Genomic DNA, 114,022 nt, shown 5'->3' with positions numbered 1-114,022 from the left:
CATGACTCTAAAGTCGGTTCTGAAGTGTGATTGGTAGAAAAGACGCAGTTTCCTTGTGGAGAAAAAGCACCAGAGATGTAGGCTGGTTCATGTAGCGGGAGAGAGAGAGAGCCATAAGCCTGTTTATATCTGGTGCACAGGAAGTTAGACAGGCTGCTTTACAGTTTACTCGATATTCACACAGCTGAGGCACAGCAGCACACACTGTGGTTGTAATGATTTGCTAGGTGTTGCCACTTTCAGCAAATATTAAACAATGTTTCCAATGAAGGAAACAGGAAATGGGGTGCTTGTTGTGTGCTGTCGCTGTTACAACCAATTTCTGATTCTTACAAACAGTCCCTTTAAAGCTTTCAGGTTTTTTTCCTACATTATACAATATATTTCCAGGTGTGCAGTAAGACACCAGTTCATTTATCCATTGCCTTACTGTCTTCAGACTTCCAGTTGGTTAGAATACATTTTTTTCACTGCGGTGCTAGCAAGTAAAATAAACAATATTTAGAACTTGTATTCCCTCATAATAACCACAGTTTGGGGTCATGCCTTATTTGATATCTTATTATCTTTGATGTTAAAGCAATGTTTTGTTTCCAAAATGATTCTATCAAGAATTGAATTATTTGATTGTGGCTTTTTGAAGATTAGAAACCAGTGATGCTGTGAGTTAATCTTCAAGTCCCAGCTGAACATGTCCAAATATGAGCAAAAAAGGAGACATCAGTCCAAATCCTCATAAATATATACCTCCAGTTTATAGCATGATAAAAGTGTCATGACTCTACAGTCGGTTCTGAAGTGTGATTGGTAGAAAGGACGCAGTTTCCTTGTTTGTGGAGAAAAAGCACCAGAGATGTTGGCTGGTTCATGTAGCAGGAGAGAGAGAGAGAGACATAAGCGTGTTTATATATCTGATGTACAGGAAGTTAGACAGGCTGCATATTTACAGATTAGTCGATATTCACAGCACACACTGTGGTGGTAATGATTTGCTTAGTGTTGCCACTTCCAGCAAATATTAAACAATGTTCCCAAAGAAGGAAACAGGAAGCAGGGTGCTTGTTGTGCTGCTGTAGCGGCGGTAGAGTGAGAGTGAGAGGAGCCGAGCTGACGGTGGTTGCGCTGGTCGGACGGGACCTCCCTCTTCCCGCCTGCTGCTGGCTCCAGTAGGCTGGAGGAGGAACACCAGCCTGGCGGAGCGACGAGACGAGGGCGGAGCTGGCTGGCTGGTCCTGGCTGTCACAAAGATATGTTTCATTTCAATAACTACCACTCGCCACCACCACCACCACGCTAACTACACACCGTGTGTCTGTCTGGTGTCCACACGGCTCCGGGTTTGTAACACCGACGACGACGACGACGTTCCGCCGCCCCGAGGAGCAGCAGCAGGATGCCGGTGAAAGGCGGAGGGAGACTGGCCTCTTATCCGAGCAAGAGCGAAAATGTCGGAGTAAGTGTTGCTGTAGCGTCCTGTATTTGACATGTGTGTGAAGTTGGTGACATTTATTAACTTCGCCATGATGTGAGCACCGTGTGTCAGGTGGTTTTTACTGTCCACTGTAAAAGTGTGTGCTTTCTAATGCGTCCTCATAACCTGGAGTGAGTGCGTGAGGAGGCTTCGTTCAGGTCTGTGAGGTGCATGCTGGCCAGCCAATAGGCAGCCCAGTCAGTACACCTGTTGTGCTTCAGGAGAGCCAATAGGAAGCCTCGTTACATAATATTTACTCTGCATGGTGTTTTCACTTGTTTATCAGCCTGTAACCTGAGAAAACTGCTGTGAGAACTTTCACCCTGTAAATCCACTGTAGAGAGTTGATGATACCCTGCAGGGATGGTTAATCCAGTCCAGATAGACATCTGTCAGTGTTCTCTGGAGATTAGAAAGGTCACTGAATGTAATCAGTATAGACCAGAAGACGAACGTGTGTGACAATGACAATGGCTGCACTGTTTTGCTGCCTTTTTGAGAGAAGCACCACACAACCTGTTCAGGTGTCAAATCACTGCAGAAGAAATACGGCGTAATCCTATACACAGGACAGAGAATAGAATAGTTACATTTCCAGTGCCGCAAACTTCAAAAGTATAGCACCATTTATTTTGAAAATGTTTTTTTAAAGGGCTTAGTAAGCAGGTAATTATACTTAAATGTTGCTGTGACCATTTGAGGAGAGGTGATGATCACACAATAACAACTGTGCTGGTCGGTCAAGGTTGACTCTTTCTATGTGTGTGTGTGTGTGTGTGTGTACATCTCCCTAAGGCTCCTTCTGGTCTGGCTGGTTGAGCCCAGTAGGAGAGAGGCTGTTCAGATTAATGGTCACCGTTAATGGGAAAGCCTGGGGCTGTGTGTGTGTGTGTGTGTGTGTGTGTGTGTGTGTGTGTGTGTGTGTGTGTGTGTGTGTGTGTGTGTGTGTGTGTGTGTGTGTGTGTGTGTGTGTGTGTGTGTGTGTGTGTGTTACCAGAGTCTCTGGGTGATTACACACTGGCAAGCAGGAGAGTCTTCTTCAATCCTCTCAACTACAGTAGTATAGCGGGGCAGTTAAGCATAACAATTGTGCATTTTGCAATAAAAGCAACAGCACAGACGTAGGTTTATATGTCATGAAAAGATATAGATATCGGGGTGCTGCAAATTTGGCCCCTGCCCGCCAAATAGGTGCTTATTATTCTTAACTGTTGCAGAAAATGGATTTTATGAGTCTTAATGATTTCCAAGGTGTGTTCAAGCTGATTAGATCAGATGTCAGAAGATCAAAGACATGTTTTTTTATCCCTTTGTATTTTTTAAGGGTACTTTTAAAACCTTTTAACGTGAAAACCAAATAAAAAGTCACTTCAGGGTCAAACTTCGTCCCCTTGCCTTCATGATAGAATGACAACCAATATGCAACCTGTTACTAGAAGTTACCGTCAATCCTGAAGTTTATTCAACGATATCTCGGACGAATTTTACTGTGAATGAAAAGATAAATGCGCCGATGGAAAGCTGAAGATCTTGACATTCTTTAGGTGTATTTGTTGTGGCTGTAAATGGCCACCATGGCCCCCAGGGCGCCAAATTTGCAGTGTCCCGATACCTATGTCATAACATATAAACCTACATCTGTGCCAAATGTGTTGCTTTTATCGCAAAATGCACAATTGTTACGGATATTTCCGTTTAACTGCCCCACTATAGTCTAACATTTTGTCTTGAATTCTGCCTGCTTTTCATTATGAAAACATACATACAGTATGTCTCAGCTATATGTCTCCTCCATTCAAACTATTAATACATTAACTAAAACAAACCCTGAAGACGCACTGAAGACAAGTGTGCTTGCTTGTGTTGAAAATTGCAGTTGTAAATGCAGTAAACAGGTCATGATTTTATAGGTAAGCAAAATTATTTTTTTGGTGAATACTGTATGAGAGTTACAACTGAAGTTAAAGCATTGAAGTGTCACTTGAAGTGCTAAAAGGGTTTGAGGTAGAAAGGAGTTGAAGTGCCAGCTGATGTGTAATCACTGAACGCAGAAGAACTCTCAGTTAAAGAGTTAGAGAAGGCGTAGAGGAACTGTCATTTGGCGTGTAAGAGCTGAAAGCTGTGGAATTATCAGTCGAAGTGTAAGCCCTGGAGATAGTTGAACTGTGAGCACTTTAAGTGTCAGCTGCTTTGTAAACACTGACAGAATCTGAAATGTCAACTGAGGTGTTAGAGCTGAAATTAGTTGAGCTGTCATTTGAAGAGTGAGAAAATTGAAGGAGCAGTTGAAGTGTCAGTTGGACCCTTTTCTCACCAAAATTAGCACGTAAAAGTGTTTTTACCCCCCCCGGAAAACAGGGTTAGTAAACAGTAAAATGTTACGGCGGTTACTTCTTTTTTTTTTCTTATTCAATCTCTCTTTCAAACTCTCAAACCAGAGTTGGTGATTGTTGGGATAGTGGAAAGAATTACAAAGATGGTTTTGATGAGTTTTATTTTGTTTCTGTCGAGTTCGAATGAAGTGTGTTTTACAATCGGTGAGGTGAAATGAATGTTTCTGTCAATGGAGTCTGGTGGCTTTGAGGAGCGCATATAATGGCCGTTTTCTTTTCACATGTAACTCTGTGAATTAAGTGTTTATTTCTACCAAACCAGAATTGGTGATTGTTGGAACAGTGGAAAAACTTAACAAGATGGTTTTGATGAGTTTTATTTTGTTTCTGTCCAGGTTAAATGAAGTGTGTTTCGATGATCAGCGAGGTAAAATGACTGTTTTCTGACTGGAGTCTGGTTGCTTTTGAGGAGAGCATATTAATTGAATGTTTTGTACGTTAATAAATTATAAGAATTGTCCAAATCCCTGTTGATTTTATTTATTATATATTCACTTCAAATGTCTCACATATCATCGCACCGGAAAAGGAGCGAAAATTAGCGTGTGGTGTCCACACTGACGCCGTTGCTGCTGCTGTGCTGCTACCACCAACCCTTTATTTCTACATAGCAGAAAGGGGTGTTTGTTTTTGCCTTTAGAGTTTGCCTCTCATAATGGCCATTTAATTGAATTATAAATGTCATTTATATTTCATTTAGAAAGAAAAAGGTTAAGAAGTGTGTGCTCATTTGTAATAATCCACAATTCAAGCCGGTACTCTACTAATTTATGGAGCTGTGCAAGTCCCTGCATTTTCCACAACACTGTCCTGAAAATATTTCAGAATAAAAGCCCTGTGTTAACAAATGAAATGATTCTGTCCACAGAGAAAACGCTAGAGGGCTTTTATTTTGAAGCGGAAACAGAAAGTGTTGAGTTCAAAATAACTATTTGCTTTTTTCATGTCCGTGACATATTGTACTGATATAGACATTGAAACTGTAGTAACGTTGCTGGTATGATGTCAATATACTGTCAGAAGATCATTTTCACTGTCTGTTGTTGCTGTGAACCGCGCGGCTCGCAGAAAAAATAAGCGAGACCTCGAATCCCTAGAAGAAAATCCCTTGTATTTCAGTTGATGTTGGAGTTCAAAAATAGTATAACTTGTCAGTTGAAGTGTAGGAGATGAGCCTCCAGGAATACAGTGAGCTTTTGTAGATTTTCCTCTGTTTGCTTCTGTGAGTGAGTTCCTGTTCCTGGATCAAGGAGATGCTTCGTATCTAATCTCGAAAAACAAACTCAACAGTGATGCATACTGAACTTTACTGAACACAAATCCCACTGTGCTTTTAATAAGCTGAATCCATTCCCGTTCCCGAGCCATGTCTAATCTAGTCAGTACACATTGTTCATTCACACAGACAACTGAATCTAGCACGGCACCTTCATGTATTATGGAACATGAAAATCACGTTACAGCTGAGTCCTCTCCTTTCTAACAGAGAGAGAGAGAGAGAGAGAGGAGTGTATCATCGTGTGTACTGCTCACTGGAAGGCATCATCACCTTCAACAAAAATCAATGGCACTAACGTATCTTGAGTGTCATCAGGTTTCTATCAATACTCCCATGATTGGGGTCTGTTCATCAGCTCCATTCTGTCTCCTTACAATAGCGGAGAAGCCGGTTCAGCCAGAGTGACGTATTCACACCAACACAGCTGCTGACAGTGAACAGGGAGAGCATTCACACGCTGGCACATACAGTATCAGATATAGACGGCTGGCACAGTCAAACACTGATACACTATATCCATGGAAACAGGAGACTTGTTACGCAGAACAATCCCTGTGTCTCTTTGAGATAGTTGAAGCTTCATGCTAACAGGGAAGGCCTCATGGATAGCAGTGTGGCTAGGGCTGCAGCTAACCTTTATTTTCATTGTCAATTCATCTTTTGATTATTCTTTGGATTTAAGGGGGCATACCATTGATTTTACACATCAAAGATCAGTTTATGTGTCATATAGAGTACGACTCAGCCTGTGAAGACAGTTAATGTCTTCTGTGTTATGCCCTTTATACCATCCCTTAACAGCTCTGGGTGTGTTAGACTAGTGCTTCCCAACCCTTTTGGGCTGATGACCCCTTGAAATGAAGCAGTCTCATTTTTTTTTTTAAATCAAATTTGAGTAAAACTGTCATAGAATAAACTAGGGGTGTAACAATTCGTTTTTACAACGAGATACGATACGTATCATTTTCCATTTTCCCGATAGGATTCAAGGACAATATTTGGCTCATCTAGAGTGATACGATAGATTCAATGACTTGAAATCAATACAGTAGCTTTTTCCCTCCCAGAAATTACATCAGTGTGACTGTGAAATAAATACCTGGATACTGGACACAGTGTATGTCAGGAATCCTCAAAGTTTTTTGTTGTTAGGGAATCAGGGATAAATTAAATATGAATATAAAACAAGTAAACCCAACGATTAATGGCAAATACATGCACCTTTTATTTAAAAAAATAATAAAAAGCACAACTTCAGGACCCGCTGCTTCAGTTCTCAAGATACAAGGCATAAACCAACTTCTTTTCAAGTGAAATGAACACTGGTTTAAACACCTGCTTCTGTTCTCATTTTCAAAAGCAAAAGGTAGAGCAATGATATTTAACAGAAAAATAAAATGCAACCATCATTTCTTCAGGTTGATAAACAGTGGTTGAACCTGCTGCTATTGTTCTCATTTGCAATACAAAGGTAGTGCAATATTGAAAATGAGAATAGAATCAGCAGGTAAAACAGCTGTCAGTAGGTGTGTGGTCGTAGCGGCGTTGTACTTTATCTGGCCTTTGCATATTCTGCAAACAGCGAGTGATTTATCAAGGACATCTCCCTTTTTGCAAAAGCCAAAATGTTTCTACACGCTATCTGCTCTATCATGCATTCAGGAAGTATTAGTAAAGACCAACACAACTATGACACCAAGCTGAGAAACGTTGTCACTTAAATGACTCTCTGCTCTCTGAATTTCCATGAGAACTGATTGAGGACTATGCCTGTATGAATACACGCCTTGCGGTTTCAAGATATTCCAGATATTCCCTGACCAATGGGAGCCGTGCCACATGGGCTTGGACAGCTGCATGCTGGGAGTGGCTGACTGATAAGATTCCTGCGTGGTGTCTTTATATCTCCTCTATGTGTGTCTCTGTGTTTAGTGTTTAGTGTTTATGTGTACTGCCCTGTGGCTGGGGAATAGGTTCAGAGGCCAAGGGCGTGGTGCACTGCTGAAACCCAAGCTCGGGGAAGACCACATTTGGTGCAGCGCTGGTCTCTTACTGGTCTGGGCATGTGTGCAGGACTTAAAACAGCATGCAAACCCTGGTGTTATGAATGTAGAAAATGAGCACACTGTATATGCACACATGATGTAGATTGAATAGAGGAGACTAAGAACAGACATTGAAATTGATGGCAATATTCGCATTTCTATCTCAGGTAAAATAACGAACGGTAAAATTGAACTGTTGAGAGGAATAGTTTTAGTTGCCCGACCTTCACCCCAGCGTAGACCAAAGTTTTAATTTGTTTAAGCGCAGTGTTTTCCCTACATTCATTCTACAGCTCCGCTGCTAAAATTTCACACAATAATATATCCTCTGCTCTCATGTGTGCGGGGCTTAGCAGAGGAGGGACATGTGAAGTGAAGATAATATTGTTGGTTCCGGTTACAAACAGGCTCGGTAGTGAACGACACGCCAAACGTGCTGATGGATTCAGTGTTTTTTTATGTTTTAAGCTGAGCTAGACCAGAGAATATTTGGTTAAAATAGATCCTCATTGTTTTCCCAGAAGTTTGCTGGAAGTGATGTAATGTTGCCTCGGTGCGTTTTATGTGGAGTGAGCACTGCGCCGGACTCCGTTTAAACAATAGCCTGTCAAATGCTAAATTACTTGTCAGCAACTGGTCATACTGTAACTTAGGAGGCAATTTGGCGTGCAGTTAACACACTGATCATAATTGAATTTGAATGAAAAATCAACTCCTGGCATATGTTCCTGGTGTTCTTAACCGCTGTTTTGGAAGTTAACAGGAGTAACAGGTGAACCTGCTTTAAAAGTGACGTGGTTCTTTTTAAACACGGTGGATCTAATTTATGCCGATGTGAAGAGCTGTTCATGTGGATTTTGAAAAGTAATTGATAAATACTTGGAAAAGTGGACTAATTGATATTTAAAGAAACTTTAAATTGTTAAATTTGAGAATGGACTTTGGTGTGGTGGTAGAATGAGTGTTTAATTGGGCTACATTTCAGACCAAATTCAGATCGTTTCAACTGGAATTGCAGTGGATTCACTCATGGAGGAGAAGTGAACAAGAGACTGTTGTGTGAACTCTAACTTTGGTGAACATTGACAGAAATTCACGCAGTTGACCGACCGCAAACTGTCTTGACACTGCAACATTTAAGCCCACGGAGAGAGAATTGGAAAATCATTCAGTTTTATAAAAGCCTGCTTTGTTGACATAGAAACTGCTTCACAAAAATGATAGAGTAGGGTTTACAGTCAGCTGTGAGACAGGAGTGGATGGTACAAATATGTTCTCTTGAATTTACTGAACTAGGGCAGTGTTCTGAGAGATTAGCAGTGCCGCCCAGAAAAGAAATGCAGCCCAGTCTTGTAAAAGAATGCAGTGTTGTCTGGCTAAAACTTTGAACCTAGTTCAACTGAAATGCAATAAAAATAAAATGCCAGTGTGATTTCGTGCAGCGTGTGTGATTGTCCAGATGGAAAAATGAAAGGATTGTCACCATTAATACCTTTCTAGAATTATAAATGACAGTTACATGTCTACAGTATGTAGCCACAAGGGTCCGTGTGATGTAAATTTTATTATGCATGTCTGCGTGGGTTGGCATGGGCCATGCATGAGCAGCCCAAAATGTATGACCTCACAGACTGTATGCATCTTGCATGTGTGAACACCTTGCCCAGACAACCGATGTAGAATAACCAGAACCGCGAAGTCATCGGCTTCTCCACTTAACACCTGCTTATTGTCGGGTCACTAGAGTTACTCCCTAAATGTTGCTAAGTCAGATGATCAGTTGAATCTCATTTAGCCTTTTTTTTTTTTTTTTACTGTGTCGCTGTACACAGAGCAGTGCAGGATAGCAGCATGGTAGGCTATATATATATGTTCACAAACCTGAGTCTTGTCTTAAAGTGACCGAACTATGAAACTAAGTGTGGTGGACACCGGTCAATATGACGATATACATACATCAAAACTATATAAAAATGTCTATTGTATATATTTTTCTATATCGTTTCTATCGCGATATAGGCCAGGCCTATATTTATTTCTTTTTTTCTCTATAATTTCACTTAAAACTTTTATGTTCATTTTGCACTCAAGTTTCTTAGAAAGAAAATACTCTGTACTTTTCATTTGACAAGTATTTAATTCACACAGGAGTATACAAAAATAGGCGTTACCATGTGGTTGTTTCATATAGACTATTGATTTATTTAATGAATTATCAGAAAACATGCTATATCGTGATATATATATAGTTATCGAGATATGAAATGACCTACAAGATTTTGGCCATAGCGCCCAGCCCAACGGAGAGCAGCATGATAAAGTGCATGACTCGTGTCTGTTGGCTGCTCCGACGCTCTCAGCTGAATGTTGGCAGCTGAACTACTTTTGGACCAGACCCCTGTTCGACCTCCTCTACTGCCATCCAGTGTAAGTGACTCTTCAGCTGACAGTGCTGTCAGCTGCCAATCAGGAGAGGCACTTCACCACGGTGCACTAGGACTTTGAACTGTGACCAGTAACACACAGTTTTTATTTGTTCGACTGTATGGAAACCACATAAAGCTTTCATGGCATAGCAATGCTTGAATGTCGTCAGCCTCTGAGTGTTGCAGCTGACTGATCTGAGTCTTTGTGGGACGGTGTTGGCACGCTTGTCCTCAGTCGATGAGCCGGCAGTATCTCGGCCCACTGGGAGTTGCTGTGCTCGTCTCGTGCAGCTTAATGACATACTTAGCATAGCCTACCTCATCTCTTCTGCTTCTCTGCCAGTCACGAATACCAACACACACACACACACACACACACACACACACACATCTTCATTCTCCTGATGCCCTGTACTCCAGTGTTAGGGATTGAAGTGTTGGCCCATTAATGCTGCGGATAAAAACAACGCTTCCTTTCTTCAGCATTCCAACCCCCACCCTCACCCAGATCAGTTCACATACTTAAAATATCCTGTCCGAGCCCCCACCCTCCCCCTGTTAGGATTCTCTCAGTACTGGTTTCTAATGGCTGCTAACTGCGCCACACAGCAAGCAGGCTGTCTGAGACCAGAATACCAATCTTACAAAGTTCACTTTCTGGTCGTAGAAAGTCTGAATTATATATACATACATCCTTTGGTAAGGACTGATCACAAAGTTTACAATCTTACAATGTTCACTTTGTGTAAAAAGATTCAAATGTAAGCTTCTTCTCTGTCTGTTAGCACTAGCTCTCCAAAACCAGCCAATCAGTGTGAAGCCCTTATTTAACAGCTAGCATCATGAAAAATATTATATATATTTCCATGCCTTTTTAATTAAGATTATGAAGACACTCAAGATCCATTCAGGATAGAAGATTCAAAGCTTTATTGTCATATGGAGAGCAATCTTGGAAGCCATCTGCTATCGGTCTGACGACGATTTAGCCTCTGACGGGCAACAGCCGATATTTCTGAGGTTCCGGTGTATAGCCAGCGGATATCTGGGGCCAAGACTTCCGGTCATTCCGCGCATTGTTTACAGTCCGATGAGCAACTTGAGATGCTAGACTGGAGTTGGGAGTACAAGCTGAGCTTACAAGCTAATTATAAACCAATAAAAAGCTAAATCATCGTCAGACGATAGCCGATGGGCTCCCAGATTACATTTCGGCCAATGTGTTCCCATTCTTTTGCTCTCTATGCCGACTGCAGACAGACTAAAAAAAAACTGAAACTAGAATGCTTCCGATGCCAAATTCTTGTCCTGTTGCCCTAAAGATTCATCTGCATATGAATACAGAATCTGTTCATAGAAATGATATGGAGAAAGATCGAGTTGCACTGTACAGTTGTCCGTAACTATGTTGAATGGTCAGTAGAGAGCTGGTTGTAGCTGTGAAATCACAGTGAACATAATCAGTGGTTTCAGTTTTTATTTGTAATGCCGACTGTCCGTATTCACAATCTGCTTTTCTGAACTCTTCTGAACTGGCGTTACAGTATCGCAAAACATAATATTGTGATACTTATGTGTATCGATATTTTCTTACCCCCCTACATGCGAGCATTGTCGTTCTGAGCATGTTGGCATGCTGACGTCAGCATTTAGCTCAAACGACTGACGTGTACAGCATGGCGGTAGACTCTTAGTTGTGTTGTTACTATATCTTATGTGTATATTCAGTTGTTTGAGGAGATTTGTGTCTTGTTTTTGAGGTTAACATGCATCTTTGTTAACTGAAGTCTGGTTCAAGGAGAAGAGATCTGAGATAATGCTCTCTGGGGATCTGGATGTTCTCACACTGAAAGTCAAATCCCTCCCAATGAAACGCTCCCAAGAGTTAATATCACCTTTGGCAAACAATATTTTGAAATAACCAGACAGTGGGTGTGATTGCACTATGGTTGCTCTGTACTGGTTTTGTTTGTGTGGACATTTGAATGTGGGCGACACTGCATTTGCTTGTGTGTCTGTAGAGTAGGCTACAGGTCAGTGTTTTGAGTGTGTGTGTGTGTGTGTGTGTGTGTGTGTTCCACCACAGATTGTTGTTTCCTGTCAGTGAACATGACTAAGAAGACGTTATCTGTGGAATTACAGGAAGAGGGAGTGATGGTTAACAGGCTGCTTCCTGCAGCAGAAGCCTCTTTTCCTCTGTGTTTCCACCTCACCCCACCCTGAGTCCTGAGGCCAAAATAAGACCACAACCAAAAGATACACTCGCGTTGTCCCTACGGGAGCCACCACCGCTGCCTCAGAGGCCTTCATTTATCTAACGTTTAATAACATTAGATATGATCTTTGTGATAGAGCATGTTGTCATTATCAGCAGTGGAATGTACTGTAAGGCACACTATCTGTCAGCAGTTGTGATCTGCCTCAAAAAAACATGTGCATGTCCTTCACAGATGTGTGTTGTGTTGTGCATGGAGAACAGAATAAGCTTGCTCAAACTCTCAAAGGGCCTGCTTCATGTAGGCCCGTCCTTCTGGTCAATCCTGTTGTCAGCAGATTTTGTACTGCATGTACAACCGTCCTTTTAATAGGACTCGCCACACCTGCATAAATGTGCCCTGTGTATGTGTGTCATATGTAAATAAGGGACCAGTGAGTCACGTTGTTGTTTTCCCAGCTCGTCCAGTTTAGAATGGTCAGTGTGCAGCTTCTGTGGTTACCAAACACACACACCATAGTTCAGTTCACATATTAAAGTCGTGTCATCGCGTTCCTTGTTAAATGTTGTCAGACAGGTTCAGTTTCATTGTTGTCTTTATATTAGACTAGATCAACAATGCATTTTTTAGGTCAATGTAGATACAGATACTTGAAAGTTAGAAAAGATCTGATGTTGATTTTCCTTTTTTAGTATGAACACAATGTTTTTGATGAGGAAAAAATAAAGCTCACACTAGATTATTTATAGATTTCTTCTCTGCTTTTAACACTACCCGGCCACATTTATTAGCAGAAAAGCTAATTCATCTTTTTAAACTGGATATTGGACTTCTTGAGGCTCTTTTTTCCAATCAGCTGCTCTGGTTCTCCTCAAGGCTGCTGTCTCTCTCTCTCTCTCTCTCTCTCCCCTCTCCTGTATTCCAACGACTGTCGCAGCAACTATACAGACAGACGCATATTATCAAATTTGCAGATGATTCTGTGATGTTCTTGAAGAAGGAGGAGCATCAGCATGGGCCTGCGGTCAATGACTCTGTATCTTGGTGTGATGATGAGTCCTTCCTCCAATTAAATGTGTCAGACATGAATGTGTTTTGGATTCCAGGAAAAAGGTCCAACAACACCTATTTTTTTTAGTAAAATGTGTTCTTTAATGTTTCCTCCGAAATGATGACTTTTTTTTTTCTATAAAAGTCTCATTGAATCAGTTTTAATGTTCTGTATTGTTGCTTGGTATGGGAACTTGACTTTGGCCAACAAAAACAGGCTCGGTAGCCTCATCAAAGAGGTTGGTATGCTTTCAGGGAGGAGTCGAGCCCTGCTTACAGACCTGTGGAACAAGCTGTTGTTAAGTAAGGTTACTTCCCTTCTGGAGTGCCAAGATCAGCCCCTGAGGACAGCGTTAGAACTGTTACCCTCTGGTCGTTGTTTTTAAGTGCCTGTAAAGGACCAAGAGATACGTTTTTTTCTTCGTGCCTGCTGACATTCACGTATTAACTGGCAGATTGCGACCCCTCATCACATGTTGCACATGTATCTGTTAAGAGCCCAACCAATACTGGATTTTTGAGGCCAGTACTGATAGTGATATCTGAGAGTAAAAAAAAAAAATCTGAATAAATATTGTCAAACATTTTTGATTCTCTTAAATTTAGTTTCTATAGTTTAGGGCTGTCCTCGACCAAAGAAATTCTTAGTCGACGAACACGCATACAATTTTGTCCACTAATCGATTAGTTGATTTAATCGACAGATCTGTAAAACTGAGTTTACCCACAAAGAATCGCACAAGAGCACCGCTTTAAATCTTGTGTTTACAACAGATGTGCTCATAAATTTCTTAGAAATAAGTCATTCAGTGTGAAAATCATGGGGGCAGTCCTATTAAAGTTTACAATGTAAACTCATCAGTGCTTTCTGACCATACTGACACTTCTTGTTATTAGAGATGTTCCCATACCATTTTTTCCCTTCCTAATACCGATTCCGATACCTGAACTAGCGTATCGGCCGATACCAGAGCATTTAAAAACATGTCGCCATATTACTGGTGGGATTTTCCACTCTAAAATATTGCCAAATTGCTGCGATTTTATCTAGCACTAATGTTACATTCTGGGCTAGCATCTAGGGATGTCACCATACCAGAAATTTAGTAGTCGATACCAGTGCCTGTGAAATTACACGATTCTTGATACCCAGTTCAATAACACGGTAAGAAACAAAACAATGAATCCAATGTACTTCAACATGCACTCCTTAATTACCGTTTGCATAGTGTTTTTTGCAAATGTATTATTAATCCCTGATGATCCGCCTCAAGTTCATCACCAAAAAAATACATTTTACAAGATTAGATTTGATCACATGATGCAAACGTTATAATTCACCTTCGCCCAATGCAGATTTTTACTGAATAGAGCTTAAACACATCATAATGTAACTCAATGCAAGCCTTGAAATGACACTGTATGTCAAAATGTTGACGGATGTCATCTTATAAAGGACACGCTGGCGTGTCGGCAGCTGCCTTATGCTGTCCCAGCAGCCGTATTCACAGGTTATCAGTTCTTCACTTCACAGACTTGAAAAGCGTAGAAATCAAAGTCTTGTCCTGTCGTGACGGAGATGTTAATCTGAGAAATTAAACACTGTAATTACTGAGACATAACAGGAAGAACGCTTTAGAGAGCTGTTGAATACACTGCCCCTGTGTGTCTGTGTGTGTGTGTGTGATATCATCAGTGAACTCTCCAAAAATGCCCCTCTCAGATGGCGCATCCATAAACATTCAAACATAAAGATGATAACAGAAACATGTCAGATGAATTTTTGAACAGAACCCTCTGGCATAATATGATACCATTTAAAATCCATATTTAAGGAAGCAGAGAGAGTTCATTTCTCCACAGCAGGCCACTGTGATGGTATCGGTGTGTGAGGACCGGAGGACAGAGGAAGCTGTTCTGAGGTCAGAAACAGAACAATAACTAGTCTCACTTCTGCTTCTGGAAACCAATAACCAGTATAGTCAAGCCAATTTTATATTGCCCAATATCACAATTTGCCTTGAGAGGTTTTACAATCTGTACAGCATACCACCCTCTGTCCTCAGACCCTCGATTCAGATCAGAAAAACTCTCCAAACATGCCTTTAACAGAGGAAAAACGGAAGAAACCTCAGGAATAGTAACTGATATATATATAAAGATCTTTATATACAGTCTATGTTTGAAACCGACAATCACAGTTATAGAAAGTTAATGTTGAATCTCCTCTCTCGTATAAAACTTGAGCCTCAGAGCAGCTGTCAATCATGACGTCTTTATAGCATCAATTAAAACTAAACTTATCGGAAAGATGGACCCGTGAACATACATCAGCGTGATAAGAAGTTCCTAAAATGACAGAAACCATCTTTGGGAAACAAATCTTTGACGCATGTTCTGATTTTTTTAGTTTGGCCAATGCCTCATCCGCTAACATGGAGGGGGGCGGGGTTTATGACCTATACTGCAGCCAGCCACCGGGGGGGGGGGCGATCAAGGGGGAGCTGTGATGTCATCCATCTTTATATACAGTCCATGTGACACACAAAATCACTGTCTCTCTTTCCCCTCTCTCACTCTGAGACTTCTCCATCACGTCTCTTTATTTTTCTGTCGTTTCCTCTCTGCTTCCTCCTGCATCTGTCCCTTAGACCGCAGGCTAACAGTTTCATGGGAGATAACTTATTTAAAATATCCTTCTTTTTCCTCCTCCTACAAGATTCCTGCAAATATCAAACATGTTTGAAATTAAGCCAGAAAATATAAAACCACAAATGTTTGTGGTGATTACCTCACACTCTAAATATGTATGATCTGATGAGAATCTTAATAAGAGCAACGTGTTTCACAACCTACAATGGGTCAAAGGCTTAAATGTGTTTGTGTGCACATTAGGTGTAAAAGAGTTGTGACTTCAGACAATCAATAATTATTAATACAAACGCCATCAAAAACAGAAATACAGTGAAGCACACACACACACTCACACATGCAGAACTGCAGGTGCAGTGACAGGAGAATGTAAAAATAGCAGCAGCATCATTTATCATGGTGGAGACACTGTATAGCTTCCTCTGTTAGTCAGGTAGCTGCTCTCAGACCTGTCACTGGGCTTCTGACTGCTGCAGTCATTTACAACCCTCCACACCGTCACTGTCACCAGGAAGCACCTTGAGCTGTTACAGCAGCCTGAGAACGGATTGTATCTGTATTATAGAAAAACACTGGGGGACACACTATAAAGATTTAACACATTCAGTCTTTAAAATATGAATAAATAGACAAATATGGAAATATTGCAGAGCGATGGGCAGTGATGGAAAAATACTGTAAATACTTCAGTTAACTGACGTAACGTTGATACATTGGATTAGTTTTAGTGTTTCCTCTTAAAGCTACTGTGAGGAACTTTCATTTTGTGTTGATTTTGGCGGCCCCTGTGGACAAAAGTGGTAGTGTTTCACAGCACCAGACTCCCTTTAGAAAACCTCTCATTTTACTGCAGCAGGGTCTGACAGTCTGCCCCTCTCAGTCCTGGTTTTGGTTCTCCCGCACCTCCCTTTCCTCCTGCTGGCTCAGTAATACGGCCTCGGCCGCCAGCAGCGATACAAAGCTCTGCTCCTGGCTGGAGGAGGAGCCGCCTCTGCTGGGTGCGGAGCCGCCTCTGCTGGGTGCGCAGCCGCCTCTGCTGGGTGCGGAGCCGCCTCTGCTGGGTGCGGAGCTCTCCACATCCAGCTGGAGCTCTGTCAGAATTGGCAAATGATTGGCCGCTGAGTTTGCACGAGAGGGCCACTAGAGGGTCTTGATCCACAGTTTGGTAACCACGGTTACCAGGTACCAGGTCTGTGCTCTCTCTCATTTGACAGTCTAGTTGCTTTATGTTTAGCGCCACCCTCAGGACAAACTTAATGTGGAATGCCTCTAGAGGGATATCAAGATGTTTAAGATGTTTTTTGTCCAGACAGTCTGTCCTTTGTTCAGTCTCTGTCCAGCTGCAGTAAGATAATGATGATGAATGGATTCCTAAATATTAAGCAGGTCAGATAGCAGCATAATGAGGGCAGAATTAATGAGAACACAAACTAACTATCAGACAGACAAACTCCAGTAATGGGAGGATGGTCATCTAAATAAAGAGCTGTGTGTTGCAGACAGTGGTGCTTCAAAGAATCTCTTTGTCTGAGCACGACTCCACCATGAGACACAGACAGCGCTGTGAAGGGGAACACTCAGTCCTTATTGGTGGAGTGCTCTGAGCGAATACAATGAAGAACAGTACAGATGTGTTGTTGTAGTATCATCTCCTCCTCCTGCTCCTGCTCATCTCACCACCCACGTTCTATCATCTCCTTTGTTTGAGCCAGTTAATAGCGCTGTCCTCCTCGACCAAAGAACTTGTTAGTCAACTAGCACTTGTACGATTTTGTCGACTAATTGATTAGTTGATTTAATAATCAGATCCTGTGTTTAACAGAGATGCGCTAATGAAAAAAGCATGACTAATTGACTAAAGAAATCTTAGTGGACTTAAAAGGGGTAGCCCCTTGCTGCTGATGTTCGTCCTTTTTTTTTTCCCCCCGTTGCCTTGGTGAAGTCGTTGTGCTTTTTCGCGTGATGCGTCTTCAAATGTTTTATAAGATTGCTGGTGTTGAAATTGGCAACACCAGCTGAAACAGAAACCTTTTACATACTGAACATACCACCATGGCTGACATTTTCCTCACTCTGACTGCTGTAACCGTTACCCTCTCCACTAGCACCGCACTGTTGTTGTTTGCTATCGTCACGTGACAAACTACCTGCAATCAGTTCTTCTTTTCTTCGCTGCTCTAAAACAGTAGTTGCCAGTGGCAGCCATGATACATCCAGGGCGACAGCCAGCGCAGTGAAGGCTACTGTTTTGGAGCGGCAAAGAAGAATTGATTTACAGTTGAACAAGTACATTTTTTTCTGGGTTAATAAATTATGGTATCAGATCGGTGCATAAACTGGCGTACTCGCCGATACCCGATCCTGAATTTTGGGCAGTGGTAGACGCATTTCTGATACTGGTATCGGTATCGGAACAACTCTAACAGTGTAGGATAGAACTGGGACTCAGTAATGTCTTCTCTCTCTCTCTCTGTGTGTGTGTGTGTGTGTGTGTGTGTGTGTGTGCGTGTGTGTGTGTGTGTGTGTGTGTGTGTGTGTGTGTGTGTGTGTGTGTGTGTGTGTGTGTGTGTGTGTGTGTGTGTATCTGTTAGCTTTGCATCTACTTATATTTAAGATGTGTGTTTTCAGCAGCAGGTTGGCGTTCATGCATTCCTGCCAAACTTGCTCGAGACAGTGAAGCTGTCTGTCCATATTATTTATGTTCATTTGGTTCAGTGTAAGACATGATCGCACATTTTTCTCTCATGTCAGTTTATGTGTGCACACTAATCTGTTACAAATAAAGGAAGGAGGTTATTTATGACTTAAAAAGGAGACTACACTGTGGTGGATCACCTCGAGCAACTTTCCAAGTTGTGTGAGGTTTTCCAGTCTGCAAGCTGATTTTCACAGTCTACAGAAATGAATGGGAAGTTGGAACAACCCATTCCAAAATCTAGACTACATGCTTTGACTTAGACAGCGGTCAGCAGTAAACTGTATGTGATGTTGTTTTAAAGCACACTTTAAAAAAATATATAGAATTACTTCAATCTTTGGCTCCTATTTCCCATTTTTCACCTGTCCATTATCCACGTGTCCCCCTCGCACTGTCATAGTACAAAACTGTGGAAAAGAGTGCAGCGGTATACTTGATACTTAGTATTTGATAGATTATTATGGACCAATTCCACAGTAATGTGACACCACTCAGTACTCTCAGGTTCAGGAGTGTTTGAACTGACCCAGTACTTGTATTGTGTGTTTCGTGTGTTATTTTAGTACAGCTATACAACCCACTGCTGGCTGGATGGATCTGGTTCCCATGACCTTGTGCACGTGACTCTGTGTTTTGTGTGTTAGTGAGCGTGGGTTGGGAGTGTAGGTCATCGTTGTGTGTAACGCCACAATATCTCCATTGTTGTCATTCTAAGTATGTAATTGTACTTTGAGCGGCTCATGCTGCTGAGACACACAGAGCTCCTCATTCCATCTCTGCGGTGCTCTGACAGCACTCTATTCAGCTGGCACATTACCGTCGTTTGCTGGCTGACGTTGACCTCGATAATAATTAATCTTTTTAATATAACTCAACCAGTAGCATCTTTTTAGGGCTGGTATTGGTATTTGAGTGATTGAAACATTTGATAACAGTACATCTGCTTATAGAATATTTTTTTAATAGAAACAAACATTTTTGATACTGACATATGTGCGATAAGCTTAAACTGGCAGATGGTATTGACCATACTGTTATAACGCTCAGGCTCTTATAGGCTATACATTCACACTGCAAGCCCTGTTAGCCCCTGCCCTGGCTCCGTGATTTATTCTTTTTTTTTTACCTACAATGTACCTAAAACGACGTCGTAAAAAAAAAAAGTACCTCCTATTCCAGACAAAATTTGCACTAGAACCACAGAGATGAAATTCAGATTCCCTATCCACCTTTATTGGCCAAGTACGTGTGAACATACAAGGAATTTGACTGAGTTTTTTTGCAATCTCTCTTGATGTACTTTCACAGAAATAGAAATAACAGCTAGGGACAAGGACAACAAAGCTGGACAAATAAAGGTAAAGAATAGACAGGACTATTATATATATTATATTATATTATATATTAATGTTGTATATATGTTAGTTGTTAACAATACAAATAGTACAAAGAAATGCATACTGAATGGATATCTGGATGATTACGTACAGTATACATATAAAGATATACACAGCGTGTAGGATTAATATTGGCAGTGACAGATGATACGTACATATTTTAAAACGTTTGTGCATTAAAGAGTGTAAGAATTATAATTATAATAGCAGCAGTTGGTGTTTGGTGTTTGAGGGTTATTGACAGTGTATGACTGATTAAGTGTTCATCGGAGTGACTGGCCCGAGGGAAGAAACTGTTGTTGTGTCTGGTTGTTTTGGCGTGCAGCGCTCTGTAGCGCCTCCCAGAGGGGAGAAGCTGGAACAGCTTGTGAAGGGTCTGCAGTGAAAATTAATATCAATATTCTCACCCGACTATAAGTTTGACAGCAAAGTAGTGTGTTTTTCAAAATGTCTGATTGTTCCTCGAACACGGGTTGCATAATAACGGAGCTGTGTGCACCGAAGGCCTCGCAAGGACGACCTTGACCCTCACCTTGCTGCAGGTGTTGTAGTTAGAATGACCTGCTCCCTGTACATCAGGCCCTACTCCATCAGCTGTCAGGCCGGTTCAGCCTCAAACAGGAAGTTCAGAGCCACGCAGCTCAGTCTGTGCACATTCAGACACAATTGAGACTGTGGGCAGTGCGTACTCTATCTTTTTGAAGTTTGATATTTTTTTCAGCACAGTGCCGCTGCCTTAATGTCAGAGGGGTTTTATTGTTCTCGGAGCTGCTCTGTGCCTGCAGCCGCATTTCCACTTCAAAGCTCTCACGCCTAATTAGATATGTGTATATCCTGACCTACTCTCTGTTTATAGAACTGCACATTAGCATAGCACACACACACACACACACACACACACGCACACACACACACACACACACACACACACACACATAGAGAGGCTGTGCTGAGTGAACCATGTTGAAGCCAGTCAATAGACAGTGATTGATGTTGGTCTTTGATGGCCTTAATGAGGATGTGTGTTCCTACATCTTCTACAGTTATCTCCATTTACACATTTACATCTGTCTGTCTGTCTGTCTGTCTGTGTGGCTTTGGATGTGTGTACTGTATATCAGAATGTACATGATCTGCAGTTAATAATCTGCTGTTAGCGCTGCTCTTATAGATCGTAAGTCTTTTCTGACAGTGAACTGCTGCAGCTCGTTTTTTTTGGCAATGTTGCAATGTTTGTTCCCCCTTTTTCTTTTAAAAAACAACTTTTATTTCCAATAAATAAGAGTTTTAAATTTCAGACGCATAGTAGAAACAAAGTTTGGATGTATTTGGATTATAACATGCTGGCTATTGAGGTGCAACCTCCTAGTTGTAATTAAAACCCGACCGATACTGGATTTTTGAGAGCGATACCACAGTTGATATTTGAGACAGCCAGTCCTGAAGTTAATGTGAGTCCCTGCCTGATTGTTAAATGTTCCGCTGCTTTGAATGTAAAAACGGTCAGCCGTGCAGAACGGAGAGATATGGATGGTATGCAGTTCGGTGCTTCTGTCTGAGAAATGGCTCTAATGCAGATCCCACCGGTGTGGGCTAGGAGGAGTGTGTGAATATTTTAGCACTGATGCTCATCCAGCTACACATGCACTGTACACTATAGACAAATGTGAGTTGTAGGTGGAAGTAGACAAGCTGCCATTACTGCAGTGGTACCCCCCCCTTATAAACCTGCATATGCATGTAAAGGATTTCACTTTTTAAGCACTTTTATTGATAAATCTCAGGAGATCATGGTTACATGTTGAACATGCAGGCATTTAATGTCATTAAAGTTGCTACAAGGAACTTTTACTGGTTATGAAACAGTCTCAATGTAAGCCTCAATATGACCTACATAAGCAAACGAGACCATCAGTGAGAAGATTGGCTTGGATTGTTTGTCATCGGTGCCACCGGGGTCAATTGTGCTCCAAAGCTGAAGTAGCACTCTGTAGTTCTTCCGTATACAAGTAGATCACTGTCACGTCACTGGATGCAGGAAGAACAACAGATTTTGCAGCTGGAGAACACACTGAGGAATTTATTGCTTCGATCGACACAATTTACCATCAACACTGATTGGACATCCACAGAAAAAGTGTCAAATTGCTCTTTTAACAGACTTGCGTCCAGTTTTAAGAGTCGGTTAAACGTCTTTTTTTGTTCTGTGCTGTTATCAGCTGCTCCAACAACAAACTGTGACTTTTGGAAAAACAAGCCCCAAGTCTGTGCTGCATTAAATCAATTTTACTCTCACAAATCTCCGTTAAATCTTCATTTTCATCTCTGCATGCCGTGTTTTCATGTGTCAGATTTATTTATTATTTCGTCTGATGATTATGACAAAAATAATTCATGATTGATGAGTTTGCACTCATCAACATTTTCAGACGCTCCCCTCGGGTCAAACTTTACGTAAGGCTCCAAGAATAGCTAAATCATCACTGAGTTTCATATTGTGGCTGAAATAAACACTTCAGCCTCTAGGGGACACTAGCAGGTCTCTAAGAGAGGCATGCGGCATGTGATTGGCTGAATGCATTTATATATATTATGATGAATACTATTCATTGGTCTTATGAAGAGCAGGACAGCTGGAAAAACGACTGGAAACTGTGATATTTGTTCCTTAAAAAATCCTGGGAAATAAAAGACTTTTAGTTTAATTTAAAATTTCTCATTAGCATCAATAACCATCAGCTGAGCTGAACCATGCATAGAGCCTTCATGTCTGCAGTCTGAGGTCGTCTTACAGCGAGCTATAGTTGAGAGTTGCATGTCACTTAAACCTCCCGAGTCTGATCCAGAGAGTCGTCCTCTCCTATCTGATTCCTCCTCCGCTCCTCCAGCAGTCGTCTCTGCTGCTGCCGCTGACTCGTCCTTCTCTGGACTGATGCGGGCTGGAAAGGTCACAGGCTGCGATAGGGAATCCCTCGGTGCCTCAGCCTCTCAGCTCCTCTTTGAAGATTAAACTTCCATTTTAATGAAATCCTTCTCTCTCACTTTGCCATTGCACTCTCTACCTCCCTCCTCTCTCTCTCTCTCTCTCTCTCTATCTCTCTCTCTCTCTCTCTCTCTCTCTCTGCACATTGTGGGACTGAGGGTGTACTTTCCAAACTGTTCATAGATAATGATTGAACTTTTCCTAGTCCATGGAAACACCACATTGGAATTCTTAATTTAGGTGGTGTTCCCCTTTTAATAATAATTTGAAATAAAGGTTTATGAGTCTGAACAAAGTGCTGCTGTGTAACACTAAAACTAAACTTTGCAGACAACCATCTTCTCTGATTTAGGCTGCAGACTGAACTGAAAGCACTCTCTCTTTCAATCTTTGTCTCTGCTGTGGGATGAATGTCTTCAGATGTAGAGGTCGGCAGGTCGCGCTGAGCAGTGGCGTCCTCCTCTTCTCTCCCAGCATCCACGAGTCCGCTGTTTGCGGACGAGTTAAGATGCAGCCCCTCTCTTGTCCGACCGAGCGTAGTTCTTCTCGTCCCATTAGCGTCCTCTTCGGCTCTCCGAGGAGCCTTGTTCTTTATTCATAATGGAAAGATAATGCCTGAAATATTTACAACAACAAGGGTTAGGAAAGTGTTTCAATAAGAAATGAGGTAAAACATTTTTCAGAAGTTGCTCTGAGCTTTTAAGGGAACCAGGGAGGGGACAAAAGTCAAAATGTCTGATGGAAAATGGATCCCGTTTAACAGCCAACAATGGAGGATTACGTAGCGTAATACGTAGCGTAATCCAGAGTCCCCCGGTGGAGGAATAAGCAGGTCAAGAGTAATGGAAGAATGGAACAAAGCCGTTCATTTAATTGAACAGCTGAATTTAAAGAGCAAATGAACACAGTGGTCATTAAATCCTTTATTCTATAAATGTCCAAACTAATGACGAGTGTCCAGCAGCCGTTCCCAGAACCCAAACCCAAAAGGATTCAGTTCATAGTGATTATAAGATGGAGAAAAACAGCAACTCCTCACAGTGGAAGGATTATCACTTGATAAATGACTGACTTCAATTATTATTTAATAATATATATATATATATATATATATATATATATATATATATATATATATATATATTTTAATGTAGGTGTTATTTTTATATGTCTAAATTAGGGCTGTCAAAGTTAACACGATAATAACACATTAACGCAAATTAGTTTTAAATCCATTAATTTCTTTGACACATTAACACAACGTGGTTTTTAGGTTGTAGCGGTCTCAGAGTGAAAATACTGGTATCATAGGAAACTAGAAAAACCTAAGGAATCCATTGGTACCAACCATGTCATACTAGCTTGCCGTGAAACGCTCCAAACTTACGCTAAATTTAGGCGATGATAAACTGGCATGGCCATTTTCAAAAGGGTCCCTTGACCTCTGACATCAAGTTATGTTAAATGAAAATGGGTTCTATGGGTACCCATGAGGCTCCCCTTTACAGACATGCCCACTTTATGATAATCACATGCAGTTTGGGGCAAGTCATAGTCAAGTCAGCACACTGACACACTGATATCTGTTGTTGCCTGTTGGGCTGCAGTTTGCCATGTTATGATTTCAGCCTATTTTTCTATGCTAAATGCAGTACCTGTGAGGGTTTCTGGGCAATATCTGTCATTGTTTTGTGTTGCTAAATGATTACCAACAATAAATATATACATACATTTGCATAAAGCAAACATATTTGCCCACTTCCATGTTGATAAGAAGTAAATACTTGACAAATCCCCCTTTTTAAGGTACATTTTGAACGAATACAAAAATATGCAATTAATTAATCCTGATTAACTACGGACAATCATGCGATTAATAGCGATTAAACATTTTAATGGATTGACAGCCCTAGACTAAACACATCTGATCCAGATTTCCCGTTTTACGGTTCGACCATGTTTTGGTAAGAAGCCTCCCTGTTTTCTCATCTGCTCCTGTTTTAAGTTGCTGTTGAATTGACTTGTCCGATCGAGTCATGTTATACTCACTGCTCATTTTACAGCTAAACAGTACACTACAAGATGTTTCTGAAAACATTTGAGGAGAGAAAATAGGCATTACAGTAACGGAATATTGATTCATAATGTATTTCATTGGCGCTGCCTAGTTTGACCGTTTGATCAGAGTTCGCAAGTGATTGACAGCTGCCTCCGTTGAATGAACAGCCAATAGGAACGCTCTCTCTCTCTCTGAAATGACTAGATTTTCTAAAGCCTGAAAACAGAGCCATGAGGAGGTGCAGAAGTCTAGTTTTCTCTCAGAACACTTCCTTTCCTTACACATAACAGAATGATCCCAGTCACTTCCACACAGTAAGGCATACAGCTGATTAATTGAACACTGGTATCGGATCGGTACTCAGTATCGGCCGATACCCAAAGATCCAAGGTGTCGTATCAGTATCAGTATCTTCATTCCACTATACTAAGATATTTATACATCATGTGTCATTGTGTGGAATCCATGTGTGAACATGTAGTTAACACCAAAGTAGCTCTCCGGCTCCTCATTGAGACTTAATTAGCAGCTAATTACATTAAAACTATTTCAGCAGCCTGAACGGTGGATGAACACCTCACGCTCTCCCTGTGATCACACATTAATGCACACATTATAATGCACGATTATTATTATAGTCAACTATTAACGGATAATTAAATATGCATTGTTAACTCTACATGGTTATGCAGGATTACCAATAGTCTCCGTAGGGCTTTGACGATGAAATCTACAGCGTTGGTATATATACTGTAGATGCTGCATCACGGGAGAGAGGGAGATTAACTCTTTAAACTTGATTGATGCAGATTGTGTCGAACGTGTCACTTCCTCCCTCAGTCAAACCACATCACACAGACATCACACTGCTTGAGTCAGCGCAGAATCTGGACTCCATGGAATCATCTAAAATGTAAATTCATTCAGCATTAGATATGTTTTATACACCTGTATGTATATGTTGTTGTGTAGTGTCCCATATTGTGTAGTATGTTGTACTATACTGTGGATTTGCTGATTAAGACAACCTCCTTTCATCCCTGACATGAACAGTCTCACAGTGGTACCACATGTCATTATGAATAATGATAGAAGACACGGGCCCTCATCACCTCCATTAACTCATTTCCTGCAGAAAAGCTGAGTGTTTTTTTTTTTTTTAAATGGATTATTCTGTGTTTAATTCTTGGTTTGACAACTTCTCCCCTCAAGTAGCGGCCAATAAATGAACATAATTACAGGGTTGCTTGCAGCACTGTGTTCCTCAGCAGTCTGACAACACAGAGGCTTCAGTACCGATGTGTCGGCTCTACAAAGTGAACAAGCTGGCTCCCATCTGACAGACGATTTCTTTTTTTCTTTCTTTTTTGGGGTTTTTATAAAGAGACAGAATAATAGGACAATCCACGTCTCATTTTGTTAACAGCATTATGACTTTTGGTGGTCATGGTGAGACATTTGTATATTACGGCAGTTGAAAAATAAATGCATGATGACGAACAAATAACATTTTTGAAAAGAGCAAAAAAAAATTGTTTCATTTTATATTGTACAAGTTAAGTTTAAATACATGTGTCTGTATAGACTTGTGTAATCAGTTATTTTTGTTATACACATATCCCACTTTTTAACTATCAATATGCCCAAATATTACAATGTATTGCAGATGAAGAATCTTGCATATTTATTTTTTTGCAATAAATAAGAAACTTTCAAGTACGCAATTTAACGTGTGCACACATACCAATCATAGTTCAAATCGTTCCTAAATTTGGCTGAATTATAAAAGAAAGAAGTGGTACAAAAGCCAACTCTTACTGCTGAACTCAGCCAAATGATCTGGCTCACTAAAAAGAGCCGGCGTACTGCTGCTGTTTTTCTAAGTTCATGCATTTGTTTTGTCAGATGTATAGATTTGTAATAGTTAACCAACCACCAACTATATTATGGGCTATATTCATGTCCTGTGGTACACATAACAAACTCAACACTGCACAACTCACTTGCCTTTTATAACGTGCTATACTTATTTAATAGAACTTTATGCAGCATGTTGGTTTAAGCGGCGTATTCATCAGGTCATTAGGATTAGGATAATAAAATTCAGGCCGGTAATCTAACGTCAACTCAGGACACATCTCCACACACTCACAGCAGACCACCTGTGTTTACTGTTTATGTCAGTAACACATCTTTTAGTTGTATTACTACACACAAAAACTGCTTCAACAAAACATCCGCAAGAGTTACAAACAGCCAAGTGTCTTCCGTTTCAAGAGTTGGTCAGTTGCACTTCCATAATAATGAAGGATACAGGAATAGATATTAGTTTATTAGATTATATTCAACTGTATTGTCTTTGCACAGAGTACAGGTACTGAGACAACCAAATGCAGTTTAGCATCTAACCACAAGTGCAAAAAACAGTAAATCGTGTATGAACAGTGTGTAATGAATATACTAAGACATATGTGTTACCTGTGAGGCAGTTACAGTGGGCAGTGCAGGTATAAGTACAAGAAATGCTAATAGTACGACATTATATACAGAATAAAGAGCCGGAGGTATCCAATATGTACAGTATAGACAGTGGTATAATCTGAATACTCTATAGGTCAGTGTGTACAGTATGGTCAGTAGTATAGGATGTATGGTTATGTGAGAGTGTATACAGTGCAAAGTAGTAAGTGTATGTGCAGTAGTTTGGCAGTTTTGGGTAAGTGTAAGCTAGCAGCCATGAGGCAAAGACGGTTCTAGTGCTTTGGAGTGTTTGTTTCTGACTGGACTTGTGTTGATCATCATCATGAAGCTCTGGTAGCTCTGAGTAACTGGAGCTACTTCCACCTGACAGAAGAGAGTAGCCAGCTCTTTATTTTCAACATTATTTCCAGACACACACATCTCCTGCTTTCCTACAGAGCATGATTAAGTCTTGATGCCATTCATTACCTCTGCCAGGCGTCAGCCTGTGGGGAGATCATGCGTTCGGTCTGTCTTTCTGTCCACGGCTAATCTCACAAACTGCTGGACCCAGCAGCCTGATATTTTCTGTGCTCATTTATGACCGTTTGCTCAAAGACCTCTCGTGGTTGCGGTGATTCACAATTTTTTAAAACATATTTTATTGACTGTTTTATTCCGTCATTGACTGCCGACTCCTCTCTCCTCTCAACCGGGGGCCGCGAGTGTTCAACAACTGCTTCAGTATAGCAAAAGGTATTTCCTTCAATCAGCTAGGCTAAAAACAATCCTTGCCTAGTCTGCTGCAGGCCTCATGTTGGCCTTTGTTGTTGTTCAAAATCTGTCATCCGTAGAAAAGTTTGGTCTCATTTTGAACCGGAGCATCTGCAGATTAATTCCACACCTGTGATATTCTAACATGCTGAGGGCGGCCCCGGAAGTATGTATCTTTTTAAAAACACTAACAGTGTCCCTTTCTCTGGGTCTTCCGGCTTTCTGTCACAGTCCAAAGACATGCAGGTTAGCTTAATGGGGTTAATTGTTGCCCGTAGGTGTGAATGGGAAGGTTCTACCGTTGATGTCACTGTTATGAGAAGCCATTCATACATACATGCATACAGTACATTAAAGAGCACATCACTGTGTCTGCAGTGGAGGAGAGGATGAGTGTATCTCAGATGCCAAATCACTGTATGTCTTAGTGTGCACTTTGGATGTATGAATTATTGAGAGACCTACCTGAGAGCAGACCATGATGTGTCATCCATTTTCAAGAATCAGTGTGAGGCCTGAAGGCATAGAGACACCTAGTTGTCTTTTCTAGCTTTGGAAACATTATAACCACTTTCCATGTTATCATGTTGCTGCACGAACCATGTTAACATCAACAAACCTGCTAGAGCAATGTTACACGGGGTAAGGTGATGGGAACACTACTACTGATCCGATCAACATGTCCATCTATAGGTCTTCCATAGCATGGCAAAATCTACACATTCTTATTAACAATATATATTATGTTACCATAGCCTTTGTTCAGGTTACATAACAGCATGAATATTCAGTGATATTAAGTGTATTCTAAATGGACACCAGATTAAGACTATAGGTATATATAGAAGGAGCTCCAGCAGCATTTGACCACCAGTGACTGTTGAGCGTGCAGGACAGTGACAGTAACACACGGTCAGTACTGTGAGAGAGGATCATTTTAACACTCAGCATTTTAAAAACAGGAGCACACATGCATCGATGGTTTCCAGGCCACGTATCGCCGTTATTGATGTCTGCATTGTTAATAAATGTAGGGCGTTGATGTATGATGGTTGCATAAGTGTGGAGGAAATGAAAGCAGTCGTGTGTGTGTGTGTGTGTGTGTGTGTGTGTGTGTGTGTGTGTGTGTGTGTGCTTGTGAGGCTTAAGCCTCAGAATGAGTCCACAGAGCTGGTTTCTCATGTAACTACCATGATTCATCCAGTGTTTTCCCTCGTGCTAGCCGCCAACGCTGTTTCATTCTGTTGTTGATCACAGCCGATCTGTATCTAGCAGGCTAATTATCTTATTCGGGGTAAACATCATGTAACTGCCAACCTCGATAGTCACTACTTCAGTAACTTCCACGTTTTTCGACCTTTTAGTTATTTTCCTACATTTGCGCTTACGTGACACCCACTACAGCCCCCAGAGGCCTCGCCACCTCATATCAATCATGCTATATGAACAGGTCTCATAGAACCATACCACTACTTTTGCACATTCAGTGCTAGAGCTTTTTAAAGGACCAGTGTGTAGGATTTAGGGGGATGTATTAGAAGAAATGGAATATAATATTCATAACTGAGTCTTCATTCGTGTATAATCACCTGAAACTAAGAATCTTTGTGTTTTCGTTGGCTTAGAATCAGCCCTTCTTACTACATAGGGAGCGGGTCCTCTTCATGGAGTCTGCCATGTTGCCCCACCATGTTTCTACAGTATCCCAGTTCTCCGACATGCTTGTGAAACTGCGGTAATGTGAGCCGCCGTCTGAATTTTGTTGCTCCTAAAGTAGGCGAGGCAAAGATGGCATGGCATTACGGTGGTTTAACAGTCGGCGGCTCACATTATCGCAGTCTTGGAAAAGGAGTGAGTGAGTGGAGGGGTACTCAGTTGGTAGCAATCTGCGACCACACCACTATATGCCACTAAATCCTACAAACTGGTCCTTTTAAAGAGCTGTGGACTAAATCCATACAACCACTCTGGGTGTCAACAGGCATCAAAAAACTGGCCAAGAGACCTAGAAGAAGCAGCTCTTCTGCCTTTTATATATCCCCAGATGGATTGATTGATTGGCTACAGGTCCCCAGATTCACCAGCCAGTGGCTCGAGAGAGGGGAGGAGCAATGCAGCACAAATCAGTCACATTCACCTATAGAGAGGCGAAGTCCCGCCCCTTCCGGTGGACCCAATGGGATCTTATTTCGGAAAAATGTGTACGTATGGTACTCAACAGCGAGAGACAAATAATTTTTTGATTCCATTTGAATTACGCCATGAATCACACATATGCTGTTTGGCAATTTAAAATATAATTTTGCAAGTCCAGAAAGTCTCAGTTTGTCGTAGTATCATTTAGTTTAGTATGAAACCGCTCAGTGAACTACATCTCTCGTCTCACACGACATACGTCACCAACACCAGCTAGCAAACTTAGCTATGTTCCACGCACAAATGAACCGTTATCTGACCTGATGTGTTTTGTCCAGAGACTCCTGGTCTTTTTTTATCAGCCGGGAAGAGAAAGAAATGTGAAAACAATGTTACAAAGTAAAAAGGGATCCTTCGTAGTGATGAACCTCCAGAGAATTATCAGCTGAACCTGCAGCTCCCCTCAACTTTACACAGTTTTATTTAGATTCATTGTTTATCTGTCCGGCTGCAACTTTAACTTTCAGACAGCAACATCTGGAGAGTGGTTGTACTTGACCAGTTTAGAAAAATAGGTTGTAGCAGTCTGGGCCCAGCACCCTACTGGTTATTATCCATCAGTCCAACAACTCATCTATCTCAGAAGTTTGATATTTGTTGAGGTTTATATACGATTGTTGACTGATATGCGCATCAGATTTAGAAACGATCCTGATTCTCAAAGATTTTCACGTGGGTAACAAACCATTGGTACGGTATGCACACATTTCATGAATCAGAATGTTCTTATTTTGTTCATTTTCAATTGCTAAAACTGAATTTAAGAGAAAAAAATACAAAACAACCTTGAATGAGGCCCAACGATAAGAAATAATGGTAACTAAATGTTATGCTGTGCTTCTTTAGGGAGTGAATGTAGTTACAGTAGAAGACAGTCCTCACTAATATGGTATAACAAATGTGAACGCGAGTGTTTGAGTAAGTGAGAGTCAGAGAGAGAGAAAGAGAGATAGAAAGAGAGAGAGAGGCAGAGAGGAAAAGCAGCAGGATAGTGTGCAGAGTGACAGACAGAGGGAGGAGGGAGGACAGGCGGAGAGAGCTCTGTTGGGCAGTTCTCCAGCCTGTCTCTCCCTTTGAACCTGTGGATCCCGCTCCTACCTGGCCATGTCATCCGGCCTGTGCAGGAAGTGGAGGAGCGCGGTGCGAGCGCTCAGGACTCTCCGCGGGACGGGAGCAGCAGTAGGAGGTGGAGGAGGCGCTGTGAGTCTGCTGTTATTTTTAGTCTCTCTCCTCCCTCCCAGGGCTAGGCTAATCCGCCGCCGCACAGGCTTATCCAGATTGGAGGTAGGACACAGAGGCAGGAAGGTTAAGCGCTTGCTCCTGTGGGGAAGCTGACTTTCGGTTCGTGATGCCGTCCAAACTACCCAAACTGAGCAAAACCATGCTGAAGCAGGATTCTTCTGCTAGTCAGGGCTGTGGGTTTGACAGGGCAGGGGGACCACAGCCGCTCGGCTCGCAGGAGCACTGAGGAAGCTCCTCCTCTGCTAGAGCCATGAGTCTGGAGTGGCTGCCGACCGGCTGCTGCGCCGGCTACCCCAGCTGGCATCGGTGCAGGCTGGCCGAGACGGGCAAGATTACGGCCTCAGATGGCCGCAGGGAAGGGGGAGGCGGAGGCGGCGACGGTGGGGGGACCAGGATCCAGCTGAGGGGGCTGGACACTGAACAGCTGAAAGGCAGCCTGGTGGTCCTCTACGCACCTGCTGGGAACTCCTGTCTGCTCAGATTGGTGGGACATGCATGGATGGGTGGATGAATGGATAGATAGATAGTGGTGTGTTATATCCTCAAGGGTGTCTGCTGCTTTTAAACGGTCTCATAAGTTGAATTGTTATGTATTCACTTTGATTTATTAAAAATTACAGGCATAAAGGTCTGTAACATGGTGGATTTAAAGATAGATTGACGGCTGGAATATGCAACTGGAAATAATACGATCTTTAAAAAACTTTCTGCTAATATTCCTTAGTGGTTTTTGGCTAAAGTGACACTAAACAAAAGACTACTTGGCTATGTTGTAGATGACATTTTGAAGGTTATATTATACATATATACAGTATATCGTTCATACATATTTGTGAAGTCTACAGTACAGCTATTGATGCTTTATGTAAGTATTTTCGTATTTACTGCTTCATGGTGAATCAGTTCAAAGACTCTCAACCTTAAATATCTAGTAATTACATTAGAATAATATAAAGTGTACTGATTGTGCAGCTTCTATGTGTTTTACGTTTGCGTAACGGGTGTGAGTGTATATTTTCTTGCAACTCCAACCACTGAACTTCTTCCTTTTTGGATATAACAGTAAAGTTGAATTTGATTTGGTCTAAAAGATGAAGTGAGTGTTTTATCAAACCGAGAGGACACAGTGTTGTCAGTGAAATAGAAGTCCACCATCTTTCTGTTCTCTGCTCTTCTTCAGTGTAATTAGTGCACTACTCATTGCAGAGCAATTCTCCATGTTAATGTCACTGATGAAAAGCATATTTCTTGTTTCTTTTTTTGTTGTTTTTGTTTTTTTCTGACTTCATCTCTGTCGTATAACATTCTGTAAATCTGCCTCGAAAAATTAATCAAATCACTCCAAATAAATCGTGATTATACAAATCTGGATATGCAATCAAAAACGCCCAACGGGCCGTGCAGTATATTCAACGTTGTAAAGCTGTCATGCTCTTGACATTTTCATGTGCCAGAAAATTGCTTGAGCACAGCAGACATTTTTTTTTTTTTTGCATGAGTGAGAAAGATGTGATGAGTGAGCTGCGAACAGTTGAACTACGATGTGTGCTGCTGAGTTGGTCAACTTGCTGCTGGCTGCCAGTGCTACCTGTGCAGTTTGTCTGGATGTCACTGTGATGTACTGTATGTGTGTGTGTGTTTGTGAGTCTGTGTGTGTGTGTGTGTGTGTTTGATATGACAGAGAGGCAGTGAAGCACGGGGGGACTCTGACACTGAGTGACATTCAGTGATGCTTACATTTGGTGGCATTTAATAATTGTGTGCTCAGACAGCAGAGAGGCAGAGTGTGTGTTTGTGTGTGTAGAAGAGAAAAAAACTGTAAATGTCAGTGGCATGCATGTATGCATGTAAGTGCTTTGGTATATGTTGTTTCTCATACAGCCCATTCTAAGAAGATAGATGATAGAAATAGAGCTTTTCTATGATTTTTATCATAGAAAAGCTTTTGAGATATTTTGATTATGTGAAATGATTGTTAAAAAACAATCATTGTGCGTGCGTGCGTGTGTGTTCCCCACCGACTAGTGGTCGGAGGGTAGCACCCACCCTCTGATTCTCCCATGGATGTATAAAGAGAACTGGATACAGCATTGTAGGCGGCTCCTGTTCATTCCTATGAGAGTTGCTCAGTAACGCATGAAGCCAAAATGGCTCGACTGCCGAGTGCTAAAGTACCCGGATCTTCCGGTGATCATCCGTATCCACTGGGCCCATAGAGCAGGCGCAGTAGCGTTTCCTTTAACTCCGCCTCCCAGCCCTCGCTTCAGCCCTCGGTCTGGGTCTCATTCACATGAACGGAGGATGGGATATAAGTCTGGATTTGGCTATTGGTGCATTTTACAACTTTTAGGAGCTAATGATTTAAATGAGTGATATTCAAGTGTTCATACTGGGAAGTTGATTTACCTAAAAAAAAAAGATCTCTTTCCCAATGTAAGTCTATGGGAAAAAGTATTTTTGGTCCCAATGGCATCACGTGACAGACACATGAAAATGTGCTTCAAAACCCGGCGCAGTTTTTGGGGGCTTGGGTTCTCCCCCAGTTTAACACTGTTAGCTCTGTCAACTCTGTTGCCGTCGTTTGCACTGTTCGTGCTGTTTGCACCGTTAGCTGCTAGCTGCCGGATCAGCTGACGCCATGTTGAGAGCCATGTGGAGGCAATCCCTCAATCATAGCTATGTAGATATGTTCTGAATTTCAAATTTAGCACCTTAAACAAAGTAGTGATAGCGTTTTCACGTCATTAAACAGATTTATATTTCAATAGTGACTATCTCCGCCAGGCATAAGCCTGTGGGGGATAATGTGTTCGGTTGTATGTGTGTGTGTGTGTGTGTGTGTGTGTGTGTGTGTGTGTCTCTCTCTCTGTCTGTTCGCTGCTAATCTCTCGTACTGCTGGCCCATCAGCCCAATATTTTTGTGCTCATTTATGACTGTATACTCAAGGACCTCTGGTGGTTGCGGTGATTCACAATTTTGAAAACCTATTTTATTGACTGTTTTATTCTGTCATTGGCTGCTGACTCTTCACTTCTCTTAACCGGCCCGTAGGGGCCGCAAGTGATCAACAACTCCCTCAGTAGTAAAAGGTATTTCCTTCAATCAGCTAGGCTAAAACAAGCCTTACCTAGTCTGCTGCAGGCCTCATGTTGGCCTTTGTCGTGGCTCAAAAACTGACATCCATAGAAAGGTTTGGTCTCATTTTGAACCGGAGCATCTGCAGATCAATTCCATACCTGATATGTTATTATGCACTAAAGTTAGACAATACAAGATGAAATAAATCCCTGTTTTTGTTATCTTTGCCACCATCTTGACTGTAAGGGAGCCGGGAGGGACAAGTGAGTGAGAGAGGGAGACACACCTGGTGGAGATCTGCACTCTACTGAATGCACTTTTCTAGTTTGTAACAGTTTTGGAAGCATAGACTGTTTATAAGAAGTGGACGTAGTCACCTTGACGTCACCTATTGGTTTGTGGACCGCCAGTTTGAAGCATCGGGTTTGGCATTTCGGCCGTCGCCATCTAAGCTATTTGCAACCAGAAGTGACACGAGAGGCTGGAGATAAGTTCAACCGAACACTGAATAAGACATTTTTAGGAGACCAAAAAAGTTATAATTAACTTTCATAAACTGAAAACACACTGTGAAATGGTTAAAGTTGTAAGACACAAACACGGACGACTCCCAGACCGGACAACGCCGTGGTAGCGACCTGTCAATCACAAGGTAGCCCTGCCCCAAAGCATCTCCTGCTTTATCGTCTGTTTGACTCTAAATGGGACCATGATTTACTAAATGAACATCATGCTGTATTGAAGAAGACTTGAAACTAGCGATTGAGACCATGAACTCATGTTTACAATGTTTGCTGAGGTAATAAATCAAGTGAGAAGTAGGCTCATTTTTCTCATTGACTTCTATACAATCAGACTTCTTTTTGCAGCCAGAGGAGTCGCCCCCTGCTGGCTGTTAGAAAGAATGAAAGTTTAAGGCACTTCCGCTTTGGCTTCACTTTTTCAGACCCCTGAGTTTCCCCGTGGTTGGAAGGCACAGACGAATAATATCGTACTGCTCTGAAGAACCTCTTGATAGGATGCCCAGAATAAGTCAAAATAAAATGCCATAAAAGTTAAAAATAAAAAGTACAAGAAAAAAGGCTAGATGAGGACATAATGTTGATGTTTTGGTTTTTGTAGTTGTTAGTGGTAGGACTATATTCATCCACCAAACGGCATGTTGGCTGCAGTGAATCCTGGACCTCTTGTTTTTGAGGCAGCTGTTCTGAGCATCGAAGCCACAAGGTGGTGGTTCGCCAAACATTTTGTTAAAGCAGAAAGCTGTGACGAAAGAAGTGGAAAGTTCAGACAATAACCTGCAGCTCTTCCATTTTAAACTGTCAGTTGCAGCATGATGATGTAAACATGTACAGTACACACAGTGGAAGTAAGTTGAAAAGTGTAATTCGTCTTTCTGTTTCATTGACAGAATGAGTGTCAGACGGCACACTGAAAAACTAAAACTAAAATGGTAAAGCAAGAAAAAAAGAAATGAAAGCTTATGCTGGCCACAGTGAGGTGATGATGATGATGATGATGATGATGATGATGATGATGATGAATGTGCTTGTTGGAGGAAGCAGCAGCTGGATATAGAAGGGGTACAACCACAGCCTGGGGCCGGGGTTTGAATGTCAGTCGGAGCTCCTCTTCAGTAATGAGACAAAATGGGACAGGTGGTGTGTGAACCTTTGGGAAGCTGCTACATGTGCCTGTACATTCACACCTGCCCAGATGCTGATGCTGCAAGATATTACTCTTGAGACACCCTGTCCATCACCTGACACTTGAATTAGCGACTGGCTCTGTGGACTCAGTTTGTCAAATATACCATCCAGACGACTTTAATTAGAGTGTGGGACATCCAGCTGTCAGTCGCAGCATGTAGCCTTGTATCTGAGCAGAATCACCATCGTGGTCTGCTGTAACTTATTATGCAGTGTCTGTTGGGTGTCTCTGCTGTTCAGCTTGAGGGGAGATCTGTTCACACTCACACATGATGGCGTGTGCAACATTATAGAAGTAGCACGTAAGCTGAAGGTGGATATTTTTCATTAAATGCAGCATACCGTGCCCATTGAATGTTTCCTGAGAGACTTCAACAAAGTTTAACTGAGAAGCCGTAATAATGATGTGAAAATGCCAGATTCTTATGCTGACAAACATAATTCATCTTTAATATAAATTAATCGGCAACTCTTTTGAGAATCGGTTAACCATTTTAGTCATTTTTCAAGCAAAAACTGCCAAATCTTCTCAGATTTTAGCCTCACCAATCTGAAGATTTTCTGTTTTTTTTTTTATTGTAAAGTGAATATCTTTGGGATTTGGACACCAATAAGCGTTGGTTGCAGCTCTAATATTAACTGAGTTGCTGCACATCTGAGTGCCTGAGTGGAGAACACACTGAAGCATTTACCCAATAGGAACTCTTCAGGAACCAACGGTGCATACGAGGGATGTCAACCGTCAACCACCGAGAACATTTCTGTCCGGTTACGCATGTCGGTCTGTAGGATAATTTACGGTTTATATGATAATTTAACCGCCGAAAGGATGCTTCTGCACCCGACTTAACCAATTGAGCTGTTCAGACAGGACGCATCGTGGCAAGCTCTGCGGCGCTGGGCCCGGTGTGTTTGTGCAAAACAGCTGGACACACATACATACACACTACACACACTAGGCTCCGGCGCCATGGAGTGTGTGTGTGTGTGGGAGTCCAGCTGTGTAGCTCTCAACGTCTATGACCGAAATGTGCTGACTGTATGCAAGAATTCCACTTTTTATCTTACGTTTGATTTCATTTTCCTACACTTAATACTTCTCTATACCAGCTGTGCATTAGAAAATACTTAGTTTGACATTCAGCATACAGCCTTCACAGCAATATTTGGGCCAGTATTTGAGGATAACATAATCCTAATCAAAGCCAATAGTAACATTTTAGCATTGGGCACCTCACTGCCAGACGTTTCATTCTTTTTAAATGGAAGGAGAGCTGCCCTCCATCCCTCCCTCAGTGGATTAGAGAAATGATGCAGACGCTAGAATTAGAGAAGATTACACATACAGTACAGTCGGTGGCTCAACCGCAGATTTGACTTTATCTTGGCAACCTGTCTCATTTGTGGGATTTTGCACTCTGATCATTTCAACATTCCTTAAAGGGTAACTTTGGTTATTTTTCAACCTGGACCCTATTTTCCCAACTTATGGCAACAACAATTTTTGAAACTGGTCCAGTATTGAGGGATAACACTGCAACGAGCTGCGAGGGCACATGAGTTCAGTGCTTGTTTTTGCCACTGAGAGACTCCGATTTTTATTATTAGTGGAAAGAACCCTACAGAGCTATAAAACGTTTGTCTTTGCCTTCTGCTTGATCCAGTCTGTTTTTATTGTGTTCCAAGTCCCGCTCAAGGAGACGTCTCATTGTGAAATCTGAATATCCGAATACTCTAACTCAAATAAATACGGTCGTTCATCTAATTCAAAGACCTCATCCACATTGTGGAAATCATCTAAATAGTCAGCCATGACATTGAGAACCTTTTAAACAACACTAACCTACGCTTTCTGTACTCCAACACAACAAACTCTGCCCGGCTGTCACTCACGTTTCCACCATGGACCTATTGCTCTATTCCACCGTTGTCTTCTGGCAACACGTCACCTCGCCAGATTTCAGAACGAGAATTCTTCTTGAGCGAGACTCTTCCCATAATGTCAGACACTTATAATAACAATCTGAGCCAGTCATAGCAAAAACAAGCGCTTGTAGTGGATATAAATGACGGTGCCAGCTTGCCCCAATAGGATTACACTGCAGCTCGTGAGCAGCTGCCATCTACAGCGCTCTCCCTCAGTACTGGACCAATTTCAGAAACTGTTGTCCCTATGAGTCAGTTAGACACAACAACATGGGAAAGATATTTTGATTGTATTCATGTATGTTTGGACCCTCTTTTGTAATGAAAAAATAAATAAATAAATACATAAATTAAAATGAGTAACCCTTTTAAAAAATAAAGGAAAAGAAAATACTTAAAGAGTAACTTAACAGCAGGCTGAAAAGCCAAAACGTGTTTCACTGCTCTGTCTGGTAAACCAGCATCGCTGTGGTTGGGTGTGGTCAAGGAGTGTGCTGATGTCAGCCGTTAACAGTGATGTCAGTGTTACGTTGCTCTTCAAATGGCAGAAACTACCATACTTACTCTATACTATATGTTTTCATGACAGCTTGCTTATTATATCCCGAGACTGGTCCTCTGACGACATGGACAAGCATCATTTTCTGCACAGCTCATGTAGGTTGTGAGGTTTTATTTTTGGAAAGCACTGACTCCAATCCAGACCAGTCATTTAGTGAAATGGAAAAAATGTTTTGATGCCAGTCTGATCTTCTTCAGGATAAAATCATTAAAAAATACTTACCACACTTGCATGTATAAAAATAGGCTGATAGGCTCTATGATGACGTGTGTGTAGTAAACACCTCAAAAAGAGCATACAGTGTAGTATACACAAGGTGCCTCACGGCCGCAAGAAGTTAATGATCTTCTCTGGAGGTAATGATAAACCATTCAGAGAAACACAGAGGATGAATAAGCCTACTTGGAACTACAGGAGGCAGAATGAGGGGAGGAAAAAAACAAAAAAAAACAACTCTTCATCACAACCTTTTCCTCCTTTCCTCCCTCTGTGCTCTCCTAATGTCTCTCATTCATGGCTCTTGTTAGAAGCAGCTGAAGTTGTGTGTGTGTGTGAGAGAGAGAGAGCAATGAGTTGGAAAGAGATGAGGGCAGATGTCTGTTGTCCAATTACAATTCTACAGGACAACACGCGGGCTGCTGTGCTGCTGTTATTGACATGATACTAACTGTTCTTTCACAGAGGTCGGCTCAGTTCACACACGCCCTTTTCCTCTGGTGTTTGTGTGTGTGTATGTGTGTTAATCTGGGTTAGTCTGCTCTCCACTTGTATGTGCTCAGCCCCCAGTGAGCTACATATATGTTCTTACTTTAGTATATTATTGGATGATTCTTTACAAGATCTTTGAATGTCTTTTTAGGATTCGTTATTTACATTGTTTGCAGGCCTCATGCTATACTGAATGAATTGTGTAGCTTGTGTCGAACTGCAGTGTTTGCTAACCGTGCTGTGGTGTTTGTGTGTTCCCTACAGAGCTCAGGGATGGAGGAGATGGTCTGGGAGCAGTACACAGTCAGTTTGCAGCGGGTGAGTTCATTCACTAATCCATCCATCTATTCATCAACCTGAAGCATCTGGGGGGGACCAAATACTGCATTCATCAATCTCCCAACATCTGACAATTTACCCCTGATAAAGCACAAATTCATGGTCTTGAACATCCTTTCACATTAAAACCTTCATTACTTTTTTTCAATAGAAAAAATTGGATCCGCTTACTTATTTTCAATCTACCGTGCATGAGTCTTCAGTTCTTAGTCCCACACTCCCTCCGTAGTGTATGCAGGGAGGGAGGGAGGGAGGGAGCAGGAAGGAGATAAACTTAACCCGAACGATTCATCTTAAAGCGAGACTCCGCAGCCTCTGACTGCTGCCACTAGCGGTTACAGGACCATTTAATTCTGCTGATATGGAAGCAGTGAAGGGTAGCCTACCGCACTATTCTGACGGGAGAGTAACGCCACGCAGGGAGAACACACTTCACAACACAAGACAAGACCGGCACAGAGAGGAAAGGAAATGTCTTCAACTGAGGTGAAAAGACTCAACGTTCCCTTTTTTACTGTTGTGACATCCCTTGTCGTGCGTTATGGCTGATCTGACTGCCAGGATCAAAAACATCACAACACTTAAAGCTACAGTGAAACAGAAGTCAGAGCGTCTTTATCTTCTGTACTGTGAGTATTCCCCAGTGAAACGGAATATTTGAGTGGTGTACAGTTACAAGAAGGATTTAAATCAAATCCTTTGCATTTGATTGGACCGCTAAAAAGTGGGCGGACTTAGAATGTAGCGTGATGTGAAGCTGCTAAATTACAGTCTCATGGCTGCTAGAACAATATGAGACTTAACTCTGTAGATAACCAGCTAATAATAATAATAATCCTCATGTTGGACCTTCTGCTACAATTTTCAAGGTCATCAGCCTTTTCTTTCAGGAGAGACAATTGTTTTTCCATCTTCTCCGTGTGGCTACAATAGGTCGTGTCTAGAAGGTAAACCGCCAAATTGCGAAATCTGATCTGAGATCTGCAAAAACTCTCGCGAGACTCGCTGACCGACGACTAGGGATGTCACAAGAACTGATACCTTGGTACCAAGTCGATGCCAAAATTTTTTAAAAAGTGACGGTACTCTTTTTCTACAGTACCGAAGGTACCGTACGATGTCTGTAATGTTCATTGGTAGTGATGTGACAGTGAGGAAAATTTTCCCACCGGTTAATAAACTTGTGACAACACCGGTGTCATTGATTACACCAGACATTTTACAAGAAAAGATGATGGTCAACATGTGCAGAGTGCTGACTCTGATCTTTACCGTCGGGTGGCGGTGTGTCTGGCGTCTCCGGTAGCGCTTTTGCTGCGGGGCTCCGCTGCGGGGGTCTACCTGGCGCCGCTGGTCTGTGCACACCGGCTCTGACAGCTTCATCCACCTCGCGGCGATTACCTCATTAATTCGACAACAAATCCTCTGCTTCTGCTCCCACTCCTACTACTCTGAGATGACGGACCAGATGCGTTCATGGTCAGTATGTGTATGTCCGTCGTCTGACTATCGATTGATAACATGCCGCTGATACGCCAAAATTAACAAAATGAGTAAATTATTTTTATTTATTACTTAAAGGCTACATTACGTTTTTTGTAATGTTCAAATGTTTTTAATAAAAGAGTATGTGTTGAATTACATGGGATTTATTGTGGGATTTTTATTGTTTTTTACCGTGGTATCGAAATTGGTATCGAGAATCGTGGAAATTCACTGGTTTTGGTATCGACTACTAGATTTCTGGTACCGTGACATCCCTACCGACGACCCATCCTAACCTTAACTATTTTAGATCAATGCCTAACCTTAACCATCCCGCAAGAGTTTCCCCAACTTGTGGGTTCCCTTCTAGACACTACCTGCTACAATATTCGGTAATGTTGTCTTCATTGGCGCCCACACGTGTCTCCAGCTTCTGGACTTTTCTGGCAGTTTCAATCTTGATCAGCGATTTTTGTGCATCTGCCGTCATCTTGTCGGTATGTTTAAGCAGGTCCTCTTTACTCACATGGATAGCTTTTAATAGTCTGTCGTGTGCCTCTTAACTGTCTGCCATGCCAGCAGGGTTAGCTCTGTGGCTATCAAGGCTTGTTTTGGTGTGACCAGGTTGTTCACCTCGCTTTTTTTTTGCCTGAGGCTTGCCATGCATCGATGGGTAGAGTGAACGTATAGCTAATAAAAGGTAACTGATCAGGATAAAAGTAGTTCTAAGAGTTCAACTTTGGGAGCACGCAAATGCATGTCCATACCTGTGACATCACCGGATGTTTCCCCCCCCCCCACCACCCCCCTCCCACGACTTCTGTGGAGTACAAGGAGGTAACACTTCATGGAATGGAAAAAAAAAAAAACATTGTCAGTGAGTATAATCACAGCAGCAATCATTGTTCCTCTAAAATGTACTAAGTAAAACCATGAAGTGGTTCATACAGGTCATTTTAATGACACAGGGTTATCATCGGATGCAGTATATTTGTCAGCATCTCTGTGACTGCCTGGTGGAAAGTAAACGACATCGGTTAAAACTCTCACAGCAGTTTGTCTTAGTGTTATCGTGAGTCACCTTCAGTCTGACTGTACTGTGTTTACTAATTGATTTACTTCCCTGTAGGACTCTAAAATGGGTTTCGGCATAGCTGTGTCAGGTGGGCGTGACAACCCCAATGTTGACAACGGTGAGACGTCAATCATCGTTTCGGATGTGCTTCAGGGAGGCCCAGCAGATGGATTACTCTTGTAAGTCTGTCAAACAGCGCTACAAAATCCTGCTCAGTGTTAAATGCTTCAACTGACTGAGTTGCCTGTTGTGTAAGGTTTTCCAGAAATATTACAAGGAAGTAAAAATTGGGAAATTGAAGAATTTTGCACAATATCTTACCTTTTAATACTGAACTTATGGCATGTTTTGGTTAAAAGTATGCCCATTTAATTGAATTGTAACCATGCACTGCATTCAGCAGCACTCTTCCATCATGATGGTTGACAGTGTGGTCTAGTTGGGCTGTTTGGGGGTTAGCTTTTGGCCCAAATTTCAAACATTTTGGGTCCCCTGGACTTCTGTGATTTTTATGCCTTCAATTTCGTTTCCGGTGTAGAACTCAGAAACTATTTAACTTAGGAACTTCAAATTAGGTATGATGGTTGACAGTGTGGTCTAATTGTGCCTTTTGGGGGTTAGAAATCCAGGGTGCCAAAAATGTTTGACATTTTTCAAAAAGGGCAAAACCTTTGGCTCTACTTTAGTAGGGGTCAAGCAGTGCGCGGGGGTATGTGATCCATGCTCACCTTTGCCTTGTTGCGTTATTTCCCCAAAATTCCTGTTAATTCCCATGGAAAGTTTCCACCTTGAATAATCCTGGAATTTTGCATCCCTACTGCTGTGTACTGGTTGTCGAATCCACAACCTCACCTCTACTACAAGTCACTAATAGTCACCCTGTACTTAACTCCCATTTCAGTCAACGCACTGATGAAATCTGCATGTCTGTCTAACATACAGCTGAGATAGCTACTCTGCAAAATATCTTGCTAATAAAATGGCTATAAATGTACTCAAAACAGCTTGTGCTGCATGAGCTAAGTATTTCATAGTAAACTAATTGTACAGAAAGTTCAAAGTACAACGTTTAGCTCATTGTCCCCTAGATTATCCATTAGCCATAAATCAATATAGGGGAAATAATTAGTTTCTGCAATCAAGTTTAGTATTTATGTATTGTACTGTATTATTTGTGAAAGATCATTAATGTTGACGTTATGATTTGTATTTTATTCTCACAATTATCTTATATTATTTGTGTGTATTGTTTGTTTTCTTTCCATCCAGTGAGAATGATCGTGTCATTCAGGTCAACGCCATACCCATGGACAACGTGCCTCATTCCTTTGCTGTGCAGTCCCTCCGTAAATGTGGTAAAGTGGCTAAAATAGTGAGTATGACACACACACGCGAAAGACACAGTGTCCTTTTTGCAGGGTTAAGATTGGTGACATGACAGCTCACAGTTCCCTGTTAGCAGAGTGACTCCACATGCAATGACAAATAGTTGAAATTCTTCAGTCTCTGGTTTTCTCACCCACCATCTGACAGATGTGGGAATTGATTTCCTGTATTGCCACTTCAAGCCCTCTCTCTGATGGACGGTTTTTCACTCCAACTTCCAGTTTAGACGTTCAGAAAAGCTACAAACACTTTTGTTTCCCGACGTGGTCCGACAACATGTCGTACAGGCTACAGTAGTTCTGATCGAGCATAAACCGACCCTGAGTCAGTAGTGACTGAGCAGCTAAGAGGTCTGAGGCAGATCACTGAGTCATCCGTGGAGCTCTGCAAACAGGGCTAGCCAGCACTGATGAGGAGGAAAAGAGTGCAGCGGAGTGACGCTCGCTGTTTTGCTCACTTTATTGTAGCACCGTACATCTACAGGAACAGATTGTGTGTATGTGGGTTTTAAGTCTCCTGCACAGTAATGTCTCAGGTTTTCAGCCTGACTGCGTCTCACGCTGCCGCAGCTCTAAAAGTAGCAGCACTTCTCTCCCGTGTGTATAGTGGACTAATCTCAACGCTCCATACAGCTAAATATAAAAGCCTGACATGTCGAGGGAATCTGATTTGCTGCTTCGAAAAAACGCTTTCACGACATGCAGCTGTATCTTTACTCTCACTCCTGTCTGAGAGAGTCAGACAGAGAAAGCCATTTAGTTTAAAGCTGCGTTTCTTTTAGAGTTGTTTTTTAGTCTTATTGAACAAACTTGTCGGTTAAAGTGAGACACCCCAGGTGAATCGGATAGACAATTAACTAACAGATATCACCATGAAACTTACCCAGTCGATTACTTACATTGTCTTTTTTTAAAACCAAAAATCAGATAACAAAAAAATGTTGTTTCTGCACTGTTGTATTTGATGAAGAACAGAACAAGCAGATAACATTATTGACAAAATAATCTTTACTCAACCAAGGTCCACAAACTTTTCATTTCTTCTTGTTGGTTTAAGCTTGGTGAAGCTGCTCTGCTCATCCTGGTCTAATATACAGTTTATGTCTGTGAGATTCCTCTATTAGGCTCTGATCAGACAGATATGCGGCGCTACAGGCGCGGGCGCTTCAAAATCAACTCGGCAAAGCACGTCAGGTAGAACGGTGTGGTGCACTGGTAGTGCGGGGCTGTGTGCGCAACCGGGCGTTCAAATGTGATGAATGGGAAAACAACGGATTCAAGCAGACATTGAGCTCTTGCCGTTGCTGTGCTATTGGATGAGGAGGGGAAAAGTAATTATATACCACTAGTATATCAACCTTTCATCTGCATTTGCCATTGTCCCGCTGTTACCTACCACATCTATTTGCATCAAAACAGGAAGAAAGTGGTAAAGCAGTAAGGCCAGCCTCTTGCTTGATTTGATTGGCTGCCTGGGCCAAGTTTGATGAGCGGTGCGACTCTGCGCCTTCCGCTGAAAGGTTTAAACTTTTATGTGCGCCTAAAACCCACTAGAAAAACGTGATATGTGGCAGAAGAGAGGAGCGCACGCCAGTACCATAGGAAAACAATGGCTTTACTGGTGACGCGTTGCTCTCTGATTGGGCCTTCACCATCGCCGTACCATCCTGGCGTCTGGACTTCATCTAATAAAAAAACTTAAAAATTACTGATAGTTTCTAGCCGTTATTTGATGTTTTCAGTAACATCAAATGCTTTGCACAAAGCATCACATGCATGCCTACATAGAGCTATGGAAGAAAAGGGATTCTAAATGAAGTTCCCTGTAACTTTAAATTATTTAAATCAGTGATTCCTGACAGATTTTGAATTCACATGCAGAATCTGTAGCAACGGGACTAGGTTTTGGTATCGGAAGCCTTCTGGTTTCCGTTTGTAGTCGGAGTAATATTGCCCAATCACGTTCAAGCAGGCTTTGGTTGAATGCAGGTAAACAGTCCTAATGGAGAGCAAAAGAGGCGGATCCCACTGTCTGTCGTCTGATGATGATGATTTCGCTTTTTATTGATTTAAAATTAGCTTGTAAACTGGCTACTTGAGAAATAATCCGTTCGTAGACGTCGTCTCTCAACTCCAACTCCAGTCTCGCATCTCAAGTTGCTCATCGGACTGTAAACAACAAGCAGGAAAAGGAGGTCTTGGATATTCCGCTGGCTACACCAGAACCCCAGAAACCCCCACAGGCTTATCCGACATTGGACCGCTAGCCGATGGGTTCCGAGATTTGGAACTCATTGGTGATTCCCAACCAACCAACCAAAGTACTGCAGTTGCCAGGGAGTATGCGGAAAAGAAAATCATGATTTGAAATTAACGCAAACTTGACGTTTGGTTTACTAAAAAGAATATAAAAATCAGGTTCCAGGATCAATTTCCGCTCTTATATAATTAGTAGTGTAATAATAAGATTGTTTAAAATGTGTTTAAATGAACACCTTTGGGAAATGGCGGATGGTGTCAGTGAAGAGGTTCTCAGATCCAAACCAGTTTTATTAAATGGCTTTTTGTTGTTTTTTCTTTTTCTCTGTCAGACGGTGAAGAGACCTCGCAAGATGGTCCACTCACTGAAGCCGCCCGCGTCCCCGAGCGGAGACAGCCGGGTATACACCCCCTCCAATCACTACTACGACGCTGACAATGACAACAGCTGGTACCGTGAACAAACCCGGGACCACGCCTCGGAAAGCAAAGGATACCTGGACCCTGAGTACAGGGGAGGGCGGGACACAAACCAGAGAGGAAGGAGTCGCGGGAGGAGCCAGGAGAGAACCTCGCCCAGCCCGGACAGATCCAGGAGGGACGGCAGCCGGGGACGAGCCCTGGACACCAGTGCCGACCGCCAGAGGTACCACAGCCGAGGCCGCAGCCCCGGGGACAGCTACCGCATGGAGGACAAGTACGAGCGAGGAGAGGGAGAAGGTGGAGGAGGAGGAGGATTAGGAGGAGGAGGAGGAAGAGGAGGGAAGTATAGGAGCAGAGACCAGCTTAATGACAACCCTCCATCTCCAGAACCTTCCAGAGAGCTTGAGCCGCTGGAGAAACCTGTCAATGTCCTGTTGGTGAAGAACAGACCCAGCGAAGGTAAAACACACCAGCTACCTGCTACGGCTGCCCAATGAACTGAGACATGACCGTAGACTGGCATGTAAAATGAGTCACTACTTCTTTCACTCACCATTGAGATGACGATTGTTTTGATTTTTAAATCGATCAAAGTTTTTCTAATAATTTGTCCGCTACCATTTTTATACAATTAAACAAAGTATAAGAAATTGACACCTGCCTGAACATAGGCTTCACTAATATAGAACTTATTGCAGGGCTGTTGTATTGGATTGTATCAGATTATACAGGTGTTTTTATCTTCTTGTCACTCAGTGTATTGAATGACTATAAAACAACGTTATAGAGCAGGCACTGTAACATTTGAGAAATAGGAGCGAAGGGTTCCTTGTTTACCACTGCGTTGATTGGAACTCAGTTGTTAAGTGGTATGGGATGGTGGTGGTCTGCTTAAGGCTTCTGTTATAGATATGTGCAGTTTGGTGGCAGGGATTCTGTGGTAGTTTGTGTGGTCTGGGTAGCTTCATTATAACAGGTCGACATTTTTGGTTTGCCTTGAAAACCGTAGTGACAATGAACGGATCCAACGCGGGTTGAAAACGCATCAGCAGGTCGTTGTATGTCTGGTGTATGAAATGTTTGTATCCTCACGGCGCTGTATTTTTAGAAACTATGATTATCTGCATCTTTTCTCTCATCTTTCGCCCGCATCCAAGTGCAGTCTCACTCCCTCTTCCTCTCCTTGTAGTTGTTGTGGTTATACAACTGAAGTTACATCCAGTAACTACAACTTTTCTCCTGTGATGTTATTATTTGCTGCCACGGCAGTAACTGGCGTTACCGGTGGAATTACTAGTTGTTTTTGCAACTTCAGCGTGGAGCGGGCATCACCAAATAGCGGACCGAGTGACAGCTCCGCGCGCTCACCAGAGCAGCTCCAGTCTGTGTCTTCAGTCGTGTTGAGAGTCTATTACTTGCGATGTGTAACTAATCAGCTAGCGCCATGGGGCGGGACATGAATAAATCCCCAAATAGCTCATGAAATAAGGAATAATCCAACAACATTATCCATATTTAACATTATTTATTATTAGTTGTTCTCAAACGGACATCACTGTTTGTTGTGTGTAGAGGTGCGTGTGTGTACAGTAGTGTGACAGCGGCACTGAAACGGGGAGATGGAGACAGACAGAAGAACATGTCAGCCTGCTGCGCTGCGCCGTGACGCATTTTTGGGGTTTCGATTATTTCTCATCGAAGCTCATATTATTTTTTTGAATACGTAAAAAGTTCCACACTGCAGAGTTTGGTCTAATTTAAGTGCGGGTACAATGTTATTTGTCAGAAGCGGCATTGGCCACATTTATTTCTTCTTCCTCACCATCACCAGCAGGGTTTCCTCGATTATAACACATTTTTATTTCACTGTTATGCAGCTATCTCTCTCTCTCTCTCTTACACGTCAGATTCAGATTTGTTTCTATCCCCTTCACTACGCACACTAACATTGTCTTGTCATTTGTTAATGTAACTTAAAGAGATACTCTGGGTATCTGATTTGATACGACAGCAGCCTGTTGCACCGGACAAATTTAACTTTGATTTGAAGTTAAGTCTGAAGTAAAGTCAAAACTAACTGCTACATTATAACTAGTTAGCTTCACAGGGGTTGGTAAAGATTGTAGAAACATTTTTTGTTATATTTGTTGAAATTCTCATTACATCCCAACAGCAATCAATAAATCAAATGCTCCCACAAAAGTATCTGTCACAGGACTGTAATAAACCCGTCCAATCATTTCATTTGGCCTGAATGTAACGATTGGACGGGTTACCAGTCTTCCTGCGTACACTCTGACTGTGCACCCATTGAACATCACCGCAGTCTTCCACAAGCTGCGAGCTTGACAGCTTTGAGAAAAATAGCCATATTCATCGTTAACGTTCCATATGATATGTTTATGTTCATAATGATAATTTTGGGGGAGTGTCTTTGGAGGGAGGCCTGTTGCGACAGGCTGTCAGTGTTGCCGACTTGGCGACTTTCTGTCTAGTTTTTAGGGACTTTTGGAGCTTGTGCTGCTAGCTACTTTCATCGGAAAAGAGTTGGCAACACTGGGCTGGTTTACTCTTCCTAGTTTCTAAAGTTTGCCCACCCTGTCTTTAACAGGGAAAATGGAATAACATCTAGGCATCCAAATCCTCTGCTGAACAGAACTGCATTCACCTCCTATTTTATCAAGAATTTCCCATCTAAAATATCTTGAGTGAGTTCCAGCAGGGGGGCTTGCAGTAACTGTGATGTGTTTTATGTTTTTTGTAGAGTATGGTCTACGCCTGGGGAGTCAGATCTTCATCAAACAGATGACCAGCACAGGTCTGGCTGCCATGGACGGGAACCTGCAGGAGGGAGACATCATTCTCAAGGTGCACACATGTTAATTCACAGCACAGTCACACATCCATTCATGTTGTTAAGTTCATTCGCTTCTCTATTTTTATGCCTACGGAACAGCTGCGGCTGGAGGCATTATGTTTTCGGGTTGTCCGTCAGTCCGGCCCAACGCGATATCTCAGGAACGCCAGGAGGGAATTGTTTTACATCTGACACAAAACGTCCGCTTCGACTCAAGGATGAACTGATTAGATTTTGGTGTTTAAAGGTCTCTGTGACCTCCCAAAACACATTTTTGGCCATAACTCAAGAATTCCTGTGCTAATTATGACAATTTCTCAGAAATGTCTAACAGGATAAAATGATGAAGTGATGACATTTTGGACAGACAGTGAATTCTTTAGTTATTACCAAAAAATGTGTTTTGTGAGGTCCCAGTGACCGTTGACCACCAAAATCCGTCCATCCTTGAGTCCAAGTGGATGTTTGTGCCAAATTTGAAGAAACTCCCAGGCGTTCCTGAAACATCCCGTTCACAAGAATGGGTAAAGACGGACAACCCAAAAACCGGCTGTATTGACATCAGTGTCGCAGATTACGCCAACTAATCGCGGTAGTAAAATCAAACATAAAATTGACACCAAGATTATAAAAATACAACATACTGTATGTATACAGATGCACAGCCTCTAATGTGAAGTTAAAAGTTCACCAGGTTTACAAAGCAACCTCTGACCTTCTGTACTGTGTGTGTGTGTGTGTGCAGATCAATGGGACGGTGACAGAGAACCTATCTCTGCATGATGCTGGGAAGCTGATAGAGAAGTCGAGGGGGAAGCTGCAGCTGGTGGTCCAGAGGGACCGCCGTCAGATCCTGGTCCGCATCCCCCCCCTCGCGGACTCTGACTCTGATAATGACGGTGAGTCACTGAACGCATGGCCTGACCAACAGGGTTAGTGTTAAACCACAGGGATGTTTGTACACAGCAGTCCTGCCTACAGCAGCACCCCACGATAAGGCCTACAGAGTCTCCCGCAGGTCTGAACACGTTGTTACATCAAATCATTCTCATTATCCTTATACTATTTACATAAACACATATCTACAGAGGCGTCAGAAATGTTCCCTCAAATGACCTCATATGTATCACATGTGACTGTTGCAAGTTGATCTTAGCAGACAACCTAACTGTAAAGCCTGACTCTGGGAGTTGGTGTAGATCCAGGTCAGGAGGAAGTCTCAGCTTAAAGGTCACTGATTTAAGGCTGAGATTAGAGTAAGAGTCGGTCATTCAGTTTAAAGGGTTGACATGCTGTGCTAAATTGTATCAGGTTTTTAAATATCAGAGGACAAAAGAAATGGAGCTAGTCAGATTTGCTCTAAGCTGTGGAGGTTGAAGTGTGCCATCAGAATAATAACAGAAGTTTGTTTTTCTTTAATTGAGACAGTTCACATAATGATTAATAACATAAGCACTTAAGTTATGCTGGACAGTAATTCACAATTAATGAACTGAGTTCATCATTGAATATATGTCCTATGAACAGCAGGATATATATATATATATATATACATATATATATATATTTGTTCAACAACATTCAACACAACGTTCTATGAAAACCATCATGGAAATAAACTCAATGACATTTGGGCTAAAAACAACAACGGTTTACCATCCGAGAGTCAAAAAAGCTTCAGTGAATGTTCTTCTTTTGAAGCTTAGATTTAAAACCTTCTCCCTCTGGGCATTCCTTCACAGAGGGGAGCCGCTGGGTAGGAATAATCTCTATCAATGATCAGAGCCTTTTTAAAGAGAGAGAGACGTGGGAGTGGCATGGAAGTCATTTTAGATGCAGCCTCAAACATTTTTTTTTAATAATGCATTCTTTTCAGCAGTTGTCAGGCAACTAAACTGAGATTGATGCGGATGTTAGCACACCGTCCATAACTACTGTGCAAAACTGGACCATAGCCTTCCCTTTTAAACTTAAAAAAAAAATCAAATCTCTGATGAGCCAACTTTTAAAATCGATCGATTTAAGATTTGTAGAGATTATAGTGCCAAGAATTGTAAACTCTTTCTCAATTGGCTTCCTGGCAATTTCAAAAGGTAGTTTCCTACTTTCCCCAGTGCTGAAGTCTGTGATCATCTCTTTAGTTTCTCTAATGTTAAACGGAAGATTATCATCACTGCACCGGCCCACGATATTAAAACACTCCAATATGCTGATTTGACAGTTCCTGGTACTATTGTCGGCAAATAAAATGTCATCATAATCGGTACAATAGGTTGTACAGAAGGAAATAAAAAGCTGTGGAAAAAAGCAGAAACTCTGGAGAGTCCCGATGTTAAATGGTGTCGAGTGTTATTGATTTGGACCAATTGCTTCCTGTCCTACTATAGACCCCTTTTCTGTTAGTGAACATGATGACGTATCTTTGTAGGAGGAGGCAGAATAATTCTCTGAACACGTTAGTTAACGCTGGCTAGCAGGATTTGTTGGCTTGTATTTTTCAACAACGGCTGAAGAAAATATAAGTTTCTCTGAATATGTACAGTGACTCACCCTCCGGTACCGCAAGAGTTACTTGAGAAAGTGAACATTAACCCATGTGGTCAGATTGGCCGACCCTACGCGCTGACTCAATGGCCAGACATTCATACACCTGATAGAGAAACCCAGCCTGCATAGTAAAGAGAAACTGAGGGTGTATAAATCTTTGGATGCCTTTAACTCTCCTGCGGAAAAAAAGTTGGCAACGGCTGCATACACTGCAAAGCAATCCAAAAAAAGTCAGTCAAAAAGAGTCGTACAATATCGGCAAAGCGTTTCAGAGATGGTGAGAAAATGTTGCAAATGGTTTAGCTTCTGCTAACCGCAGCCAAAGGCTCACAGCTACGGTTAGCAGAATGTTAAACTATTGGCAACATTTTCTCACCATCTCTCTAATAGTTTAGTGTGAGCTCACCACTGCGGTGCAGCAGCTGTGACGGCTGAGATGGTTTTCTCTCCGTCTCTGAATCGCTTCGCCGATATTGTAGCTCGCTAGAGCCTTGAATTAGAGTTTTGTCATCTCAAAGGTATGTGACACAATTTCAAGTTCGAGCCATACTCCTTCAATTCTGGCACCCAACAACACAGCAAGAGGACATTTTTTGATGTGTAACTTTAGCCTTCTACTCTGAGGTGATTCGTGTTTGCCTCCAGTCTTTACTTTGTTTTGCCTCCAGCTAACACCGTGACGTCATCATTACGTCGACACTAAAAGGGTCTATAAGTCAAGAACTCATTGAAAAAAGAAATTAAGAAAAAAGAAAATGCACTCAGCTTCTGGAAGAATTTCCCTGAAGACTATTGCTAACTAATTAATGTATTAATAAATAAATGCATGAAGGCAAAATAATGAAATAGAAATAGAAGATTAAAATATGTATTACTTTATTATTTTTTTTATTACATCGTTGAAACACAAATGAAATGTTTTAATGACATTCTTAATGAATTTTAATGAACCAATGAAAAAGGTAATAATTATTCCTCGTGACACACTTCAGCCTCCATATAGAAAGCACATTTTAACGAATGGAAGGATTTATAATTAAAACAAAGTGTCCATTGGCATTATTTCAACAGTTTTTACAAGAGACATTCAGTTCCAATCATGTTTACATACACACACATACAAAGGTTGAAAATATCAGGCATTCAAAGCAGCTAAAAATACCATCTGAAACGAAGCAGTCTTGAGTTTCTGCCTGCAGCTGCTCAGCTCCTGTGTGTGACTCTAAAAGGAGAGAGGTCACCAGCAGGTCAGGATTTAATCAGGACCTCACTGTGGGCTGAAGGTTCTTAGGAACTGAACTGATCGTATTGATTTGAAAGTGCTCATCTTGACAAGCAGAAGCGATCCCTGTAATCGCTCAAAAGTGCAATCTCTGTCTGTGTTTTCTCTTCCAGATAATATGTCATACTTTTAGATGAAGGACCACCCAAGACACAGCATGTGTAACACTCTGTTGCCTTTCTTTAAGCTGTAAAACGGCTCTGACGCAACCTGACTAAGTTGTAAAGCTTTCACACCTTTTTGCACTTCTCTTTATACTGCTCTAAAAATCTTTTTAACTTTTTAATAATACATGATTCATTTTTCCTGAATAAATAAACACATTTTAATCACAATGCACTTCGAATTGTGTGATTCATTAAGTATAGAAGTTGAATAATGCCAGTGGAAGAAGTCAGTAAAGCTGTCTTCAGATGAATTGTGCTTTATTTTTTATATCATCTGAAATTTTGAATCATGATGTTGCAGACAAAGGGTGATGATTTATTTTTGTGAATACAGAATGTTGCATGACAAAGCGTGGCTCATGAGTGGGTAAGATGTTTGTTGAATTTGAATTTTCCGTGTGATAACATAATTAATGATTTGTCCTAACAGTGTAGCAACTCGCCGTTGTCTGTCCAGGTGGTATATCTGAACTCTCGTCGCTCTCCCTGTTGTCTCTCGCCGCATTTCCACCTCACACAAACATTGTCATACCACGCTGACACATCTCACTGCACTGACAGGGGCCACTTTACTTCATTGATGGCCCAAACCTGGAGCCTGGAGATAGTCTACGCAGACTGAGCTGCTGGCTGGGTTTGTTCGTGTTTAGCGTTGCAGATTTGCTATTTGGAAGTAGTGTACACCTAATGCTACGAACAAATAAGGGTCAAAACAGGCACGCGTATTCTCACCTATACCACATATAAAACAGTCCTAAGGTAGTTGCTCTCCTTTTTCCAAACGCTGTTGGATTTTAAATTAACATTTTTAATATGAACAATTCCCAGGAAGTTTAACAGAAAGAACTTTATCATTGGGATCTAGCTACAGTACAGGGAAACTAGGTATAATGTTCTGAGACACAGCTCATATTAAACACAGCACGTATTGAAGTTTTTAAGAAGTTTCTAAGCGGTTTCCAGAAGTTGTCCAGTAGTATTTCCTTGGAAGAACTGTTCAAAGCCTCTGACAGATTAATTTAAACCCAATTAAATATGCATTTTATTATAGAAATATTATCCTCAATATTTGTTGAATTGTATGCTTGCTTGTAATTTACAACTCTACGGAAAGACGAATTCACTACCAATAGCACAAATGGAGAAATCATCAAGTCAGTGAACTGCCTCAGTAATAGTTTGCTGCTAACATTAGCTAGGATTAGCCGCTATATGCTTCTGATCAAACGAGACCAAGTAAGACTGTAGTTGTAAAAAAAAAAAAAGTGTGTGTTGAAGTAAACAAGGTGCATTTTATTGCTTAGGAGTCCAACTTTTCATGTGTGCTATTTCTTCATTCAACAGTTACATAGACTGGCTAACCTGACACTACGTCAGCACCCTGGACAGAAATCATTGCAGCTGCTTTCATTTGTGCTGCATTTGCGATGACATTGGATTCAACACTGGTACAAAATAAAATATTTTAACTGTGAAAAAGTCCTGTTTAGCACAGATTATGTAAAAAAGTGGATATATTTTGATCGGTGTTAAGTGACCGATTCTGACTGTGTGCGTGTGTACTGTATGTTGGCAGTTGGGGTCAGGATGTGTGCTGGCTCCAGCAGGAAATGAAGAGTGTGTGTTCACCTGGAAAATACACCTCTGCACCTCTGCCACTTATTACAACGCTGACTAACTAGTAAAGCTTTGTCCAAGCAGTCACTGAGTAGTGAATCTGTGTAAAATGGACATGAATGGCTTAGAGTCTAAGCTTTTAAGCCTTAGATATGGATGGATTACTGAACGGGCATACCAGGCACAGGCCCAGGGGCCCAAAGTGTCAGAGCCCCCCCACAACCCCCCCCTTGCCTTCACCTACAAAATGTCATACAAAGAGACTCAAAAATGAAATGACCACGAAAAATTATAAAACGACTAAAAAGAGACATAAAAAGACTACAAAGAGACCAAAACAGCTGCAAAGAGACTCACTACGACTATGAAAAGGGGCAAAACAACAACAAAGAGACACAAAATGACTGCAAAGAGACACAAAGGAACTACAAAGAGACTCAAAATGACCAAAATAGACATAAGACAACTACAAAAAGACACAAAGGAACTACAAAGAGACTCAAAATGACTATAGAGAGACACAAAACGACTACAAAAAGGGGCAAAACAGACGCAGACAGGAATATCCAATCTGTGTGTGAGTGTTTGATGGACCCACAGATAGATAGACCGGCCCATATCGCCATCCTTATGACCCGCCTCTATAGGGCAGACTCAATATTGATTGGTTCTTTGTGATCATCAACACACTGTGCAAATTTGTGTTGCTATATAACTCTGAATGATGGAAGTTGGTGACACTTGGCCATATCAGGTTTGACACATTATTGTCAAAATTCCCTTTTTTTTCTGTCTGTCTCTCTCATCCTCTGTCTTACATCGTTTCTCTCTCTCTTTTCCATTTCCATGTTTCATTCTCACTTTTCAAACTCCATCACTTCCGCTTACAGCCCTGCATGCAGAATGTCTCTAACCCTAATCAAACTAATTAACACGTCCAGTACTAGATTGTACCTCGTGAAACACGGCCTCTAAAAAAAAGATCTGCTTTTTTTGTCTGCTGGTTTTTATCATGGCGTGTTGTTTTATCGCCACTTTCTTTATTTGCTCTCTATTTATGTGGTTCCGTCGCTTGTCGTCTCGCACCTGAGCTCTCAAATATTTCCTCTGTTTCTGGTTTCTTGGTGTGTACCATCGTCAGCCTCTCTCCCTCTCTTCAGAGCGGTGTGTGTGCTGAGTGCCACATTCTGACGGATAAAAGCAGCCAAATCAAAGACTCTGCCACCCATGTTCACTTCAAATGAAAAAAAAAAAAAAGAAAATAAATCACAGGAACTGAATGAAAGCCAGGGAGCTCTCTGTGGAGAGCAGGACTGTGTGTAAGCACTTTCCATCAGCTTGTTTCTGGGTTATAAAGCAGTATAGATACTCCCATGAGGCCCGGAGCTGCCCTCTTATACTGGCACTGGGGCCTCATGGATCCTTAGAAAGCACTTCTTTAGTGTCTGAACATGTCCTACTGTAGCTCTTTAAAGTTATAATCTTAAAGACATACATTATATCAAACCCCATTTTTGCAGTTTTTCAATAGTGTTCAGTGTATTTGCACCCATCCGTCCTTCTTTCACCACTTTTCTGGATGTGAGGACTCAATGGCATTATGTCAGTTTCAGAGAGTTAAAAAGAATTAAGATTTCCCTCATGCTTCTGCATATTTGGGTCCATATAGCATGAGCATTGGAGTCCTGAATAGGCTGACGCCCTGCTTTCATGAATTGCACAAAAAATGCTGATACAGCACATTGACACTTATTGATTTTTGTTGGACTAGTTGGGGGCATTGGGCGTCATGTGACCTGCAATTCCGACTAGGGCCACTAGACCGAAGTCACCTCAAAGCCCAACACTGTTCTTCAGGACTTGTTTGCTGCCCATCATGGTCTTTATTTCAAACAACCCTGTATTATTAAAATACACATCACCAGTAACACAGGTGTCACCAAACTGACCAGGATCAGAACTGGAACTTGCTAATTATCCTATACTGAATATACACACAATATGGAAGCTGATCTTCAAAGTTTACTGATACGAAATATGGAAAACAATGGATGCTTGGAAGGTAGGAAAATAATCTAAAAAACTTTGGGTGTTTTTACACAAATCTGAACAAAAAATGCTGTTCTGATTATTTCCGGACTATGAATATGGTGTGTTGGACTAATAGCTGCTTTTATCCTGAGTACTGAGCCGTGGCCCCCAGAGTTTGTCCTCATAATTCTGACAGACGGGGCTTCCGTTTTCTACTGCTGCTGGTGTTGGTGATGGTGGTGGTGATGGTGATGGTGATGGTGATGATGATGGTGGTGATGGTGGTGGTGGTGGTGTTACACAGTCTGTGTGTCTAACTGAGATGTCCGTCTGTCTGTCTGTTTGTCTGTCTGTCTGTCAGACATATCAGAGATGGAGTCATACCATTCCTATTCTCCCCCAGAGGAGAGGAGGTCCCGCCAGTCTGACCTGTCCTCCCACTCTTCTAATGAAAGAGACAACCCCAGGTAGGATGGATGAGTTGAAATCAAGAAAATACAAGTCTCAACACCTGAAACAACTGACTTCCAGTGTGGTTATGTAGACTTGTGACCTAACTTTGATGTGCAAAGGAATGGGATATTGACTTAAGACTTGAGTTAGATGTGTCTTGATTGACTTGAGTTTCAAATTTAACTTTCCCCAAAAGACATCAAAAGGCTTCAATGAGCACTAATTGTAGTTGTCTAATTAGGTGTCCCATTAGTTCCTATTGCCTTGAGGTCTTACTGTAATCTTGTCCACCTCCTACACTACATGAGCTATTTTAGCATACTCTTTAATCAGTTGCTGTTATACGTTGTAGTCCCTTTAAAACCTCTCATCTTGTCTGTGTGTGTTCCTATTCGTGTGTGAAACAGGGAAGAACCCATGAGGACACCCAAGATGTCAGCCATGGCCTCCCCATTCAGAGTACCTGAAGACCCCCAGGCCTCAGCTGAGCCTAACAAAGACACACCGCACATCGAGGAGCCTCCAGGTTACCACTCACAACACTGTCCAACTCAGTCTGCCGTGGCAGCGTCCTCACAGTCCTCACAGTACTCACATTAACTCAGTCGCAGAAGTAGCATTTATTTGGAGTGGTGTTTGTGTTCAACTGACTGTCCAATATTCCCTTTGCTTTTAGCTCTGGTTTGGTCTCCACCAACTCCCAAGGGAAATATCTGTCTCTTTGTAGCTGCTAAATGCTCCACGATGTTCACCAGCTCGTCTTTACTGTGTCTGTCTGCTGTTTGCTGCACATGTATTGTTCACTAGCCGTGTTTCCATCCACGTATTTATATGCACATTTTAAATATTGCATTAGAAAAGCTGTATGGAAGAAAAAGGCAAAAAAGTTCTTACCCTCATTTGAGGTATTTTTTGCCTTTGTTGAAAAAAAGAGTTGATGTGCTAAACGTGATAAGGAAACGCCTTTGCCGAATAAGTTCTGACATAGCGAACATTTAACTCACATTACTGATCAGCTGTTTTTGCTGTGTGCGTCTTGTTTAGTTTCCGGTTTGCAACTAGTTCTTCTTCTACTGTACTGCCGGATTACAGCCACATGTAGCCTATATCGCCAACTTCTGACCAAACTACGCTGTAGCCGAGTTTATTCACTACAAACTGGTTGATGGAAATGTGCATTTCTTTTCTGCAACATTTCAAAAGTTCACTTAAAATTCACTTGGCAATTGAATGAAAACATGGCTACAGCCCCCATGTAGTGCCCTCTGGGATGCACTTCCAATATGGTAAAGTGCCCTCTTGGGTGCCCTTAAATGTAGAAAACATGATAATGTGCCCCCCTAGAGTGCTCTTCCAGTAGACAAAGACGGGATGAAGCGCCCTCTTGGGTGGCCTTAAAATGGACAAAACATGATGCAGCGCCATATAGGCTGCCCTACATGCTAGAAAACGTTCATAGCGCTGGTACCCCACCGCAAGCAGCTGGTGCACTTTTTTATTGTAAGTATTGATTAGTGCATCTTTGAATGTATTGTCATTTTTTAGATTGAAAAAAATATCAATATTTGGAGCTGTAAATAAATAGATATAAAAAGTTTGGTATGTCATATCAGCTGCGTCTGTCCATTCTGCATCATTAGTTTTCTCCAGCAAAGGGCATGCTTTGAACCAATTGGTCATTTCCAAAGCTTCACTGTACATTTACTTTTACTGACATAACAGTTGTAAGCATAGACGATATTAACAACACTCTCCCTGATTCTTTTTTTTTGTTATCTACAGTTGCTGTAACAACCACGCCCAAGATTCTCCTCCGACCAAGTCCAGAAGATGAAAAAATATATGGGTGAGTTTTCTCTACTCACAGTTCTCCATACTTTTACTTTTTAAGCCTACTGTGTTGTTTTCCCCCAATTGTATTTTATTCGTAATGATGTGAAAATATATATATGAGAACAGATGTGAGGCCCGTATTAATTATGGCCTTCACATAATCAGTACATAAATCCACCCCAACTCATACTAATTGTGTGAATGAATGGAGGAATGAACCTCATGTCTCTGGGCACTGAATACATGTGAAACAGTGATGATATGGCTTGAGTCTGGACCTATATATGTGTATATAACAATGTCACTTTCACCACAGATCCAGAGTGTAAAGGTCAAATCATTACTGTTATCAGCAGCAGCAGCTGTGTTCACCCTGCTCTCTATACAGTGTGTACTGTAATAATTGCCAGAGAGGTATTCAAAGTACAATTACTAATTGCTAACTGAAGAAGGTCTCGGAGGACGAAAACAAAAATACGAGTCATTTTCTCATTTCTGACACTTTGGATTTAATCCAATAAAAAAACGTACACAGACCCTGTACCTTTAACGTGATTAACAAGCCCTCGGGGCAGCTGTACATCTTGGTCCTCTCATGCTGAACTGAGGACAGACTGGACGCTACAGTTACTCACTATCGCCTCTCAGAGGAAGAAGTGGTATTACAAGACAGGACGGGCCGTAGGGCTAGCTGGTTAGAATGCTCATTTCAGCAAATATCTCTGCAACACGATACATGGACGTCTTTGACATAACGTCAACACTGTAACCTCTTCACATTCTGCTGATAATGTTAGTTCATCTTTTGAATGTTTTAAAATAATATTCTGGCCACATCTTACATTGCAACCCCCCTCCCAATCCGCACTGCCCAACCCGCAAAAATATGTGTTAATCAACCACCCCAACCTGACCTGCAAACTGCCAACTTTATGTGTTATAGTTGCACAATTGTCAGGACTGAGGACTGACATTTTGCAAGAGCCAGATTTGTATGGAAAATGTGCACATTTGCTTTGCACTCTTGTGTTAGTAAACCCATATCATTAATGACAGCATGTACGTTCCCTCCCGCAGGCCAAACACGGTGATGGTGAATTTCCAGAAGGGAGACAGTGTCGGGCTGAGGCTCGCAGGAGGAAATGATGTTGGCATATTCATTGCCAGTGTCCAAGAGGGCAGTCCTGCTGAGGAAGAGGGCCTGCGCATCGGAGATCAAATCCTAAAGGTACCTGGTCCAGACACAGTTTATTTCCATTTCATAAAAAAACAATAAACTCAGAGACGACATAGTTCAAATTGCAATGTGAATGTGAGCTTACAGGAAAAAATATGAGTGTTATTCTCTGAATAGCAATCAGTCCTAATTATTGTGCCATTTGTTTGTGTGTTGAAGGTGAACAATGTGGATTTCCAAGGTGTTGTGAGAGAGGAAGCAGTGCTCTTCCTGTTGGAGATTCCTAAAGGGGAAGTGGTCACCATCCTGGCACAGAGCAAACCTGACGGTAAAACGTTCCCTCCACAGAAGCATAGTCTGACTTACATTTCTCACATTAAAACTATATTATATAACTTTATAACTATATATATACTGTATATATTACAGTCTGTAAGGCAGATTATCATGACATTTAACGAGCATGTTCATGATCCTCAGAAGAGGACCCCTTCTTATTATTATTATTATTATTTTCAGCCCCCTAGAAACGTTCTTCTTTTACCTCTTTGGACCAAAATGTCCAAATTACTAACAACATATCATAATTTAATCATTTTATTGGATTGCCATAAAGTTTACTGAGCACATTCATGCTCCCAAGTCCTTATAGTTTTTCTCTAGTATCACCCTCAGGACAAACTTATTTATATATACTCACTATATACGATACATCCCCATGAACACACACACACACTGTAGTTTATTTTGACTTGGTATCACATACACCGTCCTGCTGCCCCAAATACTCACTAGAGCATCAAATGCGAGTAACGTTTGATAAAACTACAGTGACCAGCTGTTTTAGGAAATAACTGAGCCTTTTTATTGTTTTTTAAAGATGTTTATCTCCAGTAGGACCAGTGGGCTTGAAGCTGAGAGCCACAGACAGAGACAGTACAGTTATAGTAGGGTAGTTTTTTTTACTAGAAATGCTAGAAATGATGGAAGGTGTTATTCGGAGCCGTTCTAACTGACTCAGTTGGAGGCTTGTCAGTGACTTGTGGAATATCCCAGAACACAGTGTACTTTCCCCACAATGCTCTGCCAGCTGTCACACTCCCACCACAGGACCATAGTCTCTCTCTCTCTCTCTCTCTGATGTTTCCATTTAATGATGGAGATACCAGCTTGGTCCCCCAAGGCTTTTAGACCAGATCAGGCTAGTTTTGGTTCAGCCAACCGTGACACACATGGGCACATGCCTCCAACTGTGTTATGTAATCAGCACATTGGCCCCCTGAGCTTGTGGCTCTGAAAAAGAAAAGGGGGCTTTGGCCTTTTTATTGGGAGGAATTTATTTATGAAGCAAAAACACACATCACAAAGTGAAGCAGAGCACTGACATGACATGAAAACTGAAACTCTTCAAAGTGCAGCACTGTTGAGAGGACATTTACGTCATCATCAGAGAGAGTTGGCAGATCCTCAACATAAATAAAACAAATGGCAGTGGAGGAGATGAGGTCACGGTGGCGACTGCAAGGTTCATTTTGGATAGGAAGGACTTTTTGGAGGATTTTCAGGTTAGAGTTACATTTCAGGACAATCCATAAAAGGTCCTCACAAGTACAGCACAACAAATGTATGTGTTTATTCTGCAAAATAGATCTTCGTTAGTTCAAACTTAAAGCCAGATCACAGACCACTCAGCATCCTGTGCGAAGCTACTGGCAGCTATGGGCGGTGGCGGCTCCTAAAGAGGTTAGCGTACAGTAGCTGCTGCCATAGCAACAGTTCTATCAGAAATGGAAAGTATTTCCTCATTGAAAGAAGAGCAAAGAACGGCACTGAAGGCTTTTCTCAACGGAAAAGATGTTTTCGCTCTTCTCCCGACTGACTTCGGCAAGAGTTTGATTGACAGGTGGTTCATCCAAACCTGCAAAGTATTTTTTGAAAGTGCCTGCCCTTTCCCAAATAGTTTCCAGTGACGGCTTCTCAGATGGTTCTGTGTAACAAACCGTCTGGCGGGTCAGGATAGTAATGTAGTGATGTTTTATGTGGAGTGAGCACTGCGCCGCACTCCGTTTAAATAATAGCCTTTTAAATGTTGCATTGCTTTTCAGCAACTGGTCATATGGTAACTTAGGAGGCAATTTGCCCTTGTGTGCTCTGATTAATTTGGCATGCAGTTAACACACCAGTCATAGTTTGGTTTTAATGAAAACTCAACTAATGGCATTTGTTCCTGGTGTTCTTCACCACTGTTTTGGAAGAAGGACATAACGGGAGTAACAAGCGAGTGCTGTGCGGTGGATCTAATTTATGCAGATTGGTTCATGTGGATTTAGAAAAGTGACAGATAAATATTTAAAGAAACTTTAAAGGGGACATATCATGAAAAACTCACTTTTTCAGTGCTTGTGCACATACATCTGGGTATCCGGAGCGCCTTCCAACCCACAAACTGTTAAATAAGACAACCCAGTCAGTTTCTTTGTGGGCTGTCTAAATCAGAAAACACGTGATTCAACAAGCCAATCAGATTTGGCTCCCCTTCCTATGTCACATGCAGGTTCAATAGAATATACCCAATATTAAGCCAATCAGGGGAGGGTGGCTTAAAGAGACAGGCACTAAAACGGAGTGTTTCAGACAGAGGGTGAATACAGGTATATTCAGACAGACTAACCTGCAAGTCATTGGACTGTAGGAGGAAACCGGGGAAAACCCACGCTAACAACGGTGAGAACATGCAAACTCAACACAGAAGGGCCCCAATCCGTATTTGAACCTGCGACCCTCTTGCTGTGAGGCGACAGTGCTAACCACTGCACCACCGTGCCGCCATTCAGACAGAAAGTAATGTGTTTTTTGAACATTAAAGCATGTAAACATGTTCTAGTAGCAACTAAAATACTTTAAAAGGGATATATCATTCTCATTTTCAGGTTGTGCTCAATTTGAGAACGAAATTCGGTGTAGTATAATGTTAGTGCACAATATAATTAACACAAACAGCCCCCACCCCCGCCCTCCGCCGGGCCAAAGCAGTCAACCTAGAAGAAACACTGCATAATATGTTTATAATTTGGAGGTGTACTCAACCAGAAGAAGGTTACGCAAGGGGAACCCTTTGTTTTATATATTCTATCAGTGTGTGTTTGTGTGTGAGATTCAAGTAGACTGAATATATGCTGCAGCTGAGTCCACAGTGTGTATGAAGCCTCGTGTGCAGCCAGCCGGCCTCGGCAGCAGTGGATTGTTGTCAGTATGACTGTTGCCTCTGTTGGTCCTTTTGGGTCAGCGCTTTTGTCGGACCACACATATCAAATCAGGAAGCCTCGCAGGAGCCCGGAGCAGGCTGTATAGTTTATTTCCATGCAACAGTCAGACAAATATGCGCATTTTGGTTTGATTGTGCAAACAAGACTGTAATTTTGTGCATGGAAGTTCATTCTTGACCTTTGGAGAGAACAGTACATGGAAGGAAATAGTCCAAGCTCAAAGGTCCACTTACTAGTTCTTTTTAGCTTTCCAATGGGAATTATTCTGCAAATGGAAATTGCTCAGTTGTCATCACGGAGCCCAAATGTGGAATTTCAGACATGATGGATCACAAGTAATTTGCAGTCTTCCTCTTCTCTTCCTTTATTGGCACATTGCAGCATATGTTGATGTGTTACTGCCCCCTGTAGAGCAGTGAAATAGTGTGAAACTATTGGCAGGAGTGTCTATCACATCACCCATGTGCGCATGGCATGCATGTGCGTCCTCGTGCGTCCTTGTGCACGAGATAAACCAAACACGGATCCGCTCACAGCTCCACAGCGCTACAAGAGGTAAAAAAACAAAACACAGAGAACCTTTAAAGAGAACATATTTTGCTCATTTTCAGGTTTGTACTTTTTTGATTTTCTCCCGAAAAAGTCCAGTCTGCTCTGATTGGCTTGCGAGTGACAAGCACATGATAGGTCCCCTTTAATGAAATGCCACGAGTGGCTCATTCACAGCTATGTGGCAGGTAACATCCAATCATAATCACACCGTTTTACAACGCAACATTATCACACTTATCGCTGTAGTTATCGCTCCCTCCACCACCCCAACCTCGTCCTTTTTTGGTATTTCTGGTTGTTGATTTAACTCCGATTTAATATTCATGTGTGTTTATTTGGGGGGATTAGCTCTCTCAGCAGAATCCGCATCACTGCTCGGATTCATTGAGAGCTCCCTCAGAGAGCGGAGCCTTATCATTGACTATAAATGGTCCTCTGGCTGAAATGTAATAACATTATTAGACCCTCATATTTTTAATAATTTTAATTAAAGTGTCTGTTGGGAAAATAAGTATACATCTGACACCTTAAGGATTTGCTGTCTCTATAGAGCAGTCCCAACAGTGTAATTAATACTTCAAAACTTTATATCCAAATTCATCACAAGGGTCTAATGGTCAAAATAGACCAGCAGACGTCACTTGAACTTGGAGAACGTCTGAGAACCTCAAGTTACTAGCAGTCATCACTTTGTCTGAGCCTCATTCGAACTCTTTTTAACGCTCCCTTCTCTTTATCCCTCACTATTTTTTGGTTTGTCTAGTCTATAATGATATCTTGGTGTCGGGGCGTGGAGACTCCTTCTTCATCCGGACCCACTTTGAGTACGAGAAAGAGACTCCTCAGAGCCTGGCCTTCAGCCGGGGGGACATCTTCAAGGTGGTGGACACCCTCTACGACGGCAAGCTTGGCAACTGGCTGGCAATCCGTGTTGGAAAGGACAAGCAGCTGCTGGAGAAGGGCATCATCCCCAACAAGAGCAGGTAGGGTAAGGGCCATCAGTGTCCTCCAGAGGGGCTGAAGGCCTCAGTATGATTCAAAGAGAGTGCTTTTCACATCATTTAATTGCATCTGAAACCAGCTCTCTCTAATGGCGGAACTGGGTGGGGGCTTCGTACAACAAATTCAAACCGGCAGTCTGACCACTTTATGCAGCGATCGCCTGCATGATTTATCAAGTCGAGACTTCAATGACACCGACTTTATTAAACATACCATCATCACCAGTTTCAAACTGTATAGCCTCACAGAGACCAAGAGCTATAGACCCTATTACAGCCGACATCATCAAATAGACTGGAAGCTACAGTGACTCACTATCACCTCTCAGAGGAACAAGTTGTATTACAAGACAGGACGGGCCGGGGCTAGCTGGTTAGAATCCTCATTTCAGTAGATATCTCTGCAACACAATACATAGACGTCTTTGACATAACGTCAACACTGTAACCTCTTCACATTCTGTTTATAATGTTCATTTTTTTAATGTTTTAAACTAAAATTCTGGCCAGATCTTACACACTTTAAATAGCAGTAAACCATATAGAATAGAAGGTCACTATTACAGTGTTCAGGTCCTAAATATAACTATAGAGGAAGAACCTTAATCATTATAAAATACTATAATATGTGTGCAATATACTGTGAACAGTGTCCTCTGAATCTCTCTCATTAACAAGCCTACTTTCAATGGCACGAAATTAGGAAGAAGGATGCACAGCACTGCTGCACCCCAGTAACATTACACTAATTATCCCGAGAGGGTTGCTGTAATTACAGGTCCGGAGCCCAGAGGCTGAGTAAATCACTGGCATGAGACAACACATGTCCCAGTTTGTATGCTTTAGTATGAGTCTTGTGTCTTTTGATTATACCACACAGTCACACTGGGGAAATGAATGTGGACTTTAAAATGCCCAGAGTGTGTTCAATTAATAGCTAATGAAGTATAGGTTATTTCTATAGCATTTATCTAAAGGAGATGACACAAAGTTCTCCCACAATAAAAGACAGAGGCAGCGGACATAAAGTACAGTCACAATGTATCCATCCATCCTGACCTTGGGCGAGAGGAAATCAGTTTCTATTGCATGTACAATCTTTGCACCGCAAAGCTTCAGAACTGGATTTACGAATGTAAATGAAAATGAATGTCATTTATGAACGTGTATGTGGATAATGAATGGATTAGTGACAGTTGTATTTTGTCGTCCCTGTCAGAGCGGAGCAGATGGCCAGTGTCCAGAGCTCTCATAAAGCCGTTGCGGGCGATCGAGCGGACTTCTGGCGGTTGCGAGGCAATCGTTCTCTGAAGAGGAAGGACCTGAGGAAGAGCAGGGAAAACCTGAGCGGTCAGACACTGGCCACCCGCTTCCCAGCGTACGAACGAGTGGTGCTCCGAGAAGGTGGGCCCGACAGTGTGTAAATGATGTAAGTGTTATAAACCGTGAACGGCGTTGTAACTGACAGCGTGTCGTTGCAGCTGGTTTCCGGCGTCCCGTGGTGCTGTTCGGCCCCATCGCCGATGCTGCCAATGAGAAACTGGCGTCTGAGATGCCTGACCTGTTTGTTATTGCCAGTGAGTCTCTACCAGCCTCTTTCTGACCATGTGTTTGTGTGAGAGAAAGTCTTCCTTCCCAAGTGAATAGATGTCCTATTACTGCTTCTAAATAACCTTCCTATTTATGTTAGAAACCGAGCCGAAAGACGCCGGATCGGAGAAGTCCTCAGGAGTGGTTCGCCTGAACACCATCCGACAAATCATCGAGCAGGTGCCCACTCAAGCACACACACACATGCACGCACACAATTTCAGTCTAAAACATGTCCAATACATTTATTTTAGGAAAGACCTATTAAAGTTTATCAATTTTTATCCCTGAAATGGTAGATTTAAAGGATTTTCTCAACCAACTACCTGCATCATACCATAACCAACCCCTGAACACCTTTCATTCATCCAACCGTTTCATTAATGGTTTAGGTTAACAGTTAGTTAGTAAAACACTTTTACTGAGGAAGTCTCGTTGAGATCATAAAATCAGAGGACATCAAATAAAGGTGCTAACTAGAACCATATAGGGCGACGGTCAATATAAAATCCGTGCCTATCCTCCTCTGGCTTATATGTTAGGAACATATAAGCCAGAGGAGGATATACTCTGAGCTGATCCACAGCTTGCCTGGTGAGACAACCTTTACCTTATGTCCCCCCCCCCCGTTCCTCACGCCACACAGGACAAGCACGCCCTGCTGGATGTGACACCCAAGGCAGTGGACACCCTGAACTACACCCAGTGGTACCCCATTGTCATCTTCTTCAACCCAGACAACAAGCACGGCATCAAGGCCATGAGACAGAGGATCGTCCCCAACTCCAACCGCAGCGCCCGCAAACTCTACGAACAGGCCGTCAAACTGAGGAAGACCTGCTCTCACTTATTCACTGGTACAGTAAAAAACACACGTGCAAGACAATTCAGTCAGGTGTAATACACAGTAGTAGTAGTAGTAGTAGTAGTAGTAGTAGTAGCGCTGTAGCTGTGTTTTTGCTGTTATTTGAGTGTGTATGCTGAGTTTGGATGGTTTTCTCATCCAGCCACCGTTGATCTGAACTCAGCCAATGACGCCTGGTACGGCAGCGTCAAAGACTCTATCAGAGAGCAGCAGATGCAGGCTGTGTGGGTTTCTGACGGCAAGGTAAACACACGCACACGCACGCACACACACACACACACACACACACACACACACACACACACACACATTAGACAGTCTCAGTCCATCATAGTGTCTTTTTTTTTTTTACCACTCCTGGAGCTCCAAAGTTGTTTTCTAATTCTACACATGGAGTCAGTCGATTGTACAAGTATGCAGACTTTAACTTCTCAGCCTTACTGGAATGGAAAACAGATTTAAAAACAATACAAAAAAACAAACAAACAAACAGAAAGTCATATAATTTTAAATTAAAATCATAGCAGGAGTTTTGTTTTATTTATGAAGCTAGTAGCATGAACTGACTCACTGCACATTTTTCACTTGGTAATTCACCCCTTAATACTTTTCTGAGCTGGAAAACAACATCAGTGTACTCGAACAGAATCAAATGTTTTATCTTACTCACCAGCTTCATCGCTAAAATCACAGTGCCACCAGTTTCGCAACATGAACAGTCAGATCTCAAACCAATCCTTTGTATATATCACTTGCATATCAGTTACTCGCCCCGTGTTACCTTGAATTCTTGAAAGAACTTTGTTTCTCTCGCTGCACGCCTCCACGGTGAACGGAGAATCCAAAAACGGAGAAAAGTCTTGATCAACTGAAGTAAATGGGTGACCTCGCGCAGCTGGATTCTCGTGATGTCACGAGATCACGAGAGAATTGCAGGATCACATATCACACAAAAATCCATCTGGTCAGGCTTTAAGTAATACGTTTGTGTCCGGCCAGCCAGTGACCAGACCAATCAGCATCCTGTTAGGAGCTACTGCAGCTATACGGCCATGGTTTAGGTGTGTGTGACGCGACGATACAGAGAGGCGACTGTTCGTTCTAGATTACAATGGCAGCTCCAGAAGAGGTTAGCGTAGATGCTGCTATAGCATCAGTTCTATCAGAACTGGAGAGTATTTCCTCATTGAAAGAGGAGCAATGGAAAAAAATATTTTTCCCAACTGGAGTTTGATTGACAGATGATGCATCCAATCACCTGCCAAATATTTCATTTCAGAGCTTGTCCTTTTCCAAACAGTTTCCAATGACGGCTTTTCAGATGGCTCTGTGTAACAAACCATCTGGCGGGTCAGGTTAGTGAACGGGGGCGACGTTTAACAACAGCAAAACTATTTAAAAACATCAGTTTTTTTACTTGCCATTTATCCAGTCGTATGCTCACTACTTCCCAAACACATGCATCTTCACTAAAACCTTCCTATTTATCACTATTACTATTTATGTTTTCGGTTTTCCGTACGTCCCATTCTCTAATTTCTTCAAATTTGGCACAAATATCCGCTTAGACTCAAGGATGAACTGATTATATTTGGTGGTCAAAGGTCACTGTCACCTCACAAAACACGTTTTTGCCCATAACTCATATGACAATTTCACAGAAATATCTAACAGGATAAATGACGAATTGATGACATTTTGGACAGACATGGTTGTAAACTGCAACTTGACTGGTTGGAGGAGGCGTACAACCATGAGGCGGTAATCTAGTTTGATTCTCGGTTCACCGCGGAGGCATGCTGCGAGAAAAACAATGTTTTCTTCAAGAATTCAAGGTAACACAGGGCGAGTAACTGACATGCAAATGATCAATTTGGGAGTGAAGTATTCCTTTAAAGTGATCCCCGTCCTTCACGCACAACTATGATCAGTATAGAAGGTCACAGTTGAACGGACATACTGTAGCTCTAGTGGACATTTACAACAGATGTTTGGGTATTAACCTTTACACTTTTGCATCCACATATATTGTTTAACTCATACTGTAGGTTTAACTTTAAATATTCTGTCTGATCACTCATGCATAGTTGCCCTGTCTACCATTTATGCCAATGAGGTGTTGAACACAGTTCAACATCAGCACAAGCTACATCCTCCTAAATGACAATACAGCTGAATCAACACAAGCTGGACATTAGAGGAAGGATTTATCACAGTGTTAGACTGCATTAGTTGTAGCTGGGTAGTCTCCTTAGTCTGTAGTGGACTGAGTACCCTTCTATCTTCCTGTCACCTTCATAGCAGCCACCTGTGTGTGCGCTCTGAGCATGCTCACTGTGTGTGTCTTCCTACTTCCTGCCAGTAGTGCTCTACAGCTCGGCTCTGTTTGTCTTTCTTTCTTCTCTCTTGTTCTTGTGCTATCCGTCTGTCCATCCTTCCTTCCTGTACACCCAAGATCCATCATGTGTCTCTTCTAGCTGGAGGGAGTAGAGAGTGATCTGGACTGCCAGGACGTGGAGCGTCTGTCCTTCCTGTCCGCCATGTCCGCCGACTACCTCAGCTTGGACAGCCGGCTGACCTCCGACCTCGACGACACCGCCGACGAGGGCGGGGCCTACACCGACAACGAGCCCGATGCGGAGATGATGCACATCTCCGCCATCAGCCGCTCGTCCGAACCCGTCACAGCCGAGGAGGTCAGAGTCACACACACACACACACACACACACACACACACAAACCTTCAAGCTTCCATACAACTATTGTGTAATAAAATCAGTTCATCTTTTTAACTTTTATTATTTAGCGATTTAAAAGTACTGAGAGTCAGAGCAGTTTGAACGCTGTTTGTGTTTAGTGTCGACCATGAGACAGAGCAGCTCGTCAGACCATTCGGTTCTTTGTAAACCAACAGTCTTTAAAATCACTTCTTTGACACACAGGAGGTCAGTGCAAATGCCTGAGAAGTGGAGTGGTGTGATCCACTTTCTTGGTCTTAGTGAGGATTGAATCAGCTGCAGCTGTCGGATTCACTTTTTTTAGGCACCAAGATGTCAGGCTTGATTTGTGGTTGTTAGCATCCGGGATTCAAGTTGAGCACTGACTTAAATACAGTGCTTTAGTAACTGGACTCGGTTACTTCCCACCACTGCTTATCAGCCATCCCATCGCCCCGGCTGAACACTAAAGGGCCTCAAGACTGTGGATCAGCTGCTCAGCTGAGATCAGACCGTCTCGCTCGCTGTCCCTGTTCAAATTACTCTTTTGCATTTCAATTTCATCAACAAATTTCATGCTTTGATCGTCATTTTCACATTTTATTTCTACTTTTTTTTTTATCTCAAGCGCTACTTGACTGTCTTAGCTAATTAGTACTATATGATGATATGTATTTGTTGAAGATGTCGGTCATATAAACTGATAAAGACACAGCCTGATGCAGACCTCAGTTCTCCCAAGTTTTCCCCCTTTCACTCACAGGACGGTGCTGCCATCTGTAGTGCAGACAGGAGATTACAGCCTCAAGTCTGCCATGACCAGACAATACAACCATCAGTAGCTTCTGTACAGCTGTTGTATATAGTTTACCAGAAAATGACGTGAGACCATCTTTAAAGTCTGTGTCTACAATGCATTGTATGTAATCTATAATACATAATAATAATAATAAAGTACAGAAGCCCTGACAGGCAAGTGAGAAAAGACTAAATTCAGGTGATCCATTTTCTAAGTCAGATCTAAATAGTTTTAGATCAGATCTTCTTTTTTTTCATCTGTGAAACAGGAGGGGATAAAAGTGCTGGTAGGTGAAAAGTTTGAGTTTTAATTTACATAATTTGCTGACCCACAGTATATGTTCCTTGTGTTTAGAGTGCATGGAGAAATTAAAAGTCACCTAGAAGAAAACATGAATGCTTTTACTCCTATTTAGAACATGGGGTAGTGGTGCACTTCAGCCTCTTGTGGCCGAAAATGAGTATTACAACAACAAATACTTTAAAATATGATCCCAACCCCCCCCCGAAAAAATTAAAAAAAACAACCAAAAAAAAACTGTTTTTAAGTCATAAACACAGGAGAGCAAACAATTTAGTTCAGACTTAGAAAATGGATCACCTGAGTTATCAGGTTAATAGGTACACGTGTGCAATCTAATGTTTTGTACAAACACAATGAGGTGGGACAGAAAGAATCAGAAACATGGATAGTGTCTAGACTACACATTTCAAAAGGGTCACTTTCAGATGTTTATTTTTGGAAAAACAAAAATCTAACTGTCAAGACGAGTTTCCCTTTCAGGGCTTTGGTATTCTGGGATAAAAGAAGATTGAACTGAAAAAGATAAAAAGGAGCAACAGTATGCAAAACAACCCCCCTCCCTAGTCTAAGTGTGTGTGTATGTGTGTGTGTGTATAGATCTTGCGCAGGTACAGTCCAGACATCAGGAGTCGCATGAGGAAAATCAGCAGCCGTGAAGTCCTCAACAGGTCCAGCCCTCCACCTGTCTACTTACCAGACAGCAAGGTGAGGGACACATCCAGTACATCTGTACAGTCATTATTCAGCTGTTTCTGTGTCCTGAAACATCGTATGTGTGCCGGACCTTTGTTTGAGTTGGCGGCCATCTGTTCACTAAACAAATTCCACAATGAACTACAACTAAGAAACTAAGAAAAGGAAACTACCTGGTAACACAGGCAATAGTTTCTGGTAACACTTTATAATAACCATCATTTATAAATGGCATGTTGATAGTTAATTAAACTTAGTTAATAGTAACTTTACTGTTAAAAACACACAACCCCTAGGCGCTTAGCAGCTACATTTTTAACCTGACAGAGAGAGACTAGACGAGTGTGTGTTTTTGAAGCTAGAAGAAAAGTGGAGTTAAGAGGCAACATAAAAAAAGTCTTAGTCTTTAACAATATTATAAAAACCTCAGCAACGTAAATCTTTTGCCCTTTTATAATATTGTGAAAAGACTAAGGCCAAATGTAAAAAAAAAAGAATACGTACCTTTTTATGTCGCCTCTTTACTTTTCTCCTCACTTCAAAAACAAACACACTCGTCTGGTCTCTCTCTGTCGACTCATAAATCAAGCTGTTCCACTTAGTGCTCCCCCTGGAGGCCTGGACAACTTCCGTTTTGTTGACTGGATGTGCAGCGTTTTTCTGTTGCATTTCTTTTTGGGGTTTGTGTGTTTTTGACTTTGCTGCATGTCAAAGTCTGCAGCACCTTTTTTTCATTTGCAGCACGTTTCCGTTGTTGTATTTCTTTTGGTTTTTCATATGTGTTATTTGAATTGGCCTCATTTCTGAAGCTGCAGCACGTTTCTCCTAATGGAAATGTTTAGGGCCGTTGTAGCGCGTTTGCCCTTGTCGGTCACCGTAAAACAGGTACTTCGCTAACACATTTGCCATGTCAACTCTTTAAGATAACATGTCAGCTATAGCTAACCCTAACCCTGCCCCCAAGTGGCCAAAAAAAACAGCTTTAACTATATGACAAAAAAGTTATGTAAAGATATCAAAGTCAAATTGGACAACATGTGCACAGAAAGCATTCAGCCTCTGAGTTGAATCTGGTTGGTTGGGACTGTCTGTATCACACAACGTGCTGGTTGTGGTTTGTCGTGTTACAGTACTCTGCCTCTTATGATTGCCTTTCAAATGAAGCTCTATTTTAGTTGCGGTAGGGTCTAACAAAGTATGTTAGAGTCCACCATCCTCAACTCTTCCATTTCACCGAAACAAATGCATTGTTATATATTAATCAAATATGATATTATTTCTCAGTAGCAAACAGTAAGTATGACTCTGACTCTAACCTCCACATGCACCCCCGGCAGTTCTTTACCTCCATCGAAAGGAACAAACGGCCCTTCCCTTTGAGGAACGGTCTGATATGGAGAAACCACTCTCACTTCAGTTCAGACTCCTCCACCGTCAGCTCATTGGACCAGATGGGTACCCAGAATTCCCCTCCGTTATTGGTACATGGTGGTGGGCTTGTGTGTATAGCAGTGGTGTTTAAGCTGTGGTCACGTTTTCATTCCAACAACACATCTCGGCAGCTGATATCAACGATTAGTGTTTATTATCTCTATTCAAAAGGAAACAGTGAACGTTGCTGAGGAGCTGCTGTTTTGGTTGGAATGAAAACGGTAACTTATAGCCAACGTTTTGAGTGTAGCTTTGAAGTCGGATCCACAGTGTTGTTAGACAAGTTTGGTTTTTCATAAATACTGTCGGTCTTTTGGTGTACACCCTAAATGATCAATCCCACATTTTATTTTTCCCAAACTTTATATATATTTTATAGATCCACTAGACTAAATGCCCCACTAGATCTAGTCTTGTTCGTGGAATTTGAAAATTGTAGAATATGAAAATGTTATCCATTCGTTCATTTTCAGCCAATTTTCCAGATCACGTGTTCTTTTCCCCTGTTTAGTCTTCCGGGTCATCCTAGGAGATCCTGAGGTGTTACTGGGATAAACAATCCCGTCTTCGTTTACTGTCAAAATCAAAATCAACACAAAATCAAGGAAACATTTTTGGATAAACAACCCAATTAAGCCTGACAAATCTTTCAAAAGTAGCTTTTAGCCCTCAGTGGGACTACCTGCTGTGGTAAACCCAGAGAGTCCTAAAAGCTGAGGTGGTGATAGTTGTCTCAGTATTGATCACACTGGCTGCTTAGATTGTGTTACATGGTTTAGTTTATTATGAAAGTCCGAGAACTGTGACTACCATCGTCTGTTCTGGCTCTAACGCTTCCCCTCCTTGTTCAGGTGAAACTGTCTCTGAGGGACGATCCGGTCCTCGTATCAGGCTCCACCAACCCACACCATCACCACCGTCATCACCACCCTCCACCCCCCAGCTCCAGCCGAAGTTACGACTCTCCATCCAGCAGCAGCCCCGCCAGCAGCAACAACGACCCTCCGCCGCTCATCTCCCGTTCACCCGCCTCCTCCTCCGGTCCGCTGCCCCTACCTGCGGCTCACCACTTCAACTCCTGCAGCAAACCGTGGCCCCAGGGAGCGCCCCAACCACCCGCGACACCCAAGCCCAGCAGCTGCGGGAGCACGGCAGAGGCTACAGTTCACTCGCCTGTGGCAGCCTGTAGGCAGCAGGAGGAAGCAGTAAGGGACAACCCTGCGGAGGATCCGTCCTTGAGGTCCTTCCTGGGGAAGATCAAGGCCTTCGAGAAGATGGATCACTTCGCCCGAGCCCAACGGATGCTGGAACTGCAGGAGGCGCAGAATGCCAGGGTGGGCATAGCTCAGTGTTCCCATTGGTCATCTGTAGTATCATGAGGTGTATTACACACACCAGAAGTCAGGCACGTACATCGGCTCTGTAGGATTTTTACAGTTAACACTTTGTAGATGTGTAACTATGGTGATTAAACATGATTTTCTTGGCCGATCATGATATTTCTTTCATACCTTGTTGCACTAGTTACAGTGGCTTGATGGAAATCAAATGGAGAGCAAAGTGCAGACCAAGAGAGTATTGTTATAGTGAGCATATGACTGGATAAATGAGACTTGGTTTATACTGCAGGAGTTGTGTGAGAGTTTGTAAACTGATTGTGGATACCAGTCATAACAGACTTTAATCAACTAATCTGTGTTTCCAGTTGGAGATTGCGCAGAAGCACCCAGACATCTATGCTGTTCCTCTGAAGACAGCCAAGCTGGATCACAGTCGCCCACAGCCTATCGGGTAGGCTCACTACTGCCATACGACTGTTTCCAAGCTCCGCTGTGAGTGTGCTTGTCAGCATGTTTGTGTCTCTGAATTATTAATATTCCGTCATAGTCTGTTTATTTTTTTACCGCTAACGCAAAAAAAAAGAAAAGATTGACGCACGTAATGCGGAACCGAATTCCACACACAAGTTCCGCTCGGAAACTTATAGCCGTACGCTAGCAAGAGTTAACAGCTAAGCTTCCAGTTTACAAGATGTCACTGATAGTGCAGCCTGAGAGGCTTGGTATTGTTAGGGAACGAGGAAATTCTAGAGAGAGAAATAATGCCAATCAACTGACATAGAAGTTAATACTAGATAAGACTACAGATTATTATCACATACAATGTCTTTACAGTTGTAATCCTTAAGATTTCCGTCCCGGTTGACTTAGAGACACCAGTGGTTTGTGGTTGTAACAACAAGTGTGTTTTACATCAAACACTCTGTGAGCAGCGCAGTGCAGACACTTTAATAAAGCAATCAGTTCGTAATCTTACTTTTTCCATCATGCGAGAGCAACCGCCATCAGATTTCACATTGCACACACAGTCAGGCAGGCTGTTCTCACACACCGTTCGTAGCTATACCTACGAAAGTAATGCAAGGAGACGTTTTATTTATTTGTCGTGTAACTTCTGTACTTAAGTTAAGCCAATTTCGTAGTTATTTTGACCCAAACCACAATCTTGTCCTAAACGTTACTAAGTAGTTTTGTTTCCTAAACCTAACCAAGTTGTTTTCAGTGAAGACGGAAGTTTTTTTTTTTTTTTTAAAAGACTGTATGCATGTAACGTGCTGACACAGTAAAAGGAATTATCTCACTGTGGCTGCGCCTCACTCTTCCATCACTACCTGCAAGATTTAAAGAGGACATTCTGTATCATGCTCATTTTCAGGTTCATACTTGTATTTTGGGTTTTCTACTAGAGCATGGTTACTTACACATTATTTTTCTCATACTGTCTGTCTGTATTCACCCTCTGTCTGAAACACTCCTGTCTCTCTAAGACCCCCTCCTGAAAAAAGCCCAGTCTGCTCTGATTGGCTTGCAAGAAAAATATGGTGCACCTTTGCAAAGGTAATTCTCAGTACCCAGTACCCCTCAGTAGTGGGTGGAGATACTCAGATGAAGGGCGATATATTTATGTGACAAGGGAAGGGGAGCCAAATCTGATCTGCCCTCAGATCCCCCGCTTAATATGTCCCCCCCCCAATGTTGAAACGAAAACTACACCCTACACCTGATCCAGCCTGTTCTCATTCCCAGGGCACCAAATACCGACGCTTTGTCACGGCTGTCGGCGTCAGAAACCGACGCTTAAGGCGCCCTTTAGTGTCTGTATGAGACGCACGGGGCTTTCCATTAAAGCTGAAGTAGGTGAGATTTTTATAAAACGGTCGCTATATCGTGACAGTAGTACATGAAACAGGTAACCTGAAAAAAATCATGTGCCTCTGTGTCCTCCGGTGTCCTCCGGTGTCCTCCGGTACTCCTAACGGCATCTGTAAGATTTCACTTACCGGAGGAAAACATGCAGTAAGAGCTGATCCGTCTATGAGAGCCGGCTGTCAATCACTCGCGAAGTCCGACCAAACGTTCAAACTAGGCAGCGCTGATCAAATATGAATCAATATTATGTTACGTTAATGCCTATTTCTCTCCTCAAATGTTTTCAGAATCATCTTGTAGTGCACGGTTTAGCTGTAAAATGAGAAAGTTTTGACGCTGCCGTCATTGTGAAATCTGGTGAAGGAACACCAAGTTCCGGTCACATGACCGGAGCACAGCCAATAGGAACGCTCTCTCTCTGAAATGACCTGTGATTGGTCAAAGTCACCCGTCACGGGCTAGATTTTCTAAACCCTGAAAACAGCCATGAGGAGGAGCAGAAATCTAGTTTTCTCTCAGAACACTTGAATTACAATATGTTGAAAGGTTATTATGGAATTTTTGCCCAATGATGCCAAAAATATACTGCCTACTGCCACTTTAACTACAATGTAAACTCGTTCGAGTCAAGATTTAAACGCTCAGGGAAAGTGCGCCGGGAGTATGGTGACGTAGCTTCAAGAGCGAAAAGAGACACACCAGGCGGGCGGGAGGGGAGGTGGATGGCTCCAACAAACACAAGGCTTTCATCCAGGAGACCACTGTTCGTGTCCGGTGCATCTTGTTACAATCAGCTGTTCGTTCGTGTCCCGTGTTCACAATGTTCAGTGTCATTTTCACTGTACAAACGTAGTCATTTTTAAGCCCAACCATGTTGTTTTTTTCCTAAACCTAACTATAGTGGTTTTATTGCCTGAACCTAAGCAAGTGTTTTTGTTTACTTCACAACATTAAGCATGTGTTAACTGCGACCGAAAAGAGTGACGCCGAGGGGTCTGACAAAGCGTCAGATATGACGAGTTGGGATGAGAATGCGTTGTCTGATCCTAGAATCACCCCCTGCCCCCCCACCCACCCCTACTTTCAAAACTCATCGGATCTGCACGAAACACGTAGGTGACCTATTTTGGATTGAAAATGGGTGAGAAGGTGACAAGTTTGCATGCCTGTTGTTGAGATATTTTTTTCTGGACCAAAGTGGTGAACCGACTTTGCCAAACTGACAATCAGTAAATACTAGGGCTGTCAATGGATTAAAATAGTTAATCGCGATTAAACGCATGATTGTCAATAGTTATTGCAAATTAATCACACATTTTTTATTTGTAGATAACATGGCAAACTGCAGCCCAACAGGCTACAACAGCTGTCAGTGTGTCAGTGTGCTGACTTGACTATGTTCAATCAGTAGGGCTGTACTCTACTCATTTTTTTTTTCCACATTCAAAGCTTCTCTTGAGGTTTTCCAATGAAGCTTTGAATGTCTATCATCATATTTTATGATGTCATCACCCTAAAAAATTGGATTTTGTGTTATTATGGTTATGTAAATGTACTTTCTGGTGCTGTTAGATGGCCGCTAGACCGCCCCGTTAATACAGGTGCGTGCCTTCCTTTTGTGTTTTTTGACCGCAGTGAAAATGTTGTTTTTGAAAGGATAAACGCCAACAAATATGGATTGAAGCAGAATATTCCATTAGATAAAACATGTTGTAAATTTTGGAAAATGATTACATCAATCTTTTTTAATACATTGTGACTTTTGGACTGAGAAAATGAACGCTACAGAGATGGATTGAGCGGCGCGTGTGTGAGAGAGAGAATACATGAGGACTTTGCCCGCAATGTTACTGTAAGTTATTTATGATAATGCTTTTAATGTTAACGTCATGAATGAAGCTTCAACCTATTCGGTACAGCCCTAGTTCAATGTTCCACTGTTTTGCTACTTGTATAAAGTGCTCGGCGCACGCTTCAGCAAAATGCCTCTCCTCTGTCTTCATAACAGTCGATGCATGCGACCGAAAAAATCATGCGCTATCAGCCCGAGGTAACTGTGATTTTCTGAGTGGAGTCCAATAGTCTTTTGCTTTCTGGTCTTCATACAAGTTGTGTATCTTCGATACGGTGATGGCTCTCGAAAGCAGTTCATATGTGTAGTCCTTGGATGCGATCTGAATTATTTCACACAGTTGCGTTAATGCGTCAAAGAAATTAATGGTGGTAAAACATATTTGCGTTAACTCGTTATTTTCATGTTAACTTTGACAGCCCTAGTAAATGCATAATGTTGCCAAGGCTAGTGAAGCACAAATTAAACTTGGAAGCGTGGCAGGACTCAGTACAGCTTGTATTTTCTGTGTCCTTCCAGCTCCAGCTCCAGCTCCCGTACTGAAACCCAGACTCCTCCGTCCTCCAAGGAGGGACGTCCCTTCTACCCCAGCGAAGAGGAGCCAAAGGGGGAGGCAGCGCCGGGATACTACTCCGCCAACTCCTTCCAGTACCAGGACACCCAACTGTAGGGTCAGCACACAGCAGCTGTGGCTTCCTGGACATACATGTTACACATGCACTGCATATGCAGTCTATTTACACACATACCATTCCATCATGCCCTGCACAAGTAAGCTGCTGACCTTGAACTGACTCTCGCTTCTTTGATATTGGGGGAGGGGGGGAGGGAGGAGGGATAGGAACACACTTTTAATGGTCAAAACTGAGTGATTAGGAACCACTTGTTTTCTTGCCTATGCAACTCTTCAGTTTGTGCACAGCAACTGAAGCTTATTGCCACGAGTTTTGCCCTCACGAAAACCTCAACAAACCTAAAAACCACAATGCGCTTTATCACATCTATCCCCTTCTTTTTTAAGCTCCTATTATTGCCAGCTACGATCAACAAAATGTTACGTATATATTATTACATACAACGTATATATGTGTGTATATGTATTTAAAGTCAAGTGTTTATACTCTGTCTTTGCATTCCTTCGTATATGACAATGCCTGTGTATACATACAGTATATATATATATATATATATATTATCTATATATAGTCTATCTAGTAACACTGGAATTTGTTACAATTTTTTGAAGTGCCTTTTACTTTCTTAGTCCCATGAGGTTCGGGTTGTCTTTCCTCCGCCCCTCAGCCACCCAGCCGTATTAAAACCTCTGCTGCTGTCAAGCTTAAAGGGAAACCAGGGAACCAGTGACACCAAAATCTCAATGCTGTCCCCACACACTGTACTGTCTGCTGTCACCACCGGTGACGAATAACATACCCACAAAAATACAGTACATACCCTGCAGCCAGTCCTATCTGCCATGTGTAAGAAAGAGCCAACACGGTCTGATCTCTAGAATCCAAATCGAGAACAATATCAGTTTAAAACCAGTTTGAAACTTTAAAATTGAGATAATTAGAGTTGGTCAAAGTTGTAATTGGTAAAGGCCCAGTCACTCACAGGCAACAGCAATTCATTTCAATGGAATCTGCAAAATTGGTGGACAAGCTCGCGTGGTGAATATTTTGCAAGTTCAGTTTTGGTGAACTTTAACACGGGTTATTCACCGATAGTATATTGTCTTGACAGGGCTGACCTTTGAAGGAATGGAGAGCCAGAGAGTCCAAAATAAAAGAAGCTATCATAGATTATTAACTGTGTTGCACTTTTATATATAACCTCCTCTGTCAGAGTATAAACCGCTCCACAAGAGGCAAGGATCTTAATACATCCATGAGAAAGCTCGCCAGCTACAGTTGTTTGTTAACTAGTCCAGTGAAGAGTAACCAAGTGTCACCAAGCTGGTACCAAGCTGCTATAGCTCTAGCACCACCTATTCTACTTAGGACGTGCAATGAGTTTTTTCCTGTGCCCCTTTCTGGTGTGACTGGGCCTTAACATTTCCTTTTTTCTTATTGTCGCCGTCTTTGGTGCTCAGCATTTCATTGCTGTGCTGTTCTCTTGCACTGTACCTCTCAGCCAAAAAAAGGATTTGCCAGTCTTAAAACTGTGTGGCCAGTATAGTGTGATGTCTTTTGCCTTGGAATGTTGTTGTTGTTGATGAAGTTTCTGCAGGTGGTCTCCCTCTTCTGTCTGTTCAGCCATGGTGGCTATCACTGCCTATATGCTAGCAACCCCGTTAAATGATGAAGTTGGTGATATTCTATATTTTTCTTATCGTCAATAAATCCCATGTGCAGACCCAAAACCAGCAAAGAATGTATCTACTAACAAGTATTGTATCCAACACCTGATATATCTTATTCCTCTGTGCCATAGAGCTGCATTGTTGTCCAAAAACGATGAGAGACTAGACGAGAACACAAACTATTCCGCTGCTGAAAATAGTCCCAGACAAATGCACTATACGACAACAAACTATATATTTGTGAGCCTTTTTAAACAATAAAAATATGTCTTCAGTAGGAACCAGAAAGTATTGAGAGATGGACTAAAGCAGTGTTGATTTTGGTCTTTATGTGACAATAAGAAGAATATAGAATAACACCAGCCTTATCTTTTCAAAGCTGTGTCCCACTTCGTATGAAGACTGCAATAAGAGGAGCGGGATCAGTCCTCTGAAGGTAGCCTATGGCTGGATGAACTTGATATAGGGGGCTATGAGGCGTTGTGCCTAGATTTTTACACAGAACTCCTCTTCACGACACATTCTCACTCCCAACTCGTCAAATACAGATGCTTGGTCAGGGGCCGTACGCTTCACACTATGACGCTCTAGGTACCCCTTTAGCATCCATTCTGGACGTGTCAGGGACGGCGTGTCAGTTTCCACCCGTTACATGCATAGTGTCTTCACAGGAAACGTGCAGTTTCCGCTCGTACAGAGCGTACAGAGACACTGCATACAGTGTCTTTTCAAAATCAACTTTAGTTTTTCAAAAGTACTTGGTTAGGATTAGAAAAGATTGTGGTTTGGGTTGAAATAAGTACATTTGTTACGTAAAATAAGTACTGTGTTACGTAATTTACGTATGCTGCGTTAGTTAAGAATGTAAATTACTTAAAGAAAGTAAGGTAACATGAGCATCATTATTAGCCAGCAAAAAAGTCTGCTGAAGTGGTTGGGTCAAACCAACACAGGACTTTCACCCAGCTGACTGCTGTTTGTGTCCTGTGTGAAACCAAGTCAAGGTTGACTCATTTTACCTTGCTTTTGTTATGTAATTTACATACTTAAAACTGAAGTAGGCGAGATTAGAGCAAATATGATTAAAAAAAGTTATTTTTATAAAACGGTCGTTATATCATGACAGTAGTACATGAAACAGCTAACCTGAAAAAAATCATGTGCCTCTGTGTCCTCCGGTGTCCTCCGGTGCTCCTAACGGCATCTGCAAGATTTCACAAATCGGAGGAAAACATCCAATCAGAGCTGATCTGAGGTCTGCTGTCCATCTTCTGTCTATGAGAGCGACCAAACTCCGACCAAACGTTCAAACTAGGCAGAGCTGATCAAATATGAATCAATATTACGTTAATGCCTATTTCTCGCCTCAAATGTTCTCAGAATCATCTTGTAGTGCACGGTTCAGCTGTAAAATGAGAAAGTTTGTAAAGCTGCCGCCGCCATTGTGAAATCTGGTGAAGGAAGCGTCAAGCGTCGGTATTTGACGAGTTGCGGGTGAGAACGGGCTGCTCTTCAAGACCTCAAGATCAATAAAGCAGGACCCAATTGAAGGCCCTCATCATGTCATTTGATTATGTGGTGCATATTCTCAATCCAATTTCAAATGAGATGAAACAAGTTGACATAGTAAGCTTTCAGGGCCCCTAGCGTAGAGCCCCCCCCCCTTAGTGGCAATCCAGCCTTGTCTGAAGGACTCCTTTTTGGGCTGTGTCCTTCCAAGGGGGAAGGCTCTGAATTGAGACACATCTTCTTTTATTATTCCAAACAAATGCTTTAAAAGAAACTAAATTAAACACGTGACTTCCTGTATGCCAGCAGACATTTCCCTACACAAACCACTACCAGACACGGAGAACAGCAAAATCTAAATCTTTAACGAGCTGGCTGAATCATTGTCGTCTTCTATCAGTCGTCCACAGAGTTGAGCAAAACAAATTTACAAATGTATACACCCAGAAGGAAACCTGTGATCGAGGAGTTTAGTTCTGAAGCCACATTTTCTATGTGATGGGGCGTGTGCGCTCTGCCCTGGTCTTGGTGTCTGTGGTGGAGGCAGTCAGTCGTATTTGGCCTGGTCTCCACCATCAGTGTGAATGAATGGTGTCGCACATGTTTCAAATATGCTTGATTGTATATCTCAGCTCACCTCCACACATGAGCTACAAAGTGCTTACCGTCAAAATCCAAGTGCTAATGAGTGACGTCCCTGACAATGGACTGGCATCGAACTCATAGAGTATACTGTAATGTGTCACGGCAGAGGGTTCTATTACAAATGAGACGGAGAGAATGAGAAGAATGAGAAGAATGATTGGACTGTGTCTGCTGAGTTTTTCCATGTTCTCACCTTAAAACACCAAATAAAACAAAAAAGTCTTAACCACGTGTAGTGTATGTTCTGTGATCATTTTCACAAACAGGGATTTCATAATTGATTAGTCTAACTCGTACACCTGAAGCCTCATATTAGCTTCAGATGAACTCTAAAACGCTGTGGATTCTGCCCCCATTACCAGGGGTCAGCAACCTGCGGCTCCGGAGCCACATGCGGCTCTACAGCTCCTCTCCAGTGGCTCCCTGTGGATTTTAAAAAATGGAAACGAATAACTGTTTTTTGTTTACATTTTCATTTTTATTTATCATTGTTGTAGGTCTATGGTACAACGGAGTATTAGGGCCACATTGAGGAAAAAAAATAAATATGAGATTTCGAGAATAAAGTCGTAATATTACGAGAAAAAACTCGTAATATTATGGTATGAAGTCATAATATTATAAAGTAGTAATTTTACGTGTTATTTTCTTTTTTTCTCGTAAAGTTATGACTTTACTCTCGTTATATTACGACTTTTTTTCTCGTGAAGTTATGACTTAATTCTGTAAATCTCTGATCTTTTTTCCCTCAATCTGGCCCTGATATTCCATCGTACATTTGCTCTTTGGCCCTCACTGCATTGGACTTATATACTATACACTTAGACTATAAACTGTGTTACCTTCATCACAATGCTCCAATGTTTTGCGGCTCCAGACAGATTTTTATTTTTATTTTTGCCTAAAATGGCTCTTTTGATAATAAATGTTGCTGACCCCTGCCCATTACAGTCAATCCATGAAAGCATTGCTTCACTCTCAGGATGGAGAAGAATGATTACAGCAAACAATAAATCTTTCAGCATACACGTGGGATGTGATTATATTGCATTAAGATGGATTTCAAAAACTCCAACCCTATCCTTTCCTCTGGTGTTTATTCCCCTTACTCATTGTGTTTGAACCTCAACAGTCCTGCTTTCTGGCTGGTTTATCCACCTAAATGTACTCCACTTCTGTCAAATCAGTTGACATTTTTTTTCTCTCTTTGCTTTGTGGCTCAGAGCAGGTCGACCTGATTTGAGGGTCAACTAAAAAAATAAAAAAGCTGAAAACAGCATTGATAGAAACAGGATTAGGAGGAGGTAAGCAAGTGCAATCAATTTGTTCATAACACTTTGATTCCAAACTAACACTGTGTGTAGGCGTAAAACCTTTTTGCATTGGCCACGCTCTTACCTTCATTAACCAAATATTTCAGAGGGAACCAAAGAGATGGATGGCCTGGTGATGACGATGGAGATCAGCGGAGAGACCTCAAGTGAGGAGGACGGCTGCAGACAGTTCACAGCGCTGGGCAGCCGAGAGGCCGAGGAGCTGGGCCGCAATGAAAGCCAATGGCCTCAAGGACCACACCTTCTTCTGGGGACTCCTACACAGAAGGCAAGACCTAATATCTATAAACAGATTCTGAATACAAAGGCTATTGTCTGACAATGATTTAGCTTTAAATAAGCTCAGATGTCAGAGCTTAAAATTAGCATGTAAACATGCTACTTGTGAAACGATCCGGTCGAAGACGTCATCTCTCAACTTTAACTCCATTCTCACGACTCGAGTTGCTAATCGGACTGTAAACAATGACCGGTGATATCCGTTGGCTACACCGGAACCCCAGAAGTATTGTCCGTTGCCCCACAGGCTAAATCGTCATTAGAGCAATGGGTTCTGAGATTGCCGAGCACCTATCCGAATCGGCTGCAGTCCAGCGCCATAGTATGTTTGAATAGCTTCCGCCTCCCACTGGCTGTTACTGCAGACATAATTACAGATATCTGCAACGTCATTTCGCCTGGTCAAAACTCTAATTCAAGATATCTGTAATTACATTTTGACTATCCCTAACTCCAGTTTGAGATATCTACAAGGTCATTCTGACTAGTCAAAATGTTATTTTAGATATCTAAAAAGGACAATGTAGATATCTACAATTGAGGGGAATTAATTGTTACACACTGGTATTTTAACTTGAAAAGAGAAGGACAATGTAAGGATACCGCAGCCTCCAGGTTAGAGAACTGAATATAGATTCATAAGAACAGTACATATTTTCTCACTTCCCCTTACTGGTAGCTCTTCATGCATATATTATGTAAGACATTTCTGTAATACATGTCAATAAAAAAATCCACAGAAATGTCTCTTCTCACAGTTCTCAACTACTTACTACCAAAGAAATAGTCCTGAAAACTATTGACAATGTATTGTGTGGATTATCCAGAGTCTGTGCAGTCACAGCAAATTGGAGGTACGCGGGCGTCTGCACAGAACCTACGCGTACACCTTCTGATGACGAAAGTTACGGCACACGGCACCTCGCGTAGGCTACTTGTGGATGCGGAAAGTATCATTTTGGCTTAAGTGAGAATGTTTTTCGTTGATAAGTGGAACCAATCCTTTGAGTAAAGAGTTCAACTTGAAGCCTATGAAGAAGATGAACCAAGTACAACGAATTCCCACAAAGATCCATCATTTCCAATACTAGCTTCCAACACGTCTGTTTTATGTGAATCAATCTGTCGATCAAATTTGTTTTATATCATCGGGATACTTGCTGCGGTGCTGCCTGGAGCTATTTGAAAAATACATATGTGTCACCCATGTGGGGTGAAATGTACAAATTGTAAGCTTTGTATGTGAACATATAATTCTGTTATTTGTCTTGCATGATTACACTTTCATACAAATTTAATGTAACAGTATGTTATGTATCTTGTATATTGCTAGTTTATTACCATGTATATGTTTTGTATATGACATAACCATCAATAATAAAAAAAAAAAACAATCCACCAAGTATTGTTTTTTGCTGCACCACCATCACAGACTTCATCCGTAAAAGGAAATGCCTCAGGTGTCATCATGTGAACTAAGTGTGGAAGGACTATCTTGTGATAGCAATTGGTAAGAATCTGTTATCACGTGTCACATGAAAACTCTGAGCCAAGAAAGACAATAAGTAAAATATGAAAAGACGAAATTTGCATATGAACAGCTTCAAGCAACAAACGTCCACAGCATGCCTTGTTTAAGGTGAAGGTTGTCAGCAGAGATATATAGTGAAAGCGGGTAAATGGTCGGTATGAGCCTCTTAGGACACGGCCATGTGAACACTGTTGTCACATGAGCTTCAACGCATTATTTAAGATTTATCACTGATGCTGGTACGGACCAGGACCAACGACGTGTGAAGGTTATACATAGCTACAATATATCAACATGGTGGATTGTGTTGAGTTCATGGTGGAGTTCATTTCAACCTTTTCATTCTTTTTCAATGGGAATGATGTTTTCTCAAACTACTATATAAAATACTTCATCAAGGAACCTAATGTTGGGCGATATGTCAAAACTTTCAAACCGGCCACCATCAGCCCAACAATATGTAATTTCCCGATATATAAACACAGGTGTGTGTGCGCTGTAGTTTTTAGTGACTAAACTTAACCAAACCTTAACCACAGACGTGGCAGATCATGAAACGCTCATATGAATATTTTTTTGTATTTTGGAGGGCACTGACAAATGACCTATGTTCTCATTTACTTTGAAGGACTTGTTTGCTAAAAACGTTTCTGTCTCTTCCTCATTCAGTGACCTATAAGACGTAAGTGTTTTCAGATCAAGCAACAGCACTGTGTCATTAAAAAAGGGGCCGTGTTGGTGGGGGTACCAGTGGGACATTGTAATCAGGCGGCAACGTCAGGTTTTGAAAAGTGAAACCAATGTAGAAGTGCCTTAAACTTGCATTCTTTCCAATAGCCATCGGGGGCGACTCCTCTTGGCATTTTGACCATCACCATCTTGTTTTTTTGCAGCCAGAACTGGGTCGTGTCTAGAAAGTAACCCCCACCCCCCAAGTTGACTTAGGGGGTGGGGGTTGACTTCAAGTGGTTACAGTTGGGATAGATCGTTGGGTGGCAAGTCTTGCGAGAGTTTCCCCATGTTTTCTCATTTTGGGGTTTATCTTCTAGACACAACCCCAGAAGATACATGAGAGGGTGGAGCTAAGTGCAACCAAACAGTGAACAGGATAGTTTTGAACTTAAAACACACTGTGAAGGGGTTAAAGTTGTAAGACGAAAACACGGACAACTTCTAGACTGGACAGCGCTGTGGTGGTGACCTGTCAATCACAAGGTAGCCACGCCCTAAAGCATCCCCTGCTTTATGGTCTATTTGACTCTAAATGGGACCATAATTTAATAAATGAACATCGTGCTGTATTGAAGAAGACTTGAAACTAGCGATTGAGACCATAAACTCATGTTTACAATGTTTACTAAGATAATAAATCAAATAAAAAGTGAGAAGCAGGGTCATTTTCTGATAGACTTCTATACAATCAGACTTCTTTTAGCAACCAGAGGAGTCCCCCTTTGCTGGTCGTTAGAAAGACTGCAAGCTTAAGGCACTTCAGCATCGGCTTCACTTTTCAGAACCGCTCACTGGTTTTGACACAGCTTTAATTGAATATTGTTGTTAATGTTATTGTAAAATCAAATATATTGAATATTTAATCACATCAATGATATAAAACATTGCACTCATTTACAATTACAGTATGTGAGGAAGGAATAAATAGGGTGTGGGGCAGGGGTCAGCAACCTGCGGCTCCGGAGCCACATGCGGGTCTTTAGCCCCTCTCCAGTGGCTCCCTGTGGACTGTTTTTTTGTTTACATTTTCATTTCTCATTGTTGTAGGTCTATGGTACGTATTATGAGAATAAAGTCATAATATTATAAAGTAGTAATTTTACGTCTTTTTTTCTCGTAAAGTTATGACTTTATTCTTGTAATATTACGACTTTTTTTCTCTTAAAATTATGACTTTATTCTCGTAATATTACGACTTTTTCTTGTAAAATTATGACTTTATTCTCGTAATATTACAACTTTTTTCTTGTAAAGTCATGACTTTATTCTCGTAATATTACAACTTTTTTCTTGTAAAGTCATGACTTTATTCTCGTAATATTACGCCTTTTTTTCTCGTAAAGTTATGACTTTATTCTAATATTACGACAGATTTTTTTGTTGTTGTCTAAAATGGCTCTTTTGATACTAAAGGTTGCCGACCCCTGGTGTGGGGGGGGGTTAGGTGCCTTTTTTTCAATTCAAGCCCATGTGTCCTTCACAATTAAGCACGGGCCTGATCCAGAATGACCCCCTCATTGCTCCTTGCATGGTAAACAAATGTGAAACACTGCATTTATAATACATGTGTGTTATATGCTATGTAATGTCTCAAGTGTCCATTTGTCTCAGTATGGTATATTTTGAAGACCTCAAGTAGACGTGCTGTCCTCGTGCTGTTTACATGTCACACATGGCGCCTCGCTGCCCCTCCACGTGCCCCTCCCCCCGACCTGACTCCTCTCACCCCGCTGCCAAAATATGTGAAAGTCAATCCCAACAAGCTCTGCTGCTGCTCGGCTCGGCTCGGCTCAGCTCAGCGAGCTGGTGTTATTTTAAACCAGACACCATCATGGCAGCAGCACGGAGCAGCCCCACGCAGCTCCGCGAGGACCCACCCTCCTACAACCCGTGAAAACAAACAAACAAACGCTTCTGTCTGTGGAGAACCAGACTCTGTGGGGTTTTTCCCCCGTCGTCGAGCCTCAGATGTCGCTCCCGGTGGTGCTGCCGGGGTCTTGCTGTCCGGTTCTCGGAGGTCCGCAGCTCTCTGAGCCGTCTTTCCGAAACCGACCCCGCGGTTTATCTGCCGCCTCTTCCCGGATAACCGGCGGCTCCGGCGGCGCCTCTCGGCTGCTGCTGCCCGGCCGGCCGCTGCTCTCGCTGGGCTTGTTGCAGCTGCTGCTCGGCGGCTCTATGGTGGCGCTGTGCTTCGGAGCTCTGTCCCTCAGCAACTCACCACCCATCCGAAACTCATGTCCCTTCTGGGCTGGATCCTCGGTAAGTCAGACAGCCACGGCGGCTTCTAGCAGTGTGTGCACGACATGTTTCAATGTTTTATGGCAACTGTGCCTCTAAAACTTTCTCACAGTAACACAAATAGCCAGAGTTCAACAGCAGTAGGCTGTAGGCTGTATTATTCCAGGCTAACAGGCTCCTTACAGTCATGTGAATTAATCCTACACAGGTACAAAGTGTTTACATATTTAGCATTTTAAATCGACAGAAAAACAATGCTCTATAAGGCATTATGAGCTGTAGCCACTGTGACTGGTTTCCATTAAGACTGTCAGTCAGTCAGTCAGTCAGTCAGTCAGGGACACACACGACATGAGACTGTCAGATGCTTCCTCACGTATGTTACTGTCTGTCAGAGCTACTGGAGTGCTAGTTTGATGTATAGTATTTCACTGGAGCATGAGCAATACAGGTTCCTGTCAAAGAAAAAGAAATCCCATAAAACAAGACACTTCTGCAGACCTGATGGGTATTTAGTCTACTATATAGATAACTATGTGTAAGTCCAACAGCCATCAGCAGCAGTATAGGACTATAGGCTGTTAGACAGGCTGTATAAGCAAACAAAAACAAACTTATTTGGAAGCGAAAACAAGCCTGCAAAAGGCTCCATAAATCAACATACATACTACATACCCAGACAGAAACTTGTTGGTTCCGTTTCTGTGGTAACTGCATCAACAAAATCAGCATGTTAAAAAACACACTTCCTACATTTAAAATGTTCCTGTGAGCTCAGCATAACACATCATGCATTAGTTTTTTTCATTCAACCTTTATTTATACTTGAGAGATCATTGAGGGGAGACTCCTTATTTACAATGAAAGAGTCAGTTACAAAAACACAAAGGGAAACAACAACAGTAACAATGAGATATACAAACAGAGATTTATGATTTATAGAAATGTGTACATATGTATATGTATTGCTTTTAAGGATCGGCTGACTTATATGAAACAGGTCCAACGTGAGTTGAATGTGCATTGGCAGGTTGTTATACAGTATATGTATGAAGTGTCTGTGTCGTCACTACGCTGCATTTTTATAGACTATGATAATCTGGTCATAGGTCACATGTCTTGTCCATGTTTTTTGTTGTTGTTGTTTTTTCCACCACTGCAGGGCATTACCAGCCGAATCACTGGTTGATTTTGCATCTTCAGTGTAGAGTTTATATGATCCCAGCCAACATGGTTATGTGGGCCCCACATGGGTTATGCTGGGGGTACCTGGGTACCAAGTGGGTATGGGCCCAAAATGGGCATCTTATATGGAGCCCAATTTGTTAACTAAGTAGGTCCCACATGGGCTCCCCATGTGGGCTACCCATGTGGGTCATAGGTGGGTCACTAATGGGAAATTAGTGCATGGGCAAATAAAGATCGGCTGTTTTTTTTTTTTCAGGAGTGATACCAATTATTATTATTATTATTATTATTATTATTATTATTATTATTATTATTATTATTAGCTTAATCAAGGAGACCGATAACCAAAGGGACTATGGACAGAAATGTAGTTGTAATACAACAACGTTGCCACCACGGCAGAGCATTACCAGCGGAATCACTGGTTGATTTTGCATCTTCAGCGTAGAGGTTATATGATGTTCACCTTACGCAGAGCTCAACAATAAAGATTTATTGATTGCCCAGGGCAAGTAAAATGCAATGTCGGGCTAGTAAATCCAGCTACTCGCTTGCCCTATAGGGCAACCTTATCAAGTTTTTCTCACACCACTCCTCTTCTCTGTTCACTACACTGTTGCAGCTTCATCCAGTTCAAAACTCTGGTGCTGGCCTACAGGGCAGTGAAGGTATCTGCTCCTTCCTACCTCCAAGCCGTGGTCACGACATTTAGTAGCCGTCCCATCACTCAGAGGAGCCTGTGGTCGCTCCTCTGGGTCAGACTCTTCTCTGATCTGGATCCACAGTGGTGGACTAAACTCCCTGGATTTTTGTATTACATTTTGCTAGATATGTGCATTTGTTTGTATCTGTTTGTATAGTTTTGTGTTGTGTTTTTTTCACACAGTGTTGCACCACATGAAAATAATTTTTCTCCGTGTGTTTCCAGGTCATTCTGTCTGGCATCGTAGGCCTCACAACATGGAGAAGGCCCATGCTGTTACTGGTAAGGGATATTGTTTTGGTTCCTTCTAGAAAGCAGTGTGTTGCATTGATTACAATGTTGTGTTGCTGTTAAATTTAAATCCAGTCACCTAGTAGGGATGTCCAACCATGTTCCATGGAGAGCCAACAGTCACTCTTTTTGTTTTTTTAGACGCATTTTTGATGATTTCTGCTGTCAGCGTTGTCCTCGGTGCAAATACATTGTGTTTCCTGTGACCGCTTCACAATAAAAGCCACCTCGTTGTTCTCCAGTTGAGTCTGTAAATGTGAACTAGCAGCAATGGGACATGTTTGGTTAGCATTAGCAGTAACTTAATCCAGGTCTGATACGGCTGTAGGATTCAGTGGCGGGCCGTGTATTTTAGACCCAGGCTTTCAGTGTTAGGCTCCCGCAATCAAACCGCCTTCAAATAACCTCATCATGACACTAAGGCTATAGGCTATTGTCATTTGACGTAACCACCCCTTATTCGCAGTTACAATAACCTTTAACAAGTGGAATAAAGTGATTTATTCTCGCTCCCACTGCTGCCGCGGCGATCAGTCCCTGTCTCTGTAGCCTAATCGTCTCAGTACACAATCCAAAAGTCAAAATTTTATGAAAAAAGACGGAAGTAATAAAAATTCGCAACATGTTTTTATCTAACAAAATATTCGGCTTTAATCCACACTTGTTGATGTTTAGCCTTTCAAAAGCATTTTCACTGCGGCCAAAAAACTGCTCCCCGCTGTACAACTTAACACAATCAGGATTCAACAGGCTTCCACAGATTCCAGCCAAGCTGCTGGGCAAAAAACACACACATATGCCAAAATGCAGACTCAAAGGCACAGCCAGGCCACTGAATCATTCACACCAGCAGCACTGATCTAAAGCAAGCAATAATCAGTTGCTAATACATAAAAATTCATCAAATTTACCATTCTCATCATTTCAAGACAAAGTCTGTCCTCCTGTCTTTCTTTAAAAAGAGTTCAATGACACAGGAAAAGGCTTTGCCAGTAAATCTGGAGCAAATGCTCCAAACAGGGAGGAAAAACTGGCATGGCCATTTTCAAAGGGGTCCCTTGACCTCTGACCTCAAGATATGTAAATGAAACGAGTGTCCCCTTTACAGACATGCCCACTTTATGGTAATCACATGCTGTTTGGGGCAAGTCATAGTCAAGTCAACACACTGACACACTTGCACTTATCCTGAAGCGATCCGCATCTTAAATGCTTCACCGACTGTATTAAACAAACACATAGTCATAGTCAAGTCAGCACACACTGACACACTGACAGGGCAGGCCCTGCTGGCCCTGACAGCTCACTTGATAGAATTAGAGATGCCCTGATCACATTGTTGCCGCCTTTGATGATTGACGATCATCGATGTGCCATATCGACCAACAACAATCGTTTTTGTTGACAACAGGTGGAGACAGTTATTTCTAAGCCAGCTGTGCTTGGCTGAGGTGTTTTAATCCTGCCGATTTCACCATATAGTTGTTGCAATTTATATATTTTTCTGTTCCTGTTTACAGACAACTGAAAGAGTGTGAAATAGTAATTTAATCGTGACCCATAAACACTAGATGTTAACCAGCAGTCATTCCCAAGCTGCTGCCTCGTACACAATGAAACACCAAGCTGGCGTTCTAACATTTATACACTCTGAAGGCCAAACACAGTTTTTGAAGGAGAAAAAGGTTTTAGTCTGGTTGGAGGGCTGAAACGTAGAGATAGGGAAGTTTTTATTGGACTTTATTAGTTGTAATCCACAGAAGACATTTCACAAATGTGTAATGATTTCCAAATATTTCACTATCCACAAACATGTATTTTTGTATTTGTGTTGTGTAAAGTCACATCCACAAAAATAAAGGGCGATTTGCAAATACGCATAACTTACTCAGCAAATACGTATTTTAAGGTTTACATGTAAAGTGATATATACGCATTTGTGCATCTATTTCTACACGTGGAATGATATTTGCGCATTTGAAAATCGCTTCCTGTGGATTTATGGGCCACATGACATTTGTAACTTTCCTCCAGTTTGTTTACGGAAATTTATCCAGTTGGTAACGCATCAGATCTGTAGATAATGGTTGTAATCCACAGAAGATAATTCACAAATATGTACCATGATCTGCCACACAAATACAAAAATACGTTTGTGGATAGTGAAATATTTGCTGATCATGGTACATATTTGTGAATAGTCTTCTGTGGATTACAACTAATAAAGTCCAATAAAAACTTCCATAGAGAGAAAGAGATGCAGTTATGATGTAACTGGCTTAATGTGTACTCAAAGAGGCATGTAGCTCTGAACCTTGGCCTGCTGAACGAACTGCCAAACAAACGTCTATCGGGGAAAAAGTGCAACGCTAACATGAGTTTATAATAAGCACAAGTCAAACATCGGCACACTCACAGGAACATTTCTGATGTATCCTCAAATACACTCTTTTGCTTCTTTCAGTACTAAAAATATATCAACAATACATTTGAAAATTGCTTTTATAGCAATAAGGGGACATTTGTGATTTCAGTTGGACTATATCCTAATCTAATGTCATCTCACCTCTCTCTGTGTTTGCATATGGTCCATGCTACAGTAACTGTTTTGTCTCTTGCTGTTTGTTTACATCGTGTTTTATTAAATGTTTTTTTTTTTTACAGAATATGTCCACAGGGTTTGACACAAGTGTTCAAACCACAATAATCCATGTTACCTTCCTTTTTCATCCCTCCCCATCCCTCCATCTCCAGGTCAATATGTTTGTCCTGCTGTCTGTGGTGTGTGTGCTCCTTAATCTGGCTGGATTCATCCTTTGCTGCCAGGGAGCCCAGCTGGTTTCCAGTATGACCAGCTGCCAACTGGTGAGGCTGCTACCTGTGTGTTTGTGTTTGTGTGTCTGGTTTTGGTCTCATCATTTGTAGAGTTTCTGTATCTCCTTCTTTCACCTTCACGGTGTGTCTCTGCTTCCCTCTGTTCTTTCCTGTTGAAAGTCAACGGGATCACGCTTACTCATCTTTTTATGTATTCCATGTTGAACTACTTCACTGGGGAATGATATAACACGGCGAGTAAGCCAAAGAATGCACAGTGAAATCCTCGAGGACGCTGGTGTCCTCAGCTGACCTCCCTCTCTGAGGCTGTAGCGGCCTCAGTTTTAAAGCTAGAGTGAAGATAAACTACCACATGTACTAATGTGTACACCACTTCTATGAGGCATATCCTGTTGACCTCATATCCCCCGCTAAAGATCCCATATCCCCCCTAAAAAAACCAAGTGGGTCTATGGTGGGGAGGGTCCACTTTGAGTCTCATTGACTGATAATTTCATTATCATGAAATGTTTATTTTTCTGCGGCCTCTTTTCACACTAACAGAGTGCATTTCAGGTCATTTCTATTTCATTCCAGCAGTTTTTTTGTTTTCTTATTGCAGCATCAGGGCAGAGCCAGTTATGTGATTTTCTCTCTTCTCATTCAGACAGCCAAGCACTGTTTGTCTCGTTGACTAAAGGCCAGATTTACTAAGACTTTTTGCAGCTGTATATGCATTTGAGGGAGGATTGCGCAAATAATAGGAGGAGACATGTTAACAGGATGATTATGTATTCCTCTGGATTTACTAAAGTCGTGCAATTTTGCGGTGGAAAGCTGTTCGCCTCTGAGGACCGGTCATAAACATAAAGGGCAGATGGGGTTTACAACAGCCACGAGGAAGGATTGTAGTGGGGGAAAAGAAACATCCATCAAATTTAGACTTCAACATAACTAAAAGATTTTTAGAAAGAAAAGTGCACTCAGTAGAGTACAGATGTCCTCCAGGTGTGTGTCTCCCTCTCCCCTCCCAAACAAAGAAGAGTTGAATCTCACCCGGTTGTCCCTCCCTGCTCCCTTACAGTCAAGATGGCAGCGATAGATAACAAAAACAGGGATTTATTCATCTCGTATCTTGTGCCTAACAGACTGGGGGACAAGGAAGACAAGAGGAGATGGGAACACAAGGGCACAACCGTGACATTATATAAAACAGTCATGACTCTGTGAAACAAAACAGATAAAAGGACATTTGTAAATAAAATTAAATAAAAATTGTAATTAATGCTAATAAAAATTAGTTTCATTAATTTTTTCACAATGCTGTGGTTATATTTTGTCTGTATTTATTCATATGATTATTTCATAATGTCTATTTATTCTAATTAATTGAACTCGGTGTACTGTTTGTGTGTGTATTCATATGTTTGCAGTTGGTCATTGGGGGTATTTTACAGCTACACAGCATTTCACTCTTGGCTTTGACCGGGGGAAATGATCTCTGGCAGGTCAGGCTGCAGGAAATGTGATGAGTCATGTTCAGGCTGGAGCTTCTCTCTTTGTGACCTTTTGACCGTTCCTGCTGTTGAGTTGTCTTTCCTTCCTCCCTCCCTCCCTCTGCCAGGCTTCCTCTCCTCTGATTCTTTCCTGTCGCTCTGTTTTTTTCACGTCTGTCCTGTCTGTGAGGGTGTCGGAGGTAAAAGAATAGATTGGGTTACGCAGTGTTTTTGCACTCTGCCCTATAAATAGAGGTCTGTGTGTTTGTCTGATGTTTGTACTTTGACCAGCGGTGAGACTCGGCGCCTGGCGCTAAAACGTTTATGGCCGTCTAAAAAACGCTAGAAACCATCTCAAATCAAAGTGGGGGGATGAAATCGTCCATTGCAATGATCCACATGACCTCCATATGTCAGACATAGTTTGATGATCCAATTTAATTAGATACTGCATATATTGCACAGACTGCATCTGGAGAAGGCTCGCCCAACTCTATCCAGAATTTGGCCCAACCTGGTCAACGGTACAACCGAAACCCGGCAACCCTTATTCATTCATTTTGGGCTCAGCCTAATATGAGACGATTTTGGGTTACGGTCTGTGAAACACTCGTGTCTCGTCCGTGTGACGAGGCCATAGACGCAGCGCCATGTCTGGCAGTTTTGGGCGTTGTTCATAGAGATCTGAATCGCTCTCGAGCCCACGCTGTTGCTTTTCCGTCATTTTTAGGGAAGACGTCTCATTCTGTATAATTGGAAATCTACCCCCCACCTCCCACCCATGCATAACTCCTGATATACCCTTCAGGGCTCAGTTAATAAATTACAAAAAGTATGGCAGCCATTCCTGCACTACTATAATAATGTTTATTACTTTACTATAATAAGAAATATAACTTAAAGGGGCAGTGTGTAGGATTTTGCGGCATCTAGTGGTGAGGTTGCAGATTGCAACCAACTGAAACTTCTCCCGTGTGGCAAGCGTGCAGGAGAACTACGGTGGCCGTCGTGATAAATGTGAAAACACGAATAGCCCTCCTTAGAGCGTGAGTGTTTGGTTTGTCTGTTCTGGGCTACTGTAGAAACATGGCGGGTAGATATCAACGGTTCATTTTAAGCTAATGAAAACACAAAGAGTCTTATCTTCAGGTGATTATACACTAAAGAAAACATACTTATTAATATTATATTCCATTTCTGCTAATAGATCCCCCTAAATGCTACACACTGTTCTTTTAATGCCTGTAACTGATAATAACTTTGTTTTTTTTGCTTCATTTATTTATTTTGGGATTTATATCCTTATAATATTTTTTACTAATATTATTTTTTTTAAATTTTATTTATTGAATTTATTTCTTCTGTTGGCCAGTTTCCCAGAGTGGTGGGATGCAGATGTTGGCATACTGTATAATGTGTAAATGGTTGAAAACCCAATAAAACCATTTGAATAGATTAAATGCTGATGCAGCAGATCTATCGCCGTACTCCCGATGTAGCTTCATGTGGCGTCAAATGTAAACAGATACTTTCGTCTGTAAATGATATTTCACTGACTCATTGCTTGTGCAGAAATGTAAACTTACTCTTAACGTTACATCATGTTGAGGTTTTAAACAAACATTATTATCAAATCAGAATCCAGTATGGCATCTGCTCATCACGTCGGAATCTTTCCAAAGTGTGATATAAGGCAGGAGATCAATTAAACCTTTTTAATACATTTTATTATTCGTTAAGTTGCTCCTGAAGAAGAGACCTAGATTTTTTTGGGGGGCATCATGAATTATGAAATGTGTTAAATCTTAACAATCTTGTGTGTGTGTGTGTTGTTTCAGAGTGAGGCTGGAGATGTGTGTTACTGCTGCTCCCTCTCACCCAGCTCCAAATGTCCCGAGGAGAAGCTGCTGGAGCTCCACCCTGCCCACTCCTGCAGCACCATGAGGATCCTGCTCAAGGTACACCTCTATACATCACTGCTGTTATTCACCGTGAGCTGATCAGTGCATACATCCTGTGCACCTTTTAATATAGTTACACATATACACATTTATAATCATCACGTTAGAAAAAGAAAACTGTGGACAACAGATACTGTGAGAGTCCCTCCTATTCATTCATAGATCTCTGCAGACTGATTTACAGATGTTCCTGCTTTAATCACATTAAATGTTTGTTGTTTTTTTTATGCTGATTCAAACACATCTACTGGTTGGAGAGTAGAAATGATATAATATGGGTTTCACCTAGTGTGTACAGAAAAATACTTTAAGTTACACATTTTGACTAAAAATTGAACAATGAAAGACATCAAAATGTAATTTCATAATTCCATACACAATTTGTATTTGTTAGAAATCTATATTTACATGATTTAATATTTACGGCACATTGGCTCCACATATTTAGCTTGTGCTTGTTTACAGAGTGACAGAATGATGAATGGTTGGTCAGTTGAGTCATGCTTTCAAATGTCTATGCTTAGTGTAATGTCTAAAACCAACACCTCTCCTGCCTTATTTGATAACTCCTGCACCATGCATGCTGCACCGGGTACCAAAATAGCAAAGAGAAGAGCAAAATGCATCTCAAATTATCAGTCATCAACTTTTTGTAATGCACTATTCTATGCACCTTGTGACTATTGAGCCCTTGGTCTGATTTGAATGTGCACAACAGATAAAATAGTTCTGTCTGCTCTGTTTGAACTGATCTGATCTGGTGTCTTTTTCTCTCCCAGAAAGTGTTGTTTGCACTGTGTGCCCTGAACGCTCTCACCACAGCCGTGTGCCTTATGGCAGCTGCCCTGAGATACCTGCAGATCTTCACCGCAAGAACACCCTGCATGGTACGATCACACCACAGTCAGGTCTGCTGCAGCCAGGCTAATGTTGGGCACTACCGACAATGGGTTGGTTTTATAGCCTACTGCTGGGAAATATCCAAAACAGGGCTGTCATGTTAATCATGTTCTTTTACTACATGATCATCGTGGCCAAAAGAATTCACAATATTATCGCGATATCTATAGAAAATTTGAGAAAAAATGATAATAATGTTATCAGTCAAATTCATCTTTGTTTATTGTGCATTTTATCTCTTTTTTTGGCAAATGAATGACACTCAAAATACAAGTGCAGAGAGGTGGGGAGAGAGTCTGTAACCATAACTGTATATATAAGTGATGGAAACATGACACCCGGATGGACACGCTATTTTTCGCCCCTTTTTCCGCCGCTTTCTTTGTCATGTCAGCCACAAATTCTGTCCGTCTCGAATATCGTTCCAAATTAGTCAGCGCCGAGTTTGACGAGAGACTGAATAAGTAACAGATATAAAAAAAAAGGGTATTAGTGTGTAAGTGCAGCACTTAGCTGGATGCAGACATCTCTGTGATATTTTTCAAAAATATAGCTACCAACACCTTTAAGGCTCACTAATGAACATTGTTTATTGTTTGCTGTTTATTAATAAAAGGATCCCCAAAAGCCCCTGCTGATGCGGTTTCTGGGTTTCATAGTATCTTGTTTGTTTCGTCTGTACACAAACATAAATGTAAAAAAATGACGTGGCTTAATGTTATAGCAGTTAGAATTGGAGTACACAGACATTAGAGTGGTGTTGATCTTCTCATCTCACTCTGCAAAAGACAGCAAAAAAACATATTTTCCAAAATGTTGAACTATTCCTTTAACAACCCCGTCAGCTTCAGAGTTCATTCTTGACCCTGGAAGTAGCAGTTGAGTTTTACCTCAAGGCCCAAGTTGTCACTGTCCTGATCATGGTCTTATCAGTAGTGTGGCGTTTTCATGGATTTGTTTTCTCTACTTTTTAAGCACTGTTTGTCCGTGTGGACTTAAAAAAAGCCTTGAACCTCAGCTTATAAAACCACATTGATAGTTTGTGCTGCATTTTATTAGTCTATCTTCTGCTGTCACCGTGCCCACTGGTCATGTGACCACAGTGTGGTCTGATATAATACAGGGTTTCTGGGGGATCCTTAAAAAGTCTTCAGTTCAATTGTCTAAAATTTAGCCCAGTGCCCACTCTAAAAGATTTCTCAAATGTTAACAGATGTTGAAAGTGTGAGAGACCCCCACACATAACAACATGTAATGATACAGTTAACAGTTTTGTTCCTATATTGTGTGGAGGGCAACGATTTGCGACTTTGCATCCACAGCTGTCCTGGGGGTTCCCTCCTCACAACACCATATCAGATTGTAAATATTGTTTAATATTTCAAATCGGTGTGGCCGGGATGGACTTTCGAGCAGATCGGATGATGTAAAAAAACACTCAACATACCTCACACCACAGGAAAATCTGGCAAGATAATCTTTAGATCCATCAATAAATCCGAGCTTCGCTGACCATTGTCGGGAGGGGGGTGGGAGGGGAATCGGGCCCAAAAAACTGCTTGATTCTCTCTTGTGTAGTGTGAACCCTGCTTTAGATTCAATTCTGCTTCACTTTGCTGCGATGGTGAAGTGCAAATTGACCCAGACGTGTATGGAGAATACGATGTTTGATACGTGTTTAAAGGCAGAGGGGAGCCCGTGTGAAGCCTGATGCTGCAGAGATTTTGCAATAGCATTTAACATGATGTGTGATGTCACGTGTCTCTGCTCTGTGATAGGACGAGCACAGGGCCACAGTGGAAGAAAGGGAGGATCCTGCTCAGGTCCCAGACCCTGATGAGTTTGTGGCCCCAGCCCCTCCCCCCTCCTACTTCTCCACTTTCTACTCCTACACACCTCGCCTGGCTCGCCGGTAACCCCCCCCCCAACTACATCTATACTTTAGTCCTGTTTTTAATGTGTCACATTAGCTTGATAGAACATAACAACTCACTCACTGGTTTGTTGTTTGACTTGTGTGTTTCAGGATCCTTGGGGACAGTGTGATCCCTCTCCCTCATATCTACGGGGCTCGGATCAAAGGGGTGGAGGTCTTCTGTCCTCTGGACCCCCCACCTCCATATGAGGTTGTCGCTGGAAGCTCCACCGACGCAGTCACACAGGTACACTCCAAATTAACATCCTTTACACTATAGCCAAACCGATGCTGGATTTTTGAGGCCGATACTGATTTCAATATTTGAGTTTAAAAAAACCAGATAATATATCGGCGGATAGTAATGTTTTTTAAAAAAAACAGACTCATAACATAAAAAACAATCTTGATACGGATCCCTGAGATTTTTCTTTTTTTTTGCGACCCAGATACATACTGAGCAGGACATTCTATAGGTGAAAAATCAACTTAAACTTGAAATGGAGACACTGTTATAATGACCTCAAACCTAGTTTGCTATTTCTGTGCTGCAGTTTCTTGATACTTATCAGCTGAGACATAAAAAGTTTGAAAATCTGTGTTTGGTGGATTATTTCTCTGTTGTTACAGTGCTGATTGGCATTGTATTTTACATCGTTGGAAAGCCTGTTTATTTACCTTCACAATGATGTCCAACTTGTAAGGATCATGCATTTGTGGGATGAGCAGCACAGCTGATTATGTGTTGGTTGCTCTAACACGTACAGCACGCCCAAGCTGATCCCACAAGTGTTGAATTGGGTTGAGGTCTGGACTCTTGGCAGGCCGTTCCATTCTCTCTACTCCCACATTGTGGAGGTAGTCTGTGATAACCCTGCCTCTGTGGGGGTGAGCGTTGTCATCTTGGAGGATGAAGTTAGGTCCCAGATTGTGGCCTTCAATGATGACAAGCCTTGTTCTGCCAGTGACATCATTGAGGGAACACACAACCACGCTGGCTGACCTGCAACGAATCCTGGTTGAGGAATGGAACGCCATCCCACAGCAACGTGTGACCAGGTTGGTGACCAGCATGAGGAGGAGGTGCCAGGCTGTTGTGGCTGCGTATGGATCTTCCACCGCTACTGAGGCTCCTGACGGTGTATTAAATGAATCAATATGTCTTGTTTGTTCCTTGTTACTGAAAAAGAGTTCAATCATCCAATCCATCAAACAACTCAAAACAAGAGTCAATACCAACAGGAGAATACACTGTTTACCATTGACGGAGCAGTTTGGCAAATTTTTCTTGGGCGCTACCCACATAATCAGCTGTGCTGCTCATCCCACAAATGCATGATCCTTACAAGTTGGACATCATTGTGAAGGTAAATAAACAGGCTTTCCAACAATGTAAAATACAATGCCAATTAGCATTGTAACAACAGAGAAATAATCCACCAAACACAGGTTTCCAAACTTTTTTTCCGAGTTTATGATTAAAAAAAATATTTTTTATAAAACTGTCCCTATATCCTGACAGTAGTACATGAAACAGGTAACATGAAAAAAGTCATGTGTCTCCGGTGTCCTACGGTGCTCCTAACGGCATCTGCAAGATTTCACATATCGGAGGAAAACGAGCAGTAAGAGCTGATCTAAGGTCTGCTGTCAAGCTGCCGTCTATGAGAGCCGGCTGTCAGTCACTGGCGAATTCCGACCAAACGGTCAAACTAGGCAGCGCTGATTAAATATGAATCAATATTATGTTACGTTAATGCCTATTTCTCGCCTCAAATGTTTTCAGAATCATCTTGTAGTGCACGGTTTAGCTGTAAAATGACAAAGTAAAAACAGAGCCATGAGGAGGAGCAGAAGTCTAGTTATCTCTCAGAATACTTGAATTACAATATGCTGAAAGGTTATTATGGAATTTTTGCCCAATGATGCCAAAAATAAACTGCCTACTGCCACTTTAACTGTCGGTTTTCCACACAAATCAACTTGCAGGGATCTGGAACTTGTTTTAGATCAATAATCCATCACAGTCGGCAGCTAGTCGCCTTCTTTATTTGTCAAAGCTACAAAATATCTCTAAAAAAAATATCTATCAAAATGTATATGCTCAACTGCTCTATGACTAAAACATGCAACTATATTTGGAAACTGGCAGCTCGTCATGTTGATGAATTCTGGGTGTAAAGAGATATTTGAATTTGTCAATAAGTTATAATTACCAACTCAACATCTTCTGCCTATCCCAGTGTGATGATGTGTGTTTGTTTATTTCAGGAGACAGAGATTGCTTTGACAGAGTTGACTACGAACCCGACTGACTCTCCACCAGGAGCCTCCGTTCGAGGTAGGAGCCAGTTACAAACGGGGGGGGGGGGGGGGATCTGGGAATGTAAAACTCTGAGATACCTGCTCTGGTAATCTTTCTACTGCCCTGCGATTGGATGATCATTTGGAAACAAAACACTGTGACAGTGGGTGCTCCAGTGTCATTTATAGGAAAGGTATCATACTATCAAGCTGTTTCACTTGTGCAAGGCAAAACTCTATTAAGACATATTTTGTTGTTTTATCGTTCCAGTTTTTCTACACATGTTGCCACGTCTCTACAGGTTCCCCTGAGGTGGGGCTGCGTTGTCTGTGTGGAAGTGCACCCGCAGCTTTACTGTCGGTTTGTTTACGTGCGTGCTAGTGCTACAGTGGGCTTTCTTGGCTGAGGTTTACCTCAGTGTGTCAAGGCCTGAATTTTATTATCTCAGCCAGGCGTAAGCCTGCGGGGAGATAATGAAAATCGTTTTTGTAACAGATCATACTTGGCAACAAAGTTCACTTAGCAATGTTAAAAATTTCAATATTATCCTTTGTAATATAAGTTCCATTTGTGTGCGCATGATGTATGACAAAATGAAAGAATCCAATTTTCATTTTTATGTCAGCCAACCATCAAAACCACTGATTCTCTGAGATCTCCTTCAAACAGCAGAGCTTTCCACCAAATGTAACTGTCAAACAATTTGCTATAAATGGTCAATTTATACATAAGTGAGTCGTTTTATTAGTTTTTATAAAGATGGTTTCGGTGTTATATGTAAGTCATGAAGTAAGTAGATTGTTAAAGGGAGTCTTACACGTGGCTTTCAAAATCCATTCACGTAGAAGTTTTACCTGCAAGAATATTCATGAGAATTTGACACAACAATTTGGCTGTGACCTTTGGTTGTGTGTTTTTAGGAATTCTGCTACCAGCCTGTATTTTACAAGTAAGGAGTAATCGGTTATACACGTTTATGTCATTTTGTCTTCTCCTCTGATGATTCTGGTTTATGCACTCACGTGGCCTTTCATCCTGTACTCCTCATATTCACGATACTGATACCTTCAGCTGCTTGTAGCGGTCATGTGATCCCTGTCATATTTGTCCCACTCTATGTAAAACTCCCTTATGTGTGTTTATCAGACACACATGTTTATAAAAGTATATTTGTCGAAGCATTCGTGGTGAAGACGCACCCTTACGCATTGATGGAAATGTGTGCCACATTTGTTAGTTGGAGCATCCACCCGTCTTCTGTCAGTCTGTGTTAGAATGAATGTCAGACACTGCCTTTTGTTCTAATAGCACTTGTGTCCATCTGTCTGTATTTGGTCTTAGACGGCAGTTCCCAAATGGCATCGGCATCACCAGGCGTCCTTCCGCAAGCCAAGCCTCAGCTCCAACCCCAGCTCCAGCGTCAGTCCCAGCCCCAGCTCCAGCCCCAGCCTCCTCCTCAGCAGCAGCAGCAGCAGCAGCAGCCCACTGCAGCACTGACCACCAGGAGGAAAGCGAGGATCCACCGCTCCAACAGTGACCCCGTGTTGATGGACCTCGCTGCTAAAGGTTGGCTTTTTTTTTTTTGCTCATGTGCAACTATGCAATCATGGGAAGTTTGTACATCAGTGTGAGATGATTTGTGACACACACACAACTGTGACACACCAATCCAATCTGCACATCAGTAAGACATTTCATTCAGCAGTACCATCAACACTCTACGATCAACCCTTTGAGATTTATTCAGTACAGTATCTTAGGGTGCTTTCACACCTAACCTGTTTGGTTCAGGTTAAAACGAACTCCGGTCCGTTTGCCCTGGTAAGTACGGTTCCAAATGGACTCTGGTGCGGTTTCGTTTGTGGTGTGAAAGCAAACGAACCAACCGCAGGATTTTATGATAGCAGATATGTGATTTTAGTATGATTCCAAAAAGCTAAACAACTCATAAATCCATCTGCTGATAATGAAATCTTTTCAGGAAACAATCTTATTGATCTGTATTTAGGTACTGTATATATACATGTATATATAAGCACGTCAGTGCAGGTCTTTTCCCTGATTAATCGGTCAAAAGCTGTTAAAACTGCTGTGCTTGTAAACATTTTTTCCCATCGGTTTCACAGATGAAAAAAAAAATAATAATTTAATTAATTTAATGAACGGATAGAGAAGCTTTTTATACAGTATAAAATACACACCGAGATACTGTAAGAATCACTTGTGTCAATTAGATCAGTACATACTGCTTCATGGATGTTCCTATATCCACACCTTAAATCTCAAATTTATTTTTTTTTTGTTACCGTTTGGTGACCAACCACTTTTGTACCACTAAAGCTCTGTTTCACACTTCAAGCACTGTTTGCAAATGATATGTAGGATATACCGGTACATCTGAGAACCTGAACCATCTTCTTCCCTTCTCTGATGTCTGCTGTAGTGCTGAACAGCAGCGACGCTCCCCTCGCTCCCTCTCCTCAGACCACAGATTCTTCCACCCAGACCTCCCAGCCCACGCTGGCTGCCTACACCCAGGGCCAGGTCACACTGCGACGGGGCAACACCGACAGCAGGACGCCCCGCCGGCCCCGGCCCTCCTCCATGGTGGACTACCAGAGCTACCGGCACACACAGCAGCTGGTCAGGAAAATCCTGGAGCAGCCGGCCGCCCAGGGCCTGGCCCCCGAGGTCCAGGAGCTGGTGGACAGCATACGGAATGTCCTGCAGTCAGATCAGGAGCACATGGAGGAGGCGGTACGCTGCGCCAGTTACATAGAACAGGTAGGAGTTCATACAGAAACATTTGTCATTCAAAACTACAAATACAAAAAACAGTGACGGGTAATTCACCCATTTGAGATTGGGTAAAGTACAAAAATGTTAATGCTTAAAGGATAAGGCTGGCATTTTCTTTTTCTTACAGTCAACAAATCCAATAAAAAGACCAAAACCAACAATGTGTTTCCATTGGTTCCTACTGAAGATGTAAATCTTTAAAAACACCTCACAATATATAGTGTCATTTAAAAAAAGGTGCAATAATTTCCTAAAGCAGCTTGTCACTGTAGATTTTATCAAACGTTACTCAAAACAGGAGGAACGTTTGTTGGGGACTATTTTCAGCGGTGGATTAATCCACATTTGATGCTCGGTGTATGTGGGGTCAGAATAAACTACAGTGAGTGTGTTTCATGGTAACGAAGGAACACGCAGTGGTGGTTTGGCTCTTTTTTAGGAGATTTGTTGACTATAAGAACAATATAAAATATAACTTAACCTGTAGACTGTGGTGATAAAGGTTATTTCAAGGCCATTTGATGAAAACGTTCTGACAAACTGTGACACTGTTGTTGTCAAAATGATTATTCACACGAACACAATTTAAATGTTAAGATAGTCGCAATTTTATTTTGTCACAGAGATACCAAACCAGTTCTAAAAGATATTTAATAATTATTTAATTATCAACTCTTATTATATTTTAACATTTAACATCACTTAGACCTATTTTTGTCTTTTTTTAGGTGCGACAGGAGGTCGTTTAGAGAGGTGTTAATTCAGCTGTATGATCATTTAGGAGGATGTAGCTTGTGCTGATGTTGAACTGTTATACAGAGAGGTGTTTCTGTTATTTAGCCTTCCCTCATTGATATAAATGGGGTAGACAAAATAACAGACACACCTGTCAGTATAACACTTGTGTGTATATATATATATATATATATATATATATATATATATATATATAAATGAATAAATGATGTTTGTTCTGTCTATATATTGAGCGGTCGTGAACATTAGTTTTCCTGTTGGCTTTCAGGTGTTCACTGACTCCGAGATGGGTCCCAGTCAGCCTAAACCTCCCCAGCAGCCGGCAGCCAGTTACTCCCAGACTTTCCCTCGCCCCCCCAGGAGAAGGCCCGGTCTGCTGCACCTGCAGAGCTGCGGGGACCTCAGCTCCTTCACCTGTGCCGCACTCCAGTCTGAGGAACATCGAGGAAACAGTAGAAGAGTGGGGTCGAGGGCGGGCTCTAGAGGGGGTTCAAGGTCAGGGTCAAGGACAGGGTCCCGTCTGGATCATCCCGAACGCCCTCACAGTCTGATCGGAGTCTTTAGAGAGACGGTGCTGTGAGGGGAAAACCAATCGTATTGAAATTATGTTGGATGGCAACACAGCTGGATGCTGTTGCTAAACTTTGAGAGAAAACTGTTATAATCCAACCAAGTTGGAAGTGTGTGTGTGTGTGTGTGTGCGCAGATGAGTGTGTATGAGTGCAGTTTTTAAACAAAAAAAACAACCTTTTTGCTCTGCTGATACTGTTTTTGTGACAATTTATTTGTGAAATCAACAAAATGTGGGCACCTTATATTGAAAGATAGTACCCAGCATTCAAAGTTTTGTATGCTTTGAGATTTTAATATTGTAATATGTTTGCATTTGTTCCAGTCAACTCAATAATACGACGGCATATTAGGGCCATTGTAGCCGGGGGAGGTAATATTACAAGAAAGAACTCAGAATTGCAATCGGCGGCTCATATTACTGTCGGTGGCATATGTGGTGTGCTGAGGTTGATCCAACCTTGCAAAGTGAAGCGATGTGGTTCCTAAACAAACACGCCCACTATTTTTCATTACCACAGCTTTGCACTGCACTGTTTTTCCTCGTTTGTTTTTTTTATCGTAAATTTACGACTTTATAATCTCGTAAATTTGTGAGTTTTTTTCTCGTAAATTTGCCACTTTAATCTCAGGTTATCAAAGTTTTCTTCTCGGAATATTACCCCCCCTCCTCCCCCGGCTCCGTCATCATTATTTTTTTTTACCTACAATGGCCCTAATAGGCCATCGTACAATACAATAGTGTCATGGTGTTATTTAATGGTCAGATGCATCAGCGTTTCAGATATTGATAAAACAGTAATGCTTTATTTTATGGGTCCATAATTTCTTCATCATTCCTAACAAGTTCCTTGGAAAGAAATGTGGTACTAATTATGGGGAAAATGGGAATGTACTTAATTTTAAATCTTTTCATGTTCAGCTGATATCAATTAATTATAATTTAAGTGTACCACTTGAACCACTTTATACCTTTTATATTTAGTACCAAGTTGTACAGTTCTTTCCAGGAAACTTATTGGAAATGATTTGAAAATTACAGACCATTTAATAAAGTATTCCTATAGATAGTCACAGCTCACCTGGGTAGCTGGCTTGCCAGTTAGCAAACAACAAAGCTTTGGTTGTGAAAGTTATTATGTGAAAGATCCACACAGATTTATCCAGCCACTGCAAGTGAATTGTGGTTCTTCTTCCAATGCAATGAATTGACTTTGGTACAAAAAGTTTGTGTTCTTAACGGTGGTGTGTGTGTGTGTGCACACATCATGTGGAGGTAGTGTTGGCAAAAGATTCCTGTGTTGACAATGACCGTTTCTGTCCCTGTTAAATAAAGCCCTAATAAATTTGCTTTAATTACCTTGAACACAGACTTTGGCTGATGTGAGGCATCTCTTCTACAGTGTTTACTGGTAGAATATATTGGAGCTTTCAGAAAAGTCCAGTTTCCCAGTCACTAATGTTGGCATAAATGGTATTTACAAGTCGGAAAAACTGGATACGATAACTTCCACATCACATGAAAGCAGTGTATGAAACTAGCCTGTTGAAAGTACATACTGTATGTTTTATGAAGGCTGTTTTATGGATTTCTTTGGCTGTCCTTCTATTACTTACATTCTCTGTGTCCCTGGGCTGCACTGCTGTGTTTATCTTGGAGGTCAGAGGGTTTACATTTCGTAGTTGATGGTGCACACTGCAGGAGTCCTAAAGAGAGACACTATAACTTCCATCCTTTTTAGAATGGGAAATGGGGAAATTTCTGGCAAACGGTCGAGCTGTCCAGCTCAGTCAGTTGCACAGCAGGGATATGCAGCTGCTTCACTCTGCTTGAGATCTGGCTACAGTCAGATGTGCTGGAAGGCTTCTGCACAGTCTGCGCCGACTGATGAAAGACACTTGAGCCGCACTGCAACTAATATATCAAATATTTTGACATTGGCTTTGTCATTAGCCTCCGTACTAGTTCACACTACACGACTTAAGCCCCAATTTTCCACTCACCAAAATAGGTCATAGTATAGTATGACAAAGATAGACAAAAATGTCATCACTTTTTTTGACATAATATACTGTGATTTTTTTCCAACATGTACTTTGAATTTTTTGACATACTATACTATGACTTTTTTCGATATACAATACTATCCCTTTTTTCGACATACTGTACAATGGCTTTTTTATGACTTTTTCGATGTACTATACTATGCTGTTTTTCGACATGCAATACTCTGACTTTTTTATGACTTAATTTTTTTACATGCTACATTGGAACATTCTTGAACTGTAACATATTCTAGAAGTGTAATGTGATGTTTTCTAAATTTGAACACCATAGAACAGTGACGTAACGCATTCTAAAATTGAATATGCCAGAACTGCAACGTAACGCATTCTAGAATGTAACATTCAAGAACTATAACGTAACACATTCTTAAATTGAACATACTAGAACTGTAAACACAATGCATTCTAAAATGTAACATTGGAGAACTTTAATGTAACGCATTCTAAAATGTAACATTGGAGAACTTTAATGTAACGCATTCTAAAATTTAACATACTAACACTTTAACAAAACAAATTCTAAATTTGTATGTTGAAAAAAAATCATGAATAGGTCATAGTATAGTATGTTAAAGATAATCAAAAATGTTATCACTTTTTTTTCGACAAACTATATTATGACTTTTTTCGACGTACTGTACTGTGCCTGTTTTAGGACTTTTTTTGACATACTATACTGTGACTTTTTAGACATTGTACTATGACTGTTTTTAGGACTTTTTTTGACATACTATACTGTGACTTTTTGTCTTATTTCGAAATACTATACTGTGATTTTTTTATTTGACATAGTATTCTTTGACTTATTTAGGACTTTTTTGACATACTATACTATGACTGACGTTATTCGTTTTTTTTTTTAGACATACTATACTGAGTTTTTTTTTTTTTTTACTTTTTTGGACATACTATACTTTTATTTTTTTAGCACTTTTTTCTCCATACTTTATAACTTATTTGGGAGTTTTTTGGACATAAGCTACTATACTGTCACTTTTTTCGACATACTATACTATTACTTTTTTATGACTTTTTCTATATTCTATAATATGAGTTTATTCAACATATTATAATATGAATTATTTTCATCATACTATTACTTTTTTGATGACATTTTTCAACAAACCATACTATGACCATTTTCCCATGAAATTTCGACATACTATACCATGAGTTTTTTCATGAATTTTTTGACATTGTATAGTATAATTTATTTCAAGAAATTTTTCGACATATTATACCATGACGTTTTTCATGAAAATTGTCATACTATATTATGTCTTTTTTCATGAAATTTGTCTACATACTATATTACGACTTTTTTTTCATTGAATTTTTCCACATAGTATACTATGACTTTTTTCCATTAAATTTCTTGACACTTCGAAACATGTCAGAATGACATTTTCTACAAGAAAAGAACTCAAAAAACAGCACAAAAATCCTCATGAACTAGGGCTCAATTAGAAACCACAGTCCAAGCCAAAGTCCTTCTGCAAGTCATTTATTGTTGTAAATACTGTTACAAACATTCTGGCTCTGATACAGGAATGTAGCTCCAATAGCAAGAACATCACAGAAAAAAGCTAGCAAATAAATAAACATTGCTGCTGCTTTACAGAAATGGTATTTTTCTTGTATGTTTTTTTTTTCATTTTATTTTTTTATACATTGAGAGTTAACGTTTCAGTTACATTCAAATTGAGTGCACTTATAAATACTTGTTAGCCAACCCTGCTGCCTGCCACCTGCTTTTTTACCTTGGTTAGCTTTATTGTGTCACGCTAGCCTACAATCCCTGACAGACCATGGAGGGAAAATATCAGACACACCTTAAATTACTGTATCTTGTGCTCTAGCTGTATATATATACACATGGATGCCATTTCACATAATCAGTTTCCTACATTCCACTCACATTAAAAGACCCTTCACATTGCTTTCTATTGACTGAAGCTTGCCTATAGGCCAACCCAAACACACAAAACCATTAGAAGTATATACCTTTACATAGTTTTCTATATATATTTCATCTATATGTGTATTTTTATATATCCAGCTGGTTTTTGTTTGAACATGGAGTATATTGGTTGTAATCACACACCACGCACACACACTAGAAGTAAGAACAGTAGCCTACAGCGTAATCATGTGGCTTCAGAGAAACTCATGTTAAGTCCAAAAAATGGCTGCCGTTGCCCCTTTATTCCTCTTCAGTATCAGTTTTAACATCATAAAAAGTCCAGTAGTAGTAGTAAGGCCAAGATGAGCTTCATTGATGAGGTCAGACATATGGAATAAGCAGTAAGTTGGGGTATACAGTAGGATACATGCTACCGTTTAGCCTTAAACTTGAGGGATGTAAAAAAGAGAACACAAGTCCTCTTCACATCGTCCAACAGGGAAATAAAAGCTTGTCAAATCAAGAAAGTTGGGGTAGTGTAGGCAGGTACATTCAGTTTACACAGAAGAGTTGTTGTTGGGTTCAAATGCTTACCACTACATCAGGTTTAACCTTAACCACGACAATACTTGTTGACTTGACTGCCATATTGCAAGGGAAACCAGTAAGTATTACAGATGTGCACACCACAAGTCATGTGTAAAGTCAGTCCCTATTCATACTGCTTTAGTTTTCCTAGTTTACTTGGAAGGACCATCTGAAACAGCTTCATAAATAAAAAAAAAACTGGAGAATAAAAAAAGGAAAATAACCTACTATTGTCTGCGTTGTAGTTGATGGCTGGTCTGAAAGACATAAAACAGCTCTGTTGATGTGCTGCATTTTTAAAAGGACGTGTACCGGAGTATATGGGATTTGTTCTGTTTAACAAAAAAACTTTAAATGAACAATTTGAGCCTTAAATTAAAGAGGTATTCAGAAGCCACTGATTAAGAATTGGCTGAAAAATCAGCATGTAGAGACAACAATCATGCTCACTGTATTGGATATAATGCAAATTTCAAAGTTTTTGCAAGCTGATCTTGTAGAAGATGGGAAAGAATATATATTTTGTAAGAAATGGGATAAAACATGTTACACCAGTACAGTCATTTAAGGGTACAGCCACATTGTCAGTGTATATCCAGTCTTATTGTAAGCACCCTTCAAATTTGAAAAGGAAGCTACTCTACAGTGTTATTTTCAGTATAAATGCACGATTAAAAATATCAAATTACTCCGAAACGAACTAAAATAATATTGTTTCAAGTTTGTTAACAAAATAAACACCATTGTCATTATGATAAGAGTTAAACCCGTGATCAGTTTGCACTGCAGGAACAGATAATCGACATGATTTGAAGACAGAGTGGCCTTGGAATAATCACAGTCAGTAGCATGTATTCCCTCTGACTGACTGACTACACTTCAGTAACTTCAGTAACTTCAGAGAAACCACAGCTTTGTCAGAATGCAACACATATTATATTTCAGTTGAGTGAAAACTAAATTGAACTGTTGGATTACAGCTACCTCCTTCACAACTAGAACTAGTGTAATAACCTTGATCATATATTCCCCATTCATGTAAAATGCCCCTCCTTCTCCACTCTTTCTTCCCAATAATAATGACGGAATTATTATTGTTCATCGCATTTGTAAGAACATTAAAAAATTCCCAAAATGTCACATCAAACTCATAATAAAGTTCAACAGACAACTCGTTCACAAATTTGGTCAATAAATGATGCTACATGTAAAAAAGGTGTATGGAGGATGTCTTTGGTGATCACTGTAAACATCTCTCTGGTATTTACTTAATTAATGGAAAATGTATTAACAGAATGATTACACCATTTCTCGTGAGTTTAATGGTTTGTTAAAGGCTGCATCTGGGCTCAAGTGTTGTTTGGTGGTTACTGTAAAATCATAAGGTCATTATTTACCTTAAACGAATCAGGCCTTTACTCGAAAGTTGTTCATATTGAAGACGAGACAAAGTTTTATAATTACATTTTATCATATTTTGGTAAGAAGCCTCAGTGTTTTCTGATCTGCTCCTCTTTTAATTTGCTGTTAATGCAAACTCAAAACCTCCTCCATGCCTTGATAAATTCAGTATAATGTACATTTCCACAGCACTAATGACATCCGTACAACAACAGAGTCCTGTCATACTCACTACTCTGCTACTCTCACTGTTTTCACTCACATTTCACCGTTCTACTTTGTTGTTACCGTCAATTACACTCAACACCTCCTGAACCGATGAGACTCTACAGGCAAAAAAAAATGTTTTAGAAAGGAAACATCCAAAATACACATTTAGGTATTTAATTCACTACTTTGTCCATTGCGTCTGTAGATTTCGACTTAAATTCACCAAAAGTTAGCATTAGATAATGCCTCATTTGCATATTTAAACATACAATTTAAAAAAACTTGTGATGTAAAAATAATGGTCTTAATGTCTTAATGTCAACTGGGGAAGATTCATGGGGATATCTATTAGTTAATTTTTTTTTTTTTTACATTAGTTAAGAGTTTTTACAACATTCTGTTGGTCCACAAAATCAGTCTCCCATTCATTGTTACTTGATGACATCACAAATTTGAGACCAACTTCTCGGTTTTCTGGCTTTGAGAGAGATAGGAGCTCATGCTCACGAATATTCATTGAACTTTCCTAGGCCATGGAAAAATAACATATTGGAATTCTTAATTTAGGTGGTGTTCCCCTTTAACATCAAAATCCTTTCCTGTGGTTCAAAGTATAGATATAAAACAGGCTCAAAGGGCATAATCCCTCCTGTCCATTGTAGTCTTTTAATATGAAAGGTGCAGGAAGTGCTAGGTTTCAATGACAGTAGCTTAACAGTATAGCAGCTGGAATTATTTCTGATGAATAAGTGCTGTGGAAATCTATTTTAGGTGCGAGCCTTTATTTGTTCGTACTGCACACGCCTCCAGCTATCACTCGAGAATTCAGCTTGTATGTTTGAGTGTTATTGTATTTGCTACAGTGGGAGCAGTGTTAGTAGTGTACACCCTTTAGGCAGTGCAGAGCTCACAAAACCCTGTATTAAGGAAACTGACTATACAATTGTACACCATGCAGTATGGTGCTTTGTGCATGCACAAACGGTGGCATGATGTGTAGTCCAGAGCTCACTCCACTATTCTACTTATTACTCCATTATTTTGGGTTA

At 41.4% G+C, this 114,022-nt stretch overlaps 2 protein-coding genes and 1 long non-coding RNA gene across 7 annotated transcripts; 2 read left to right on the top strand and 1 right to left on the bottom strand.

The window, feature by feature from the left end:
* Window positions 1-899: 899 nt before the first annotated feature.
* Window positions 900-80,380, top strand: LOC119492522 (tight junction protein ZO-2-like). Of its 5 annotated transcripts, none has more exons than XM_037777019.1 (23): window positions 900-1,453; window positions 39,590-39,643; window positions 42,279-42,403; window positions 43,494-43,596; window positions 46,201-46,750; window positions 49,056-49,159; window positions 49,894-50,047; window positions 57,154-57,259; window positions 57,653-57,771; window positions 59,028-59,091; window positions 60,156-60,306; window positions 60,475-60,583; window positions 64,837-65,056; window positions 66,294-66,478; window positions 66,556-66,651; window positions 66,765-66,844; window positions 67,311-67,521; window positions 67,672-67,772; window positions 70,007-70,225; window positions 71,946-72,053; window positions 74,324-74,806; window positions 75,178-75,263; window positions 79,053-80,380. In XM_037777019.1, exons 1-23 carry the CDS (start codon window positions 1,394-1,396, stop codon window positions 79,201-79,203), a joined length of 3,639 nt encoding a protein of 1,212 aa, XP_037632947.1. In that variant the 5' UTR covers window positions 900-1,393; the 3' UTR covers window positions 79,204-80,380. The 5 variants fall into 5 exon arrangements, with proteins under 5 accessions (XP_037632947.1, XP_037632944.1, XP_037632943.1 ...); XM_037777016.1 differs by lacking the exon at window positions 900-1,453 and adding an exon at window positions 31,150-31,299; XM_037777015.1 differs by lacking the exon at window positions 900-1,453 and adding an exon at window positions 31,394-31,825.
* Window positions 80,381-83,886: 3,506 nt separating this feature from the next.
* LOC119492524 lies at window positions 83,887-84,508 on the bottom strand. The gene is made up of 2 exons (XR_005207799.1): window positions 84,391-84,508; window positions 83,887-84,259 (listed from the first exon to the last, which is right to left on the bottom strand). It is a non-coding gene; the product is annotated as an uncharacterized LOC119492524 (long non-coding RNA).
* A 4,119-nt stretch (window positions 84,509-88,627) lies between these two features.
* On the top strand, window positions 88,628-108,174 carry fam189a2 (family with sequence similarity 189 member A2). Its single transcript, XM_037777128.1, has 11 exons — window positions 88,628-89,127; window positions 91,223-91,279; window positions 94,043-94,153; window positions 97,437-97,556; window positions 98,339-98,446; window positions 100,238-100,371; window positions 100,486-100,621; window positions 102,646-102,715; window positions 104,021-104,245; window positions 105,123-105,463; window positions 106,503-108,174. The coding sequence occupies exons 1-11, from the start codon at window positions 88,837-88,839 to the stop codon at window positions 106,812-106,814; spliced, it is 1,905 nt and encodes a 634-aa protein (XP_037633056.1). The 5' UTR covers window positions 88,628-88,836; the 3' UTR covers window positions 106,815-108,174.
* Window positions 108,175-114,022: the final 5,848 nt, after the last annotated feature.

Source organism: Sebastes umbrosus, chromosome 8 (genome assembly GCF_015220745.1).
Source record: "Sebastes umbrosus isolate fSebUmb1 chromosome 8, fSebUmb1.pri, whole genome shotgun sequence".
NCBI lineage: Eukaryota > Metazoa > Chordata > Actinopteri > Perciformes > Sebastidae > Sebastes > Sebastes umbrosus.
This window is presented reverse-complemented; position numbering and strand designations above follow the sequence as displayed.

Bases quoted from the DNA above. Each gene is read 5' to 3' on its own strand.
- LOC119492522 (XM_037777015.1), top strand. From the start codon at position 31,592: ATGAGTCTGGAGTGGCTGCCGACCGGCTGCTGCGCCGGCTACCCCAGC. The intron at 42,404-43,493 runs GTAAGTCTGTCA...CTTTCCATCCAG, and splicing joins CCAGCAGATGGATTACTCTT to TGAGAATGATCGTGTCATTC. The intron at 70,226-71,945 runs GTCAGAGTCACA...GTGTGTGTATAG, and splicing joins AACCCGTCACAGCCGAGGAG to ATCTTGCGCAGGTACAGTCC.
- fam189a2 (XM_037777128.1), top strand. From the start codon at position 88,837: ATGTCGCTCCCGGTGGTGCTGCCGGGGTCTTGCTGTCCGGTTCTCGGA. The intron at 98,447-100,237 runs GTACGATCACAC...GCTCTGTGATAG, and splicing joins CCGCAAGAACACCCTGCATG to GACGAGCACAGGGCCACAGT. The intron at 102,716-104,020 runs GTAGGAGCCAGT...ATTTGGTCTTAG, and splicing joins ACCAGGAGCCTCCGTTCGAG to ACGGCAGTTCCCAAATGGCA.